Below are 144,179 nucleotides of genomic sequence, written 5' to 3' on the forward strand. Positions count from 1 at the left end.
TCCAGTGAAAATCACAAATATTAAGAGGAAAAGAAAGATTAGGTACTAGAAATGCAGAGGAAACAAAGTGATGGCAGACAGACGCACGGACAGGTCCGTCAGCATCGACTGAGCACCTGCTGCACACCAAGCCATACACTGGATATGAAGGCGGATGCATCAGCCACAGTCTAAGGGAGGACACAGGATATAAGCAAGCCATTTTAGCTCCGCTTTGGAATTGCATGTCGAGAGAAATGAATGAAGTCCAGTGGGAGCCCAGCAAAAGAGAGAAGTTGTTTCACAGAAGAAGATCAGACGGTCTCAGAGAGAAAGCAACTTTGGAACCAAGTTGAGAAGAATGAGACCTCACAAACATAAGAGATAAGGAGGAATAACTGGGGAACTTTGCACAGTTGGATTAGCAAAGAAAAGCAGCTGTATTTTAAAATCTTTTTCCTCATGGGCTTAGGACCCAAAATTATTTGATACAGGCTTCTCTCTCTTTTTTTTTTGTAAAAGAAGTATTCCTGAAAAGTTTTACACAGGACAGACTTTGATATTTCTAAGTATATTTCAAATAAATAATGGCATTTGCTATTTAAAGGAGCCTTGCTGTGTATTTGTTTAGATAACCTCTTATTTTCTGTTTTTTTTTTCATATAGGACTTTACATACCATCTATAGTTAGTGCAACCATGTAAACAGATGTCTCCCTACTTGTTCCATTCATTAGTTCCAAGCACAAAAGGACCTTGAATTTCACGTTTATTTGCTGACACCTTCCCCCCATCCACACACGTGCACTTACTGTACCCGTATGTTGAATATTAAAAATCAGATGACAAAAGGGAGACAGGAGCACCAGCAAACATGGCCAGGGTGAATGCAAAATTTTAAACTTGAGCTTAAAAATAAAGTTTAGTTTATTTTGAAAACTATCATATTTGCAAAGCTGATTCAGTGTTCTTAATTCTCAGAATTTTTTTTAGCTTGTCTGCAGCCTCCCCCAACTGACAGAGTGACTGTTAAGGTAGGTCAGGAATATAATTACAACTTTGCAAATAGAGAATCCAAAATGAAGAGGTGAAGTCAGCTGGTAGCCGCTCTGCCAGGTGACCTCTTAAATTGTTACCTGTTGAAATGGAGCTGTTTTTTGCAGTGACTGGAAGCTGCATCCTCAGTAAGCTTTAGGTCCACCGAGTCATGAAGCTGTCATTTTTAGGAGATGGCTCATGCTGTGCTCGCCACTTCATTTGAAGCACTTGAATCTTGATGGTGTTGAAAATATCCATGCGTTTATGATGGGAGGATTGCATGTCATGAAATCTAGCTGAAAGGGTGGGAGGCAGGGAGTCTATTCTTATCTTCCTGTATTTTTCCTCTGATCACCAGGCCAGAATGTATTTCACTGTGGTTAGAGTAAATAAAGACTCAGGATAACTTTTTTTTTTTTTTTAAACAAAACTGAAAAATTCAGTTGTCCTGAGGAGCACTGATAATGTGAAATAGTACAACTGTAGTTGTTATTTAAAGGGTCATCTTGGTTTCACAAAAAAAAATAAAAATAAAAAATAAAACAAAGGGTCATCTTGGTTTCAATTTTCTTAAATGTTTGTTTTTTTAAAATATTATGTTCCATGGATATGTTTCTAGTTTGAACAAAGACTACTTTTCAAGGCTATACTTTAAAAAAGGCGGGGGGGGGGGGCGGAATAAAAGTATTTTAGAGCATTGCATGATTCCATTTGTGAAGGTTTTGGGTCACCTGTACCTTGTTGTTTCTCTCCTTAAGCAGGGACTGTATACCCACTGGAAGAGGGTAATAAAAATGTTTCTGTGGTAATTGTGATTCTGGATTAATTATCTCAAGAGTAATTTTGGCGAAGATACTGTTGTGGGTGCTATTGCTGCATAAGCCCCAAACCAGTAGCTACAACCACCACTTAGTTCTGCTCCTAGTCTTGTGGGCTGGGAATTCAGGAAGCGCTCCGCGTGGGCAGGTGGCAGTGCTTTGGGCAGTGGCTGTCCTCAAAGGCTGCCCCGTGCGCTCTCACAGGCCCACGGTTGAGTCCCCGGGGAGCTCCCCAGGGGTAGTTAACAGAGCACTTCCAGCAGCATGGCCGCCTCAGGGTAGTCAGACTTCCCACGCGGTGGATGGCTTCCGCCACAGCGATTGTCCCAGAAGAACCAGGCAGAAGCCTCGTGCAGCCTACCCTCCGACATAACTCAGCATTGCTGCTGCAAGACTCATTTGGCTACAAACGGGTTGCTAAGACTGACCCCCTCTCATGGCAAGGAGTATCAAAGCCATTTTTAAAAGGCGACGCTCCATGTGTTTCTGTGTTTTTCCTTAAGAATAACAACTTAGTATATATTATCTTAAGCTAGGAACCTGGATCCTCAAGACCCCACAAGTTTGAGAGTTCGTTTTGTACGTCTAGCATGGGTCTGTGTTCTAGCAAATGCTCCGAAATATTTGTTAAACTGAACAGAGGGCTGACAAGCTCAGAACCCTGCCCTCCAAATGAAGAAGCGACTTGGGGGCTACCCAGTTTTTACCTTTGATAAGTTGAAAGGCTTACCATGCTGATAAAACCACTCTAATATAGAGGTAACAGAAAAGCATGGTTTTGAAAGATCAAGGAGCCTTCAAAATCCTGTGGTCCCACCCTCCTCCCCCCTCTCAGCCCTCCTCACCCCACCCACTTCCTCCCTCTCAGCCCTTCCCCACCCACCCACCCCCAGCCCTCCTCACCCCACTCCAGTTGTTCTGCTGAGGTCCGGACAAGTGGCTTAACTAAATGACAGAGGTAGAGTCTCTATTTGTAAATTCTAGCCATTGCATCTTTTCCATTATAAAACATTTTGTCAGTCACTGTTCAGGCTTATGACTTTGGCAGGGTCACTGAGGTTTAGATCTTTTTATAGGCTGAGAGAGGTGAGCGAGAGACCTTTTCCTCCTCGGCCTTTTTATCCATTCCATTGGGCAGACAGAGAAAAGTCTCAGAAAGAGCGCACAAGGGAGCCATAAGACTCCCAAGTCGCTCTCTTCAGATACAGGTCAGAAAAACCAACTTTCTGACCCTTTCCTCATGTCTTCCAATAAAATCTTGTAGTTTCTACACTGGGGCGTTGCTGAGTCTGGAAGGCTTCCTGTGATTTACAAAATGCCTGTGAGGAAACTGAGATGTCCCTGAGCCTGCCTAAATTTGTAACAGGGACCTGTTGTGTTTCCAGGGGGTGACCCCATGTGGTCCTGTGATATGGTAAGATATCCGGGCTGTTGTGGGTCAGGAAGGCAGAATATCAAGCCACAGTATTTTGCATCACAAAGATGCAGTTTTGTCAGGAAGAACAGCATTTTTAACATCACCACTCAGTAACTTAACAGTGAAAGAAATCACACCTTCTCCTTTGAAGCTTCTATAACTTCCCTAAGCAAGAGAAGGCTGTTGCCTTAGCCTGTGTCAGGGCCTTATTCGAGGCTTTTCCAATTTAGTAAACTTCATATTTACGGGGAAAGACGAATGATAGAACTAGTCCTGGGCCTTGTTCTTAAGCTAATTTCTTAGGTCTGAAGATACTGTTTGAATTCATTAAATTGCTACTTGTGGAAAAAAAAAAAAATCAGTTTGTGAAGTAACTGGCTTATAGTGAGTGTTCCATACATGTTAATTCCCCTTTTGTTTCCCCCAGCATTGTATAGTGAGTGACTCATGTTCACAATGTGGAGTATTTCTCTAAAATACTCTGGATCTTGGTTAGCAAGAAAAAAAGTCATACATTTAGCCTCCCAAATTTACTAAGCCAGAAAAAGCTTTACTGAGGCTTTCTCCCAAGCTCCTTGTCTTGGTCAGGGATCTCCAGAGAACAAATAGAATATAGTGTGTATATATATATATATATATATATATATATGCAAAAAAAAATGTACACTCATATGTATACACACACATACAGAAAGACATTTATTACAAGGAATTGGCTCATGTGATTGGGGAGGCTGACAAGTCCCAAGATCTGCCGTCAACAAGCTGGAGACCCCAGGAGAACCAGTGATTTAGTTCCCGTATGAGTGCAAAAGCCTGAGAACAGGAGTATGGTTCCAGTCCAAAAGCCCGCAGGCTTAAGACTCAGGAAGGGCCAGTGTTTTAGTTTGAATCCTAAGAAAAAAATGGCATCCCAGCTCAAGGTGGTCAGGCAGGAGGAAATTCCCTTTTCCTGGTGGAAGAGTCAGCCGTTTTGTTGTAGTCAGTTCCTCAACTGATCAGATGGGACCCATGCACGTTAGAGAGAGACAATCTGTTTTCCTCAGCCTACCAATCCAGAACACCCTCATAGACACAGCCAGAATGATGTTTGACTAAATATCTGGGTACCCCATGTCCCAGTCTACTTGACACACAAAATGAACCGTCACTCCTCCAACAAGTGCTAGTCAAATTGAAATCGTAGGTAAAATTTTCATGGTTGTAACAAAAATGATTTTCTGGTTAAAAAGGATGTTTTACCGAAATGTATAATATATCCAATTCACTGAGCCTTCGGGTGTTACTGTGTGCTTAGAACTTATCATTCCAGAGCATGTGAATAAATGGGAAACCCCCTTCTCCGTGTCCCTGGGAACACATTTGCAGTGATAGTGGGGGGTCAGAAGGAGGAGGATGTCCTGTGTTGCATGGTGGCCTCTGTGACACTCTAAGGAAGGGATGTTGGTGAAAGCTTTCCGTCTTCACTCCAGAAGGTGACAGGCACGCCTTTAGGGGTATTACAGGTCACGGGGATGTTAGCCCAGCTTCACGGCTGTTCTCAGAGGTGACATTCAGTGCACACAGTGGGAAGCAGATCATGTGCGCAGTTGTGATTTATCTAAAATTCAGAAATTGTCAGTGTGCTGCACTTCGATCCCATTCAGAAACCAGTAGCTTATTCTCATTTGATGGTAGACAGTTTGGCTTGCGGCATGGAGGCTCTGTGTTGCTGCCATGGTTAAGAACTTGGAACTACCAGGGCTCCAGCTGCAGGTCTACCCACACCGAAGCAAAGATGGGGACCCTTGTAGAGTTCTTAGAGCAGGCTTAAAATTATAAAAACAATGGCTGAAGAAGGCTTGTGTTCGTTAGCATTTGTGCTTGTATTAGCTAGAATGCATTATATCTGTCATTGCCAGGATAGAGATGATATAATCTTACATACCTGCTGTGAGGTAGGTTTTGTCATCGTCCAAATGCTACAGCCCAGAAACACAAGCCTGGAGAACATAAGTAACTTGTTCTAAGGTCACACAGCAGGCATTTGAAACTGCGGAGTCTGGCTTCAAGTCTGACTACCAAACTAGGTGTCCAGTTGGGTGATTTCTCCTTTTACCACCCAAACAAACCTGCAGTCCCCACCGCTGACCCTGCATAGGGCTGCTGGGCAAGTGCTCTACTTCTCTGCTTTTGGGCCATGCTGCTTAAGCCAGAGGCAGAGGTCTCGGGGGATAAAATGAGAGAGCAGACTTGGAAGGGTCAGAGGCTCCTCTTCCAGACCTTTCACCTGCCCTGAGATTTTTTTTTTTTATACCCCATTCCCTCCATCATGCAACCCGCCATCAACCACATGCCCCTTGGAATATTGTACTGTGCATTGCACTCCAGACTTGGGTTACCCTTTGAAGTTTTTGCTACTTTGGTCACAAAAAAATCTTTGTGTAGAAATTTAATTTCCACAGCCAGGTGGCCTGTCCCCAATAAACATCACCTTTCTCTTACTTGGTCCTCATCCATATATCAAGAGGGCCTTCTCTTACAGGTGTAGGCCGGGGACTGGTGATGGGGTGGTGAGCAAAGCAGACACGGTCCCTGCCCACACAGAGTTTATAGTCTACTGGGGAAGACAGACATTATTCACAGAGCATTCACACATCCTAGAAAGCTGCCCTTTGACTAGTGCTATAAAGGAAGAGTTTGCTGAGCCCAGAGTGGGGAGTTGACCTCATCAGGGAGGCCAAGGAAGCCTTCCCTAAGGTGGTGGTACCAAGTGCAGATCTGGGGAAAAGGGAGACTGTGTCAGGATGAACCTGCTCAGAGGCCCTGTACGCAGGCAGGAAAGAGTGTGGTGACTTTGAGGAACTGAAAGACGGCTGGCGTGGCTGGAGAACAAAGGATGGGGATGTGGTAGAGGAAGAGCGAAGAGCAGCAAGCAGGGCGAGGCTGCACAACCCGTGTTAAGGATGTTGGCCCCCACGCATAAAGCACTTTGTGCGACTCCAGCTGCTCTTCAGAATCACCGGGGGAGCATTTTAGAAATACTGGTAGGAGAATCTCATTCCAGAAAATTAAGTCCGGACTCCTGGAAGTGAGACCCGAGCCTAGTTTTTGTTTGTTTTTTGTTTTGTTTTTAAAGCTTCCAGGTGGTTTTATTGGAAATCATGACCCTCCAGCTGGGGGTAACCACACAATGTTTAAAAGGGAATAGGTGTACCAAGTGTGTTGAGGGGGGAGATGAATGTCATAATCAGATTGACATTTCAGAAAGCATCCCATGGCTAGGACCCTGGAGTTAGGAAAACTAGGTCTGCCCTCAGAAAGGAGACTGATTCAGTGGCTGCTGAATGGTGCAACTTTGGGTTGGGGTAGCAGCAATGGAGATGAAAAGAGATGGGTAAATCGGAGAGACTTCTGTTTGCTCACACCTCTGGGACCGGTGGAATGATGACATTATGGACTAGGGGAAAAGAGGAGGCTTAGCTGGGTTTTGCATACACGGTGGGCTGGATAACTGGGCTATTTGTTGGGATAGCAGCAAGAACTAGAACCAGACATGGTCAGAGGGATGGCGGGGCTTCAGTGTTGGCAGGGGGAGTCTGTTTTCTTTTTTTTTTTTTTTAATTTCATTTATTTATTCATGAGAGACAGAGAGAGAGAGGCAGAGGGAGAAGCAGGCTCCCAAGGAGCAGAGAGCCCGATGCGGGACTCGATCCTAGGACCCTGAGATCATGACCTGAGCCGAAGGCAGACGCTTAACCATCTGAGCCACCCAGGCGCCCAGGGGGAGTCTGTTTTCATTTCATCTTGTGCCTTACTTCTCTTTTTCTCTAGGCCTTCAACGTGGCACTCACCAATCCTTGCTACTTATTATGCATTAAAACAAACAATAGCAACAACACCAGGAAACTACTAAATACTAAATTCAAGTCATTGGTTTGATTGATCTGCCTCGGATTGTAACTTGAAGCAGCTTACTGACGATTAAATGAGCCTTCCTAGTAAATACACATCTTTTCCTAGTAAAAGTTGTTGCCGTTTCCTCTTCTTAAAGTTTTTCATGTTGTGTACTCCTTTAGATGTTTAGTGCCAAATGACAGAAACCTCACTCTAATAAGCTTAAATAAAAGGAACACCTTATCGTAAGGCTATAGAAGTCTCTCACAGAAGACAAAGATGAATTTGCAGCTAGGTTCCAAGAAAAACTCGTCACAAACTCATGACTTGTTGGTATCTCCCATCAGTTCTTCCAACCTGCACATCTGCTTTGTCCTTCTTTCTCTCTCCTCACAAACCAGATTCCATCACTTGTTTTGTCAAATATAATAGAACTGGCAACTGATAGCTTCTGAGGCTTAAGTTTTAGAGCTCAGACTTCAGGGAAGCAAACCTGACTCCGATCACAAACTCCAGAGTCCTGAGGAAGGAACTCACTGGCTCAGTTGAGTCAGGTGTCCTCCTCTGGCCCCATCACCTGTGGCCGGTAAGGAAGTGTGACCTGAGGGAAAGGTTGGGCTCAGCCCACCTTTGGTTCATTGACCCTGCTGAACTGTGGCTGAAATGGATGCTCCTGTGATAGTCCTCGAGAGCTGTGGTAGGACTGGGGTGGCAAGTCCCGGAAAAGCAGGGGCTCAGGGAATAGTACAGGTTTGCCATCATATCCCAATCGAGGAAATTAACAGAAGCAAACTGCAAGATCTAACTGAAAACAATTCCAAGCAGGTTGATAATTTTACAAAATACTTCATCTCTCTAGACTGCTGTTATTATGACATCTGAAGTTTCCAAGCTTTCTAAAACTTTATATTAGGTAGTGATTAATGTCAGGAGACTTGCATTTGTATAGTATTTGGATTATGAAGTTTTGAGCTGATTCAACAAAGCAGTGCTCAAGCTCTGAAATGATACTGATTTTTAACTATCATTTGCATTTCTGTAGATGGGAAATTATGTAACAAATCCTAGCTCTTTTGATTCTCATTAGTATCTGCTTAACACTGAGACTCCCCAAAGCCTAAACAGAAGTGGAGATTTCAGTTGCATTGGGGAAAAGTATGTACTTTGTTCCCTAAGAAATAATGCAGAACATGCTAGATGAAAAGTCATGAAGAAGTTGGTTTGGACAGTGTATTCTTTTGAAGCTCCCAGATGAAATGAGGGCTGTGCCAATCACTGGTGATGAAAATGATCATAAGTAAAGATCTTCCATGAGCTTACTTATCAATGGGTGTGACAAACCACTAGGAAATAACCAGGCCAGTATGTCCATTCGGACCTCCTAGGGTATGGCCCTCTTTGCAGACTCCCCACTTCATGCGTTCATGACCTTTAGAATTTCCTTCAAGAAATAGTTAGGACTAAACAAATAATATGGTTAATAACATTTATAAACTCATCTCGTCTTGAGTGTCCCGTAGACCATCTCCGTTAGCTGAGCGAGAAGCCAGGGGCTAGGAGCACAGGCAGGCTCGAGTGGCCCTGCCAGGACTGCCTTTGACCAGGCTGTGGGGCAGGTGCAGTTTGCCTCGGGTGCCCTTGCTCCCTTGATCAGCAAGGACTCTGTTTGCTCCCTTTTGGACTCTCCATACTTACCTTTAACTTCCATCTACTGGGTGGTACCCATAATTCCCTCCAGTCCTGTTCTCAACTCATTTTCAACTAATCGCTGCTAAGGTGTTAATTGGTAATTGAGGTGTTATCTCAAATGCAGCAGAACTGTGCTGTGGGGATTCAGATTCTGGACCTGGCTCTACTGTTATCACTCATTGTCATCTAGGGCTAATTTTTTTTCTGTCCCAGACCTCCGCTTTCTCATCTTTAAATCAGGGAAGAATTAGATCGATGCTAAGCTGTCTTCCAGATATTGTATTGTTAGCCTATATAACAACAGCCTTCAGATGTGTTTGTATCTTTAAAAGGTGTGAGATGGACAGTCCTCCTCCTCGCCCAGTGTAATTCAGAGGCAGCGTCAGCACACTTTTCTGTGAAGAGCCGGAGAGGACATATTTTAGGCTCTGTGGGCCATGTAGTCCCTGTTGCAACTAGGAACTCTACTATGGTGGATGTGAACCAGCTACAGATGGCAGGACCTGTTTACAAAACTAGGTGTGGCTGGAGTTGGCCTGCAAGGTATAGTTTTCAGACCCCTAGTTGAGAATTTGGTGTCTGGAACCAAGTTGCTTGAGTTCACAGCTCAGTGCTCCAGCTGCCTAACCTTTCCACACCCAGGTGCCTGATCCGTAAACAGTGAGAGAGGTGGTGTAGACGTCCCTCCTAGGGAGGCTGTGGGGAGTCCATGAATTCATCTGTGTAAAGCACTTGGACCCGTGCTCAATTTATAATAAGTGCTGTTAACTCTTACTCTTCTTCCTCTTTTCAGCTTCATTTTGTGTTTCTGTAGAGTATTTTTCTGTTGCTGAGCCTGGCCCAACAACCTCTTCTGCAGGGAGGGAGGTGGTAAGAGGGCAAGAGCCGCTCACCCATCGGGTGAAGAAAGACTATCCTTGTAAGGAAACTTCTCTATTCGTGAACTTTCTACTGGTGGAAAGCCATAGGTAGATTTAAAGCTTCTTCCCAGAGCAGAAGCGCGTGAACTCGGCCCTCCGCCCACCAGCAGCTCTAGCACTCACTTGTGTGATACTGCTTTGAGTCTAGGCAAATGGTCTTGCAGCCTTTTGCGCGGTAGCCTGCTGGTGAGCCAGCTTCGGAGCGCCCTTCCGAGAAAGAACAAATAGGGAAAAGGGGGGCAGAACCCTCTGTCCAAGTACGGAGCCTCATGTTAGGGAGAAGAGTGAGCTTTTCAGACCTAGTAACACAAGGTTTTTAGTACTGCCCAGGGATGGGTAAGGGAACATTCCCTGAATAAGGGGGATCCTGGGATACGGTTTTAATGGGCTCCACCATGGACTGTGGCAAGGAGGTATTGGTGGGCATGGGGGTGTGTGTGTGCCGTCATTCATGGTCAGGTAAATGGCTTGGGAACAGACGTGTATTCTTTTTTTTCCTCTTCGAATTCAGTGATTTAAAAAAATAGCAAGGAATTGCCAGCTCCTTTGCCAGAGAACTGTGTGGTCAAATATTTTATAGCATTTCAGGTTTAAAGAAGTTCTGCCTTAGATTGCATCATCAGCCTGCATAGTTTCTTCTGTTTTTCAAGTGGCACAGTGCCTAAGTTATGCACAAGATTAGTAATCTTTACAAGGGCATTGTTGACAGGCCTGCAAGCATGCATAAGAATCATAAATCTTTTCTTTAATAACTCAACAGCGCCTTTTCTATTTGGCCAGTATTTACCAGGCACTAGCTGAACCGGAATGGTACCAGTAAGGCAAATGCCCGAATCAGGGAAACTCAGGTCCTTGTCATGATGCTATCACTCAGGAGCTGGTGGCTTGGAGCATCAACTAAATTTATAGCACAGAGATAGTTACCTAACTTCTCCAGGACTCTGTTTCCTTATCTGAAAATGAGAGAGGTAAGCTAGAGGCTGAAGGCACTTGGCAGCTCCATAATTCAGGATTACCCAAGGAGAGAGACCAGGTGGTCCCAGAGGTCTGAAATTCTATGTTGATGGGCCCAAATCCTTTGGGATCCCTTTCAGAGTTTCTCCTTGATTGGTGGTGATGATAGATGAGTTGATAATTGCAGTGGTTAGGCAGAAAGCTGCCTATCACAAATTCTGGATAAGGAGCACATAACCAGAAAGGGGGAGGTATCCCTGAACAATGAGGCAGCAGGGACTACCGTCCTTAAGGCAGAGGGCCCAAGTGGAGATTTGCTTCTGCTGCTTACCATCAGTGGGACCTGGGCCAAATCACACAGCCTTTCTGAGTCTGTTTCTTCATCTGTAAAATAGAAATCACGATGCATGCCCTGCCTGCAACCCAGGGCCGGGGTGCATCACATAAAACAATTCACGTGAAAGTCCTCTTTAAACATTGAAATCCAGCACAAAAGCCATCATAATCACAACTCCCTTCTTAAAACAGAAAACAGAAGACATTAGTGGCTAAAGAAACTGATAACCTACAAAACATCCTAAATTATGAGTAGTCGGTCATTCCTTCAAGATGGATCATATTCATAACTGAAGGAAGGAAACCCTTGTTAACATTATGATATATCCACCCAGCAAGGATTCTGAGTGTTAAAATAAAAGACTCTAACCAATTTTAGAAAAATTGCTACTGTCAGAATACAGCCTTACCTGATCTAAAGTGTTTTCTTTGCATACACAGCTTGGCAGGGCCCAGAGAAAAGGCTGTGTGCTTGGAGCTGGATTGGGGAGGCTGATGGTAATGTGTTTCCTTTATTCTGCGAGGCTGTCTGAATACTCGGGCTAGGTTCTGTCAGAAGCACTGACAGTTCTGGATCTCCTCCAGCAGAGGGAACAAAGGCTGGAGTTTCTTTTGAAAAATTCTTTCTGAGCACTGAGATTGTCCAACACAGTTTCCTTGATAAAGGGCTCATTATCTATCGGTATGACTTTGCCCTTAATTTTTATGCTGGCGGGCCAACATGAGCATATTTAAGCAAATCCTTTTACCCAGACAGCTGTAACAGCACCCTAACAATTTGTGCCAACACTCAAAGCTTGGGTGTGGAATATAATCAACTATGGGTTAAATTTCCAGTCATTTGAATCACCAAAAAATACAATTTATTTGCTTGCTTCTCATTGTATTTACACTTGTCACTTTTCAAATGCAAGCTCATTTTCAAATAAGAAAAATAGTAGAACGTTTCAGAATTGCTTTCTTAGCTCAACTGACACATGCTTATGGATCTAAGTGGGTTGCTTGTGTTGGAGTAAGGTGGCTCCAGAAGGTTGGGAAAAAGTGGCAGTCTGAGAAAGAAGTCTGTGTTAACAACACATGATGTAGCATTGTGTGTGTGCGTGTGTCTTTTGTGTGTGTGACAGAGAGAGTCTATAAATAATGATGAAGAAAATCTTGTATCCACCAAGTCTGTTTTAGTTTCTAAGAGGCAAGCCTGGAGTGTGATGTTAGTTCAGAAAGCTGAAAACTGACTAAGTGTCCTGTAAGCTTTGTAAAAGATTTTTAAACAAAGTGAGGTAGCTTCACAGAGCCCATACAAAGGAATGTCGGAAAGTAAGAGGGAGACAGCACCAAGGAGAATGTTCCTGAGGTGGGAGATACAAACATGCTGTTTATTAGGGAGGTATACTCCCCTGGGTGCCTGGGACATTTCAAGAAGGCTTTCCAAAGCCAGGAGGAAATCTCTCTCGGTTTACACTGAATGCTTCCAAGGCTCATCCACATTGTGGTGTGGATCAGAGCTCCATTCCTTTTTTTATGGCCAAATACTAGTTTATTGTGTGGATATACCACATTTGTTCATCCATTAATCAGTTGATGGACACTTCGGTTGTTTCCAGTTTTTGGCAATTGTGAATAATGCTGTTATGAACATTGGCATACAAGTTTTGTTTTGTTTTTTTTTTGTCTCGCGGTTTTAATTTGCATTTCTCTAATAACTAAAGATGTGTAGCTTCTATACATGAGTTTATTTGCCATCCATATATCTTCTTTCGTAAAGTGTTTAAATCTTTTGTCCATTTTGAAAAAATGTGTTTGCTTTTTCATTATTGTGCTGTGAGATTTCCTAATATACTCTTAATACAAGTCCTTTGTTGGATACACATTTTACAAATATTTTCTCTGAAGATGTGACTTTTTACTTTAATAACAGTGTCATTTGAAGAGCACAACATTTTAGTTTTCTTTAAGATTTTATTTATTTAAGAGAGAGAGAGAGAACACGAGTGGGGAGAGGGGCAGAGGGAGAGAAAGAATCTCAATCAGACTCCACACTGAGCGTTGAACCCAACACGGGGCTCCATCTCACGACCCTGAGGTCATGACCTGAGCTGAAACCAAGAGTCGGACACCCAACTGATTGAGGCACCCCAAAACACTTCAATTTTGATGTTCAGTTTATCGATTTTTTTCTTTCATAGTTGATGCTTTTTGTGTCCTAATTTTTAAGAAATCTTTTCTAAATGTATACTTTCTTTTAGGAGTTTTGTAGTCTCTGAAATTTTTAGGTCTATGATCCATTTCCAGTCAATTTTTTATTTGGTGAGACATCAGTACTGAAGTTCACTTTTCCTTGTATATGGTTTTCTAGTTGTTCCATGCCTCCTGATGTTTTAGTACCACTTGTATACTGATAGCAGGGGGACCCTGCCGCTCTGTCCCCAAATCTGGCTCTGACTTACTTGGACCCTCAGAGGTTCTTTCTGAGTCACACTTGCATACTAGTGTTTTAACAGTCACAAATACAGGAATTGGCATTGTGTTTTCTTGAGCTTTCCAGGCCTTTCTCCCTTGCTGAGTGCCCGCTATGTACCAAGAAGTCTGTTAGCTGCTGGAGTTACACAAAAAAGGTGGCCCTTGCATTCAAGAAAATAACTGCTCAGAAATTTGTTTCTATGTTTCACATTTTATCAACTCTACTGAGATTACTGTATTGTAACTTTTTTTTTTTTAAGGCCAGCTTCTTATTTCAAGGGATTTTGAGAGCAGATATGGAGTAAAATGTAACTGAAACTACCTGAAGGTGGCTCTTTCAGCTGCATCTCATACTGGTTGATTTGTTGAGTCTTCTCCCCAACAGTTTATGAGGATTCGGACACTAAAATATTAGACAGGGATGCCCAGAGAACAGATGGTGATCAGAGAACTTGGGGTACAGGTGATTATGTCCTGACATGTTCTCTGGGGTCCAGTCAGGAAGTTGCAACTCTTTGTAGTACTTCACCATGGTTAACAGCTTGTTAAAGCTCAGAAACAACAGAATGGGTAGTGACCTTTTGAGTTCTCAATCTGCTTGGAAGCATTCCAGCCATTTTTTTTTCATGCTTCTCTTAATATGTATTTAACCTAGTTAACTCACAATAGTGTAAGATCTTAAGCTAAGTAATACAAGGATTGACTCCCCACCCCCCACCAAGCATTTCAGCTATCAAGGCAGGAGAGAGGAAAAATAAAAATATTAGGCCAAATTCCTTAGTGTTGGGCCCCAGCATGGCTCACGCAGGGATCTCACCGCTACCTTCTCTCAGCTGTTGAGTGCCTGCAATGTTTGGTGTCACAGAGAACAGAAGACTGAAAATACATGGGTCTGTAGACCAGCAGTTTGACATTCCAACAAGCTAGTTGTCCTCTTGGGTGTCCTTTTTTTGTTGAGGTCCACTTAATTTTATAATGTAAGGCATTGTAAAACCCTAAACTGGTGGTCATCGCACTTATGTGGCCTAACCTAGGTTTCAAAAAATGTTGCATTAATTGCCAGCATTTAGTAATTGAGAAATTGCCCATAAAAATCTGGGTTTCCAGCTTCTCTGTGAAAATTGGAACGTCTGGCAAATCTGGGCTCACAGTCCTGTGTGGTAACAATCAGTTGAACGCTAGGACCAGCTGCTTCCTGTAAGACCAGCCATTTGGGCTCCATCTCCCCCAGCTGGCTTTCCTGATGGCACCTTTCCTACCTGGGTCCTCCAGGGCAGTGGTTCTTAGTCCTGGCTTCACACTGGAATCAGGTGAGGATCTATAACGGCCACGGATGCCCATGTTCTGCCCACAGAGGTTTTGATATAATCTCCCTGGGGTGCAGACCAGGCATTGGGATTTGTATAAACTCCCCAGGCAATTATAAGCGCTGTAGCCAGAATTGAGGACCCCTGCGGAGAGAGAGCATTGCAAACTTTAAATTGCACATCAGTCACCTGGGGATTTTGTTAAAATGCAGATTGTGATTCAGTAGATCTGGGATAGTGCCTGGGATGCTGCATCTCTAACAGGCTCCTAGATGATGCCAGTGCTGCTGGTGTATGGACTTCTCTTTGAGAAGTAAAGCTCGAAGGCATTTGTTCTATTTTTTTTAGTTTTTTGAACCCTAAACTACATACTTGGGTTTTGAGTCTAAAGGAATTGTATTCTAGCACTCACATTATTACAGTAGCTGGAGTGATGGTGGCAAATGAGAGTATCCTGTCCAGTCGTCTTTGGGGAGGACACTTAGCTTGCTGTGGCGGCTGAAAGCCTTTCAGGGTGCTGGGGGTCCTTGTCTCTGTTGGGTCTGACTTCCAAACCACCTTCACTGTCACCAACTGTACACGACATCCCTATCTTCCTTTGGGAAATTGTACATTCTCTGACATTTTGAGCTCCTTGGTGGTGGCACCACCTGCCAGCCAGCAGTTTGGCTGCTACTGATGGGACGGTGGTGTTTCTGTGCCCATTTGAGCATTTTCTTGCAGTGGTTTTCAGTCTGTGTTCCCAGATGCCCTAGACCTAGAGCAAAGGCTCTCAAACCTTCTCTTGCGTGAGACCTCTTGGAAGGCTTATTTAAAAAGATTGCGAGGCTCCAGCCCCAGCATTTCTGATTCAGTAAGGACAGAGAATTTACATTTCCAACACATCCCCAGGAGAGAATAAGGAGGCTTGCCCAAAGACCTAGAGGTTCCCCTTGGCCTCCCCACATGGCTTCTTATAACAGTTACTTTTTACGAGTCCAGATAAGGTTTTATTTAGGAAAAAGGTTTAAAGTCTGAGTACTGCTGTTCTGTTGCTTTTTATTATTTCATAGAAATCAATGGAAAATGGAAATTAAAAAAAAAGCTAATGTTAGTGATATGGGGGGGGGTGGCAGGTATCAATACAGATGAACCAAAGACTGAACTTACTCAGTTTATCAAAAAAGAGCCCTATTGTCCTCCCATGGGATACTCTTTGGACTTACGCTCTGTGGTCCAGTATGATGGAAAAGATGAAAGAAGATACAACATAAATTGCTGAAGACCATCTAAAAAAAGAAAGCTTCATTAAAGATTTCATGCGTTTTTAGGTTTGGGGGGAATAGAACCCCATCATAACAATACGTAAGTCCCTTTCCAGGAACTCATGTACAAAGGGAAGAGGTTTCTTCAGACCCAAGCCTAAAGGAAATACCCTAAACATCACACCACTTACAGCTCAGCTTATTGGATTGGGTCAAAGTAATTCTACCACAGGGTGAGACACCTCATTTCAGTTACAAAGCTCAGGCAAACAATAGATGAGGCCCTTCATTTCATAGAGTAGGTGGAAAGGACGTGGCTTGGGTAAACTTTTAGATTAAGTGGATTCTTAAACATGTAGGTAGCTCTCTCTTTCTCTTTCTCCACTTCAAGAGACGTGTTGGAATAATAGAAAGGCCAATACCTGATACCTGAAGTGGAACTTACTTTTCTGTTAGGAGTGTGAGTCACCTTTAAAAATGATTTTATTGTCTGAGGATACTCAAGACATTTCAGGATGTTCTTTACCTCCAACACCCACGGGAATAAAGCACCAAATTCAAAGTCTGACATAAGTTTAAATGCTTGTTTTTGTTTGTTTTTAAAGGAATATCCTTGCAAGGAAATGGGGAAAGAGCTGTAGAAAGTGCTCTAGGGCAAGCAGGCTGGGCGGGTGCAGATCTCAAAACTGCTGAAAGAGGAATCTGGGAATAGAGGTTTAAAAAGCAGACTCTTACAGGGCTTAATGGTAAAGGGCAGACAGAACACAGGTTGCTCGCATAACATCTTACCCGTCATTGGAAGGTCTGAACCAACATCAGATTTTTTTTGAGCAACTTAGTGATGATTCTTAGTGGGAGAATCTGCATTGGATAGCAAATTTACGGGACAGTATAATTCACGTGAGCTTCCACTCCCGACACCCCGAGCAAGGAGAGGGGCAGTGGTCCGCCTGAGCGACCTACATTTGCTACGCGAGGCAAAGGCTGGTAAGGATCAGTCAGCGTGCGCCGCCCTCATCAAACTCTCTTCCCTTTTCGCGGTCCCGCCTGGCTCCCGGTGGCGGCGGTGCCAGGCTGCTGGAGCTCGCGGCAGCCTGCGGGCACTAGCCCCTCCGCCTCACCCTTTCACCCTCCGTTCACCCCCGGGCGCCACGCGGGTGGCGTGGTTTTTCCGCCCACTTCCGAGGCCGTGCTGGCGAAGCCCGGAATTGCAGGGCCTCCCCGCCTTGGCGAGCCCTGGAATCTGAGTCCTCCCCGGCCCTGGCACTCCGCTGGGACGCGGGGGGCTCGAAGGAGGCTGGGGTTCGTCTCCAGACACTCTGATTAGAGACGCAGCCTCTAAGTCTTAACTCGTCCTCCACCTCTCCCAGCCCCACCGCCTCCGGTCTCGGAGACGCCGGCAGCTGGCTGTGCCGCGGGCGGACGCGCGCAGACCCAGAGCGCTCCACCGCGGAGGTAGCGCGCGGCCCGGCCGCCCGGGGCATCCCCGCGGCCGGGGGCGGAAGGCCAGCCCGGCGGCAGGAAGGGTCCGCAGAGCCGGAGCTCCGCCCCTCCCGCCGCCCGGCTCGCAGGCCGGCACAGTGAGTGGCAGCGGTGGAGGGAGCGGCGCCAGCGGAGAGGGGCGGAGACGCGCGCGCTGGTTGGCGCGGGCTCGGGGGCGGGGCGCGCTGGGCCGGGCCGAAGGCGGGGCCGGGGCCGGGCACTGGCGTTGCGGGCTGACGGAGAGGAGTCGCGAGCAGCTGGAGCGGAGTTGGAGGGAGCGGCGGCGGCGACGAGGGCAACGGGCTAGCGGGTTGGAGCCGCCGAACTCGGATCCGGAACGGCGGGCGAGTCGGGGCCGGGTCAGAGGCGCGTCGAAGGCCGCCGCTGCAGCCTGGGCCCCGCAGAGGAAGGAAGCCGGCCGGCGGGGGAGGTAGGCGGCGGCAACGGGTCCGGGTGTGTGTGTGCCCGGGAGGGGGAGGCTGTGCGTGCGCGCGCGGCTGCCGCCGTTCTCTTCCTGTCACCAGGAGCCGCTTCTGCAGAGCTGAACCGGGAGAAAGCGGGCCGGCAGCCGGCATCGCCGGTTCTCGGCCAGCGTTCTGCGTGCTCCGGCAGCTTCCGAGCTCCCGTTTCCCCGGTCCTCTAACGAGCTGGCTCTGCACGCCGCCGGACTCATTCGTCCCCCGAGCTGCAGGCGATCTCGGGCTTGTCCCCACCCCTTCGTTACCGCACACTTCTGAGGGTCCTTACTGTCGCCCTGCTGCAGTTTTCCGGGGTCCTTCACCGGAGGAGAGAGCCCAGACCGTTGCCTTTGAGTTAGCGGGAAGGAGCGGAGCCTCCTCTCGTGTCCTCCAGCTGCAACCAGGGTCGCTGCTCGGGCCGTTCCCCCGAGCGGGTGGGGCGGCGGTGGTCCCCGGAGCTCGCCACGAGCCCCCGCCCTCCGAAGTTTGCCTTCCTCCTCTTCCGGGGTGGGGGAAGTGCGCCTCGGGGCGGCTGGTCGCTGGGGCCCTAAAGGCGTCTAGTGCCGGCTGGGCCTGGACAGGTTGTTGGAGGCATATTTAATGGGGTCTTCGAACAGTCCGGAAATCCAGCTTTTTGTAGCGCGGGGCGAGACTGGAGGGAGCTGCCCAGCAATATGGAGCCGGCTAGGGAGAGCGGGAGTGTGGCAAGCCCGAGCTAAAATATCGTGGGGAATTGTCTGGCAACCACAGCTCTAACACTCACTTCCCAAGAGCAGAAACTGCCCCGCAGATCACAAGACAAAGAGAACTGAAGAGCTCAGGCCAGCCACTCCTGTACAAATACATATTTCGATAACCAAATTCGAGCATGAAATAGAAGGGTGTGAGTGGAGTGGCTGTTACATGTTGAATGCAGAGCGCCTGGGAACTGGCTTTGGGGAATTTCTTATGCTTCCCTGAGTGCTATTAATACCGAAAAGGGCTCACTTCCACCGTTAATCCCTGGTGGAGCTGCAGCACTGTGGTATCCGAGTATGAGTTTACTTTGTATTTAGGGCTTTTATGACTTTGGAAGCTACACTTTTTTTTTCTTTTTCTCTTCTGTTCTTTTCTCTTTGTCATTCAGTGCGAAGTACGGCTGGATAAAGCAGTTCCGGGTTTTGAGTGCAGCATAAGATTGTCATTTCAGTGTAGTGAGGTTCAAGTTTTAGTTGTTAGGCGGGATATTCGCAGAGCTTACTGACCCAGGCATTTATGTTGAATTGTATTTTAATGTTTCATTAGTTTGGGTTGCGTTTCGCAACTTTAAAGATGGGTAGTTATTAGCTAGAAAAGAAAGAAGACAGGTTCATTTCTGAGGCACGGTATTAGAGTAATGGATCTTCAAGGTGCAAATCATCGGGCATTTGGTGAGTTCTGCGGAGAAGACCACAAATAGCTTTTATCTTTAAAAAAGAACCCCACCCCCATATAGGTTTTTGATAGATCATATTGTCCTTGAAATAAACAGTTCAAACCAACAGAAGGTAATTTCTTAGAAACAGAAGTTGTTTAAATTTTGGGAAGCAGGTGTTTGGGTTGTTACAAAGAAAATACCCTAAAAGTAGTTTGGGGGGGCAGCGTCCCTCTAAAGTTTGAGAAGGTGTGTTTGGTTCAGAATCAAGCTTTAAACTGGAAAGGTCAGTGGAGGAGACTACCTTATCTGCCTTGCAGAATTGTTGGGTTCTGTCATTGCTGGCCTCTTCAGATTTTATATCCGTGTTGTAGATAGGTAGGTAGTAGTCATACTTTTTTTCATAACAGTGTATAGGTTTTTGTGACTGGGAGGAAGATCTGTGTATCTCATATTGGCTTTCAAAGTGTGATGTGCTTTTGCTTTTTAACTTCCATCTTGATATGGGACCTGTTCTTGTCAGTTGCATAACAGAACTCTAGTGTACACATGTCTATCTGCTGTTTTATCTGCTTTTGTAAAATGATGTTATCACTGTGTCCTTTCACATGTGTGATGCTGATGGTGTGAAAAAGCACTTCACTTCCCATCAATTAATTATATTGTCTTTTCTTAGCTATTTTTTGAAATTTATATTTATTAAGATCAGAAAATCCCCACAGCATAAAAAGTTAGTTTGGGGGAATAGAAGTGGTACAATAAGTTATAGTTAATACATGTTTTGGTTGTGGGTAGTGGTGCTGGTCGCATGCATTTATCTTCTGGAATTGCCACTTGTACCTCAGCCGATTTTTGAAGGGTTTTGTACCTTAAATGCAAACATACACCACCTACCCGAATCTTGTGTTGTTAAAAGTGACCATACGTATTAATTTTTTCCATGAGTGCCTTGTAATTTTTAAGGTAGGGTGTTGGTCAGAATTTCCTTTTTTTCTTAGGTAGTTCTAAAAAGGCATCCACTCTGAAAGATTGTCCTCTTGCTCACGAAAACAGGGACAATTTCAGTTCATCTTGTGTTGTGTTTGCATTTTGTGATTTCCAAACTGCGTTTTATTGAATAAGGAGATGATGGTGAATGAGCAGATTTAAAGAAAATGATTTTATGGTCAGGTAGATGATAAAAAGCTGAGATAATGGCTGCGTTTGGGGTTTGGGTTGTAATTCTCTCACCTATGCGGGATACACCACGCAGAAGAAAATGGGAAATGCTTCTTTCTGTATGTTGTCCATTTTAGACAGGCTCCCCGCAGATCTGTTTTGGAGGGCACAGGGATTTGCCAGTGAACTCAAGAGAATGGAGTCTCTTAGTGAAGCTCTCAGAAAATGAGGTTACTTACCAGTGGAAGAAACGGCTTATCAATTCAGTTTTTTACCTTAGAAGGCACAATATAAGTGCTATAACCATTTTTAATCAAAAACTTAGGTTGTAAGTAATTTTTAAAATATTCATGTTATTGATTGCTTTTTTTCTCTGTCCTAATGTGATTTCTTGCTACGCTTCTGCCAACTCTCTTATTGGAATTACTTGCCTAAAAGAATGGCGATTAAAGGCCATTTCACGTGCATTATGCCCAATGAGCTGAAAAATAGACTACGTAATTACTCATAAACTTGTCTCTCTGGCTTATGTTGGTTGGTTTTTTTTTTCCTCCAAGTGTATAATGAGCATAGCATAGTTTCTGCTGAAAAAAAAAAAAAAATCGTGCTGTAAAAATATCTTTGGAGATTGTATCTTCCCAGCATTGTTTTCCTTAAAGTAAATCGAACACATACCCACAGGCACCTGTAGTCAAAATAGTTTTTAGGTGAAGGATCACCCCAGAGAGTGCCAAAGTGTGAAGAGACTCCACCGGTGTGCAAGAGTGAGTTAATAAAGCAAGGTGCCTGGTCAGGTGTGCCTTGCCCCTCCTCTTCCTGGCTGGACCCCAGTGGTCCAGACCCTGGACTGGTCCCAAAAAGCTACCTTTAGTCTCTGGAGGACTCTTTTCTCTTTGAGGGCAGCTAGGGAGCCACCACCAAACCCTGTTGGAGAGGAGTCTTGGCCCCTCCCAGGTCTCGAGACCTTTGCCCAGACCTCCAAAGCCACCCCTCTCCCTCAGGCAGGGAGAGAACTAGGTGGGCAAAGTCCACATGTAGCCTTTTTGTGTCTACTTACTCTGAAAAGGAGTTGAAGGGACAGCAGAGAGTTCGCAAGCCTTTAGAGGCGGGGCAAACAAAAACTCCTAGCAAATATTCCTGTTTCAAATAAGACTTGTATAAATGGCAGTAAGGGGTGTTGAATGCTAGTAGTAATAATAGTAGTAATGGTACCAGTAATAACATAGCTGCAGTTTACTAGCTATGTAACATCAAGCAAATCATTTAACTCTTCTGTGCTTGTTTTCTCATCTGTAAAATGGGGATAAGTAATTGTATCTAGGACGGTTGTAAGGGTTCAGTGAGTTGATCTATGCAAAACTCTAAATGCTGTGCCTGGCCCGTAGTAAACTCTGTGTTGGTGTTAATTATATTAAGTTCTAATTATCAAGCATGGAGCTAAGCACTTTATATACGTAATTTCATTTAATCCTCATAGTAACCCCGGGAGGTCTAAGTTTGCTTATTGTATCTGTCTCACAGATGATAAAATTGTGCCACAGAGAGATCTGAGTAACTTGCCCAAGGTTAAAAATCCACACAGTGATGGGGACAGCTGCCTGTGTCTGAAGCTCAGTGCTTATACTAATCTTCTCGTTAACACTTTTGCAAAATACCATTGTATTTTCATGAGAGGAGGGGGTTCAGATCATCTCCAGTTCTCTCGTTCCACGGCCATTTCCTCAGGTCTCTTCCCCGTGATGGTGCAGGGGACCGGAACAGTCAACCCCGCCGGCCTTGCCTGGGTGGTGGGATATGTTTCTCAGGACCCACAGCAGGAGCACCAGCATATTTCTGCCAGCCTCCTTGGGAGGACTCCAGCTGGACCTGGGCCTCTCTTCGCTGCCCCTCCTAAAGCGTTCCAGTTCTGTGTCATCACTTTGCCTTCAGGAGAGTCCTGCCTCCTTGTTGTTTCACCTGGGCTCCCAGCCCCACTGCTCCTCCAGCCCCAGAAGGGCTGCAGGCAGGAGTCTTGCCCTAGACACGCTGCTTGCCCACGTTTTGGACTCAGCCCTGAGCATCGCAGCCGGCAACACATTCTGGTCGGTTTGAAAATGAATGAGGATATCTGGTGACTGTTACTTTAGGCTTAATCTAACTTTGCTCTAACTTTGATTTTTATGATTTCCAGGCCATTGTATTGGACGAGTGAAGAGATTTTTAAATGATGATTTGTCTTTTTAAAAGACAGCGAATTTAGGTTGGGAGCTTGCCCTAGACTCACAGCTAGCCCAGGGAGGATGGAGAGATGGGATGTAGGGAAGTATGGGCTGTGGGCCCAGGAACCCTCCATCGCCTTTGCAGCCAAAGTGAAGACCCACTGTGTGCTGGGACCCAGTGCCAAACTGCTCATTGAATCACAGGACAGAATCATAGGATTGGAGCATATTCCTGCTTTACTTCAAGTGATTTAAAAATATCCTATATTCCTGTCTCCCCACCAAGTTTGCTAAATCCTTGTCCTTTGTAAAAGGGGAACGAGTAAGTCAGCAAAGTCAGAGGACTTTTCAGAGAATTTTGTTTGGTTCTTTGCCAGAATGCCTGTGGGTTAGAGGGTTAAACTGAAAGTTTACATTCAGGCCTTTCTACATTAAGAAGTCATGGGTTCCTGATTGTCAGGCATCAGACACGATTTTATTTTGAGGAACAAAATCATAGCAAAGAGAGAAAATACACATTGATTAATGGTGTTGCAGGCAAGCAGTCTTTAAAGGGATTGAAAGACTGGAACACAGTAATTACCATTAAAAAAATTCCACTGCTGCATGCAATATTACATAAGAATAAGTTATTTGTTTATAAAATTCCTTTGTATCTTTTGTTACTATAACTTATGTATGCACTAGCTTGGAGCCTAGATTATGAAATTGCACTGCTTATTTGAAAACATTGAATTATGGATGGGTGGGTATAACCCACCTATAAAGCCTTTACTGTGTTAACAATTATTTCGGAGCTAGGTGGAAATAGTTCATTGGACTGGTAGATGTAGCCAAAGAGATTGGAGACATAATCTTGTGACTCTGGGCAACATATATCCTGTCGCTGTGGGTAGTTTGGGCTCCAAATTGATCCTGGAAGAGCTACATTACACAGGAGCTGCCAATGTCTCAGGCCACTGAGTCTTCTGTGGTCCTGGGGAGAACGTGAGGGTAAGAGAAAAAAGAACTTGCCAGTTACCTAGGTATGATAGTTCTTGTGACTATGGATTAATACTCCACATACTCCCCTAGGGAGGACCTGAGTTGTTGGAAACTGTGTAGTCACGGGCCTGGGATATTGGTAGGGGGCATAGAGACCAAGGGGGATACAGATGGCAGAAGCTTGAGCTCGTAGAGCAGAAGTGGGCAGGATTCCAGAAGTGGGCAGCCTTCCAGACGTGATGTGCCCAGTATTCTCTCATTCACTAGCTTCTAGACTTCTTTGGCAAGGATGCCTTTTACTGAAGTCTCTTTGAAAGAAAATTTGCCTTGTCCGAGATACTGGGTCCTGAACTTGATGGAACGGCTGCCAAGTTGTAGTGGCTTTTTTGGGCAGGTGTGTTTGTAAAAGAGCCACAAACACTGTCAGTGAGGCCACTGTCACAGAGAGTAAATAAAAAGCAGACGTTCAGGGGCGCCTGGGTGGCTCAGTCGGTTAAGCGGCTGCCTTCGGCTCAGGTCGTGATCCCGGGGTCCTGGGATCGAGCCCCGCATCGGGCTCCCTGCTCAGTGGAGAGTCTGCTTCTCCCTCTCCCTCTGTCTGCCACTCTGCCTACTTGTGCTCTCTCTCTATCTCTCTGTCAAATAAATAAATAAATAAAATCTTAAAAAAAAAGACGTTCAGGGTTAAATCTGAGGGGTCAGAATGTTCCGGCAAAGAATCTGCATCATTGACCCTATGGACATACCTGGGCTGTCCTCGGTCATCAAAGCACGTTGAACTTGGGCAGTAGGTTCTAGTGGTGTCAAAAGTTGTGGCCCTGGAGCCAGACTGCTTGAATGGGAACTGTGATTCTAGCTCCCGGTTGCTGAGTGTGTCCATGGCCAAGGTACTCAATTCTCTGTACCTCAGTTTCCTCCTCTGCAAAGTGAGAATATTGGTAAGTGCTGCCTTGGGGTTATGCTGAGGAGTGAACATGTTGATACACATACAGTTCCTAACGAACATTAGATGGCAGTGGTTGAGTGAGTTAATATTGGGACACATCCAGCTCCCAGTAAGTGTTGGATGATGCCCATGATGACCAAGATGACGGTGACAGTCCTCGAAATGGGTGTGGCTGTTAGGAGGAAGTATGCAGCGTGGTCAAGGCGCCTGCCCCTCCCTGGCCAAGGCCGCCATGCACTTTGCCGCAGGACGCTATCCAGTTGCTGCCCAGTTGACTAGTCAGCGCTCCCTCTTCTCTTACAGGGTTGCTCTCCAACCTCTTAGTTGGCGCTGACTTTCGGCCAACCTTGAATTGTTTGGATTGATCTTCCTGGCCTTGACGTTGTGGAGTCCCAGAAGACAGGAATGGTGTGTTCTTATAATCCTAGCATCGTAGAAGATGAGGGTTTTTGTTGATTTGGGGTTTTTTTGTTTTGTTTTGTTTTTTTGAATCAGATGAAGGCCCAGAATTCTGCACAGGATTCTTCTCCTTTTATTTTTTTTTCATTTTTTTTTTTTTTTTAAGATTTTATTTATTTATTTGACAGAGAGAGAGACAGCGAGAGAGGGAACACAAGCAGGGGGAGTGAGAGAGAGAGAAGCAGACTTCCCCGCGGAGCAGGGAGCCCAATGCGGGGCTCGATCCCAGGACCCTGGGATCATGACCTGAGCCGAAGGCAGACACTTAACGACTGAGCCACCCAGGCGCCCCTCTTCTCCTTTTAAAAAAGTTAAGGTTCTCCTTTTAAAAACAGCGAGGGACGGGAATTAGTAGAGAAATCTAATAAGTCTTTGGCGTCTGGGTTGGGGATTCCTACTCTCAGTCATCAGGTTCCTCAGGGTTCTTTTTCTCTTTGCACAGATTTAGCCTCAGGTAACATAAGCACAGTTTTCAGGTTGGTAAAACCCTGACCAGACATGGGGCCTCTTAGTATGGTGTCCCCTGTTTAGGAACATGCATATCTGCATGGGTGTGCTGTGATCAGGGGCCTGGTGGTGGCTGAGGGCTGTGTAGGGGAGAGAGTGATGAAGAGAGACAGACAGACAGGGAGGGAGGGGGAGAGGGCGGAACGAGTGGGTAGATACAATATTCCCCATTCTGATAAGAATCTCACCAAACTGGCCCACTGGGTTGTTGAAATAGAACAAGCCATAGGCAGCAGCTGGTGGAAAGATCTATCCAACGTACTAGTTGAGGATTTTTTTTTTTTTCCCCAAAAAGACCTACATTGCCAGGAAAAGCTAACAAAAATTTCAAGGCAGATTTGGAGGAATTAAATTATTCTTAGGCATGTTGCCTGGTTTCCAGGCATTTAGAGATATGTGAATTTTCATGTTCTTTAGAGTTCTGTGTCTCATTTGTACAGAGTACATTAGTACTAAAAATGAGGTTTGCTAGTCCTACATTTTTGTGCGAATTTCTGCAGTGAATATTTAATCTGATTCTGGATCCATCAAAAGGAGAGGTTGTCTTCAAACATAATACAGTTTATTTTTCTAATACACCCTGCTGATTGCTTTAGTTTTCTTTTTTATCTGATGACTGAAATACAAAGTTAGAATATTATCTCAAATTAGTATTCTAACTACTCAAAGGTTTCCAGTGTTTGTTTTTGCTTCTTTTAATATTAACTCTAAGAGTGTTATTGTACTACCATTAAAAGGCTCTAACCCCGTGAAGTTGAATACTTGACGCTTCTGCGTGCCAACATCACGGGCTGTTGATTAGATTCTGCATATTAAGATGCATATACGGACGAGTTCCTATAATACTAAACTTCTCAAGTGGCCCCCTCGTTAAAACACACGGAGCTCTCTTTGATATACCACACTGATGTTGTGTGGCTCTCGTTTATTGCTTTGCTACTCGGCCAGCTTAACTGAAACCTTTAAGTTGCTTTTACTCTTTATAATGAAGATAGTGCTGAGAAATGACCAGAGTGCAAAGTGTGTACATGAACGCCCTGTGCTGTTGGCAGGGCACGTGCTGACTTTCTCTCTAGAGAGTCTTTAATTCCTCTGCCTCTACTATGTTACAAGAAAAAAAAGCAAAAGCTTGCACTACTCGTTTCCCCCTACACCAGGGCTATCTGTGCAGGGTAATTTCCAGCAACCATTTCTACTTCCTCTTCAGTTCCTTAACTCCTTCAATTCTAGCGACTGTCCTCAGTGTCTCCAGACTGGAGTCAGCTTTCTCAAAAGTCAGTGATGATACGGTGATGGGCAGAGCCCCGAGTCTCCTAGCCTTGCCTCACTTTCCCCTTGCTGGAGGCCCCTGCAGGATTTGGTCTCAGGGATCACCTTTTCCCACCCAAATCGTCTTATCCATTGTTTCCCAGATATAGTGTGTCTCCAAACTTGGACTTTGCTTTTAAGGTTGCATTCAGTGAACCCCAGTGTTTGATTCTTGGATGATTTTTTAACCTTCGATAGTTTTTCTTTGGGAGTTCCTCCATTCTATTGAGTTCAGCCTTGCCTTATTTGCAGCTGATCAAGTCTATAGCGGGTTCCCTCTCTTGAATCACAGGCTAGGCTTGCCCCTGCCCCCTACACTAGCAGTTGTACGCCCAGCATCCCCTAAAGCCCACCGGAGTTAACTCCGGGTAGGCCTTCTGCTCCTGTTCTGTGTTCACTCTGATTCAAGCATCACCACATCCACTCATGCTTTCTCTGCAGTGTCTGTTGCTTCATTCCTCCCCTCCATACCTTCTGCTGCCGCCTTGGTTCCTGCCCTCAGGGCCTTTCACCCACACCACTGTAGTACAGCTTTCATCCTCACCTGTCCATCCCTATTCCCGTCCGTCCCATTCACCGTAGTTAGACCGAGATTCTTCAAGTGCATCTCTCATGTTGTTTCTCCTCTTCCTCCATGCGTTTTTGGTGGCTCCCGAAATTAGACCATAGTACTCCCAAGCTCAGTGCAGGCGTGCATCGTGTCCTATAACCCCTCCCTGTCTTTCTAATCCAGTTCCAGTGCTCCCTCTTAGGCTTCTGATGCTTTGGACTGCCTGTTCTAGCTCTTCCCAGAATACGGCATTTGCTTAGTCACATCTGTACCTGAGATCATGCCACACATTCCTTTCTGTCTTCAGATCCCTGCAGTTAGACGTGGTCTCTCCCTCATTGGAACCCACAGCCTTGAGTCTCTGCCTGTCTTCCGCTATTTACCTAGCGTTATGGTTCCTTGTGTACTGTTCTTATCTGAGAGACATTGCCACATACCGGCGCACCTCCCAGCCCTGCCTAGTGTTCTTGGAAGGCGGATTGTCTTACTAATCTTTGTTGTATATATCATGTGGAGCAGTAGCACCCTGGCCTGTGTGTGTATGCCAAATTGATTAAATACTTGTTGAATGGAAATAGAAATTCAAATTCACACAGATGGCAAAGTGTGATGTTCATTCATAAGTCTTGTTTTTCCTTTGCTAGGTGAAGCTCGCGTGTGGAGTGACACAGTCTAATCAGACGCCAGATGGACAGTGTGACAAGAGTGTCAGAAAGGATTGGGCCGCGCTGCGAGAATCAGCCTGGAGGCCAAGTGTTGACGAGCTGCTGAAAAGGAAGCCAGTGGGAGGACTGTGGGCCGCAGAGGAAGTGGCACCCTGTCTTCAGTCATACCATTGATGGAGGACAGATGGATAGCCGGACATCCGGTCACCTCTCCTCTTAAACCTTTGGAGAGTTGTCCTTTGTCCTCTGCTGGACACATATTAGGAATCTTAACTTACTCTCTGAATTCGCTTTCCATAGAAACGTAAGATCAGACTGCAGCGTGTCACCAGACTCCTCTGTTGCATGGTCACAGACTCACCAACATGAGTGCCGAGGGCTATCAGTACCGAGCGCTGTATGATTACAAGAAGGAACGAGACGAAGATATTGACTTGCACTTGGGTGATGTCTTGACTGTGAATAAAGGGTCCTTAGTAGCTCTTGGATTCAGTGACGGACAGGAAGCCAGGCCTGAAGAAATCGGCTGGTTAAATGGTTATAATGAAACCACAGGGGAAAGAGGGGACTTTCCAGGAACTTATGTTGAATATATTGGAAGGAAAAAAATCTCGCCTCCCACACCAAAGCCCCGACCACCTCGACCCCTTCCTGTTGCACCAGGTTCTTCGAAAGCTGAAGCAGACAGTGAGCAACAGCAAGGTCAGTATTCATGAGTGATTGCTTCATGGCTTTTTTTTTTAGGAAAAGCCTGAGAGTTGTGTTGGGCTATCGCCCTCGGAGAAGAACTCATTTTGGCAACTTTATCTGAATTTATGTATGGTATATAAAAGCTTGGTCAATAATTGCAAGACTAGAAATTTGTGTTTGTGGGGTAGAGAGTTGGAAAAAGAAGGAGATGGTGTATGAGAACCTGTTTCATGAGCATCTTTAAACCCTGTTATTACAGTTGCCATGGAATTAAACACTACTGCACTCTTCCTCTTATAATTGGTATTAATATATTTAAATAATCATTTGGGGAAAGTCGAGGGTAAGTCAGTATATTTAACATTAATTTGATGTATATGGAAAAATGTCGAGAGCAATAAAGTGACCACAGAAAGCAGAGAAGAAAGCATTGTTTTTATAACCTGGTTATCTCCCTCTTGGTTTCCTCTCCAGAAACACTGTGGCTGAAGCTGACGCCTAATCCCGTACTCAGAATAGATGGAGAGGGAGTTCTCTTCCTTCAAGGGCAGGGTCATTCATAGCATTATTGCTTCTAGTGTGCTTGGCCGTCACAAGAAAAAAAAAATTACTGAATGCTTTTCTTAAATGGAAACCACCTTGATTCAAAACCCGCTCCTTGTTTATTATTGGAGATGGTCCACACTCGAGCTTTGTGCACAGCTGGTCATTTAAGGTTTTTCTGTGTTCAGTGTCACACAGAGACAAGCCCTTTGCTCAGCTTTGCCCTTACGGCCTTTGTTAAATACTCATTTCCTCAGTAAATTTCAAGCTTTTTTTTTTTTCTTCTCATAATTGTTTCTTTTTTTCTCAGACTGAGGAAGGTTTGGAAAGGTAGGTTTAAAACAGGTGGACCCTACCACAGCGGTTGCATGTTAAGTCCAATGGTGTGTGGCATTACTGTGTATTTCTGGGAGGGATTCTTCTCTTGTGCCTTCTTTAACGTTGGCTTATTCTGGCACATAGGAATGAGGTAACACGGGAATAAAGGAACAGAATGCAAGGATAAAGAGCTGCCTTTTAGCACTGAGTCACAATATGACAGGGAACATTTTGTAGAAGTCAGCATTCCTGCCTAGAGATACCTGAAGGGATGTGCCTTTTCCTCCCCTGCCTCACCCAAAAGAGATACTTGTTTGATGAACATGATACCGTACTTTATAAATAATGTCCAAATAATGTCTTTTACTATACAGTTGAAAAGCAAAAGTTAATTTTTCTTTGCAGGTAAGTCAGAAAACCTGGACTGCATATGTAGATACAGTTTTGTCAACTATTGCATTTCATTGAGCACATAGAAGGTGTATACATTATTGGTGTTTTTTTTTCCCCCACCAAACTACGTATTTTAATATGGCTGTTAATTTTTTAAGTTAAAAAAAAAAAAACTTAAAGTAGGCTGATTCAAAAGGAAAAACTATTTAATTTGTCCCAGAATATAAAAGATGACAGAATCCTCCAAGTATCTGTGTTGGATTAGAGAAGATTATTTGAAAGGTGGGAAAAGGGGCATCTTGTCAAATTAGTGACCCAGATTTTGTAAAAATAATTTCTAAGCAAAATTGCATTTGATAACTGCTATTAGGTGTAACTTTCATTATAAGCAAAATGATTTTCTCTTTCTAGGTCCTAAACTATTTTGCAATGCTTTCTTTCTCATGTGATGTGGTGACAATGGAGATTTTGTAACACATGAGAAGGTAGAGTAATTGAAAATTTTTAGCAGAATTTAGGAAAGAAACCCATGATAATGTGCATCCGGGTATTAGAAAGAGTGGGCCCAAATACAATGAGAAATTAAGAGTTACTGAAAGGTTGAAGAGGCAGTATGGGGAGGTTGTAAGGGGAGTGTAGTACTAAACATTAGATTTTCCAGAAATGTTAGTCTTCTCTTCTCATTTATATAGGATTTGTCTGAAATGGGAATTCAGTAGCTCCGACTAGTTGCCTGTCACATTGAAAGGGAAAGTAGTTGTAAGGACAAACATGTATGTTGGAACTATGGGATTCTGGTTTGGAAGACTTTGCAGTGACAAATTGTGGGGCAGCAAGAGAGGATAGTTCTTTTCTTACTGTAATTGAATTCCTTAGCACTTTTCTCTTTTTACTCCCTCCACTTGATTTAGCCCGTGTTTTGTGTTTGACTTTCTTTCTTTTACTTAGAAGGTTACCCTCGAGGCCTGAGATCACATGCAGGTCTCCTGTTGAGATATGTCCTAGGGAGAGCTGGCACTCCCCCTGTAATGGACAGGGGTTAGACAGAGGATGCTCATGCCTGCCTGCCTGCTAATTGTGTGGTTCTTGGCTCCTGCTCTTGGAGCCTCCACTTTTCCTGGAATGTTCCTGGAAATAAAGCGGTAAAGTTGAGCTTTTGAAACTCATTTGAAAATCTGCTAAACCTTCCACTGCTACATTTTGCATGTAGTCTCTTAGGAAGCCCAGTCTGTCGATGGAATTGAATCTGTTCATTGGTCCATTGTTGTATTTACTGGCTTCGAAGTCATTCAGTAAACATGAACTGCGTCCCTATTTTGTGCTGGGAAGTAGCGATGACAAATGAAGTCAAGATTCGAGAGCGAGTCCAATCACAACTTTCTTTTAAGGAGAGAGAAGGCGTGTCCTTTCCCCTCCCACCTCAGGGCTCTGCTTCCTTCCCTCCGCTTGGCTGGCTCTTCCTCGCACATCCCTTGGGCGACCTACTCTCCCCTCTGCTCACATCTTCTCATGGAGGCTGGCTCTGCTCACCCTGTTTCACATGGTGACCTGCCCCTCTGCTTTTGCAAACCATTTATTATCTAACCTGCTATAGAATTTACTTCCCATGTGGATGTTTATCATCTCTTCCCTCTGCCAGATTGTAGGCTCCATGACGGCAGGAATCTTGGTTGTTCCTCCGTGATCCCAAGTATCTAGAACAGTGCAGTCGATTCTCAGTGGATAAAGGCTTGCTTTTGAGGTTCTTCATAAATGTTTCACATCCCAGGCGGCTTGAGAGCCCTGCACTCTGTATGTCACAGGCAGGCACAGGAGGCTGCAACAGCCCATTCTGTGGTTAGAAATCACAGCTTATTTGTTTTCACATCATTCCCATCTGAGGAATCTTGCAGCCTTGACCTTGACCGTTGCATACTTTGCTCTCCAAAACTGTTATTTTCTACTCCAGTGCTTAGGAGAGGTAGTTCTGCTAGCGGGAAAGTGTGTAAAGCTGATAGAGGGTTCTGTCAGCCACTTAAGCAAAGTGATTAGAACGTGTGTCAAGATCTGCAAGGGTCCTCAGGTTTTATTTCCTCTCCTCTCCTTTCATCTCCTTCCCTTTGCTTGGGGGCTAAAATTGCTGAGAGGAGTTTCACATTTCACTTTCCGACCATTTAGTGAAGCCCTCTGTGACCTACTTTGGAGAGAACCTCTTCAGTGTTTCACACAGGTGAAGGGTGTGCAAAATGGGTGTCCCATGGTCCTTAGGGGGGCCGTGCTGTTGAAAGACAGTACTCCAGCTCTTTCTGCATTAGGCTCTTCAGACACTGGCATTCCATTCCCAAACACACAACCCCGTTCAACCATGGTCCGTAGTTCCTCTGTACACAGGGAAATGACGGAGGTGGAGATGTAGGGATAGGGCAATAAAAATGTTTTCCTTTCTTTCATAAATAAGCTGTCCCGTGGGGCTATTTCTTGAGACAGTGTTTTGCGATTCTTTAAAGTCATGGTAATGCACAATATTTAGACTAGTGAGATTCTAGTTAGTAACAAACTAGAATCTAGTTTATTGTATAGACCTAGTAACCATGTTAGTTTGTATCGAACATTGGAATCTGCTAACTTGAGAGACCACTTATGGATCTGAGTTCATACCCACCTCCGTCCCCCATCCACACCCCTTACTGGCTCCCACTTCGGACCCTGACAGTGAGTCCCAGGCCCCAGCTGGTTCCACATATAGAACACAAAGCACAGGGGCGCCTGGGTGGCTCAGTCGTTAAGCATCTGCCTTTGGCTCAGGTCATGATCCCAGGGTCCCGGGATTGAGCCCCACATCGGGCTCCCTGCTTGGTGGGAGGTCTGCTTCTCCCTCTCCCACTCACCCGGCTTGTGTTCCCTCTCTCGCTGTGTCTCTCTCTCTCAAATAAATAAATAAAATTAAAAAAAAAAAACAAAACACAAAGCACACATTTGGCGAGGCCTATTTTAAATTTTGATCAAAATTCTCTCTAAGCAGAAAAAGAAAAAAGCTTATAACTTGTCTTTGCTTTCAAGGTTTCCCTGGCCAAGTTATTTTTACATTTCTGACACTCAGCATTTGAGTGCCCCTCCATAGTTGTCATTCATCGTCTAGAAAGCAAGGCTGTCATAAATCACACAAATTGACTACACTGTACAGAGGTCACAGAAGATAGCAGCCTGATCCCAGATCACACACCTTTGCTGAGCCTCATGGTCATAACACACTGCTGTTGCTCATCCAGAGAGTACCTGTGAAAGTAATTTGCTTTGCTTCTCAAATTCCTGCCTTTATGAGTTCTGTTTCCGTTGAGATGATGCCTTGTCAGAACTTTCTTCGCCTTTTCTCCTACTTAAGTGAGACTTCGCTGTGAAGTTAGAGGCTCGTCCTGTTGAGCTCCTCTGAATGGTGGGCTGAGACGTCGGACTTGTGCTGACTGCCCATTCCGCGTTGACCGTGCTGCTATTGTGAGAAAGCAGGCCTGGTTATAGGGTATTCGAAGATAAAGGCCTTAGAACCCTGCCTCTAACGACCCACTGGAAAAATTAATCAGAACACTAGAGATTTTGACCTCTGTGTTTACATACGACATGAAACACATTTCCAAAAGATATCATCAATATAACTGATTAAAGAGTAGGTCTGGAGAAAACAAGTGTGATAATTATTTTTGCTAAAATCAGATGAGCTTAGCCACTTCTCTTAAGATCCCAGAAGGAATTACTCATGTATTAAGTGACATGTTATAATAAGTTCTCCTGCTCGAGTGCCAGCATTTCTGTTCTTTTTTTTTTTCCATTTCGAATCTTTTTACTAAAGTCTTGATTTTTAAGACATTTTTCCTGTGAATTTTAAATTTAATTATTTTGTCTGCCCAGAAATGTGAAGAGAAAGGCAAGTAACCCTAATTAATAGTTTGCATACCCATGGTTAGTTGAGAAAGAAATTGACAAACAGAGAAAAGATTTTCACATCTTTCCTGCTTTTTAGCAGAAAAGTTCTGCCCCGACCTGGCTGGCCATATTAGGAATTAAAAGCAAAACCTAAGGGGGGATGAGTAGAGAGTTCCTCTTGGTACTCCCAAACAGAGAGGGAGACGTTCCTCCCTCCTTCCTCCAGTCTGTTATTTGACCAGAAGGACTTGACTTTTTCTTTCCTGGAACTGTGGTGACAGTTAAGTTCAAGGTTACAGATAAGACATTCCTTGAGGAAAAGATTTCTGCCATGTTACCATGATGCGTGTCATTTAGAAACACAGAGCTATGGTGTGCAGGTTGTATTTTCTTAGGTGAGATATATGTTCAGATGATTTCATTAAGGCTTCTGGCTTTAGACATTTCACTCTGCTCTTTTTTTTCCCAAAATGGGTAAAGGGTCCAAAGTCCATATCTGTACTACCTAAATAAAGCCTTCACCCCTCTGATTTGAACAGGATCTCTGTTAAGTGGAGTGAGCCTATTTTGTCTCCTAGCAACCAAGCTAATGATGATGTTCTAATGAAATTTTCCTTGTCATAAAAGTAGAACTCTATATTCAAAAATGTTTCTTTTTTAGTTTAGTTGTCAGTAGATTCTGTGATAACTTTGACGTCCGTCTTCTCTGGTTCCTAGGTGAATGCATCTTTGTCGAAAACAGGAGAAATTCTGGGGCGCCTGGGTGGCTCAGTTGGTTAAGCGACTGCCTTCGGCTCAGGTGGTGATCCTGGAGTCCCGGGATCGAGTCCCGCATCGGGCTCCCTGCTCGGCAGGGAGTCTGCTTCTCCCTCTGACCCTCCACCTCTCATGCTCTCTCTCTCTCATTCTCGCTCTCAAATAAATAAATAAAATCTTTAAAAAAAAAAAAAAAAAGAAAGAAAACAGGAGAAATTCTGATTAATAAGCACTTCTCCAGTAAGTCAGAGTTTGAGAAAATAATTCAAATTCTTAAATTCAACAACAAATGGTGCCTTACATCTGCTAAGTAGCATTCAAAAAGGGGAGAATTTTGTACCTCTGGCAGAACAGAATACCAGATATGGGATGCCATTTACATATCCATGTTTTTCTTAGTAAAAGAGAACATGTTAGCAGTAGAGCTGGCTGTTGGATATATGTGTGTCTTTGTTGCGAACACATTTCCATGAGGAATGACATAAAATTGGTTTGAAGGCTGAAGTGGGAGAAAATAACTTGGTGTGATAGAAATGAGAAGCATAATTGCATGGTGGATTATATCTAATGTTTTGAGGTCTTGGTTGATTTTATTGCATTCAGTACCAAAACAGTTCTCAGGCTTTCACTGAAACTACTCTAAATAGAGGAGGTCAGAGTGTACTGGAAGTTGGCTTTATTTTAATTCCTTGGGTATAATTTCCCTAAAATGTCAAGTTTAACACAATACTGTCAGAATACTTTATAAGTGTGTTACTCTTACTAATTTCTATAAGCGACCACAGTATTTTGTTTTTACCATGATAATCCCATGCACTATACATTGTTAAAATGATCTGATAAAGTAGAACTGTGCAGTTGAAAATAAAAACAAGCAGCAGATCTTTCTGTTTAATTATGTATGCAGAACTTTGTCCCAGTGGCTTCATGCCATCTAACGTATGGCTGTCATTTTCAGGAATACCTTTCCTGGACACTGTCTTGCTTGGAGGTGTTGGCATTCATCTGCTCATCTGTTTCCATTTGGTAGCATGTATTATGTGGTGCCTATAGATTCTTCTATCCTGTCACAGTTTGATGCATATTGAAGTTCTGACTGTGCATTTATTACACTGTATTGTAGGAGACAGTAATTTGGTGATCAAATTTGATATCCAAGACAGTAAAGATGTTGGTATAAGTGAAATAGAAATCTCTGTGATACATTATTTGAGTCAAAAATTCCACTCTGCTTTGCTTCCTCTAAATTCCTTAACCCCCCCTTTTTTTTAAATTCCTTAATCCTTCTAATCCCAGTGTTCTCTAGTTGTAAAATAAGAAATAGATACTGTCTTTTCTGACTTTTGACTGTATTTTTGTTTTAACCTTGCTGACACTTGGCCAGTAAACATTTATGTGTTCCTACTCAAAGAATTGTTGAGAAACAGAAGGTGAAGGGACTAGAAAAACAAGCTAGGATGGTTGGGCAGATGTGCTCGCATGACCTCGTTGCCAGATCTGATGTGGAGCTTGGGCTGTGAGATCAGATGAGATTGTTGCTAATTAAGGTGCCAAATTGGTAGCAAGTTTTGCAAAACTGCATACTGTATGATCTTAAGATACATTTCACCAGTATGAGAACTTATGCTTTCCCTGTGTTGGTGGCCTCTCAGGAATTGCTGACATCTAAATGGGTTTGTGACTTCCAGTTTGAGACACCGCAGTTCACGAGTGAATTAGATATTCATGGAATGTCTTCCTTGTACTGCGTCTCTGTGGTGTGACTAAATTTGTTGACATGATAGGAGCTCAGAGTGCCTAAGGATTTGTGTTGTGAGTTTTTTGTTAAATTCTCCAAGGCAGGTAGACAGGGTGATGGTTATAACATTTGTCTCTTCAGGTTATAAAGATTTGTTTATTCAGAGCTCTTCAAATTTGTGTGGTAGAGGTATTAGAGTATGTGCCCAAGAGGTAACATGTTGGCATAGGCATTGGGCAAGGCTGCTTTGTAGTAAAGTCAGCCAGATAGTTGGGGTAGTCATCCTCATCCTCCAAGCTTTACCCTGAGGAAGGAACCTACCACAGTGCCCTCACTCTTGGCACATAGTACCATTGACACTGTTAGAAAAAGTTGGCTCCAGCTTGTTGCTGGGTCTTGAAAAATTCAGTCTTCAAAATTACTTCAGGTTGTAAATAAGATAATCAACTGTGAATCCGCATTAAACACCACTGGGTTTATTTTTATCCCATTTTTTTTAAAATAATTTTTAATCTTTAAGAACGTTGCCTCTTTATCAGTGAATGGTTGGTTTGAAATATATCTTTCTATCCGTGTCCTAATTGTAGAAACATAGTTGAATGTTTATATCATTGCTTTATAATTTGGAAGTATTTCACAACATTGCTAACTTGCTTTTTTAGGTAGCCAAAAAGTAAATTTCCCATTGTTGAAGGAGAAAGATTGATTCAGAAAGGTTAGAGCAAGATGACTTAATTGCTAAATAATATTGATCATCTACTGAGTACCAAGAAATGAGATTTAATGAATTTGGCTAGGATATATCAGAAGTATACAGTGTAGTCATTATACCACACTTGCCCATGGATGTATTTAAATGTTGAAAATGCCTTTTTCAAAATGTACCTTAAACTAACAAAATAAATGTCACCAAGGCTTTAAAAAAAAAAAAAGACCATAAAATTTGCAGACTTACTATTTGCCAGGCATTCTGATAGGCATTTCATAGACATTTTTCATTTGATTGTTCTATCCACCCTGCAAAGATTGCATTGTTAAATCATTTTCCAGATTAAGAAGCTAAAGCTCAAATGATTTTGTAAATATTTAAAAAGAAGGGGGCTTCATAGAAGGGACATTCAGCACGCAGCTGTGTGGATCTTCTTAAGCAGTCCTTTGTGAAGTTATCAGTAACTGAAGAAACCAGATAGTTTCAGCTTTTTTGGGTGGTCTTTAATTATGTTTGTTTTATCTTTTAGGTTTCATTGGCTATTACATTCATACAACCACACAACAAATTACCTTTGTTTTACATACGACTCACAGCATTTTCTCATGTCTGTTCAATATATTAAAGGTTTGAGTTACAAAGAGACTGACGAGGCCATGAAACTAAGACAAAGTTTTGGGTACGTGTGTGTATGTGGTTTTTCTTGAGAAGAAATAAACCTTGATCAGATCCTCAGAAGTGACGTACCATTGATAAATGATTTTCCCTCCATGTCAGTTATTTTAGAAGATGTTACTGTCTGTTTCAAATGTTTCCCTGAATTTCTGATTTTCTTCTTTCTGTCTTATAATTATATCACTTTGATTGAAATGGAGCGCAGGCTGGTTATTACCTGTTTAAAAGCCAGAAAGCTGAGTATGTCCAGCATAGGAATTATGTGTTTTGGCATGTAGATAGTGGCTGCTTGAAATCCATAAATACCAGAAATCCCAGGCTGACTCAAGTGAATCTGAAGTCTTAAACCTAAGCCTGAGTTCTGTCAGAGTTAGCAGTAAACGCCATTTTAAAGACTGGCTAAATGGCTAAATTCCTTTGAATGTCAAACTTTATTTCTCAGGAAAGTCAGTCACTGCCAAGTTTATAACATAAACATTGTGTTTCTGTTTCCAGAATTCCAAGGACAGGAGGGTGGATGAGGGCACGTGAAAGGCACAGGTGAATTTTATTTCTGGGTGTTTAAAAGGACAGTGTGACATTGCACAGAGATAGTCTCTCAAAGGCGATGAGTGCCAGCAAAACCTTCTTGGATGCTTTTATTTTTGCTCATGTTTTTTTCCCTTGAAACATCGGAAAGTTTCCTCATTTAAAAAGGTCTCTGCCTGGTGGTCCTGACACAGCCTCTTGAGACTTCTCACTAGAGTCCCCAAGAAGGTGGAGAAAAATACTTGCATTCTCAAGAGTTATAAAAGCAAGAACTAGCAGGGAAAATGTCTACTGTAAACTAAACGGAGCCAGGTTTAAAAACATAGGCAGAGTAAGTTCTGACCACCTATAAATAGGGAAGCAGAGCTGTGTCCTCCCCGACTCTCTGCCCGTAATTCAGAAAGAGCCTAGGCAGCTGTCCCCAGAATGCCCTTCCCTTCCTCTTTCTGATTTCCCCCAGTGGTGCGTTTTTATTCCATGGAAGATCATAACTCAGAAAATAACCGAGCAGGGCTGGGGTGGTGGGACCGCAGGGGTATTACTGTTACGTCCTGAGAATCTTCCTCCACAAAAGGAAAGTGTTGGAGGTGGGGAAGGGTTAGAAAGACCTCCATTGACTGAGGGTTTGGGTACTGATTGAGTTCTCCATCATTCAGAGCCTCAGAAAGCCAGTGAAGGCAGAGGAAGGTTTTCTTTCAGGCTAGGGAAACTAAACTGGAATGAAAACCACAGTGAGAATTGGGCTGGGAACTATTCATCCTAACTGGCCAGCCAACTCTAGATCTGAAGCCAGCACCCAATGGATCAGCGGTAGCTCAGAGCAAATGCCAGGTCTGGGTAGATTTCTCCTTGCTTAGTGGTCACTGATCAGGAAAAGTAGAGCTGAGCCTACTGAACAGTGTTGCTCCATAAAGGGAAAGGGGAGATCAAATAGAAGATTCGAAGAAAGAACAGACTTCCGCCAATGGTTTATTACTTCAAAATGACATGGCCCTAATGAAAGAGGGGCAGAAAGCAGTTAAATGTTTATGAGTTGAAAAAATGATAGGAGGGGATGAAATGGGAGTGAAACCATAAAAAAAAAAGAGTGATTGTAAAGAAATTAAAATTGCAATAGCACCTTAAAATCCATGTGAGATACAGTAAGGAGAATTGATGCAGCTGAAAATTAAATTAGTGTTGTGAACAAGAAATGTAGATGAAGCTCTTCCAGAATGCAAGGAAGAAGAAAAGTGAGGGCGAAAGATGATAGATACATGGACTGAAGATCTAACATGAGAATTTTAAGTGCTGATAAACAGGAAATCGTATCAAGTGAAAGAGAGCAACATAATAAAAATAACCTTGCATGCATGTGTGCACATTTGAATGTGTCCTCCACCACCTTGTTCATAGGAAATCAATGGAAAGCCACCTCTAGGTGCGTGTTGGCAAAAAAAAAAAAGTTTTAAGTATAAAAAAATCATTAAAGCATCTAGTCACCATACCTACGTAAGTACCAAGGAACAAAATTCAGGCTTCCTTCTCCTTTGTAGCTATAAATGCCAAACGATAGTAGTAGAGTTTTGAGGAGAGAAGATGGTGACTTGAGAGCTTAGGGTCCGGCTTCCTTATATTTCACATGGAAAGGCAGTCGAGAGACACTCTCTGATAATATCAGCAAGAGCTCAGAAAGATACACTAAACTTCCCACGTCACATGGGAAAACTTAAACATTGCTTTTCATTTAAACTTTGCAATGAGAAAGGCAGAGGTTGATTACCTTAAAGAATAAAACTCTAAGGTGTGTATTTTCCAAACACCTAAAAATAAAATGCGTCTTCCAAAACACAGACTACAGAGAAAGCGTGACAGTATTAGGACATGGGGAAAATCCTTGCCTTGTATGAAAATCTTACGCAAATACATGTATGAACATCCACGTGTATGTGTGTATATGTACACGAATACAGAAGTGTGGTTTTATACCTGCCTATATTTGTGTGTCCAGCAAATGCTAGTTCTCTGTCAGGTGCTGTGCTGACATTGTACTACATGAACTTGTTACTTTTTGTAAGAATTCTATGACATTGGCCTTATTATTATACCTGTTGTAAAGGAAAAGAAGTTAAAGTTTAGTTAAATGATAGCCCAGGCTCACACAGCTAGTGGAGGAGTTGGGATTGACCCCAGACCGCCTGTCCCCCCAGTGTGGTTAAGTGTCTGTGCCAACAGCGAATAGGCCTCGGGCGGGAGTGTCCTCGCCCTGTGACGACACGATATTCCCAGACACAGCCCATCGGCCAGGAAGGCAGCCCTGAGCCAAAGGCAGATGATCCCCTGGCTTGTCAGTGACCTGTGACGTGGCCTGATACTAGTCAGTGAGTTCAACAACAAGGCTTTTCCACTTTCAGGAAATAGACCTGAGAAAAACTAAAGAGAATGAAGCAGTTGTGTGAGTTACTCTCCTTTGCAGCAGAAGGACCTCATCAGAACAATAGGCTGAGAAGAGGTGATTTAAAGTCGTGTTGGAATCTCTGGGGCATAAGTGATGAAAATATCAGCCTTCAAGTTAGCGCTCACTGGACTAGCACTTGTCGAAATGTTATGTACATATAGATGCGACATTACATCTTTATGAGCTGGCATAACCTCTGAATATATAAAATAGCATTCATACATATGTTGTATATAAACGTGTGATAGCACAGTATATAAAGCAATATAGACAAGTCATTGTTGATTTAGTGATACAAATGTACCTTTGTAATTGAGTTTGCTAATTTCACTAAAATCAGCTCTAAACGATTGAAAGCTAGTTGTAACTTGCTACTCCACTAGGCATCAGATGCTTGTAGTTACTTGTACGGTTATACTGTAACTGTCATTTGTGGTCTGATCTTCCCCATAAGGGAAACTTGAGAAACCTGGGCAGCTTTAACATTTAGAGGAAGTTTAAACATTGGCGCATAAAATTCACAGTTGTTTAGGTTGAAACTCCGTTTCCTCTCAGACCACATTTATCCAGCTCTTATGTGATTGGAATCGTCTAGCCGTGGCCTGCACTCAGGACAAGTTTCACAAGATGCACCCAGTGTTTACTCTTGTCTTTGCCGGCTTCCGGAGTCTGTGCAGCGGACCCTGAGCCCTCTGCCTATCTGATGGCAGTGTGGTCAAATAAGGGAATTTGTCTAATCACGTAACTATTTTATTCCCTTAACTGCTGTTGGTGAATTCCAGCCTAGCTGTTACATCCTTTTAGTTAGTATTTTGAGTATCATGCAGCTATGAGGGTGGGAAAAAAATTTTTTTTGGTGGGGGAGGGGAGTGTTATAGTTTGGCTATGAGACTAGTTGCCTTTCGTATACTCTGAAAGAGAAAGATGGGGACAGTTTTACAATGGTCTTTTTACCCAGAATACAAAACCACGGTCCCTGCCACCTCTCAGTCAACCCCCACGCAATCCGTTTTCTAAAACACATTTGAAATACAACTGAGGCTTTTGCTTAAGAATCTCTTGATTCAGTGAATCGCTAAAGGACCATTTTTTGCCAGCATCAGGTGCTATGTGGAGTTCACATTCTGAAATTTTTAAAATTCTCTATCCTAGCAAATGTAGTTAGTAATCTCCAAATTATGTTATCTCACATTTAGAGTATAATATGCCGAGAGAACGAAATGAAGAAGGCCGGGAATTAATAGTTCTAGTAATCACAGCTTAAAATGAAGCCAAAAATACTTTGCTTATAGGAGTTGAAAAGAAGAGACCATGACTGATGGGTTTAGCCTTTTCCCTGAAATCCATCTTGCAGAGTTGATATTTGATGTTTTAGGCAAAGGCGGTGTAGGCTCTGATTAATTTCGTCGCCTTATTCTGGGCCTTTCACTTATAAGCATGTCACTGAATGATTACATGAATTTTTTATTTGCTAAAAAGGTTGCTTTTGCATTTTTTTTTAATATTACCCTTTTTAGTTCATTGCATCTGGTTGCTACCTTTTTCTTAAATACGTGTAGGATGAAGTGTTTTACGTCTGGGATGAAAAGTTTGAAATGTTTTCCTCATGATTCTTACAGTTTGCTTGGCACGCATTGAGCATTTGCTTTGTACCAGGCACTGTGCTGTGTGCACTGCTTGCATCATTTCACTCATTGCTGTTTTCAGGTTGGGGCACAGAGCGAGAAACCTGCCCAGAAGCAAATACTAATAAAGTGTAGAGACCTGGGATTTGCATACAGACTCTGACTTCAGGGTGTGTGCTTTCCAGCATCACTCTGTGTCTCACCCTCAAACTGAAACGGAGAAGAAAAGGAACCTCTAGCAGAATGAACTTCCCCAGAGGTCATGTCATGTTAGACCAATCACTGATGCTGGAGGCAAATGTTCAGTAAATATTAGGAAGAAGTGGCCTATACGTCATAGACTTTTAAATAGAGTCTCACATCTCTATAATCTTTGGCCATATTCAGTTACCCTCATACTAATTTAAAAATCTTAAAGATCTAGGTAGTAAAAATGCTCGATTGGCCAGTATCTTGTTTCTGTCAAGATTATGTACTTGAACCATACATCAAACCAGAGACTTAGATGAGACAGTTTGTACCAAATCATCAATGTCTGTAAAAGTTTTCTTAAAAATAAAGAGGGAAGACTGTTTGAAATAATCTAAAGCAGTGACCTCATTCCATCCAGGTGAAAGTATTAGAACATTATCAGTGTTTGAACCTAGAGTTGGACCCGTTTATAGCAATTGCAATCTAGAAGAATGTCTTGGTTTAGTAAAAGTTTAATCTTAGAGAAGAGATCGGCCCCGATGGAGAGCAGGTGAGGCTGGATATGGATCAGACATCAGAACATCTCCATGTGACCCCATGTTGAGTCTTGCTCAGAGAGCACAGCAGTCACACTTCAGTTCCTGTCACTCTCATGACAGATGAAGGCAGAAGAAAAGTCCTTGACGCTAGGAGATTCCGTTAAACCATCAAGATGGATTTAAGGCAGCAGGGGCACCCAGAAAGAGAGGTCTTCCAAGGGTAGACAAGCATGCAGATGCTTTCCCGGGCCTGACCCGGGAGATAGAGGTAAACCATATTGCAGTAGTTGACCCGAAGACAAATAATTTCACCCCTCTTTGGAGTCGAGGTATCCTCTGTATTCGTGTTTGGGAAAATTCACTGCTGTGAAATGGGAGGTCTGCTGGGCCGATGGGATAGCCTGGGGTTAGCCTGCGGCTGAGCTGTGGCCAAGGATTTCTCAACCCTTGAAGCCTTGAGGCCTCCTTCTCAAGCTGGCCATTTTTCAGACTTAACCCTCAGTTTCTGGGTAAGTTGGAGTGTGTCTATAGGGAAAACCCCTGGTTTGGGATTAGTCAAGCTTGCCAGAGAAAAATGGATCTAAGCACTAATAAAATTTGCTGACCCCTGTCTCAGAAGTTAACATTTTCATTTATGTTTTACATGACTCATTTTAAATTACAGTGCTCTACAGATATAGAAAGAAGCCTTCCTCTTCCCACCCTCCCCCAGACACCACATAATGGAAAAAGCAAGAATTTTCTGCATAAGCATGGCTTTTTTTTTTTTTTTTTTAAACAAAAACCCAGTCTCTGATGGGACTTTTTTCCTGCCAGAATTCCCACTGGTCCACTGTTGCAGTTTTTACAAAAGACCGTGATGAAAGAAGGCCCATTTTGAGGCCTTTGCAAACTCTGTGTTATGTGAAACATGCTTGTGTTTCTGTTCTTGGTTATCAGAAGAATTGTTATTTTTGAACCTCTCGTAGGCATTTAAGACCTGGGCTCTCTAACTGTTAAAGTATAATTTTGATTAAGAAAAGATTTGTTTGCTGCTATGATGAGACACATAAAACTTTGAAAGGTTTTGATGTTGAGTTTCCTGTTTTAAAAAGAAGTGTCCTCTCTTACAAACTCTGACTAGATGAGAGGATTTTCCTCAGAGAAAATTCATCTCTGGGAAGAACCATCTATGTCAAGGTCATAACCTAGAACATTTTTGAAGGGAAGTTTCAGTGAATTAAAAGAGGGTGGAGTTAGGAAGCTCAGAGTTCTGTTCTACCACAGCTGTAGCTGAAAAAACCCATTTCAGCCCGGATCCTGGGCAGTCCCGTAGTTGGTCACAGACTTTTCTGCAGAAGTCACTCATGTCCCTTCACAGTGGAGGAGAGAGGTAACCTGGGTCCCACTGGGAGTTTGTATCAATAGTCCTACCTTTCTTTCCTCCTCAGAATGTTCACTGAAGAAAATCCGTATAAACCAACTGTGACAGACACACGTATCCAGTGGCAGCCTTTCTCTGGCTGTAGAGGTGGTTCAGTTTGTTAGAAGCTGCATGGGGACTGGCTCTCAGCCCAGCGCTTGAAGCATAAAGCAAGTGCTCAGTTAACTTTGGTGGCTCGGGGTTAGAAATGAGAGTTAGCTTTGGGATTTGGATTCTGAATAATCTTCCGTTAAGCAATCACATTGGCCAGAGTGACAAGGGACTATCTAATTGAGACTACATAAAATGGTTCCTTAAGCTTCATGGACAATTGAGTAACTTCAGTTTCCTCTCTCCCTCTTGTTTACTTCCTGTTCTTCTAGAATCAAGCATTAGGTATTCTGGTCTCTTACAATAAGAAGATTAAACAGCTGTAGTTTAAATTAAAGCATTAATTTAGAGTGTTCTGTGGCTGCATTAATTAAATCTTGACTAAGATTACATGCCCGTGGATTTGACAGAGGCATATAAGCCACAGTATGGCTTATCAGGAGCAAACCACAAAGTTCTGTGAATCATTGATCCTTGGTGATCTTTTATTTATACGTGAAAACCCTTTAAAACGGAAATAATTTGACTTGATTTCTTTTTTCTTCTAGTTAGGTACAAGAAAAACAAAAGAATCTGAACATGAAATACAGTTGTGAGTAGTGTATTTGCATGGGTGTAGGACTGAGTGGTGGAAAATTCTGTTCTTTCACTCAGCGGGATTTAGCAGCATGTGTTCAAAGGTTCTTACCAAAACGGGTCTTAATTAAAGACTTTAGGATGTACTGCTTTTAATTAGATTATTAAGCTCACTCAGTGGTCCTTGTGAAAACTTGTCTTCTAACTGCATATTTTATATCAAGTAAGAAGTTAAATTTCATGGTACGATGAAGAGTATTTGCTGTAACCATAACTGTAGCTCATGCTGAATGTATTAATGCTGCTGTTGACTGAACAGTTGACTGGTCAGATCCATGGTAAATTTTCTTCCTTTGTTTTCTAATAATCATTGTAAGACAGTGTAGGCTTTCGGAAAATGCACTTCTTTGAACTCAGATCTCATGTGGCGGTCAGTGGGAGTTAGAGGTAAGAAATAATAGCTTCAACTGAACATTACCTAAACTTCTGTAATATTTTATTGAATAACACATCCCATGGGTTTAATAGACAGTTTCTACAGAAGTCCAAAGGAGTGTGCAGTTTGATCAACCTCCCTGCATCCCTTTGGCCCAAGGAATTATTTTTGTTATTGAAGGGACAAACCAGGGGTGAAGTGACTCACAGTTAATTGCTGGATTAAATCAGGCATCCAAGTCACTCTGCTTCGGGTCGGTTGTCTGAGACTCAGCTGCTGTCTTCAAAAGAAAGAAATACATTTCAGCATCCTAAAAGAACATAGCGCACAATATGTGATTTATTCCTCTTTTTTATTCCTCTTCAAAAGAGCCTCCTGGTTTGAGGAAGACTTTGAAATACTTTCGGACATGAGCAAATTCTTACTATATTTCATAATTATTTATTGCCCTGTAAATGGATTTATTTAACAGTCACTGCACCTTTTGGAAAGTTGAGGAATTCTGATAAATACGCTTTCTTTCTTCGTTGGTTTCAAGCTGGTTCCATTTTGAATATGCTAAGTTTGGGCGTTTGAGGGCATTTGGAAGCGATATAGGAGATGGGGTTTGTTACTGATGTAGGATCACCAAAGCAACCATTGCACTTTGGTTCAACGTCCTTTTTCATTGTTCTCACTTACGTTGGAACACTTGTGAACAGGCTGGGCTTTGAACAATGCCCTTGTCCAACCGTTAGTCCTAATTACTGTGACTAATTTGCCATGTGTCCTAAAAGACGGTAACATACTTCACTTTGGTTTTCTCATCTGCAAAATAGAATTTAATGACACTCTACCAAGCCGAGGATTTCAGTGAGGCATCATGGTCATAAGCCCCTAAAAAGATACTTAGAGTACTAAAAACCAGGTGTTTGGAGAAAACCAACAACTCGTTGATACCATTCAAAAATTTTAAAAACACGTTTGGCACACACACCAAAGAAGTTCTTGAACTTAATTGATATGTTTAGATCTAAAGGAAATGAAAGGGATTGAAATTGTTTAGCCACAGGAAATAAAGACCTAGAGCCAATGTAAACATCTGAAAATTGTATGCAACGATGTTTTATGGAGAATAATAACAAATTCTTTTATATTTTCTTTGCGGCTCTCCCAAGAAGAAATGAGGTTAATTAAATTACCGAAGTTAGAGCTGGCAGTGACATTGACCTGTTTTCTGAGACGCATTCTTGAATCTTGTCTTTCCCAATCAAAGGGGCAGTGAATTCACAAAACACCTGTGTACAAGTTGCCCTCCAGCAAAAGACCACTGGCATTGTGCTTTGTTGCTTAAGATCGTTTCTCCATTTGCACTTGAAAGTCCTGTCTCCTGGAAGATGTAGTCTGGTCAACTCCCGTATTCTTTTTGCATTGTATGTCTTCATTCCCTATACCATTTGGTGGGGAGCCATTCCACGGTCTTTAATATGCCATTTGAGTGAATTCCATATTTATTCTCTGCCCTCCTTTGTAGTAAGAACACCATCAAAGCCATGCTGGGGGGAAAAACAAAGACTAATTTTGCTTTGTCCCTTGGGTGTGTTTCTTATTGAGGAGATTGTCAGGTCTTTTTTTCTTACAAAGCCAAAATTACAGTAGCGTAATCACAACTATTTTGATTTTATGATTAATAATCACTTATCCAGTAGCTCATTAGTAAAAGAGATTCTGAGTCTTGACAGGAGGGAGGAAAAACAGTCTTTCTAAACTGTTTGGCTTAAACAGTCTTGGCGATAAAGATTGCCACCTGTTGGTTAAAAAAAGAAGTAAAACTGAAAGATGTTTGCCAGACAGGTAGTGGGTGTGATCAAAACAGGATTATTTAGGTGGTGCTCTTAGCCACGGTATTTGAAAATGCGTGATTTGATGAGGAACCCTCATTCTGTGCTTCCCCATCTTCATAGCCAGTCTCATGACTCACAGCAAATATTGAAGGAGAGGAGGCGTGCTGCTCTCATGGTTCCTTTTAGAAGCTTATTTTTGAGACTGTCAGTATTCCGTTTTAATGGAATGTTAAGTTGGATACATGCACTTTTAATTAGGCAAGTGTTGGAGGCCTGATTTTGAAAACATTTTTCTAACTTTATTAGTGTGGGCTTTCCCTCGCTCCAAGCTTTGAAATCCAGCATTTCCTGTCCAACCAAAATGGGATGGGCTTGGTCACATTGGCCTTCCGTGCCTCTTGATTCCAGAATCTGTTTTTCCAGATCATGAGCACTCTACAGAGAGCACTACCCTGAGTGATATCATCTCCTCATAGTCATTGAACATCAAGGTACGTTGATTAAAAAAAAAAAAAGTGCATTGTTTTTGTCGAAAAGTCTCAACTGCCTACGAACTTGGAAAATGTTCTTCATAATAATTCTTTCCACAACGTTAGGATGGTTACATAAATTCAATTATTAAGAATAATCGGATTTAAATATAAAACAGTGGTGTAGCAATTTTTTTTATTATTAATGCTGATCATTTAAATCCACCTCTTCTCCATGTCCCCAATATCTAAACACCTTTGAAATCTTGAGAAAATTAAAACCTACATAAATTACTGTTTTATCTGCGATGGTATGTGTATATATATATATGTGTGTTGGTATAGATCCTAAGAAACTTAGGAATAAAGCCACCACTCTTCCCATATTGTATCCTTATTTTTTGCTCACATGTCTGTTCATATTTGTAATTTTAAGCCTTTTGATGTTAGGTACTTCCCAAATAATAATTTGATACCCTTTGGTGGCATTGCATCTTCAGTTAATTTTTTTGGCAAAGTTTATTTACGACCAACCCTCACTCCACTTTGCATTGGGAACTTAGTCCTGGGAAATTGGGAGAACCATATGTTATTTGCTTTAATTTTTACATAGTACACCTATATATGTGTGAAAATATATATCTAAACTGTCATAAAGCAACATATTGGTGAATTTAAATGAGTAGGCTCAATAAAAGCAAAAACCAAACTGAAGAGTGGTTGGAGGGAGTCCATAATAAATCAAGAAACGTTTCCTGAAGAAAGTAAAATATATTTATATTTTCCAGCAGCTTCCTGTGGCTGTCAGCAGTAGGCTCATACCTGGTGTTGCTGCATAATTTGAAAAGTTGAGGGAGAGGGGAAAAGATAGCTTTGTGAACACTGTCAGGGTATTTAAGACATGAGCATTTTATGTAGGAAAGTCAGAGTGCATTGTTACAATCAGTCTGTGTAATTTCCTTCTGTAAAGACCTGCCCATTTACCAGTAATGATACCTTCTTTCTCTTCTATTTTTGTCCCTTCCTTTAGGAAAAGGAATATATGCTTACTCACTATTTAAAATCCAGAGTCATTTTCCTGTTCTGGTTGGTTTTATTCTTAACATTAACGAAGAGTAGAATTAGGTACATGTGAAACTTGGATCTCTTTTCAGTTTCTGCTTTTTTTCAACCATCCGTCTTGTATCCCCTTTTAAGTTCTCCTCTTTCAACCTTCATGTGTGTATAGTGGTATCTCTCCTTGGTCTTTTTATAGTGTGTTTCTATAAATGCAGATACACTGGGCTTTTTCAGTGCTGCCCAGATTATCTACTCTAGCACTTAAGTGGTCTTGCCGCAAAATCCTGTACTTAAACACATGTGATCAAACGATTTAAGTTCACATGTGATGTTCTAGAATATTGTATTGAGCAGTTGGACTTGGTAACGACATGGTTCTTTCTCCAGTTGACATTGGTTAGTTCAGCAGGCCGCTGCAGGGCAGTGCTAGCCCAGACCGCTTCTGTGGCTGTGCTCCACCGTCATGACTGAACTTCCCATAGAGCTGCATTTTAATAGGTGTTTATAGGCAGCACTTACCAGGCATTTCAAGTCCTCTCTGAATGGGAACTGCTGGGAAAAAGGGTTAACACGGATACTTTCTCAGTTGGGCCACTATTTGAACATTCCACACAGAAGGCAGATGATAGACTATCTGCTGAGTAAGTGAATAAATGGGTGCATATCCATGTCATGCCAGTGACCTTAAAGTTATTTCCCTGGAGTTCCGGAGGTGATTCCTTGGGCACCCCTGTTCACAGTTATTTAATACGTGCTTACTGTATGCCAAGCACTAGACTGGATGCTGGGGTCGCCGTCATCAATAAGGTATCTTCACTGCTTCCTGTGAAGCTCAAAACCTGGTGGAGGGAAGCAGGGTGTATGAGCTGTGTGAGCAGTAGTGTACCTGGGAACAGGAGAGGGTACCTTCCTTCACTCTTGTGTCACTGCCCTTTCTCAGGTGGCTGGGGCTGCAGTTGCCCCCTCCTCAGATTGTCAGAGCAGGAACAGGGTCTGAGATCTCAGTGACAGGCCCCAGCAGAGGATAGCGAGACAGTAAGACCCCCCAGCCCACCCCGCCAGTGTTGCTCTCTGCATTGCCAGACCTCCTCTGTCTCCTTCCTCCCACCCCTTGTAATTCCTGCTGCTCTATCCGCACCCTTGCCTCTGACGTCATTTGCAAAGGGAAGTGGATTGGATTATTCCCACTGGTCTTGACATACTTGGATATAGAAATTATCGTCAAGTGCGTAAGGTTTCCATAGTTATATACTAAACTTTGGTTTTTTTGTTTTGTTTTTGTTTTTGTCTTATATACTAAACTTTTTATTATCCATAATGTCACTGAAATATGTCCACGTGCGGCCATCACCTATGTAGTTATTCAGAATAACTCGGGTGAAAGAGACTTTGGTGATCAAATCTGGGGACCTAACCACCCTTTATAACATCTCTGGGGGAGAATGTGTTCCGAGTTTTGCACAACCAACTTAGAAATGAGCTTTGAAAACCTCTCCCTATGTAAGTTTGAGACTTCTTGCATTGATATGTAGCCGTGCTAGCAAAGCTTTGTTAGCTCTTAGATGTCCCCAAACTTTTGTGCTGCTTGGGGATTTTGAATGGACTCTCCTGGAGTTCTTGAAGGTTTGCTCATTCATTTTCGAAACCTGCTTACCAGAGCCACTGAGCTAAAGGAAACCTAATTCATATCCTAAAAGGTCTTTTTTAAAATCTAGAGTGTGTGTTTACCTTATATGCATATTACTAAAATTAACCCTGTGCTCCAACATCTTGTTGCCTTGTGACTCCCCAAGGGAGAAGGGAAGTGGGGGGAAATGATTCATTTCCTGACACAATAATCAACTCTTAGCTATTAAAGATTTATCTTCAAAACCTATCAGCATACAATGGGTTACTGCTATTGCTTTCAGATAAGGATTCCGTTTAAACTACTCTAGGGGGCGCCTGGATGGCTCAGTTGGTTAAGCGACTGCCTTCGGCTCAGGTCATGATCCTGGAGTCCCTGGATTGAGTCCCGCATCGGGCTCCCTGCTCGGCAGGGAGTCTGCTTCTCCCTCTGACCCTCCCCGCTCTCATGTGCTCTCTCTCTCATTCTCTCTGTCTCAAATAAATAAATAAAATCTTTAAAAAAAAATAAAATAAAATAAACTACTCTAGGATTTTTTTGGGGGGAGGGGGGCAGGGAGCTTCTTTAATGTGGTAGGTAATAACAGTGGTTCTGTTGGCTAACATTGCCTTTGTCATTAAGGAAGTTAGGATTCCTGGATTCTAGATCTGATTTTAAAATAGCTATTTAATAATGTATAGTGGAAATGTATTTTTGATAAAACCTTTGCAACACATCTGATTCCATGGTGTGCATAAGATGACTTAGATTCTTGGTTCACAAGATGAAAGATGTCAACTGTTTCTGGGTTGGTTTTTCAATGTACTCTGTTATATTAAAAAAAAGGGTAATTTAATAATGAGCAGTCTTTACGAGGCCTAATGGTCCTCCAGGTTTTTACTTGTTGGGCAGAAGTAAGGGGGCTGGACCTTTGTGAGCCATTGACTCACACTCACAGGAAGTACATAAAAACGTGCTGAAATCTGTCTCCAGGTTGGGGTTGGGTTGTGCAGAAAGGGGGAGTTCCTGTAGGGCTGGATTAATCAGGCACTGATTTCTGCTGGTAGACCCAGCTGCAGAAAAGAGGAAACTTTTCTTGTGAGCTGGAACCACAGCTCCTGTCTTTCTTTCAAATCTGCCAGACTTATTATTAGTCCATTCTTCAGACTTTATAGGTTTTAGAATCTATCTGTGTCCACAGAGGAAAGTACCCGGTTGACAGTGTGGAGAGAGGGAGAAAGGAGTGAACTGTGTGTCATCCACGGAAGGCCTCAGGTCAGTTCTGTAGGCCCCACCTTGGTTGGGAGTTGGTGGAGCCTTGGCTGTGTGCAGAAGGAATGGCTGACCTGGGAGATGTTCCGCTTGGATCATGAGTTTGGGCTTGGAAAGCACTGCCTCAAGTTCAATAGCAGAAATGAGGCAGAATTCACGATTTGATGTCTTGAGACCTTACTATTTGCCAAGTATTGAGCAATCCTTCACATCTCCCCCATTGAACTGAAGAGCTGTGTCTCGTCTCACGGTGAGTCCAGCACGGATGAGAAAGGTCGGCCGCTGGCATCTCTCATCTGCTCTTGAGACTAAGACCTAGACCATCCGAGACCACTCTGGACCGTTGTCTCAAACCCAGGGATCAGCAGAATTATGGGCCCAATTTCAGGCCGACTTGAGGAGTTTGTGTCTAATGATGGGCAAGTACCTACATGTGTCTTTCATTATTCCGTTGCCTGAGGAGATGCTGTTTAAGTTGGCAGATACACTTACTGAAAAAAAAAGCTTGTCACTGGTGAGATTACTGATTTCACCCAAAAAAAGGCATCAAATGCCAAGGGAGAGGGAGGAGAGTGTGTAGCATTTAAGTGTGGTGAAGCCATCAAGTTAACAAGAAAAAGTAGAATAAAATGTGGTTTCAATTTGCTGTCCTGGGCTTGGGATGATAATGTTTCAATAGTAAAGGAGAGAGAGTGAGAGAGAGTGAGAGAGAGAGAGAGAGAGAGTGTTTTCTCTGAATTTCAGAATCCTAGAAGTTAGTTAGAAGGTTTAATTTGTTTCAGTCCCCATTTCCATCCTCTGATAAAGGTGCTGGGTGATGATCAGAATGCGTGTTTGCACATTCCTAGGCCAGAGGTGCCTGGCCTTTTTTGTGGAGAGGAGCTACTTTTTATTTCCGCCAAGCACCGAGTTGGTGGGGCAGGACGCCCAGTGAGTGCGGTGCGAGCATCCTGCGCCGAGCAGCTTACCTGCCTGACACCAGGCTGCCATCCAGTGGCAGTTGTCTATGCAGCAGAGTGCCTCTGAAACCTGCCTCCTGCTTTCTGTGCCTGAGCTTCCTTCCACCTTTTTGCTGCTTCTGGTGTTGTTTTTTTCCCAGATACTGTGTGACACAGCGTTTGATGAGAGAAGTGAACTATATGTCTGGCTTAAGTCATTCAGGGTAAATGTGAATTTATTGACCGGTCCCTCCTTCCTGGCAGTACGAATTATTATCTTCAGGACTGTTTCCTCCTAAATTAGTAATAATATGTATGGTTTTTCCTTGAATGTTTTTTTTTTATTTTTCTGACTAAAGAATTCATGGTTAGTGGTATTTCTGCTTGTTAGAGCTTTAATTTAAAGTGGGTCTTCACTTCTGTTTTCGTGTTTATGCTTTGAACTGTGGTTTCCCAGTTTCCAAGTGTGTTTCTTGACACTTACCCTACATTTCAGATGAGGATTTATATGTCCCATAGGATTGGAGCTGGACTCGGAGAAAGAGCCAGCCAGCAAATGGAATAATTCTGTCTTGTGAAAGGTTCCAGCCCTTTTAAACTAGCCTCGGAGAAATAGAAAACAAATATTCTTGGGAAGAAACTGGGTTTGTTAGGACTTGGCTAGAAATTTTAGGAAAGGAAAGAACATTTCCTCTGGCCTCAGGAGCACATTCAATGTGAAATATTACTGTTTTTAAAAGAGCTAAACTTAAATTTATCTTGGGGTCATATATTTGACTTGAAAATAAATGGATCTAGTCCTTATCAAAAAAAAAGGGGGATTCAGAATCCTTTTTATTAAATGATAGTCCAGAAAGTTAAGCAAGATGCTCTCCACATCAGCTATGAACTGAAAACAGCTGGGACTTAGCGAGGTGTTTGCAAATATCTACCATGAGATGGGAGATTGGCGAAATGTGGTACAAGTTAGTTCCAGCTGCATGCATTTGCCTTATTAAAGTTCTTTATGGTAAATGACATGCATGCTTCGTACATACTTCAGTGTTGTCCTGTTCTCTCAGCACTTGACTAAGCAGGTGGAAAGTTGATTGAGTCAGAGGGATTACTGAAAAACCATGAACTGTAAACCCATCTATATCCATTCCAGGAGCTATTAAATATCTACATTGTATCTTCCCATGAATCCCCCCCTTTCTTTTTTTTTTTGGTTTTTGTATTTTTACAACCTTTCCAGAGTCTTGAGTGATGTGTAAGTATTTGCCATTTTGGTCATAAATGTGAGCCTGCATGCTTCAGTATTATACGAATCAGTTGACCAGTCTGTGTTTGAGCAAACTTCTGAAGACAGCTCTGTGAGCTCCCTGTTCTTCTGGCGCTGTCGGCAAATTGAAAGCTTGACCAGGAGAGATTTGTTGCTGGCAAGAAGAACGATTCTGCATCCTAGGTCTAAAAGTGAACTGTGTAGATGTTTCATTGGTTTATACAGTCAAGTCCCTTCTCTTGGAGCTGGCCTAAATGGACCGTTAGGTGTTTTCGTCAGTCGCCAATTGTAACTTATTTTTTACAACTTTAATGTGAGTTAAGAGAAGCCACCCTTGGAAGTGCTTAGCTATGGTTCGTATCCATAATTATGTTTCTTGTAGGTCTTAAAACTTTACATAATACAGGGGAGTAGATTGCATGAACACAGTCTTGCTTTTTTGTTTTTTGTTTTTTCAACGAGGCAAATTAAGTAGTGTCTTAAATTAAATCAAGGTTTCCTGAGGTTCCGGAATCTTATTCCTAAATTTTCCACTGGGTAACCTCGAAATCCTCCTCTTGCCTTTGTCCCTAATTGACACGTATCAGGCCACGGTTCATGCCACAAATGGATCTGATGCTACTCTGTGGCTAAACTTGCTGGGGAGAGAAATCCTTCCAGGGAAATAACTCTGGAGTGGCTTGCAGTGTTAGTCACTGGATTGCTCCAGAAGCTTCTTAGAGCTTTAACTTCTGAAATTTTTAAATGAGTGATAAAATTTAACAGCATCTAACTTTCTAAAATGACCTAAGGAGAATCGTTCATCCCCTAATATGCAAAAAACTCATTCTTTAGTCCTTGTGGGATTTTTGTCAGATAAAGATTTTTCCATGCTACAGATGTGGAAGAAATAACCCACTCTTGCTGATAAAGGAAAGTTAGTGTTGTACAGGAACAAATGGTGAATTCAGGGCTTCTCCAGGGTCTTTGGCAATATTCATTCTTGACCAAGCTATATGCGAATAGCATCTTTATCTGGTTAGCCTCTGATTCCGCCACATCATCTGCTTCAGCAAGGGGTTGGTAAATAAATGTCACTTGTTAGCTACTTCTTCAGGAGCCTCATGGACCAAGCATTCATTTGAAGCCATGCTCTGTGAAAAAGTCCTTGGGGGAAATGGGTTAGTAATTTTATGAAGAAGGCGGGGGAGGGGGGCGGTTTGGGGAAAGCGCCTAAGCTTGCTTGGAAGTGAGCTGCATCTTTATTCTGATTGGCAGCTTCACTGCTTTCATAGTATCTTTTTTTTTTTTTAAAGATTTTATTTATTTATTTGAGACAGAGAGAATGAGAGACAGAGAGCATGAGAGGGAGGAGGGTCAGAGGGAGAAGCAGACTCCCCGCCGAGCAAGGAGCCCGATGTGGGACTCGATCCGGGGACTCCAGGATCACCACCTGAGCCGAAGGCAGTCGCTTAACCAACTGAGCCACCCAGGCGCCCCCATAGTATCGTTTTAAGATCCCAGCTCTCACTGCTCTTCTTGGGAGGGAATCAGAGGGTAGAAGTAAACCCACTGGCTGTCAGTGTGAAACAGCGACTCTCTCTAGAATTGGTATCTCTTGTCTTTAATTGCTCTTGTAATAGATTATAATATGCACATTCATAAATGTTCCTTTGTCATGTGGAACATTATTTATGCTTTCCACAATTCCCAAAAAGTGGTGATTGTTTGGAACTTTAGTCTGCAAGACATTTCACATTTAAAATTGCTGATAACATCTTTAAAAACCACAAAGACATGGGCTTTGCAGGCTTGATAACAAGTGCCTTTCTGGTGTGGTTTTATTCTTTTGTTTCTGAAGCACCTGCTTGCAAGTGGGAGGGACATAGAATTCATAAGGGCATATTCACAGAAATCTTTAAAACCGAGTATCTGTTTATTCAAAATAGCGTATCGTTCAAAGCAACATTGATCACCCCAACTACATGTTTTCCTGTTCTTTAATGTAAACAGCCTGAATTTATTAACCTGTGTCTTTCTCTGCCTTGACCACCTCCTTTTCTTGCTTTTCTCTTTAGTTTTCTCTCTCTTTCTTTCTAGTTTGAGCCTCAAAAAAAAAAAAAAGGTATAAAAGCATTTGTCATCTTCTAAGTGCTACAGAAATTTAAGGTATTATGTTAATATTTGTTAATTTTACTGTTGTGGTATGAAGTTGATTGTTGTTGAAGTACAAACGGGGAGCATGGTTGGTGTCCTAAATGATCATCTGGTCTCAGCTTTGCAAAATCTACTATTGACCAGAGCATTTTAATGATCTTAGTGAGACGCATTGAAATGACTCACTCATAGCAAAGTACTAAAGAGCCGTACATATGTGGGGGTGTGTCTTCAGAGGGTATTATGCCTGGAATTCTCTAATTAGAAGAATGGGGCTGGAGATCCTTTTAAAATCAACCCTGTACTTCTCTCTGTTAACACATGCAACTTCGCCAGTCGTTCCCTTTTCACTGTGATCATTGATCAGATCCTTCTGTGAAAGGCTGGTTTTCGAGCCTGTGGGAGACCAGAGAGACCATGAGGCACTGAACTTATCTCATGGATCAGGGAGGAGGATTAGCAAGAGAGTGAGATAATAGAGAAAGAAGAATATCACCAAACTGGGGGAAAGGTTTGGGAAAGGAAGATGGAGATGCTCAAGATAAGTGTTGTGTTTCTCACTTCAGCCTAGGCCTGGCTCTTTTGATTAAGGTCATTGCATTCACCCGGCCAGCTGTAGGTTGGTGACCTGCCAGCCAGGGTAGCCGTGCCCCTCCTACGTGTCCTGTGGTTGAAAGCCTCCTCCTCAGGGCCTGGGCATCCGAGGGAGTGGCGACATGCTTGATGGGGGCCTCTTTGGCCACTAATGTGAGACATACCACCATGGATGTAGGGTGCTACATGGGCCACAGTGTGAGGTGGGAGAACCAGAAGAGGTGAAGCTACATTGCCCGGCCAGGCCTGGCTCACCTCCACTTCCTGTTACTTTACTGCTTCAGCATTTTGAATTATATGAACAGGTAAAGAGATTTCCTAACTCAGTGAAATATAGACGGATGGTAGAAGCTGCCTCTTCCTTAAGAGGAGCCACAAAGTTCCCTCTACCCACAACTTTCACCTCCTCCTGTCTACCAAAGAGCCTGGTGAAAGGCGGATGCGGCCGTGAAGGCGTAACCCTCATTAACACAGGGCTAAAACCTTCAACAGTGCTACAGGGGTCCCTGTGTGCTTGCGGCTTACTGTCTGTTGAATGTCTCCGGAGGGAGTAATATAATCATGACAGTCAGTGAGGGTGGGGAAAAAGGTGCCTACTACATTTGAAGTTACTCTGTTCTGCTGATACTTTTTCATGGGTCCTGCAAAACAGCGTTCTTCTTCCTTTGTGGGACAGATTAATTAACCTTTCCAAACATTGACTGTGTATAGTCTGTTATTTGGGTTTTTGTCTGTTTTGGTTTTTTATTTTTTTGTTGATCAATAATCTCTGAAGTATTCATATATTCAAGTACTGGGCAAGGGAAGGGCTACTCTTTTTGGGTGTTAAAATCTTGATGATACATTTTCTCAGGGCTTATATTCAGTATTATTAGCAGAAATACATAACACAATTGCACAATTATTTTCTTTTTTGGTTTTTTTTTTTTTAATTTGACACAGATGACACAGATATACGTGAATAAGAAACCCATCAAATTTGATGGAAACAGTTGCCAAGTAGAATATATACCAGAATTTCAGAGTGCGCAGGCGCGACAGAGGGGGTTGCAAGGGGAGGGACAGAGGGAGAGAGAGAGAATCCTATGACGGCTCTGGTGCGGAGCCTGACTTGGGGCTCAGTCTCACGACCCTGAGATTATGACCTCAGCCAAGTCAAGAATCTATTGCCTAACCGACTGAGCCACCCCGGTGCCCCTTTACTCAATTATTTGCAGACAGCAAGTTCAATTCATAATATTCGTAGAGCACTTGAAGAGATCTTAGAAATGATAACCCAGTCCATGTAGCTTATGTCCAAGAAAACAAAGGTCCAACCACTGTTCATGAAAAAACTTCCCTGTGTCAGGCACTGCACAAGATGCAGTAATGAACATCCCCGCTCTAGATGCCTGCTCTGGAGACACTTCACCACTGAGGGGAAAAGAAATGGAAGTATCATTTGAACCCAGGTCACAGGACTTCTAAAGTGATTGTTCTTTCATTTTCATTAAACTTAATTAAGATCTCTTAAGAATCTCACATGGGTCATAGTCTGTCATAAATCTCATCTTCAAGTTGTTCGCCTAGACCAAGAATTCTTGAACAATTTGGGAGAAATGGACTCGTTTATCAGGGCATTCAGTCAACATATATTCATTGATCACATCCTCTGTATCCTGGTAAGGTGGGTTTGGGACACATTCTGTGAGGGACCTTCCAGAGCTTACATTCTCTTGGTGATCTTGAGCCCCCTTCTTGAAACGCTGATTTACATCTGAAATTAGTCTTTCTTTAGCTGTTCAGTGCAGACAGTGTGGACACACTATACAGACCATACACTTCCGCCTTAGAGCCAGTTTCCTGGGTATCATCATCAAGTAGCACCTTACGCCAAGGTTTGACCTGCATAGTCAAGTGCTAAAACCATTAAAATTGACACGTTGAAAGCCGTGTTAACTTGATAAACTCTCTCAAGATGCCAAGTGTCTGGTAAGTGCAGGCTCTTTTAAACATCTCCTTTGAAATTCAGGCACGGTGACCCCCACTGCCTTCAGACTCAGGCCTTCTCCCAGAAAGGGCCCAGAGGTCTGAGGAGCACGCTGTAAGTCTACATTCTTGGTGCCTTGCCAAAGTAATAATATTTGATTCAGTACCTTTGAGCTTTTTATAATTTTATCCTATGATCTGAGCTAGGAACTGCTTCCCGCTTCCAGTTTCTACCACTTGTAAAACATTTTACATTTGGGGAAAACGGTATCAGCTTTGACTTATTAAAGGAAAGAGTTTTTCTTCTGGGTCCAAAATGGAAGCAGAAATTTGAGCTGTGAAACTTTTTTTTTTTTTTTCCTCCCACAGAAACATCAATTAGGAGCTGGGTTTAAGCTTCACATTTCATGTACTGGGAAAGAGTCAAGTTTTAGGACTGGGAGAAGGAGCACGGGCACCTGTTAGGAGAGAGAATATTTAACGAACGAGATATCACTGACATTGCTCCCACCTTATCTACAGCCCTTTGTCATGTTGCCTTTGTAGCAGGAGTTTGAAGCCCAAAATTCACTTAATATTGTTACCAACACAGTTGAGCAAAAAGAGTGTCCAAGTTTTCATAAGAATGGATTCATTAATGGCATGTTTTGGAAAGAGGGGCATATTCAAGACCTTGAATTTGAAGGTGTGGGGCTTTAAAAATACACAGCCTTGGACCATCTTAGCAGAAAGAAAGCATCCTCAGGCTCCAAGCTCCTTCCGCCTCTAGAAGACTCAGTAGACGTCACTACCCCTCCACCCCTTTTATGGTCATTTGTCTTGTAGCCAATATTGGACATGTTAATGATCACTAATCGTATAAATGACATTGGGGCTCGTACTGTCAAGATGTGAACCTAAGCAGACCGTAGATTGTCTCACTCACTAGCTGGACTGTAACAGCCTTTCCTGATAATGGCGCTTTTGTCAGCTGCGGTCAGCAGACTGTGCACGCTGAGCAGAACTGAAGGCCGTGTCTCCTGGGTCTGCGCTGCCCAGTACAGATCCCCCAGTCACATGTCACAGTCACGCTGCGCCGTTGAAATGTGGCTCATCTGAATGGAGATGTGCTGGGAGGGTAAAAGAGGAAATAAAGAATGTAAACTATCCCATTGATAACTTCTGTATTGATTATATGTTGAAATGGTTGTATTTTGGATAAATAGAGTTAAATTAAAGATTAAATTTTCTCCTGTTTATTTTTACCCAAATGTGGTTACTAGAAAATTTTAAATTATATGTATGGGTTATATTCGGACCCCATCGTTACAGAGTATTAAAAGTCATTCTATCTCTGAAATTCTGGTATACATTCTACTTGGCGACTGTTTCCATCAATTCTGGTGGGTTTCTTATTCATGTGTATCTGTGTCATTTCTTCCAAAGTGAATGATCATCTGGTAGAACACAGGACCGTGGAAATGGTTGGTATCACACTGTGGTTTTCAAAGATTTTTTGAGAGGGTGGGTTGTAACCATGACTGGCAAGTTCTGCCCTCACTTAGCAGGCATAGACCAGATACGCTCAACATCTTGTAGAACATCATAGAATTGGAAAAAGACATCAACTAGAGAAATGGGCCAGTCAGGGAGCAGAGTGGCTGTTCTTGAGCTCTCGACTTTCCACATCTGTTCTTGACCTAGAGAACTCTACTCTTTCTAACTTTGTTGTCTGGCTCTAGGCGGTCCCAGCTGCCGGGGTAGTGGACTGGACTGTATCAAAAACAGATGAAATCTTTAAGGAAACTATGTGCCCTAAAGGAACTCGGTGAGATAACATCCATTAGTAAATAAGGATCCCTTGGAGGGGAGCAACCTTTATGTCTAAACTAGATCCTGGCTCTGACTGGTACAGCTGTGTGAGCCTGGACAAAACACTTACCATCTCTGAGCCTCAGTTCCCCTCTGTAAAATGGAGATGATGATAGAACCTGCCCCATAAGGGGATAATTTCAGTAAAGCAACTTAGCACAGTACCTGACACATAGTAAAGGCATCATAAGTGTTAGCCATTATTATTAGCATCTTGGTAACAAGAGCCTCAGAGGTGAAGGGCAGCCCTTGGCGTATTTCGATCTTGTTTGATTTGGGATTGTTTAATCATACTATATGTTTGAGAAGGTGTCATTTTGCGAATGACTGAAGGCCAAGTCCCCTCAGAAAGAAATGGATAAACTTACAAAGATCTAGGTTTGGGGGAACAGAGCCCTTTCCTGTGAGTATCATTACTTCTTACTAACCCCTTTACCTGTTTAATCACAGACATTTGTACTCACTGACTGCGTGGATCGTGAGCCACTTTTGCACAGACCCCCCCCTCCTATCTCTTAGAGCCCAGCACGTGTTGGTCAGAAATATCAAAATGCTAAAAGGGGCTGCATTTACAAGCAACTTAATTCAGAAACTCAGGAGAAGGAGAGCAGGAGAAATGACTACTAGGAGAGATCAAAGGTGAAGTGGAAAGAGCAGGCCCTTAGACTCAGACGGAGGTGGGCTGTTGGTGTCTGCTCTGCCAGACATTGATCAAGTGATCTTGTTGTTGTCACCTAACCTCTCAGTCTTTCCCACACACAAGATAAGACTGATGTCCTTTACAAGGCTCTTAGCGTGACTCATGGAAGTAAGCCAAGTGACTCAAGCAGTATCTAGGCCAGGGACTGCTCGCCTTTCGCTCTCCCTCCTTCCTTCCCTTGGCCTGACTTTTATGTTGCTTTCAATTTCTTGGTCTCCATCCCCATTCCTACAAATCGTGATCTATAGAAACTGAGTAGAAACTGCATTCTCTGATTTGTAGCAGTCATGACTTCGGAATACATTTAAGAACATACAGTAAGTTGTCTTCTGTTAGATCCACATACAGACAGAAATTGGAGAAATGTTTTAGTTCTTTTGAATGTGTTCCTGCCGACAAAGTGAAAGTTCATATCTCACTTGAAAAGCTGACCTCAAAAAAGCTTCCCCACCCCTCCTCAGAAATTATAGGTTAAGGTAAGCCCAATGAAATATAATTAAATTTTGCCATTTTTGCTTTCTTTGAATTCATTTAATTGATTCTTTCCCACCCACCCCTCCCTTATTTGAAGGAACTTTTTTTGCCAGCCCTCTCCTGGGTGCTTTCCTGTCATTTTTGTCAACTATGCAGTGCAACAACATAATGGCTAAAGAGAATAGAGTTATTTTTAAAGTAATTCATGTTGAAATGTAATTCAGTGGTTTTATGTTGGCCCTATGATTTCCTTGACTTTTGTCTTCCAATTACAGATTTTAAGAACTAAAAGTTATTTTAGAATTATTTAGCTAAACCTTATTGTATCACTGATAGTCAGGTGAAGGCCCAGAGATTGTTTTCCTCAGAGTTCCCAACCTGTCACTGACAGAGCCAACTAGAACTCATGTCCTCACCTCTTGTCTGCCACCCTACAGTGGCTTTTTTTTTTCTTTCTCTCTTTCTTTCTTTCTTTCTTTTTTTAAAGATTTTATTTATTTGAGACAGCATGAGAGAGAAAGAGAGTGAGAGAGCACAAGTTGAGGGCAGAGGGAGAGGAAGGAGCAGGCTCCCCACTGAGCAGGGAGCCCGATGCGGGCTCAATTCCAGGACGCTGGGATCATGACCTGAGCTGAAGGCAGACGCTTAACAACTGAGCCACCCAGGCGCCCCTAGAGTGGCTTTTCAGTTGTTTTTGGTGTCATCCAGTAACAAGCATACGTAAGGCATTTAATAGTTTTTTGTTGTTGTTGTTGTTGTTTTTAAATAGAAGTCACAGAAAGGATGCAGTGTGTTTATAAAGTCCTTTCTAGTTTCTTCAGTAGGTTACATACAGTGGCCCCAAAGGGTATTTTATGGAGTAAAACCAATCTGTGACTTCAGTGGAATAATGCAAAAAGTGACCAACAGGGGGAAACCTAGTACATCTTCTTGGATTAATTCACTTAACTTCTAGCCCCTTTTAAAAAAAAAATGACCCAAGCTCCTGTTGAAGCCAGCAAAAAACATCTGTTGTTTTATTTATAGCCCCAGTTTCTAAGAAGCATATTCTATAGCAGATGAAAAAGAAGTTGACAGCTCATAATTCATGAAGTTACTGAGGCCTAATCTGATAGAACAAAATGTACAAAAGTCCCTCCCGTGGTTCAGGCCCTATCACTTCCCTTTCACCCGAAGGCCGGAGTGGTGCAGGGGAGAGAGAGCGCAGGCTGTCCCCGTTGCTAGGGCCGAGGTGGCTCTGAGACCAGAATGCGAGGACGCACACACGCGGTGGTCAGCGATGGCTTCCACCTCTGAGGCGTCCCCCAGGGACACTTTCTCATGAATAGCATCACAGTCGATTCCATGGTAGGCGACCCACACTGTCCTGACCATCCCCACTTACGCTGGGCAAGTTTTAGCAGTGTGAAATCTGCAAACTGGTAGAGTATTGTCTACCAAGAATCTCAAATGTTGGTTGCAATTACTGATTGAATAGTTCCGTTTCTGGGTCCAGCTTAATTTCTGACTTCACTCCTCTTCTTTGACCGCTTTGCTCTAGCTTATTTGACGTAGCCACATTTCCCCTGCTGACTTTTAAGCAATTATAAAATACACCCACTCCTCAGATATCACCCATCTATATGGTGTTTTTTTTTAGCTTATTTCTGAGAATCTTTGTGGGAACACAGTCAGGCTTCTTTCTGTAATTGACATGTGTTTTATATTTTGCTTTTTGTTCTATCTGTAGAGCCTCCTGTATATTTAAAACAAGGTAGATGGGTCTGGCAAAAGTAAGTGTCTATGGCATAGTAGTACTATGTATTACCCTGGCTTTTTTGAGATTTTAATGATAGGGTCCAACTGCTGCCCAAATTGACCCTTCTAAAATTGGTATCCTTAAAAGGAAACTTGCAACCAGTATAAGTCTATGAATTTCTATAGCTGAGAGGTGAATGATCTCTTGCTCATTTCACCAGTGATCATAGTATATTGTGAGATAGGGAAACTTAATAGTCCCCCAGAATTAATCACATTTGTCTGAGGTAGTGAGAGCATATTGCTTCATTTTTATTTTTTTATTCTGATTCCTCACACAATTATTAAGGGTTGTGTGTACTTTTATCTTAAAATTGCTAGCAATTGCTAACAATGGCTTTATTGTAAATGGATAGTTTAGTTTCATATATCAGTGATTTTTTTAAAAAGTTTTTTGTTGAAAAAATCTGACTACCCATTTTTTAATGTAATTTTTCTGCAGTCGCTGATGGGGAATTTTCTGTTCATTATTTTCTGGCCCCTTGTCTTTTTTTGCTTTATTTTCTTTTTCTTCCCAATCCCATAGAGAGGTCATCCTTTTCCTTTTCTCTCCCTCTCTGATCATGAGCACTTTAACTCTTTTCATATACCTATTAAGTGTATCTTATTAAGATTTCATTCTGGGATCCTTTGTAATAGACGTTACAGCATATATGCATTTGTCAATTATTGGCTGGGCTCTTTCCCCACCTGATGATTAACTAGAATAGTCCATCTGTACCTTGCTGAAAGTGGTAAGCTAGCCAACTATATTTAGCTGAATAAAACCCATTACATCCTTGGGGAAGAATGTGCTTAGTTTAGCCTTATGAGAAAATATTTAATAAATGCTGTCCTCAAAATATTTAGCCTGGCTGAGTGTACTGGCAAGGGGTTCAGTCCTGATAAAGCAGAGGTGACGGCGAGAAGCTGGCCTGCCAGCCCGAGCTCACATTGAACAAAAGCACCTCTTGTCACTAAGGGTTGTCACTGGGGGCGTCTCTTCTTGCCGCATGCTTTTCCATCTTTATCATGTCTCATGGCTTTTGTAAGCACCCCCTGCCCCCCGCCCCCCGCCCGGGGTGGAGTCCTGCGGTGCATCTGTCTGAGGAGGCACCCGAGGTTCATGGAGCGGTTACTGCTGGCTTTGAAGTTGGTCTGTTCTATACAATCATTCCTTTCCCACTTACTGCTGGCACGACTTTGGCTAATGTGCTTAACCCTTCTTAGCCTCAGTTTCCTTATCTGTAAAATGGAGACAATTGGGATCTGTCACAAGGCTGCCCAGATGAATGGAGATCAGGCACACGAAGCACTGAGCACGGTTCCCAGCGCTAAGTGTTGAGCATGTGAGGACTGCAGCAGAAGTAGCAGCTTCGTGCAGGCGGGAGTGGTGGTGGTCCTCGCGGTAGGGTAGTAATATTTTCTGTTCCTCTCTTCCTAGCACAATGTCAACAGCTGTGTCCTCTTGAATGTGGCCAGTTGGGAAAAGCTTTGTTGTGGATGTCAGGGGGACTGGGTGCTAGTCGTCAGCCTCAACTTAACTGTGGGACGTTAACGAGCTGTGACCCAGGGGACCCCTCTCCCCACACGCAGCCGTACACAGGTGCACGGGGCTGCAGAGCCTCTACCCGTGAGCTCAGTCTTTCGGTTTCTAGCTAGGCATGATATCAGAGCTGATTAGATGTGATAGCCTGACCCTCCGAGTCAGTCCCGTCATCTGCAGGACACATGTTTAAATGCTGGGCTCCTGGGATCTGGTGTAAGATGAGCCCTTGGAGCTCAGGGCATTTCAGCAACAAGTACGAAGTATGCTGGTTATCCATTGGGATTCTCTCTCCCACAGTGATCCGGATTTTCTTTCTGGGACCGGTGGGCTCATCCTCAGCCTGTGCTACTCAGAGTGTGTTCCGAGGACCAACAGCATGGGCCTCCCCTGGGAGCTTGTTGGAAATGGCCGAATCCTGTAGCCCCCCCCAGATCCCAATAGGGTTATTAATATGCACAGTAAAATTTAGAAAGCACTGCCCTTGTGAATATTCTGACACACAGAAGGTGTTTACTAAATCCCTGTAGAGTTGTATTTGACATTGATTTTTGTTCTAGACTTGCAGTTCCTTTGCTTTCTTTGAGTGGAGTGTATTGATGTTTTGGTCACCTTGGGCTGCTATGACACAATACCGTAGGCTGAGTGGCTTAAACAGCAGACATTTATTCATCCCAGTTCAGGTGGCTGGGCGTCCGGGGTCTGGGAGCCAGCGTGGTTGGGTTCTAGTGAGGGCTGTTTCCTGCCTTACACACAGGTGCCCTCTCTCCCTGCGCTCATGTGGCAGAGAGAGAAAGGGGAAGGTTTCTAGAGTCTGAGAAGGACTGAGACGGCCCCACCCGCATGACCTCAGTTTAACTTAGTTATCTCTCAAAAATCCTGTCTCCAAATACTGTCATAATGGTGTAGTTTAAGCTTCATCTTAGGGATGGGGGGAGAGGGTGCACGAAGCGGTTGAGTCTGCAGCAACCGATTTCTGCAGCCTACTTTGAAATGCATCACCAAAAGTAAGATGGATTGATGGATCCATAGGTAATGAAACAGGTAAACATTGCTTATAGAATCTAGGATGAGAATGTTTGGGCATTCACTGTACAATTCCTTCAACTTGTGGGTTTGTTTTAAAATGTCAGCGAAACAGCCCTGCCCTCTCTGTACTTATTAGAATGGAATCTGGGGGTTCTGTTCTCTGATTTCCATCCAGGCTTTGTGAAGAAGCTGGGCCCGCCCAGCTGGGCGAATCTGCCTCTTTGGCAGTCCCTTCCAATCCTGGCACTTGCTCTGGGTCCACCAGCGTCCTGCTGTCACGCGGGTAGTGAGGGTCCAGCCGAGATCAAGATGTTTCTTCAGGTCTCTCTCATTGCACCAGTAATGTCTTTCCAGTTTCTCTCACTTCTCTGCCCTCCTGGTCAGTGGATCTTTAATTCTTGAGAGACGGGGGCTTCTCGGGTTACATGGGAAGATCCTGCTTTATTACTCTGAAACATTTTTAATGTGTTATTTTTGTATGTTTGACTGTGAAATCTATTATCAGAGAGCAGTGGGAGAGAGTGAGTGCCTCCTTGGGGTTCACCTGGAGCCCCTGCCTCCCTCTCCTACGGAGGGGCTCCCCTCGCTTTCTCTCTATGGTGTTAATGATCTGCATGAGAGAGGATTTGATCGTGAGGAACTTGGTGCTGCCTTGCTTATACGGGGGAAATGCAGAAACGAGTGTTACGAAGGTAGCTTCACGTGAGCGTGCCCGGAAGTACTGTGGCTGCGCACTGGTGGGGTCAAGCCTCCAATATCTGTGTGTTGTGCAACACCATTGTCATCATTCCCCTTTACATTAGGGAGACGTGGCAGGAAGTTCTGGCAAACTTCTCACGGGTTTCTTTCCTTACTGGGGCTTAACTTGTCGGCTCAGGGGGAGGAAAAACAGGTCCAAGCCCAGCTTCAGGGCACTGTTTATAAGCCTTGCGACCTTGACCAAATGACTTAATTTCTGTAAGGCTCGACTTTCTCGCCTTTTGAGTCAGGATAATAAGGACGGTAAGTCTTTGGACTGCTAGGAATAAAAAATGAAAGCATGTCTTTGTGTGGGGTTGTGGCTCCTAGTGCACATTCAGCAATATTCATTCAACAAATGGTCAGGCACCCACTGTGGTGTGTCCCGTGATTTTTCTCTTCTTTCCTTCCCTTTTGGGGCTTTTCAGTCATACTTCGTATGAAATCTTTCTAAGCCAACAGACCCAAAGACCCACTTCCCTTAAAAATTGTTAGCTCCCGGGGTCCCAGGGACTCACCTATACATTATTTCCTGGGGTGCGAAAGGAGAGTCTCTTTCTTATTCACTTTCCTCCTGCCCAGCATTTTAATTTTTTTTGCTGTATGCTGTAAATTGTAATCTTTAGATCGGACTCCAGTTTGGATGGTAACAATCACAATTAATTGGGCTAGCCTGTCAAAGATTAAGTATAATCTCTCACGTCAGTGATCTTTCAACTCTGAGGTTCTAGCTAAGGCCATCCAAAGCAAAGCTGTAATGTCTGCATATGTTTAATAAGATCTTTGCCTGCTGTTTGTTTCCTATACTGGGCTGTGGTCTAGAAGTAAAACTAAATGGGCAGAGATCTCAGATCCCTTTCAGTTGTTTTTAAGCTGTGGAGCAGAAGGGATAAGTGGGAGAAGATAAAGATATTAAAGACTAATTAGTTTAGGGTGTCTGAAAAGATTTGCAAACTTCCTAGCTAAGTCTGTTGACAGGTCTTTTAATTCCCTCTGACTAGTTATCTCTGAAAATCATGTAGTTACAGCTGAAGATTTATTTCCACATGGACTCTACTCCTTTTTTTTTTTTGCCCATACTTTTTTCTCCTCCCTTCTCAAAAAAAAGTCCTTGTTTCCACCAAGTTCAGTATCATTCCAATTTCATTTTTCTTTCACGTTCAGAAAACTGAAGTAAATAACTCAGATTAGTCTTTATAAATATACCTTTATATTTTAGGTGTGACTTGTGAAAAGATAATTGTGTTTATATGTTACAATGAAAGGTAAGATGGAAATGTGTGCCCTCTCAAAATGCTTCTGGCGTACCAGCTTAAAAAATGTATTGAGGGGCGCCTGGGTGGCTCAGTCGGTTAAGCATCTGCCTTTGGCTCAGGTCATGATCCCAGCATCCTGGGATACAGCCTGGCATTGGGTTCCCTGCTCGGTGGGGAATCTGCTTCTCCCTCTCCCTCTGTTTCTCCCCACCCCCCCGCCGGCTCATGTTATCTCTCAAATAAATAAATAAATGTCTAAAAAATAAAGTATTGAAAATTCTTTCTGTCTCCATTATAATACTTTCTGGTCTTAAAATTTGCCATTACAATTAAAACTCTATAATAGTGAAAAAGATTACATAAATAATTGTAAATTCATAACAGTTACCCATTAGTTTGTGCATTCTCCATACTGGGCACCATGCCTACCGTGTTGATCTGTATTATTCACTTAATCCTTATTGCATTCATAATTTATTCCCATTTTACAGATGGAGAAACTGAGGTTCAAGTTAATTAACATGTCCAAGAATACACTCAGTACGTAGCAAAACCAAGATTAAATCCCAGGTCTCTTTGGCTTTAAACGTGTGCTTTTAGTAATTGCACTACTGCTGATTGAACAAATGTGTTCCAAACCCGTCCTGGTTTTTGGCTTTGTTTTAGTTTTTTAGCTATACCGTCTTAGCCAGCATTTGTTGGGGTTTTGCCAGGAGAGCTTAAGACGTTTAAATGTCAGGATAATTAACCATTATGGACATAGGTAAGAATCTGCTTATACAGTTTATTTCAGACAGTTACTGGGATTTGTTAGATTTCTGCCTACCAGAATGTACATTTTTCATTTGAAATAATGAGAGGGGTTGTTTCAGACAGAAATAAAAGTTTTGATTCAGCAACAGCTAATCAACAAACATCTTGATTTAATATTGACCCACGCCTGGCATACACTTTCTTTTCTGTGTATTTGTATGACATTTTAAAAGGTAAGTGGCAGTTTTTCATGTACTTCCAAGCTACTTCCATCAGTAATGAAATACTTGGCTTGGGCCATCTCTGGAGTCCCAGAATTTCAGCTTAAACTTTCCATTCATCCCTGCCAGGCACTGACTCTGAAATATCTTTTTTTATGGAGACCGCCTCCAAAAGGTGCAGCTGTGTGCTGGTTTCATCTTGCACTTTGTAATGGTGTTGGCACGGTTTAATGTGAGGAATCCCACTGTCTCCCACACACCACTGGTGCCCAGGGACTGTTCAGGCCTGTCCGTGTTCGTGGTTTGGGAAGGGTCTGAGTTTGGAGAGAAGGCTCTCTCCTGTTCCGTGTGATTGCTTGTCACCAGGGTTAAGGTAGAAAAGTAGAACTCATGGAAAACGCAGCATCTGATGTGTCATCGAAAATTCTTTCTGCAACCAGGGACACCGAATTCATTGGTGTTCCTTTCAGTGTTGAAGACTGGTTCCTCTTTTGAAGCAATATATGTCTTGGCTTCACCACCTCTAGACCCTTCTTGTCTTCTTTCTCCCTAAGGAATACTGATTTCTTTTGATGAAAACTGATCCCACTACGTCAAAAACTGGTGTTGGACTGGGGCACCTGGGTGGCTCAGTCGGTTAAGTGTCCAACTCTTGATTTCAGCTCAGGTCATGATCTCAGGGTCGTGGGACCAGGCTCATCTCGGGCTCTGGGCTTAGTGGGGAGTCTGCTTCTCTCCTTCTCCCTCTCCCTCTGTCCCTCCTCTCTCTCTCTCTAAAATAAATAAATTTTTTAAAAAAATAACAAAAATTGGTGTTGGGACTATAGTCAGCAGATCTGTGTATTCGTCCAAGTTCTTAAGAGTGGACTTGGCTCTGCAGACATACACACTGGCTACAGCAGGCTTCAAAGCCAAAAAGCGTTCCTTCTTCAGGTATAAAAATTTGTCTGGAAGATGAAACCCCAGTAAGAATTTATATATAAACTTCATTAGGAACATGCTGTGTCATTTTGTGTTTTGTTTGATAGCCATCATGTACGATCTGTATATCCTGTATTTTTTTTTTTACTTCCACTGTTCTAGTTTATTGAAGTATATGATATGGGTGCTTTATCATGGACCTTTCAGAGAGCAACTTGCCAAATGTGGTAGTTGCCTAGCAATCGCAATTTCCTGTTGGAATTTCTTGAAATGGGATGTAATGGAAAAGGAAATATTGGCCTGTATACTTAATAAAATTAGAGGAATAGTTGATTTTAGGATTGTTGAAATAATTAATATTTTGCTTTAGAATATTTTTTAGATTTTTGATGTCGGTTGATCCTGTTGCCTGAAGTAGAAAATGTGAACTTTAAAGACTTCTTGGGTGGGGGGAGGCACCTGGGTGGCTCAGTCGTTAAGCGTCTGCCTTCAGCTCAGGTCATGGTCTCAGGGTTCTGGGATCGAGCCCTGCATCGGGCTCCCTGCTCAGCCGGAAGCCTGCTTCTCCCTCTCCCGCTCCCCCTGCTTGTATTCTCTCTCTCTGTCAAATGAATAAATAAAATCTTTAAAAAAAAAAAAAAGACTTCTTGGGTAGGGCTTCATATTCCCTATGTTTAAATATTTGAAAGGGGAAATGAATTGAATCACAGATTTTGTACTAGAGAATAGGAACTCCCTGAATTGTTATTTAAAAAATAAGGTTTCTCCTTATAAAATTTCTCTTTTAAAAAACTCCCATGGCAAAACCTTAATCAGCTGTAATGATTCAGGCATTTGAGTAATACAGCTTTTATCAGTATTAAAAACTTAGTGGGAAATTCACTAGACCTGTTACAGGAAGAGTACCTTTACCCTCTTGATGTACATCTAGCTTTCTTCTTTGTATTCTGGCGTGCTCTGAGAAAAGTCCCAGCATTGCTGTAGGTTCCTGATGGCTATCACAGTGCTTTTCCAACACTCGATGTAACAGTTCGTTTTTTTATTTTTTATTTTTTTAGAGAGAACAGGGTGGGGGGAGCACAGAGGGAGAGAGAGAGAGAGAATATGAATCCCAAGTAGGCTCCACGCCCAGTGCAGAGCCTGAGGTGGGGCTCGATCGTACAGCCCTGAGATCAAGAGTTGGACACTTAACCAGCTGAGCCACCCAGGTGCCCCTTGACGTAACCGTTTTTTGAGTGAAACACATGATATATTGTAGCTCAGGATACTGAAGGTAAACTACCATTTTTTGCCACAAACATTGAAAGGACTAAAGAAAGAAGGTTTTACTTTTTTTCTTTTTTCTTCAAGTCAAAGGGAACAAATAGAGAGATGGAAACCCTTTTCTATGTAGTATTTGCCAACCCAGTCATAAAACAACTGCTGGGTGCATATTTCAATCGCAATTAGGTGAAATCTTTAATTATCAGTTAATTTAACTTTCAAATTTGCCTGCAGAAATGATGGTGTTGATAAGATTCTGGAAGGAGATAAACCTTTATTAAGTAATTCCATTTACAGTTGCCAACTTTAAAGATTTTTTTTAATTTAAAAAAAAAAAAGGCCTGAGTAATTTCTGAGGGCGGGCACAGAGGAACAGGGCATGTCAGTTGGACGAGCGTTGCCATGTGGGATTGTGTATTTACTAGTTAATCTTTAGCTTTTTGTATCTTGGCATGTGCTAAGTCAGACCTGTAAGTTTGAGAAGGCTAAGGAGAAAACTGCAGTGAATTCTAATTAATATTTCTCTACACCGTTTCTCTACCTTTGTTTTCCTCTGTTACATATGCTGATAGGATGATACATGTCAGTTTGTTCAGTGTAGAAGGCATTTATAGGGGAGGACATTTTTCTGAGCTGATAATCTTCTGAGGCAAAAGGAAGTAGTTTATTGTTTATCAGAGGAAATGAAATGGTATGCCCTTTGATTTTACACTTTATCCTTTTTTATTTTACAATGCTTTTAATGAAAAAGACTACATGAAACTTGCAAGACATTTTTATTTTCAGTGCTTTTCAGATATACTCACGTTATGACATTTAGAGATTTGGGGGATGTCGGTGCTGGTTTCTTTTTTCAGGGGGTTACCCACCTGACTTTGCTTATCATCATAGCATGTCCTAAAACTTAGTACTAACCCAAAATAGATGATCAGCTCCATTCCTGGATTTTCTGATTCCGGGGATTTGTGGTCGTACCTGGGAATCTGTCTTCCTAGCAAGTTGTCCAGGTGCTCCATAGGCTCGGGCAGGTACGGGGAACACGGGAGGTGGAGTTCCCACTCAGCTCTCTGCATCGTGACTGTCTAGAAAGTCAGTGGCATGTCTGTGCTTCCTTTATGAAGTCCATAACGTGTTCCGGTGATGTTGCAGTTGGACAGAGTCACCTGGGAAGCTGTGACAGACTTTTCATGCCCTGAGCTCAGATGTTGATGAACCCGATGTCCAGAAGCTCTGTCCCCAGGGATGGCTTTATGGTGAGGTCTTAGTAGCACAGAGCCCAACTCAGGACTCTTCTGTTTGCTCTTGACAAAATCCATCCTCGCCCAGGCTGTGGGACTGTGTGCTCTAATACCATGGCCACGTCTACGGCCATACCACCCTGAACGCGCCTGATCTCGTCTAATACCATGGCCACTAGCACATACCGCTGTTTCAGTTTAAATCAGTAAAAGACAATTCCTTTCCTCAGCTGCAGTGGCTGCATTTCTCCTGCTCCGGAGCCACATGTGGCTAGTGGGCCAGTCACCGCTTTTCTTGGATAGCACAGCTAATAGAGCATTTCCATCATCACAGAAAGTTCTGGTGGACGGTGCTGCTGTGCGATTTTCTTCACTCACCTAGCTCTTCTTTTATCCTGGGGACCTGAATGGCCAGTTGGGTTAGGTGGCAAGATCACTTGTGTCCGTCTCTCCCAGGGCATACTGCAGTCTAAAAGGCTCTTAGACCATGGGGTTTAGGGCTTGTAAAGTGACATAAATCATACTTCATTCTCTGAGGTTGACTTTTATATTGTGAATTTCTTCTTCTGTGATGACTCTTAGGAAGGTGGGCTTCGTTAGAAATCTGCCTAACATAATAAATGCCTTGAATCGTACCACTAAAATCTCACTGAAACAAAAGTATAAATATTGAATCTTCCTTAAGTTATATAAACTGTCTATTCCTAGATAAGAGTGCACAGTAATAAACCTTAAATGGGAAAAAGTTATGTGTTGGTGGCTAATGAAAAGGTTGCACCTGTAGATATTTTCATATAGACTATCCTTTAAGTGTATTTTGCAGTTTGAGAAAAGTGAGGTGAATATATTTAGCTCCCTCTTCTGGTGTATTATGAGATGAATATTTTTACTTAAAATGGTTTTGGGTATTTTTGGAGTGAGACTACAGTTATAAATGTACTGCTGAAGGCCATTATTTGTGTGTCATCCAATTAGTCTCTTCTTATATCACTGCAGTTGTTAACACGGAGAGAAAGCATGGAAATACCGTTGGTGAAAGCATCACATTTCTTAAGATATTAATTGACCAAAATGCATGTCGGCAAACAAAGGCTTGGGTGGCAGGTACACAGGGGTTTAAAGTGAATGTCACAGGGCCAGTGATCATTTGCAAGTGCCCTGTGTCTAAATATTTTAAAGCAATAGATCATGTTAATGAACAGTTGAGTAAAATCTGTCCCATCCTCCTACTTGGACAGTTTTTCTTTCGCAATGGGTTGAATTTAGGTTTCTTGGATTCCAGGTTCTGGCCCAGAGCACCTGTGGTGATGTGGGGAGGGTGGACCATGCACCCATCCTGGCTTTGCCCTGCAGGGGCTCTGCCCTGTCCTCCTCCCCTGAGCCCTGCCCACCCAGCCCCAGGCCCAGGGGCACCCCCCAAGGGAGGTCTGCTCTGGGGAGGATAGACCCTGGGTAAGAGGCCCCGAGAGGCCAGTTGGGCAGGGAATTCCTGGATTCTAGCTAAGTATTCAGAGTGTGTCCCAGGGGAGAAGCAGGCCTGTCCGCTGGGCCCCCAAACCTTCAGGTGCAGGAAGAGGCACAGCTGGAAGAGGGCCAGAGAGGAGCCTTCTGAAGGGCAGGGCCCAGCACGGGGCTCGGTCTTGCTCAGGCCCGACTTTGCCGGTGTCCGATAGAACTACACTGTTTTATATTTAAATTCCCTTGTTGTCTCATGCATTTGATTACCCCAATTAAACATAATCATAGGATTTTGTTTATTTGCAGCTTTGGCCCTTCCAGATCTCGCCGAGCAGTTTGCCCCTCCTGACATTGCCCCGCCTCTTCTCGTGAAGCTAGTGGAAGCCATTGAAAAGAAAGGTAATCGACCAGTAGAGGGGCTCTGTTACCTTGTTATATTCTTATTTCATGGGTGTTGTCTGTTGGGCATTCATTAAATACGTTTCTTGCTACTTGTGCTAGACACATAAGCTCTTTGTTGCCGTGTAGTGGGGAAATAACCTTGGTGTGATTTCTAACTATTAACATGTACTTACTGTATGGAAACTATTAAATTCTCCATAATTTAATAAATATAATTAACTCACTCTGTAGTGGCCAGATGACTTTGCCAAAATTACTGACATGCCAGCTAAGATTAATAGTAGGACTTCACTTCCAAGAATATTTGGTACACATCTAGAATAGATACGGGATGGAAACTGGAATGTCTTTCTGGTAGCAAGCTCACAGGTTCTCCAGAGAACTGTGTTTTGCATGCTCAGTCTGTTTTGTGTCTTAGGTCTGGAATGTTCAACTCTATACAGAACACAGAGCTCCAGCAACCCAGCAGAATTACGACAGCTTCTTGATTGTGGTGAGTGTCATAGAGCTAGAAAGACAAATGGGGAACATGGCTCGTACCTTTCGGTCTCAGGTAAAGCACCAAAAACCGGAACTTAACCGTGCAGTGTTCTAAGTTTGAAGGAAGCTCAGAAATCACACACAGTTCCCTCTGCCCTATTATGGTAACAGTGCAAACCCGCGCTGACCTTTGATGTTTGTCTCCTGAGTTGGGGTGTGTGTGCATGCGGGCCTGCAGGCATATGGTCTGTCCTCACAGCCAAGAGCCTCTGGGTCCTGCAGGAGTTGCAGAGGAGAGAAACACCCCCTTGGGATTTTTCTGGCTCTGCATATCGACCATCTTTCTCTGACCGTGCAGTTGGCAACATCTGATTCATCTGGATCAGCTTAAAAAATATTTATAAGTCTATGTCATTTAACAAATGTCTCTTCTGACCTTTTCCATTTTCCTTTATTTTTTTCGGTCTTCCTTCCTTCCTTTCATGCTTATTTGCTTTTTCATGCCATGTTTATATTAAGTAACATCATGATACTGTTATATTCAGTGGCGTGCTGGTAAACCCAACTCTCAGGGAGGCGGAGGAAGCCTGGTTTGTAGCATTTGCCCATTTCCACGGTGTCAGTATGCCCGCCGTGGTCAGTTTCAGGCTGCCAACGTGTTATCACTAAACTCCCAACTTGGAAAGAATTGAGCGCAGGTGGCCCTTTGAAGCGGGCCACCTATAGCACACCATTGGTTGGATGACATCAATTCAACTCAGTTTGCCAAATGGAATAAAACTACAAATGTGAATAAATGTACTGGCCATCATTCCAGCAAGTCATCTTCCGTAGCCTCTTGTAGAAATCTCTCAGATTCTTCATTCCCTCTCAGAATTTTTCTTTTAGAAAAATAATTCTCTGCCTCACATTCTTGTAATTGAATTTGGACATCTGAAACCAAAAGAACGAAACCTCGTTTGGGAAGAAGCTCTTCTAGACAGGTTACTTGTGCAAAGAATGTAGTAAATGAAAATGTGAAGTTGAGGCAGCTCATGACAATTTCTAGAAAAGATGTTTCTGGGAAGAAAAGATTCTGTATCAGTAAATAGTTTCACCTGAAGGGCGCCTGGGTGGCTCAGATGGTTAAGCGTCTGCCTTCGGCTCAGGTCATGATCCCAGGGTCCTGGGATCGAGTCCCGCATCGGGCTCTCTGCTCCTTGGGAGCCTGCTTCTCCCTCTGCCTCTCTCTCTCTCTCTCTCTGTCTCTCATGAATAAATGAATAAAATCTTTAAAAAAAAAAAAAATAGTTTCACCTGAAATGCACCACCCAAATGTTTGAAGTTTGAAAAAAAAATTTTTCAAACTTTCATTTTTATTTTGTGCGTGGAAGCCAGCCTCTCACATGTGCAGGGCTTGTGCCCTGGGGGCTGCCTTACCCCCAGAGTAGGTCAGTAGGAGCTGACTGGCAGAAAACTCACGGGGAAACACTTGTCCTTTATTTCTCACAGCCTGACCAGAGTGGTAAGGAAACTGAGTTTTGTCCTTAGCCAATTGAAATTGAGATACATGTTTTGGTCAGAATATTGGTCAAACTGAACAACAGTCACAGGAAATGTTTAGGCATCAGAGACCGATGAGATGAGAGTTATTTGAGAAATAGTGGTTAAGCTTTTAAATGTGACTGAATACAAATGATGCACTTTAGCTTTAGAAAAAAAATCTTCACATCACCTCTGAGATGGAATAACTAACCAAAAATAACGTCAGCAATGTATTTTGATAGACAGCTTTTTTTCATCACTTGAGATCAAAACACACACGTAGAAGACTGGTTTCATGTGGATTCTGTGTGATAAAAGTGAATTTTGTGAGAAGAAAAAGAGTAAACATCTAAATTTAGGAGTGGGTCCTCCAGGATTTTTCATAGCTTGAGGATTTCTCAGTCCATAAAAATATTGTAATACCTTGGAGGAGGCTCAGAGATAAGTCACTCACGCTTAAAAAATAAAAAAAAAGAGAAAAGAATTCATAGCTTTTAACCAACCCTGTGAATTACCAATGTCTGAAAAGGATGGATGTGGAAGACAACATCCCAGTTTTATTAGCACCCTCCTAAGTTAGTTAGTTTCATCTCCATAGTACCCCTGGGATAGCAGTATCCGTCACTGCTGAAGGCAAAGCTGGGACTTGCACCCAAATTAGTCTTACTCCTTTTTCTCCTGCTGTATTGACCTAAAGTGAATTAATCTTTGTTGTTCTCATTTGAATTTTCTCCTGATTTTTTTTGGTTTCTCTTAACCCGAAGCAGGCCTTTTCTTTAAAAGTTCTCATTACAAGAAAGAGAAATTCTGTAACCTGGTGATAGATTAACTGGACCGACTGTGGTGATCATTTGTAACATAAACAAATCTCAAATTCTGTTGTTACAATGATAGATAGGGTAACATGTCAGCAGTTACACCTCACTTTAAAAACTGAGGCTTTAGCAGCATCAACACACCTGTCCTTTACTCACTAGATGCCAGTAGCGTGGTCCCCGAATTGCAACAATCAAAAATGTCCCCAGACATTGCCAGATGTCTTCTGGGAGTGGGGGTTGGGGTAGGAGTGAGGCAATAAAATGGAAAACCCTGACTGAGAACTACTAACTTAGGTAGAGATGAGCTGGGGAGGAGACTCCATCCCTTTGGGAGGAAGGGTGACATGCTGGAGAGCTTACTAGTTTACCTGTCTTGAGAAGACTCAGTGAAAAGTTGGGGTGTAGAGGGTATAAACTCCTCCATCCTAGACCTAAAGATTGTGGAGTTCTTGCCTAGCTAACCTCAGAAGTCATCACATGACAGATGTCCTTAGCTCTTGGAAGAGCTCATTAGGATAGTTTGAATGCAGAAAAGGAGACTTACAGAACAAAAGTCAGGAGCTCCAAGGAGCTTTAGAAACTACTTTAAAAAAAGCAATATACTATGTCATCAGCACTAATGGGTTTGACATAAAGGGAGCTTATCCAAAGGCTAATCCCAAGGCTTGAAATAAGATGATTTTGTTCAAAGGCTTAAGGCTCTCGGGAACACACCTCATGTGTTAAGAGAAGGGCCTGGGTGAATTGACATTACTCTTGAGGACATGCTATGCTCAGTCCACAAACATTTCGCAAGCACTTCCTGTGTGCTGGGCACTGAGGGAAGAGCAGGGAAGAGCCACAGTCCGTGCCCTTGAGGTACTCAGTCTAGTGGAGAGACACCTAATTACCATACTGTCTGGGAAGTGTCCTGATAGAGACGTGGCCCATCGGCACTGCTCTTGCACAGGGAAGGCAGCAGAAACCCTGCCCGAGGGAGGGGCCTGTGGAATACTGAGCATCTTCATGTTTTTTTACCAATCACCAAATGGTTTATCAATTTCTTTATGATGAACAAATTAGGTAATATTAATTCCCGGGGCAAAGAGACCTAGTAAACGAAGCATACCGGGCATGAAGGGTCCGTGGGCAGGGGAGGGGGGCAGCAGCTTGTCAGGCGGTCAGTGGCTGTGGCATGTTGCTCGCGTGGTGCACACACAGGTTTCGTTGACAGGCACACTGGTAGTTGCCTTACTTCTCACGTGGGTCCTTTGTGCCCAGACCAGGCACTGCCTCTCCCAGCCCTGTTGGAGATGTGGCGTGTGCCGTTCGCTCTCTGGGGCACAACCGTGTGCCCCTCCACTGACGGAGTTGAGTAATTCTTCTCCTCCAGCTCACCTATGCACATTCTCTACCAGATGAACTTTCCTGAGCTTTATTGGTGTTGTGTGATTCTTTTGTAAGGTCTGCCTCGTTAGCGGGGCGGGTTTGGTTTATGACAACGATGTGTTCCAGGAACTCTTGTAACTTCGCGTTGAACCCGCAGTGATTGATAGTATCACACTCGCTCTGTGGCCGTCCAGGACGCCACCTTTTCCTCCTCTGGCTCCCACACCTTGGAGGACACAGGTTCCTCCTCTCCCAGGCCCCCACCCGATCCAGTCAGTCCCCACGTTATGTCAGTTCTTGATGATGCCTCACCCATCTCTAACACTGCAGTTCGAATTACCAGAAGTGTCCCCTTCACTTCCAGCAGCGCTCTTTTCCAGCTGATTTTTAACACTAAAAAGAATAAAGCTGTTGAAAACTATAGCATTTCATCCATCAGCTCACCTCGTCTCCACTGAGTACACAAGGCTCCAGATAATCTTCAGGTTGGCCTTCATGTCGCTGGTGCGCATCCTTCAGCAGCGGCCAAATGCCGCTTCTGTATGTAGATGCCCCTGGCCCTTCCCGCCCCAGCAGCCCCTCTTTCTGCCGGGCACTGTGACTTTTTCTACCCTGAGTCCTCAGAGCGTGGTTTGGATTAGTATCACCCTGTTATTGAATTGCCTGACCTCTTTTCTGGCTGAAGGATTTACTAGACAGATGTGCTCCTCTTTCTTAGGAGCTAGTTCAGTGCCCACAGGTTAGACTAGTTGTATCCTAATTAGAATACCCTGTCAGAATCAGGGGGAAACATTCTAAAAATGTTAAAAGTATTTTTATGGCTATTTTTGAGACCGTTAAAATTCTGTATATCTTACTGTTTGTTCAGCCACTCTCCTGAGCTAAATTTGTATGAATTCTGAGATGCAGTATTCAGCAACTCAAAATTTAGGCAATATCTGGATTTGCATTTCATGTTTTCCTGTTGAGGTTTTAGGAAGCATTTACTAAATGATTAGCCATCCCTAGACCGAGCGTTTCTCAGTCAGAGCAGAACCACCCTCCAGAAGGTATATTCGGGGGGCTACTTCAGTGTGCTAGGGCTGACATAACAAAATTCCACAGACTGGGTGGCTTCACACACAAACCTATTTTCTCACTGTTCTTGAGACTAGAAGTCCCAGGTCAAGGCCGGTTTGGTTTCCTGTGAGGCCTCTCTCCTTGGCTTACAGATGGCCACCTCCCCACTGAGTCCTCACGAGGCATTCCCTCCGTGCTTGTGCTCCTGGTGTCTCTTTATGTGTCTACATTTCCTCTTCTTAGAAGGATACCAGCCAAGTTGGATCAGGGCCCGACCCTAATGGCCTCATTTTAGCTAAACCACCTCCTTAAGGCCCTCTCTCGAAATACGTTCACCTTCTGAGACAGTAGGAGTTAGGGCTTCAACCTGTGACTTGTGGGGGACGCAATTCAGCTTATAACAGGGGTGTGGTTTTTTATTATTGTTGCCCCACCGTCTGGGAACGTGCCCCTGGCATCATGGGCAGAAGCCATCATGGGAAATGCTTAGAACTTAGGGGACAGACTTCCACAAAGAACAAGTGTTCTACCTGCAATGCCAGGGGCAACCCTTTTGAGAAACACTGCTAAGAAATACTCAAGAATTTTATATTTGCCCTCCTGTGGCCTCCCTTCTTGTGGCACATTTAAGTCAAATATTCAGAAAAATGGGCCCAACCGATACATACAATGTCTGAAATACTTTTTAAAATGTTTCTGTCACAGATGCCGCCTCCATGGACTTGGAAATGATCGATGTGCAAGTTTTAGGAGACGCTTTTAAACGCTATCTTGTGGACTTACCGAATCCTGTCATTCCAGTAGCCGTTTACAATGAAATGATTTATTTAGCCCAAGGTTTGTTTTCTGTTCTGAAAACCTCAGTGACCGCATATATTGAGATGTGCAGGTGCATGTAAACTCTATTAAATGCTGCATATAAAGAGCGGTGTTTTAGAAAATATTGGTAGGAATCTGCACCCTCCCCGACACCCTCCCTCCCATTAGCACCAATTCCCTCCCTTACCGGGGCATCCAGTAGAAGACCCAGATTCTCATTTGCTTAGGAAGACTGTCCACATGCTGAAATGGCTAATTGTTAACCTTTTATCAGCATTAACAAAGTTCACTATGTCACTGAAGGCCACAGTGTTCCAAGGGCCGTCTTTGGATGCAGGGAACCTGGGACCAGGACCCACTGACTGGGGATGTCCTTATCATTTTCCTCGAGTGGCCATTACAAAATGTGTTGAGGGAAGAGGACTGTCAGGCTTAGTAGCTAATGCTCAGTTAAACTGCTTTGAGGGCAGGAAACTGTGGTTCGTAACCTTCAAAGTTAAAACGTGTGATACTTATCTGATGCTCCTCCAAACTAGCCAATCACACTCAGAGCTGTTCAGTAGAGGGCAGATCTCTGCCAGCACACCCTGATCCTCTTGTGGTTTTTTACACCGAGAGTTTCTTGCATCTCCATTTAACTTGAGATTTCTACTTTCTCACAATGTATTTTCTAACGAGGAGAACAAATGTTCTGTCACTGCTTCTGATGACTCCGTTTAAAAGGGCTCGTTCTTCTGTAGCTAGAAGAACAGAAATGTTCTAGGTGTTTAGTCACTAATATCTAGAAACAACTCTTCTTTTTTTTTTTTTTTTTAAACTCTGTAGAAGTACAGAGCCCTGAAGAATATATCCAGCTGTTGAAGAAGCTCATTAGGGCACCTAACATACCTCATCAGTATTGGCTTACGCTTCAGTATTTGCTAAAACATTTCTTCAAGCTCTCTCAAACCTCCAGCAAGAATCTTCTGAGTGCAAGAGTACTCTCTGAACTTTTCAGCCCTCTGCTTTTCAGATTCCCGGCAGCCAGGTAAGGTGAAAGGAGAGAAGCATGTGTTTTGGGGTGATGTCTGTAGTCCTAAGCTGATGGATCATTCAACTTACTCTGAAGATGCTTGCTCACAGATGCATGTGCACCTTTGTACCAGACACATTGACTTGAACTTGTATAAGTGAACATGAGTTTGTTGTTTTGAAAAAAAGGTTTCTAATAAAACTCTCTTTTTTTGTAGCTCTGAGAATACTGAACACCTCATAAAAGTTATAGAAATTTTAATCTCAACTGAGTGGAATGAACGACAGCCTGCACCAGGTAATGCTTTCTGAACATTTAAAATTCTCTCCTGGTTCGTTTTTTAGAATGGTGGCTTTAGACCTTCTCTGAAGGAACATCAGTTTCTGGTAGAATCGTGATCCATAACATGTTACCTTGGGACTTAAAAAATGGCTGAGTGGTAGTGTATATGGTAAATATTATCTGGATTTCAGTATATGTGGATTTTTCAGTATCTCTGGATTTCAGTATCTGTGGATGATCTTGGTTTTAGATGAGGGTTGTGGGAGCTCTCCCTTCCCCTCAACTTTGATGCTTCCAGTTGTTGCATAAATTATGGAGCTCATTTTAGTTGTTGACATTCTTGTTTTTCTTTCTAATACTTAAAAGTAGGGGATTTATAATTACTATATAATTTGAAGTATTTTGGAATGTGTGTTTTGGAAGCAGGTCTGCTGAGAAATGTCTGTCCAAATAAACATTTTCAAGAATGCAAGCAATATGAAACTAGGGTGTTCACTGCAGCAAGTTAGAGCAAGCCAGACACTTCTTTGAAAGCAGGCTGGCATTCAATTAGCCATTTAACAAAGCAGGAAATGACCACGTTAGCAGTGGATTTAATTTAAACTGATGTATTTTTCTTCTACTGTGGAAAGTCTAAACAACCCTACTTTGCCTATACACTTGTTAAAAGTTAGCTAATAGAAGCTGGTCGTTGAGAATAAAGATTAGGGTCCAGTCAGTGAAGTTTCAGGACCAGTAGAGATGTTGCTTATAGTCTTAATTTCGTCTACAATTAAAATAAAACAGGATGAATTTACTCTTTATTATCGGTAACTCATGCAGACAACCCGGTTTATCTCTGTATAAACAGGCATGGGGACCCCCTGTGTTCAGCAACGGGGAATTATGTCATGCTTTTGTAGGTGTTACACAGCCAGGTGTGGTGGTGTGCAGCTGGATGGGGCAGACTGAGAGAGGCAGGGCTTAGGCTTAAAACCTACCTGTGTGGGTTGCAGGATGGGACAGGTAACCAACCACTCAAGGTGCAGGTGTTTGGAAGGGCTCATATGGACAGGCCCAGAATATTGTATCCAAAGGTAAGAGAGGCAGCAGAAACAAGTACATAAAGCAAGAGTGGTATGTTCCAAATGTTCCAAATCACAGTAGGCAGGATGTTCAGTGGGGACGCTCCGAATTGTAGGAGAATGGTATCAGAGAAGTCTGTCAACAGTGGCCTAGGACTTTAGTCCAGGGGGCGGCCAAAAGGTTTCATCTCATGTAACTGCTCGGTGCATTTGTTAATGGATTTGGGAACTCTGTGTTGGTGTTCAGAGGCTGCCTTTGGGCTCAATAGAAAAGATCCAATGGTAGGTTCAAAGTACCCTGTGACGAGGGGACGGGGGGGGGGGGGCGGCAGGTGTGAAACATCACACTTGAGCCCTTTGTTGACTGCCCCCCACCCTAGACTACTAAACACGTGGGTGGGGAAGGAAGACTAGTAACAACAAAATAGGCTCCTGGGCCAAGGGGCGGAGCCGTGCCTCCCACTTCCTTGTGGTGTGGAGGTCTGTCTCAGAGACAGCTGAGCCTTGCTTGCAGTAAAGGGCTGAGGGTGGTCCCTGTCTTCTCAGTGCCCACCCTTCTGGAGACAGGGAGACATGGAAGCTTAAAAACCAGACAGGGTTTGATAGATAACCAACGAATTCATCACGGAGTTTTTGAGAATTTCTGCTACACACCAAGGAGAATCTGTGTTGGAGTTTAATTTGTCTGACTGGTGTAAACTGGTTAAATGTCCTTATCAGTTTCAGCCTAATTCCATCAAAAAAAAAAAACCCACGTTCATCCATTTTCACTGTGCGCACTTAAGACTGCCTGCCAGGTCGTAGGCCCTGCTGCATTCTTCTTCTGAGAAACTGGTGTTCCAGTTTCAAAGGTGGGTCAGTCCTGTCAGCCATGCTGAATGTAAACAGCGCGCTGACCGTTTCCTAGACCATCCCAAGATTCATGCGGCCTCTTCAAGAAAATTGAATCTAAGTCATCTCTAAATGCTAGTTTGAGCCATTCTTCGTCCCTTTGTGTGGTATCTCTTAGCTGCTCTGAAGAATGCGTAGGCCCTTTGGAATAAAATAAATGCTTCGGTGTGTCGGACTTGTGGAAACGTGCTACCTACCTCAGGAAGAAGGTCCTCATCCTGAATGCCTTTGTATTCAGGAATGGCTTCGTGAAATGATTGGCAGGGCACTCTTGGTTAGAGAAATGATTTCTTAGGCCTGGTTGGAATCCGACATTTTCCTAGACTCCTTCATCATTGCCCCAGCATGTGCTATTACCAGGGGGCTCTGGAAGCACAACACCGGTGCGTCTCCGGTGAACAGTCATAAATCATTCATTTGCAATGACTTTATTGTTGTGAATAGAAATGAGTACTTGAATGACTTGGGGGGGGAGACAGGGAAGCAGGGCTATTATGGGATAGATATCTTTCATAGTTTTTACCTGGTAGAGCTTGAAATGATAGGCAAAACTGATGATGTTAGAGGCAATGTGTCAATTCAAATAAGACCATTAGCACACAGTATCTAAGTACTAGGTGGGAGGGCGCTTACTCTAAATATGAAAAGAATTTTAGAGATGGTGATGGGTGACTTTGTAGGGTAATTGAGAAGACAGAAAAGGCTTAGAGAAAAAAAAATGGGACTGAAATGGGCTTTGAAGAATTGGTACAGTTTGAAAGGGGGAAGAGGAATTCGAGTTTCAAAGGTTTAGTCAAAATAAATTGCAAAATACAAAAAGAATGGCTTGATACTGAGTAGACTTTAAGAAGTAGTAAATGTTTTAAATGACAGTATCATAAAAAGCATCATTGTAGAGTTGAAAGCATTGCCTAGCTCTTCTCTGCTTCGCCCCCAGAGGTTGAGAGGTCATGTGGTGCTAACCAAACTGTGTGTGCCAGAACCAGGTCACCTGGAGGAGGTCACCTGCGGGAGGGACTCCAGCCTGGGGCTCAGCGCTGCACCTGCTTCCTGGGTTTGGGGAACCGTCATGAGGAATGGGGCTGCTTTTAAGTCCTCTGAAGTTCCCAGTATGGATCACCTATAGTAAAGAGCCCCAGTGCAATTTTTATAGCTGTGGTATAAAACTCAGAGTCACTCCATCCATCGTGCGCTGGTAAGAACAGTGAGTCTCAAATAGATCTGGGTTTGAATCAGCTCTTGGCTGCTTATTTGCCGAGTTCATATCAAGTAACTCAACCTTTCCAAACTGTTTTCTAGTCTGCGAAATGGGAATAATGCCTCTCTGCTGGGGTTGTTGTGAGATTTAAATGAGGTGACAAGTACTGAAAGTCATGACCCTAGAGCCTGTCTCTGCCATTGCTCAGCTCTGGTTTTTAAGGACCTACTGGAGGGGGGCCCCCTTCAGCTCCAGCTCCTCATTCCCGTCAGGCCCTTCCCCCCTGAGCCCACACTGCCAGCCAGCAGAGCCAGGCCTCTAGATGCCTGCACGGGCTTCACTGCTAATCTGCAGACGACACATTCACTGGGCAGGTCCTGCTCTGTGGGTGCATTGCTTGGAGGGAGGAAGGTACCTTCTTAGTATCATGCCCTTTCCCGCGTGTGCAGCGTGGTGAGTGGAGGGGCCTGGATTTCAGTAGCACCTCCCCGTGCCACGTGCCTCTGTGCAGTGCGCAAAGTGCACAACTGTACACAGCCCCAAACAGTGCCATCTCCTTCATTTCACAGGAAGGTCTTCTCCCTGTTTGATGTGCAGTGATCAACCCATTCCATAGGCTTATGCCCTTAAGACCTGGTCCTCTTCAACTTAACTATTCCGTAGTTCTTCCTGTTACTTTCCTCTGCTTAGTTAACATTCCTCAAGGACAAAGCCTTCTCCTGTTGAGCTCCTCCTAGCATAGAGCTAAGCAAAGGATAACAATCATCCGCATGAATTTTTTAAAATTCTTTGACAGACTAACCAACTTTCAAAGAACTTTGGCGTACCCGCTCATGTAGTGCATCCGGCAAACCTGTGAAGCAAGCATCTCCCCTATTGGGAGGGAAACTAAGGTTTGAAAGGTTAAACAGAGAGTCACTGAGTTCTCAGAACTTGGATAGTCTGCTGTTCCCTTTGTTCCTAAAAGTCTTAAAAGTACCTAAAGCTGAACAGCAGGTTTTCTTGACTCATTACGGGCTATGTTTACCCTACTGATACTTAGGTATAGCTAAAGCAGATTTCTATAGGGCAGTTAAGGTACAAACAGGACCATTTAACACAGGGCAGCTCTGAATGAAACCCATTTTAAGTGTATTTACATTATTTCAGATTTCATGGATATATTCAGAAATATTAATCAGCATAATTGAAGTCTAATACTGCACCCTCAAGCCCAGAGTGGAAAATAAATGACTCTTTCTCCCTCCTGCCCTTCTACACCTGTCAGAGTTAATGTTTAACCACTGGCACATTGCAAAACATTCATCCTGAAGAGCCTGATTCATAAATCTTGTTTTAAATGCTCTGGGCTTGGTTTTCAACCAAGACTAAAGCAAGCACTAAGGTAGAGGGAAATGACTTTCAAAGAGTTTTACTTTTCTCTGATTTATTTTTTATTGGGTTTAAAATGTGGTGTGACATTAGAGGGTTGTTTCAAAGGTGAGAAATGAAACCTTGAAAAAAAGGCATATATTTAGATGGGTCGGAATAAACAGAGAGGCAAGCCATACTAGGTTAAAACGAAAAATTGGAAGTTTTATTCGTGCTCTGAAAAAGAAGTGTATTTCAGGGGTGCGTGTATCAGTGGAGTATCGGGCAACTTTTGTTTTCATCTCACAGACTCCTTCTCTCTCGGGGCAGCATTCGAGAGGGAAGGAGTGCTTCATTCTGCCAAGCAATGGTCACACCTTTTCACGTATTTTGTAGAATGTATCCTATGTAAATCTGGGCTTATTTATAAATTCAAATGGACATCCTCCTTAGTGCAGCGTCAGTAAGAGCACTGGATGTGGGGTAAAGAATTTGCATCTTCCTGAAAGCCCCTTCGGTCCTCATTTGTCTTAAGTTAAAATTATGAAGGGAGGCATTCATTTAACCCTTGAAGATTTTGGTTCACTTATTTTTTTCTAAGCACTGCATTTTTTTTTTTTTTTTTTTTTTATAAAGAAGCTGTGCAGGATGGAAGCTGGTTGGGGAACGCTATCTGATGGTGATTTGCACGTGTGAGATAGTGTTCTGTCTGTACTTTTCAAGCTTACTTTCATGATATTTTCCTGACTATATCACGCCTGCGGAGAAACGAAATGTGGCTTTTTTTTTTTTTTTTTTTTGCCTCTGAAATGAGTTTTACAAAACTTTGAGGAAAGGAAAAGTAGTAAGACGTATTGTTTTGAGGAATCCAGAAGGTAAAGTTAGTTTTCAAATATATGTGTAAGTTCTCTAGTCTGGCTGAGTTTTTTGGGGTCTCGGATACATGCTGAAATTAAAATACAAAATTTTTTTTTTAAGAGCTTAGCAGCCACATGAGCAACACTTCCTAAGTTGATATGACATCTGTACATTTGATTTGTGAGTTATTTGCAAATGAATCCTCTGTTTCATTCGTGTGAAGTTTTGGACATAGTGGGAGATGAATGAAACAATGCAGAAAGTTGAACATCTTCTCCCAAGGAGAAGTTACTGATTCTGTTCTACCAGCAGAGGGCTCCCTTTTTAAGCTAATGAAGAGCAGCGGGCGTCTTGCCCATCACTTTTCAAAGCCGAAAACTGAATGAGAAAAGACTCAGCTCACACTTCCAGTAATGTAATAGAACCTCTATGGTAGAGGATTGTACATGTTGTGAGAAACTTGACGCAAAGTTCTCAAATCTAAGACTTGCTCTAAGTTGGGGGTGTACTGCTTTCTTGGACAGTGGACAGTTTTGTTCTGAGATGGAAAATACACTGTTGGGCTAGAAAACATCATCATCTTGGAAGGTTTTGACATGGAACATCATGTAAAATCAGACAGGTATGCTGAGGAGACTGATGTTTCCAAGCTTTCTAGCTTTAGAAAGACTATTTTTAAAAGTAGGGCAAGATTCTGCAGCTGAGGATGCAAGCGTGTTCTTAAAACTAACCATATGTCCCTGTGATCAGCAGGCAGGAGCTGGAAGATTCTCTTAAAGACTCTTTTCTTTCCATTGGAAAGTAGGTTTTTCATGCTCTCTCAGTTGCACCAAAGGAAAGTTTGTTGAAGTCACCTGTATCGTGAGGTTAGCACATTTCCAGATACTGCAGGTAATCCTCAAGCTGGGGCCTGCCTGCGTGCACTTTTATGTCCGCCCCTCGATCTTCCTTTAGCTCTGCATGGGACCATGGAGTCACCTTCCTATGCAGAGTCTGAGGGTAAATACTATAGACAGAACCGTGCTTCTTCACAGATAATTAGAAGGTCTTTTTGAAGTAAATAAGCTAGAAATAGAAAACAGAAAAAGTCAGTTTTGTTATAGGTGTGAAATTTTCACACGTGGCCTAAAAGAAATTAACTTCAGTTTCACTTGTTAATTTTAACTTTCTCTGGCAGAAGGAAGTGAAGACCCAGGGCCAGTGGGTGGAGAAAAAGGAGTTTAGGACCAAAAGTCTGAAGGCTAGGTTGTGGTGCTCGGGCCTTGATCCCATGGCAGACCGCTTCACCCCTCTGCCCTCTGGTTTGGGGTTATGTGTGTGTCGCCTGAGGGATTTCTTGAAGTGCTCTTTAGAATTACTTTCTGGTTTTAGAGCTAGTGATTCTGTGACTTGACCTTGTTACGGTGCTGGGGGTATCAGTAAAGCCGTCCATCTTATGCAGATGCCAGTGAAAATTTTCTTAGGTCAAATTTTAGTCTGGTTCATTGCAACTTTCTCAGAGGACAGAAGTCCTCTGGGAGGGCATACCATTCTCCTGGCCCTATCCTTTGCGCCATTTAGCAGTCACGTGAACTTCATGCAGACACACCTTTTAAGTATTAGGCAACCGGACGGCCAATTAAACTGGGTTGAAGTCGGCTCCATAAAAGTAGCTGCATAGTGGGTTTCTTCTGCCAGTCTTCACGTGGTCGTGGAGGGTAGTATCCATGCAGACTTACAGCAGTCTTCCCTGGGATCCTCTCCTCCCACGAGCAGACCTCTTGCAAACCTGTCCCCTGCCGAACCCCTCCGCGGGGCTCTCCTGGTACACCTGCGGGGCGAGGTGGACTTGCTCGGTGTTCTGGGCCGTTCGGAGAGGCTCAGGCCTTTACAAGCAAGGCTTTGATTCTATTTTTGCTGAACTAGCTCAGCCACTTCCTGTGTTGGGCCGTGCATAGTGCCTCGCTTCACTGTGGCCACTTGAGCCCCGCGCGCTGCTGCAGCCAGTTAGACTATTTTAGGTCCCTTCACAATGGCCTTCTCATTTCCTCGGCGAAAATGAGCTAGTCGGGCTGGCAGTGGCCACTTGTTAGCCGATGACAACTTTGACTTTGACTTGGGCTCCCCTCCCCCACCCGAAATCCCTAGCTCAGCAAATATTTGAACCTGCCCAAGTTAATCATGAAGCCGTGATCTTTATCTGCGAGCCGCGCGAGCGCCAGGGCTTTCTCCCTCCCGCGGACAGCACCAGCACCAGCACCAGCACCAGCATCCAGTGGCTCTCTCCATGGCGAGCGGGCGGTGAGCGGCGCTGCTGCGGCAGTCCCGGCAGGCCCGGCCCGGCGTCCGCGTCGCGCCGCGCGAGCCCGAGGGTCCCGCGCCGCCGCCGCCGCCCCTGCCCCTGCGCTCTGCGGGCGCGAGCACCGCCACGGAGCGGGGGCCGCGGGGGCCGCGGGGGCCGCGGGACTAGCCGGGGGCATTGTTTGCACTGTCGGATCCTGGCCTTGCCGCGGGAAACTGCAAACATGCATAACCTGCAAAGTAAGTTGCCTTTCCCTTGTGCCCCCCTCGCTGCTTCCCTGCTCTGCTTTTTGTACTTCCGTGAAAGGTTCCCTTCTGTAGTTTGTCTTTGCGGGTGTGTGTGTATGTGAGTGTGCGAGTGAGACTGATTAAGTGCTGTCTGGGGAGGGCAGATAAGAGATTAGCGGAGACACTCCCCCCCTTTCCTTTCCTCGAGGGACACAGTGGGAGGAAAAGATGGGGTTTAGGTTAGAAATGGGGAAGGAGGTAATTACAAAGTGCTTGGCTGGAAGTTGGTGCAGGGCCAGGCCTTGGAGAGAGGTGGAAAATCCCGTCTCCCTCCCCTCCTCCCTGGGTCAGTTTGCCACAGGGGATCCAGCAGCAGGACTGGTTTGCACCAAGTGCTCCCAGTGGCATGGGCTGGCCCTTTGGGCTGTTAGCCTGTCCACAGCTGCTGGCAGGACTCCTTTTGGGAGAGAAAACACATTTGTATTAAAGAGAAAATTTTTTTTCTGAACCTGATCTGAGGACATATCCCACCTCCCACTTTGACCGTGTGTGTGTGTGTGTGTGTGTGTGTGTGTGTGTGTGTGTGAGTGAATTTTGAGTTGAGGAATAGAAAAGTGTCCCTGGGAGCCGGCTGCAGGGTCTGGGGTTGAGTCTGCCTTCCTCATTAATGGGGAAATGAATTCAGGTAGACAGGGTACAAGTGAACAGTGCTCAGAGAATGCCTTGCTTTGCTCCACTACTTCCTATGATTTATATTGTAAACGTAGACAGATGGTTTACAGTGGGAATGTACATTTGGCTCTAGGAAGGGTGGCCGGATTATATGCAGAATGGCTTTAAAGAACTAAAATTAATAGATCTATAGGGGAATTGATTTCCTTACATTAAATACTGCTAACTAGGATTAATAGTCCCCAGAGTATGAGGCATTAAATCCCCAAAGTGATTACATCACTCTCCCACCTCCAGCAGTACTAAGCCCATCTTCAGACTTCTGGTGCTACCGGTGAGAAACAGTTTGCAAACATCCTGCTACCTCTACTCTGCATTCTGATATATGGCCTCTTTCTTTTTGGAAGATAAAACTTACCTTGACTACTCTTGTTAATAACATTAAATTTCTGCCGGTAATACACACGTCTTCATTCCTATTAAGATTTTTCATTGTTATTCCCTAAGGTCTAGTTTTAACTTTACTATGTTTGGTAGAAGGAGATTTTTCTTTTAATTGTGCTTTCTCATGTGGTACATTTGTAACAGTGTTTAAGGTCGGAGTTGTCAGTGAATTCTGTAGGAATGAAATGAAATTGGATCCAGAGTTCTTAATCCCTTCTGCTTTTAATATATACAGGAGGTATTTAAGGGCTGTAAAATATACCTTAAATATACCATTTTGATGCATTTGTAAGATTTTTAGACCAAGGCATGATCAGGCTCTCCATAAACCCAGATGCACGGCGGGTGGGGGGGGGGGTAGCTACGTGCTGCAGCATATCAGCTTTTGTCAACCTGCCAACAGCGGAGCGTACCATGCTGCAAGGAGTAATAAAAAAGGAATTAGAAAACTCACTGGCGGAGGAGAACAGTCAAATTAAACACCTTTTTGAAACGATGAGCATGTATACATTGCCGGTCTAGTAAATGTAGGTTCTCAGCGAGGTTGGGATTGTGTTAGGGCTGGATGTCGAAGAGAAATGATGAAGCAGGAGTGGTCTGGTGACATTTTTCTGACTTGATTGGCTGGGGTGTGTGATGTAATAGGTTACAGTGCAGCCCCTTATAGGTTTTAAAATGAATTCCAAGACACCATTACAAAGAAAGCCGGACTCTTTTCTTATAACTGAGCTCAGCCAAGGGAAACTCTCGCACAAATGTACAACACTGTTTGGAATATGGAAGACCTGGATTTAGAATATGCTAAGACAGATAGAAATTGTGGCACAGACTTGATGTTTTATATAGAAATGGATCCACCAGGTAATACTGCAGTATTCTTTTAGAAAGCTAGTTAATTGTGTGGCTTTTTTTTTTTTTTTTTTGACAACTACTGTAAGTGATCCTCTTTAGATTTCTATTTATTAACTTGTAATTTAATAAAAATTTGCTTGATCATAGCTTGGACATGAAATTGTTTGCCTGAGGAAGCAAGATCAGGCTGTATGTGGTGAATGCTTTTTCTTACTTGAACAGATAGGAATTGAATTCCAGTTTTTCACTGGTGTCTTTTGTTAATTGAGGTCTTTTTGCTATTTGGGTTATAGTGTTGTATATCGTTCATACTGTTCCTTTAATGAAAAGGATGCGTCCTTTGTGCTGCTTTTCTCTTTTGACAGTGGATGAGGACAGTGTGGTACTTTGCAGTGATAACACTTGGTACTTTTAGAAAGCATGTAAAACCTAGCAGTGATTGCAGCTCAGTCCTAGATGACCTGAAACTATTCTAAATCAAACGCTGAGACTTTGCCGGTTCTTATATTAAGACACTGTACTGAGAAAAGGAGTTGGCTTCCTAATATTTATTTAGTCCTAGCCTTTATAAAATATTCTTGATAGACTCCTGAAATTTTTGCATAAAATACTAATCCTTTAATTTAAAACTTGTGACTTTTAGAATTCAGTTACAAACGCTGGCCTTATTTTGCTTCCTAAATTCTATTCCAATATTAGCCCTGCTCCCAATTAAGAAATTCAGAAGCACTGCAGTCTTTTATTTGTCACCAATTGGTATATGAATTCTGATTTGACATTGAGGAAGAGGGCTATGGTTTTTCCTCAGTCTTGGCATATAGAGCACAATTTATCCAAAAGAATATTAACGTGAATACTAAAGAGATTTAGGTCACAGATGAGTTTCTTAAAGTGGTTTTTGGCAAAATAGTGCCTGAAATACTAAGATTAGAGAAACCCAGTTCCTCCTCTTAAAACATATTGCTGTGGATGAGTTTTATTACAGCAACAGCATTTGTGGAGGATAGAAACCAAATTTGTCTTTTATAATTAAATAAGAAGAGGAAATTAAAGCCAACCCATGTGATTCTTCCTGCTCATATGTTCACGGTTTCCTATTTTAGATGGATTTGATCAGGCCTGAAACTTTAATATAACTAGAGCCTAGAAGTAGAAAAAGCCGGGACTCTGGATTCACTCTGAAATTCATTCACAGGGCCAGCCCGGTTTATTTGTTAACCTGTAAGCTGTTCTCTCTTTTCCACTTCCTTTTCTTTTCAACAAAATCATGCTGTTTCATACAACTGTGCATTATTGCTGTACCTCACAGTATTCTAAAGAAACTTAAATTAGACCTAAGCATTTCAACTGTAGTTGGGATTGCCAACAACTTTTTCTCTTTCTCCTGTAGCATTGCCTCCTAAACCACCAAAACCCACTACTGTAGCCAACAACGGTATGAATAACAATATGTCCTTACAAGATGCTGAATGGTACTGGGGAGATATCTCAAGGTAAGGCTGTAAGCACGCTTGAGTTTTCACTAGAGAGAGTCCTAGTTTTAGAGAAAGAAATGCACCAGCGTGCTAAGTTCCATTTTTAGGATATCCTCCAACATAAGCATGAAGCATAGTTGGTTGTCTTCCAAAGAAGACCAGAGAAGTCCCTGAGCGCCGGGGCACTGTGGGTGCTGGATGCCACGGGAAATTAAATACTCGACAAGTTTCATTATTGACAGAAATGTCAGGAAAGCACCAGGGTGGAGTGGCACTGCCTAAAGGCAGGGTCCAAAGTCACTTGCCATTAGGGAAAACTGTCAGGGTTCGTGTTATTTACAAGGGCATCTTCATTCATTGCTTTTTTTGAAGGGGGGGGTAAGGAGTCCCTTTGGGGGGGGTCATGTCTTTTTGTGCTCGTTTGTCAGTGTGTTTGGTGAAAGAATAAATTAAAACTTTGTACCACAGAGATACCAGTACTGAAAGTGGGTATTTTTGTTTTGTTTAGCTCCCAGTTTGTAATGAGATGAAATTTATAACATTTTATATAAACAATACATGCAATCTATAGCGGGCGGAGGAGGGGTAGAGAGGCGCTCTCTACCTACTTTGTGCTTAGTTTTGCTGTGCAGTTAAAACTCTAAAAACCAAGGGCTGTTTTAAAAATGGAAACAGTGAATACTCAAAGTGAGCTCTGTCTTGTGTCGTTTTCATTTCAGGGAAGAAGTGAATGAAAAACTTCGAGATACAGCTGACGGGACCTTTTTGGTACGAGACGCATCTACTAAAATGCATGGTGATTATACTCTTACACTAAGGTGAGTCAGGGAACATAGCCAAGATTGAGGTGTGGAAGCAGACATTAAAACATATTTCTTTAGAGAAGATTGTAATGCCATTACTTTTATTGTATCTACAGGAAAGGAGGAAATAACAAATTAATCAAAATATTTCACCAAGATGGGAAATATGGCTTCTCTGACCCACTGACCTTCAACTCTGTGGTTGAACTAATAAACCACTACCGGAATGAGTCTCTAGCTCAGTATAATCCCAAACTGGATGTAAAGTTACTTTATCCAGTATCCAGATACCAACAGGTAATCACAACTGAAATACTCATGTTACAGTATTTAGACAAGATACTTTCAAACGTTTAGAAAGCATGGTGAAGCAGACGAAGTGCATGTAGTGAGGTTTTAGTTTGATAATGGCCAAAACAATGACTATAAATACCTCGTTAACTGAAGTTCTAATTCTTCCAGGATCAAGTTGTCAAAGAAGATAATATTGAAGCTGTAGGAAAAAAGTTACATGAATATAACACTCAATTTCAAGAAAAAAGTCGGGAATATGATAGATTATATGAAGATTATACCCGTACTTCCCAGGTGAGTGTTCTGCGAAAGTCACATTATAGTCTCAGACCTTTTAGTTACTAGAATCTAAGATGTGTCCTTTCAGTTTAGGAAAAAGAAAGTTGACCTTCTGCTACTAAGGTGGGGGGAAACACTATTATTCATCATTATCTCTAGACCATGGTATCTCTATAAGCTTTCCAATGAAGCTCTTACAGATTTTAGAATAGTAATCATGATAATTGAAGAGGTTGCTGTGAGTTTTAAGTGGATTTGACATAATTCCTGATTGAACAAGTCCCCCCCCCCCCGCACAAACTTGTGTAACCTCCAAAATGGGGATTTAACTATTACATACCCTGTCATAAAAAAGTAGAGGCTCCATTTACTGCAGTATTATCTTCTCTAGGCCGAGATGTATCTAGGACCACCAGAGGGAGTAGAAGGCAACGTGGATTCCTTAAATTGCTGATAAAGGGGAAGGACTTTTAAAACGATGAAAACTATAGGAAGTTGTCAGACAGTATTCTTTCACAGACCGGGAAAATTCCCCAGGGAAATGTGTGCTTCTGTGCTATTATTTTAATGGGTTTTATGAATGAGAGGCCTTGCCTGCTAACCGAGTACTTACATGCTCGGTAAGTAATAGCCTCAAATGCCCTGACAGTGTCTCACAGTAACACAGTACCTGTTCTATGAAAGGTATGACATTGTCTTATTAAACACTGTGTTGTAGGAAATCCAAATGAAAAGAACAGCTATTGAAGCCTTTAATGAAACCATAAAAATATTTGAAGAACAGTGCCAAAGTCAGGAACGGTACAGCAAAGAATACATAGAAAAATTTAAACGTGAAGGCAATGAGAAAGAAATACAAAGGTGGGTGAATCATGAGGGTTGTCCTTGTGTGAAAGATGATCTTGCTTTCTGTGCTTTGAATAATTAAAAAAAAGAACCACCACGACAGCCCTAGAAAGCATTCTTTACCTGAGGAAAAGTCCTGGGCGACCATACTGAGTCTTTGCCTAAGCTTTGGGAAACCGTCATGATGAAGCAGGTAGTGACCCATGCCTTTCTCCTGCCTCTAGGATTATGCATAATTATGAGAAGTTAAAGTCCCGAATCAGTGAAATTGTGGACAGTCGAAGAAGACTGGAGGAAGACTTGAAGAAGCAGGCAGCTGAGTACCGGGAGATTGACAAACGCATGAACAGCATTAAACCAGACCTCATTCAGCTGAGAAAGACAAGAGACCAATACTTGATGTAAGTGGAAAGCCGAACCCTGGAAGCCAACAACTGATAGTTGCAAAAGTTAAGGATACATTATTAATGCGTTTTGCTTTTCTGTTTTCCAGGTGGTTGACTCAGAAAGGTGTTCGGCAGAAGAAGCTGAATGAGTGGTTGGGCAATGAAAATACGGAAGAGTAAGTACTGCCTGCAGGTGGGAGGCAGCAAAGGAGGTTTTTCGTTTTAGGGAAACGCATGACTTGCTTTGTTTGCAGAAAAGTGAGCAATTTTACCACATTTGGAACATCCTCTACAAGCTACGTCTCTTTATCCAGAATGTTAAAAAAGGAAAGTTCAGGGAATGGGGATGGCGATCTAGATTTCCCCCCCCGACACTGCTGTAAAACGACCCTGTGTCCATAAGGAAGGCCCTGGACACCTGAAAACTGCCCATGTGTTTCTGAAACAATCGGGAGGGGGGAAAAAAAAACAGACACAATTCTTTTCAGTGTATCTCCAAAGCTTAAGTAGATGTTTTGTTTGAATTATTTGAAAACTGGCAGTCCTCCTAGTCAATACATTTCCTGATCTGAACTGGACAAACAGGATTGGTTGATACCCTCCTCTCTGCCCAGGTACCTCGATGTAGTTCCTGACTCGAAAAGAGCGAGAGTTTCCCTTACTGGTGTTCTTGGTCCAGGGAGGTCACACTGAAGGCTAGGCTGGATGAGAAAAGGCCAGCCAGGCCGTCCCCGCTGCTCCACGGAGACCCTTTCTCTCCTTCCTCTCTAGCCAATATTCGCTGGTGGAAGATGATGAGGATTTGCCGCACCACGACGAGAAGACCTGGAATGTGGGCAGCAGCAACAGAAACAAAGCTGAGAACCTCCTCCGAGGGAAACGAGACGGCACCTTCCTGGTCCGGGAGAGCAGCAAACAGGGCTGCTACGCCTGCTCCGTAGTGTACGTAGCTGCAGCCGGGTTTGGCCTGTCACACCGGTCCTGACGGGTCGCTTGCTTCCGTTCCTTCAGCCACCGAGCTTGGGGCAGGGATTTGAGAAAGTTCCCATCTGGAAGAACCTCACAGTGCAATGGTGCAGAATAGGAAAGAAGACAGGCTGTTTTTCAAGTCTAGGCAGAAGCACAGAAACCTGCCGTGGAGGTCAGACTGGGGTTTGGGTCCTGTTTCACCAGCTACTTAGTCCCAAGTCCAAATCTTTTCATCTTTACAGTGGAACTAGCAATACTTGCCCCCCACCCCCTTTTAACCTCCCAAGGCTAATAGCATTAGAATGTGAGGTGATTCCCACGAGAGCTCCACCCACAGGGCAGGTCCACAGCAGGAACGGGTCAGAACAGCGAGAAATGTCACTGCCCTGTGAGAGCAGGGCACCCAAGAGAAGACATTTCCGTCATAGGGCATATTTTCCTTTTACTTTTCATACTATTCCCCCCTCCTATCTCTTCAGAAAAGGGAGTGTCCTCTAGGAAGGAAAGGTTCTAAAAATACAACATCTTTGTGACCTCCTTCCATTTAAGCAGAGAAAAAAATCCTACAGGAAAGAGGAAGTAAGAAGAACGTTGAGCTAAGGCCAGGAGAATAGGAGAATATAGGGTGAATGCAGAGGGAATCCGATGAATACTGGTAATGGGAGAGCCCCCGTCGTCGCGCCAGCACCGCTCCGAGTGGCGGGAAGCTTCTGCACTTCCCGCGCCCCGGCCCTTCTGCCAGGTCCTTCGTATGCGTGATCTCACTTCTCAAAGCCACCGTGGTACAGTATGTACCATTTTAAAGTCGCAAATACAGTGGCTCAGTGAGGCTGTCGCCAGCCCACAGCACTCTGCCTGTGAGTGACAGAGCCACGAGTTGACGGCGAGCCCGGGAGGCGCCCCCTCCTGGAGAATGGCCTGCAGAGTGCACTTTCGCATGACGATGACTTCATGAGCAACGCCTCGTGGAGTCGAGAATTGTCTAGGACTGGCTCAAAAGGTGTGTTTTCTCTCTCCTCTGCAGGGTGGACGGCGAAGTCAAGCACTGTGTCATCAACAAAACGGCCACCGGCTACGGCTTCGCCGAGCCCTATAACCTGTACGGCTCTCTGAAAGAACTGGTGCTTCATTACCAGCACACGTCCCTCGTGCAGCACAATGACTCGCTCAACGTCACACTGGCCTACCCAGTATACGCACAGCAGAGACGATGAAGCGCTTGGCCTCGGATCCTGCTCCTGACCTTCAGCCACCCTGAGGCCTCTGGACAGCACAGGGCTCCTCTCCGGCCTTGACCTGTCATTGAGCTGCGGAAACGAGGCCATCAGCCTTCAGATGGGACAAAAGAGTAGAGGGGAAGACACGCAGCCTAGCACCGTGCGGTGACCCTACATCTCTGATCTGGAGCGCTTGTCCTTCCTTCTGTTTTGGGGGGGTTTTTTGTTTGTTGGTTTTGTTTTGGGGTTTGTTTTTTTTTTTTTTTTGGTTTAATTTAAGCCACAACAACACACGACACAAGGAGAAAAAGACATGCAAAAATCTCCGCGTGCAGGGACAAAGAGGCCTTTAACCATGGTGCTTGTTCATGCTTTCTGAAGCTTTACCAGCTCAAAGTGGGGACCTCGGAGACCAGAGGGTGGACAGGCTCCAGAGCCCCGGCCTGCGAGTGCTCGCGCCAGGCTGGCTGGGCCTGGGCCTTGCTGTGCACGGTGGACCCGGACACGTGGCACTGTGGATTATTTCCTTTTCTGACAGATGAACCATATGTAGCAGAAAGGCACTTCGGCTCACAAGAGACATTCTGGGAGACCATCGGCTCACCTACGTTCAGAGGAAATTCTGTTGTAGCGGAGTGCCAGAAAGTGTTTTGTTTAGACTTTGAAAAACAAAAAACGACCCCACCAGTGGAAAAAACGGAGCTTGGAAAACAAGACTTTAAATGACATTCATTATATAAAATATGTACATAACAATGGATGACTAACTATCAGATAGATAGATTTGTATCAATACCAAATAGCTTCTGTTTTGTTTTGCTGAAGGCTAAATACAAAGTGCTATGCAATTCTTAATTGTCATTGTTATCTCAATTTTAAATGTACCTTCAGAATAAGCTTCCCCCGCCCATTTCTGTTGCTTGAAAATATTGTCCCTGATTTTTTTGTTAATATTCGTTTGTGATTCTTTTCCTTTTTTTAAAAAAAGAAATGTACAGGATGCCAGTAAAAAAAAGAAAAAAAAAAAGCTTCAGAATTAAAACTATGAAATATTTTACAGTTTTTCTTGTACAGAGTACTTGGCTATTAGCCCAAGGTTAAAAAGTTCATAACAGATTTTTTGGACTAAATGTTTTGTTGGGCAGTGCCTGATAAGCTTCAAAGCTGCTTTATTCAATAAAAAAAAGAGAAAGATATATAAATATGACAAAGTATCGCTGAGTTCAACAATGTTTCGAGACTCTTAAAATACGGTACCTGGTAATGTTTGTTTCGTAAAGAATTGTGAACTTCTTGAATCTGGGGGTGGGGAGGGGATGTAGCAAAGGGATGTACAGGTGGGGCGGCAGGAGGGGTGGCAAGATGGTATGCACTTTTCTCATGATTACGGAGAAGTGAGTAACTTATACTTCAGTCTTTTCCCACTCTCATTTGCTAGTTACTATACATTAATGACAAGTACAGACCGACTGGGACTCTAACGCGGTGTGGCGGCCGGTCAGATAATGTAGTTCGTAGGAAGAAAGTCAGCCTCCTGGGGCGGTGTTCACCTTTATTTGGAACACTGCAGGGTGTAATCGCTGCATTTAGAATATGTGTCTCTTTTTAACATGAGATTACCCCTTACAACTAATAAACATTCATTTCAGAAAAAGCCATGACCGGAAAAAAGATTTTTATCTGCACATTTGTTATTTTCCTACCTTCCCATTCAACTGAGACCACAAGGCCAATACCCATGCTCCGAGCCGCTCCTGTGCTGGGCTCTGGCGAGCTCAGTAAAGGCCACTGCAGGGATTCCCGACAGTCCTCCCGGTTCATCCAAGTCAGCGTACGGTTTCCACTTCAGCGTGGGGGAAAGGCGGGGGTCTTAGAGCATCCTTTCCAACTTGGGGCCAGAGGGAGAGTGTGTCCCGGACTTACACATGCCCAGTCCATTCTGTGTGGCGGCAAGCGTCCGTGTGTGGGGAGGGCCAGAGGATCGATGTGACGGTCCCGACCCTGGTAGTTTCCAGTGGAGCCTCACAAGTGCAGTTTTCCTTTGCCAGGATCGCTTCAGCCACGGCTTTATTTCAGATACTCCAGGGAGGGCTTTTTGTCGTGGTTTGCGGTGGTAATTCCTTTTAAAAACTCTTTTGAAGTAACTGGTCCAGCAGCTGACTCCAACTGCAGAGTGTCGGTCTTACGGCCAGACTGTCAGCCCTGAGACCTGACTGCACTGACCAGACCATCTCCCTCTCACCGCCACACGACCGAGGACTGCCCTGCTTGTAAGTGTCGCCTTGAAAACGGTCCTTCACTTCCCCCGCAAGCCAGCCGCTTCTTTAAGAGTGGTTTATAAACTAACGTCCTGCTGGGGTCTTTTTTGGTAGCACATCCATGGATGCTGTTAAGTATAATTTTCATTTCACATTTAAAATACAAGGTCTGAGATGGAATGTTTCGTTAAAAGATAGTTTTGTTAACGTTTTTGGTTCACCACTCTCCCAAGACGGCTCAGTCTCTAGGCACCTGCCTTAGTTTTGCATCTCACAGACGCAAGTAAGTGCAGCAGGGCTCTCTCTGAGCAGCCAAGGCAGGCTTCATCGTTCCCTGTTTATAGTGAGTTACACCGTAGCCATGAGGTCACGCCTCCGCCAAATGCCTTCTGGATTGCGTGTAGCGTGCCCACCACATTCGTCGTCCTACACGCTTGACCAGAAGAGCTCTTGGGGTTCGATTGGTCATCTCCTAATAACACGGAGTGGCTCATGAGTATGAATGGATACAGCAGAGGCACTCCTGAGAACATGCTTTCATGCACGCAGTGATTTTTTCCCCACGCGCTGCAGCATCCAGAGGCTAAGCTAGCTGCAGCGAGGCTGTGAGGGGGCTGGACAGTGGGAGCACGGGGACCCGATGCTACCCACAAGAGAAAAATCCTAACCCTGGGAGAAGGCAAAAAGCATGTGTTTGCAACATCTGACAAGTTCACGGCCCTTGATATATGTATATATGTATATGTGCATGGACTGTTTCCAGTACACCTTTCAGCCAAAACAGATCCACAGTTGTCGGGTTCAAGTACATAACAAGCACATGTCTAGTACAACTCTTGTGTATGTGTATGGGTTGTTTTTTTTTTTCCTTTGAAGTGGCTTTGTCTTGTCTTCTAAAGGTGAAAATTGTTGGCAAGTGAAGTGAGAAGTTCATAATTCTTTGGCTTTTCTCTGCTTTGTAAAGTTCCTCCTTTCGGTGAGCTGGTCTGGATGACTTGCTTAACTTGGAAATCCTCATTTGCAGTGTGTCGAGTCAAAATGTGTTTATGTGAGCTGTCACTGTGGGGAACCAAGTGCTTTGTCATATAGCTGGTTATGAACTAGTCACGTGTCTGGGAGTCCTACTGATGTTCCTTAATGGGAGAAAAATTCTGCTGGTTTTAACACCTGTCCTTTTGCTATGCATGGTATGCAAGGAGTCGGAAAGCAGACCCTGAAATCTGAGTTCAGGCTCTTTTAAGAAAGGGGCAGTTTAAAGCACGATGCCTCACATGGGACAAAGTTCGAAAATGCCAAATTCTTATTTTTTTTACAAAATCCAGTTGTGTAAAATACTAGTACTATGAGTAGCAAGGGAACAGAATTGGGTTCATTGGAAACACTATCCAACTTAACATTAAACTTGTCACCATGAGATAGCATTAGCTGCCCAGGATGCTGCTATTTAAAAAAACAAAACAAAACAAAAAAAGGCAAAACAAAAAAACTCATTTATATGTGTGTATTTTTTAAAGCTATGATCTGTTCAATGTTTTTACAAATCTGTTTATATGACATTGTTAAAATAAAGTTGGTCTTTTGACGAGAGGGAGGATGTCATGGTCAGTTGTAATTCTGCCTTTACAAGGCAACTGGGTTGGGGGGTGGGGGGAGTGTGCCTCCTTGACATGTTGTTCAAGCTATAGATTCAGTGGAGCTATGTCTTGTTGATTTCAGTTGCTTCGATGCGTTGTATTAGGTCTTCAAACAGAATAAAGGTTGTTTTGAAACTTAAGTTATGGTGTGAAATTTCCATTATCACGTAATAAACACTGAACCTGAACCTGCTCTCTTCCTCTTCTGGTTAACAAATGCTGCTGCTGTTCCCCCAGTCTCCCACCTACCTGTTTTCATCCTGTCATCACATGAGCTCATTTTGGTGAAGTGAGAAAGACACTAAGTAGTCACAAGAATGACAGGTTAGTGTTGTTGGCAAAATTCCACTACCTCCTTAATGATGAAAACAAATACCTCTAGGTGATGTCATTTCAAATCATGTTCTTGCTATAATGGCCACTGTCCATCCGTCCTTTCCCTTGTCCACCATCCATCCCCAAACCTTCAGAATTGTTCTCGACAAACTATGTTTTGTTAAGGGAGCGGTTTTTGTCTCTAGTCTCTAGTCAGCACGTACTGAACGCCCACGGTACAGGGACAGCATGAGGCAGCATTCAACAGGGCGAAGTGTGACACGGGGTGTGACATGCGGCTCAGGGAGGGAGCTAAACTACACTCCACATCGAGGTTTCTCATTGTAGCATCTAGTTAATATGTACAAACCATTCTTTTTTTTTTTTAAAAAAAGATTTTATTTATTTATTTGACAGAGAAAGACACAGCGAGAGAGGGAACACAAACGGGGAGTGGGAGAGGGAGAAGCAGACCCCCCGCCGAGCAGGGAGCCCGATGCGGGGCTCGATCCCGGGACTCCAGGATCATGACCTGAGCCGAAGGCAGTCGCTTAACCAACTGAGCCACCCAGGCGCCCTGTACAAACCATTCTTAATGTGAAATAACTTGCCATTTGTTTTTATTGCTGAGCAAATTTACAGTGACGCTATTTTGCATGGACACGGCACTCATTTACCACGGAGGCACAGCAAGGGTCCCAGACAGGAAGGCGTGGTCCAGTAATGGAAATGAGAGGGGCGCAGAAATACAGTCATGGCGGCAAGGACTAACAGAGTGTGGCAATAACAAATGCACTTCCTGCTCCCCCCCCACCCCTCCCCGCTCAGTTCTGTCTCGCAGAGAACTATACTTATCCCCAGGGTCTTTTGCCCTCTGGTTTCTAGGTCCTGAGTCTTGCCGTGGCGCCAACTCTTGCCAGACAAACCCTCTCTCCAAGGTTTCAGCAGTCCCCCGATGCTCTGCCGCTCAGTAGAAGCCTCTGGTTTCTGAGCTAGACATCAGTGCCTGCTCCCGTTTTTAGTCTAGCCCAAGGGCTGGTAGCAGCTTTCTGCTGCTACTAATCCTCTGCATTCCCTCACCAGCACCTGTTTGGTTTCGGAGCCCTTCCATCACATGAGTAACCAATTCTCTTGATTTATTCATTCCCTCCTGTATGAGCTAGAATTTTTTTCCTGGCTGATCTCTGATCAATAAGCCATGTAAGTATCCATTCAACACTTCCCGTGCATTATTTCATTTAATCCTTACACAGTTTTGAGTTTAAAGACAATATCCCCATTGGACGTCAAATGATTTCCTCAGATCATGCAACAATTAGAGCACAGAGTCCAACACCTAAGCGGTCTGACTCAAGCCAAAACTCTTCACCCCGCCACTGTAACAGCCTTCCAGTGGGAAATGCTAGGGGCGGTTCAGAGGAAAGTTCACTGGTTACACTTCCTGATGGGGATCTAAGTGGTTCTCCACTGGCGGGCAGCACACAAGTGGCCAATAACGAATGGCAGGAAATGGCATAAGTTGGCTTTAGACCAGCGGGTTCCTGACTAACAGCATTAGCACCAGCACTATTTGGAAAGCTGTCAGAAGTGCAAATCCAAGGTTCTCTCACTCTGAGAGTAGGACCCAGCAATCTCTTTCAGCAAGCTCTCTGATTTTAATGCATACTATAGTTTGAGGATCACTACACTTAAGATCACCTGATTATTGAAATAGTACTGCCAGTATTTTAATTAAAAGCCACCACCATTAAGGAGTGATAGAAATATATTTTACTTTATGATACAATTTATATTCACAGCATTGAGTCTATATAGAAAATAGACTGATTTTCAGGTTAGGAGGCCTAGGCTGGTCTTAGCTCTGTTTTGAGCCCACTGTGGGAACTTGGCCAACTCACTTCACCCATCTAGGCCTCTAACCGCCTATCTGTAAAAATAAAGTTGTGAGTCTACATAGTCGCAGACACTGTGATGTGATTTAGTGGAATGAATGAGACTACTCAGTCCCCTGGTTTTCCATTTACAATTTGGCCACAGTTATAACCCACAACATAACTGGTGACTGCAGATCACTGCAACTGATTAAGAACTGGCCCCTTGCGTCGTCAGCGACCATGGCCAAGAATGCATTAGCAGAATTAAGGCCCATTTCGCTAGCTAATGTCTTAAAGCTACACTTGAGGTGAATCAAAATGGGAAGTCAAGTTCTTCATAATGTGAAAAAGAGTATACTTGGAAATGACATTTTGTCTATCTATCTAAAGCATGAGGCCCTGAGTCAGAGGACATGGCCTACAAAATCCTGTGGGGCATGGCAGGGGCAAGCAAGTATGGTATGTTAAGAACAGGTACTATATCAACCCACTAAAAATTTCTTTCTCAACTTCCCCCTTAAAAAGTCTGACTAAAAATAAGAATTTTGTAAAGACTTAAATGTAAGACTAGAAGAAAACATAGGAAAAAAGCCCTCGGACATGGGTCTTGGTGATCATTTTTTGGCTATGACCCCTAAAGCACAAGCAACAAAGTAAATAATAAACATGGGACTGTATCAAACTGAAGAGCTTCAGTTTGAAGGAAACGATCAACAAAATGAAAAGGCAATCTACGAATGGGAGAAAATATTTGCAGACTATATATCAGATAAGGGGTTAATGTCCAAAATACATACAGAACTCATTACACTCAATGGCAAAAAGAACCCAAAGAATCCAGGTTAAAAATAGGCAGAGGACCTGAACAGAAAATTTTCCTTGGAAAACAAATGAATGGCTGAAGGTACATGAAAAGGTGGCCTATGTCAATAATCACTAGGGAAATATAAGTCAAAACCACGAGATAGCACTTCACACCTGTTAGAATGGTTATTAATAGCAAGTGACATAACCAAGACTGGGACATGGTTGTTCTTGTGAGGGGAAGGAATTACCTAACAACCATTCATGAACAAACCACCACTGAAAGAATCCTAGAACAGGAAGTGGGGCTGAAGTACCCAGTGCACCACAGGGAACAGGACAGACTGCCCTGCAGGGGTGAGAGGAACAGCTACATGCTGATCGCGTTGCCCTTCCTCCAGGTCAGGGCAACACCGTGCCAGGAGATCTCCTCTGAGCCTACAATTCCTCCAGCAGAAAAAGAGAGGCCAGGGGTGACGCCCAGCCCTCACAGCATGGGGGGGGGGGGTCCATTCCTGAGAGCCTCTCTTCTGGTTCTCACAGAGATCACCAGGGATTCCGTAGGACTCAACCACTGGCAATGGAATTGTAACACAGAAAAGAGTTGGGGTTTCCGTTAACCAACACTTGGATGTTGGCAGACCAAACTCCTACCTGTAGAGCCCAAGTAGTAGCTCCCAAGCAGCAGTTTTGCTCATCTGCAGTACCATGTCAGGGGGTTGTCTGACCAGGGTACTTGGCAGGGTGAAGGGATACCTGAGTATTAGGGCCCTCAAACAAAAGGCTTCCCCAGCCCTGAAGTCTGGTCTGCCCCTGCCCATGCAGAAAGGCTGAGCCATCTGACAGGAAGGGCTGCGAACACCTAGCGGCTGTGTAAACCGCATCATTCAAGCCAGAGGACAGGCAGGCCAAGATGATCACCTTCAGAGCAAAGTCAGTGGCCCTGTCTGGCCAGAGAACCCGGGGCACAGGTCTGCTTAAGTCAAGACCACAAAAAGCCTTAGTGGCCTTGGAGCTACTTCTCTCACTGCACTAGGCAGAGAAACTAATTCATATTAGTTTCAATCATCTTACTGCTGAATACAATCTTCAGCCCACCTGACCAGGGAACCTTACCAAAACACACAGGAAGTGGCAGAGCCCATCCAATAGCCTTGCTTACAGGTGGACTTGCATAGAAGGGCACAGGTCATGGCTTTCCCTGTCTGCAGAATAAAACCAGTGGCTTCACCTGACGAGGATGTCAGTGTACACCCTTGCCTAATTTGGGTCCCCAAACAATGAGCCAAGCAGGCCCTGGGACCCATCTGGTTGCCCTGCCAGGTCAGGGAAACTAATTCACAGCCCCACGTACTGCTGAGTATAGGACCCAATCCGACTGTCTAGTAAGCCTGACCAGAAAATCCAGGCAACTGCGGAGCCCATCCTACAGCCTCACTTGGCCAGGGAACCACAACAGCAGTCCTATCCAGCTGTTCTCAGTCAGTGTCATACCATCCCTCCCACTCCTCCTGATGACCTCGGAGCTTGAACAGTTGCCTCACCCCAAAATAGACGCTAATACCAGGTCCCATCTGCCCAAGAACATTACCAGCAGACGTGTCCCAAAACCCGAGCTGAACTGACTAATGAAAACCTGTCTCTGCCAAAGCTAACCACTGAAGTCTGGAAGAGGAAACCAATCACTCAAGCGTGCAGATACCAGTGTAAGAAGTCAAAGATCATGAAAAATCAGGTAAATATGACCCCACCAAAGGGAACTAATAAAACTCTAATAACTGACTCTAAAGAAATGGACATCTTGACACTTAACCTTGAGGCACCTCGGTGGCTCAGTCGGTTAAGCGTCTGCCTTTGGCTCAGGTCATGATCTCAGGGTCCTGGGTTTGAGCCCCACGTTGGGCTCCCTGCTCAGTGGGGAGCCTGCTTCTCCCTCTGCCTGCTGCTTCCCCTGCTTGTACTCTCTCTCCTTCTATCAAATAAATAAACAAAATCTTAAAAAAAAAAAAAGGAAGAAATGGAGATCTAAGTAGTGTCAGGCAAAAAATTCAAAATAATCCTCTTAAAGAATTTTAATGAATTACAAGAATGTACAACTAAATGAAATTAGGAAAATAAAGCATGAACAAAATGAGAAATTCAACAAAGAAAGAGAAATCATCAAAAAAAAAAAAAAAAAACCCACCCCAAACAGAAATCCTACAGCAGAAAAATATAATAACTTAAGTGAAGTATTCAATAAGGAGCTTCAAAAGCAGACTCAACCATGAAAAAAGAATGATTAATTTCAAATGTCTTACATTTCAAATTGCTCAGTCAGAGAAGCAAAGAGAAAGAAGAACCAAGAAGAGTGAAGAAAGCCTACAAAATTTATAAAACACAAAGAAACATTACTCTCATTATGGGAATCCCAAAGGGACAAGACAAGGGAAAGGACAAAAGGGATATTTAAAGGAATAATGACTGAAAACTTCCTCAAAATGGAGAGAGAAATAAACATTCAGATCCAAGAGGCAAAAGGACCACAAACAGGCTGAAGCCAAATAGGGCTATGTTAAGATACATTATAAATTATAAAAGTCAAAGACAAAGAATTTTAAAAGCAGCAAGAGAAAAGAAATTAGCTACAAGTGAACCCCCGTAAGTTTATCAGCAGTTTTCTAAACAGAAAGTTTCCAGGCCAGGAGATAACATGATGATATATCCAAAATATTGAGAGAAAAAAAACCTGTCAACCAAGAACACTATACCTAGCAAAGCTGTCCTTCAGAAATGGAGGAGGGATAAAGACTTTCCTAAACAAACAAAGTCTGGGGGAATTCATCACCACTAGATTTTCCTTACAAGAAATGTTGAAGGGAGTTTTTTGAGTGAAAACAAAAGGACACTATTTAACATCATAAAAACCTAAGAAGGGACTGTAAAACTCACTAGTAATGGTAAAACCACAGTCAAAGTTGGATTCCATAATATGGTAATGGTTGTAATTCACTTACACTTCTAGTTTAAAAGTTAAAAAACAAATACAATAAAATAATCCAAGTACAGCTATATTATTAGTTACACAGAATAAAAAAAATATATAAACTGTTAACACCAGTAATCTAAAACCTGAAGAGAAGAAGTAATAGTGTAAAACTTAGGAATGCTACTGAAGTTATTAGTTTAAAATTAGGCACTGTAGTTTTAAGATGTTTTACATAAAACTCATGGTAACTTGGGAAAAACCTGAAGTAATTTCACAAGAAACTCCCAGGGAAGATGGTGGATCCTTTTCCCAAGGATTCAACTAGATAACATCCACATCATTGTAAATAACCTAGAAAAAAACAGCAAAGACTGGCAGAATGGATTCTCCACAGCTAAATGTAGAGAAGAGACCACATCGAAGTGGGTAGGAAGGGCAGAGACACCATTAGGAGCTAAAGAGATTCACAGGACTGTCCACAGGAGGGAAGGACATGACAGGCACAGGAAGGTGAATGAAACAGACCCTCACACCAGGCACCCTAGGCATGGGGAACATGCACAGGGAAGACAAACCTCAGAGATATTTGAAGCTTTGAAAACCAGAGGGGGCAAAATTCAGGAGTTCTTACAATCAGCAAGCTTAACACCTAGAACTTTAAAAATCTGCAGTCTTGGCTCTTGGAGACCCAAAGGGTGAGAGGAAATGGAGTCCCTGCCCTTCAAGAGACAGCATGACAAACAGCCCTGCTGAAATACAACATAGAAGCAACAGCTCTCAGAGCATGTGCTGGGTTTGGGGGGCAGGGATTGTTGGGACACTTCTCTAAGAACAATAGAGCTTTTTCTCCCACACTTCCTAGATACATGGAGACCTAGATGAACGAGTGCAGCACCAACACTTTCCACCTAGCTTGCTGTAACAGTGCCCTGCCCCTGCATTCTCCTGCAGATATGACCCCTGCAGTCAGGCCTTTGGTCCAGGTCCCCTCCCACAGCAGACCTGTGAATACCTTGGTAACACTGCCACCCTGCTCCTGAGTTTTCCTGCAAACTTGACCCCTCCAATGCGCCCTTAGCAGGAGCCCATTCAAACCAATGCCATAAGCCTGGCAGTGCAAGCAGCCCCAACAGGGGCGAGCACCACTACAAAGTGACTCCTACCCTGGGGAGAGGGGAAGATATCCAGTCCAAATGCAGCCCCAAGAGTGGACTGGTGGCAGGCATCTGATCTAACCACAGGGCCTGTCCACCAATGAAAGCATCTCAAGGGCGAACACAGGGAAAATGCCCTGCAGTTCCATGCTATTTCATCTCTGGCAAAATGCCCTATCTGACACAACTCAAGTCTAGTGTGGCCCCAGACTAGCCCACTAATAACACAGGAACCAAACCCTGCCCACAACAGACAAAGTGAGCCATTGCAGATGAAGGAAAAAGTGGCTTGGCCACAACAACAGGGCACATGCAACACACACAGTAGACATCCCTGAAGCACCAGGTTCTGGTGAACAGAGACACTGTAATGCCGGGCACTATAGGAACTCTTCTTAATAAGACCACTACTTTCAAAAGCAGTTTAGACAAAATGAGGAGACAGAGGAGTATCTCCCACATGAAAGAACAGGACAAAATCACAGCAAACGAGCTAAATAAAAGAGAGATAAGTAATATGACTGATGGAGAATTTATAACAGTGGTCATAAAGATACTCACTGGACTTGAGAATATAGAATGGAGAACCTCAGTGAGACCCTCAACAAAGACACAGAAAACACAAAGAACCAATCAGAGATGAAGAATGCAACAACTGAAACTGAAATTAAAAATACACCAGGTGGAATAAGTAGTAGACCAGAGAAAGCAGAAGAATGGATCAGTGACCTGGAGGACACAGTAATGTAGAGCAATCAACCTGAACAGGGCAGAAAAAAAAAATAATAAAAAATGAAAATAGACTAAGGGAACTCAGCAACACCATCAAGTGTAATAACATTCTCATTATAGGGATCCCAAAAGAAGAGAGACAAAAGGGAGCAGAAAAATTATCTGAAGAAATAATAGCTGAAAACTTTCCAAATTTGGAGAAGAAAATAGAAATATGGATCTAGGAGCATAGAGAACCCATAACAAAATCAACCCAGAGAGGTGCACACCAAAATGCACAGTAATTAAAATGGCAAAAAGAGAATTTTTGAAGAGCAAGGGAAAAGAAAATAGTTACATAGAAGGGAAATTCCATAAGGCTAGCCAGTGGATTTTTCAGCAGAAACTCTGCAGGTCAGAAGAGACAAAGGAGGACACTATATATCATAAAGGGAATAGGTCAGCAAGAAAATTTAACAATTGTAAGTATTTATGCAACCAACACGGGAGTATCCAAATACATAAAGCAGCTAATAATCATCATAAAGGAAGTAATTGATGGTGACACAGTAATAGTAGGAGATATTAACACTTCACTTACATCAACGGATAGATTATCCAATCAGAAGATCAACAAGGAAATGGTGACTTTAATGACACATTGGACCAGACTGACCTAACAGATATTCAGAACATTCCATTCTAAAACAGCAGAATACACAATCTTTTCAAGTACACACAGAACATTCTCCAGAATAGATTACAAATTTCAAACCTCAACAAAATCAAAAAGGATAAAGTCTTAGGTGGAATTTAAGAAACAAAACAGATGAACAAAGGGGAAGAGAAGGAAAAATAAAATAAGATGAAAACTGAGAAGGAGTCAAACCATAAGAGACTCTGAAATAGGAAAAAAACTAAGGGTTGCTGAAGGGGTGGGGGGTGGGCGGTGAGATGAAAGGATAACTGGGCGATGGCATTAAGGAGGGTACCTGATGTAATGAGTGCTAGGTGTTATATGAAACTGATAAATCACTAAATTCTACCTCTGAAACTTAAAAAAAAAAAAGAAGAAGAAGAAGAAGGTCAGACCATGCATCTGTTCTGACCACAAAGCCATGAAGTTAGAAATCAACCACAAGAAGAAATCTGGAAAGAACAGAAATACATAGAGGTTTAAATAACATGCTACCAAACCCTAAATCGGTCAATCAAGAAATCATAGAAGACCTCAAAAAATACATGGAGACAAATGAAACTGAAAACACAATGGTTCACAATTTGGGGGATGCACTAAAAGCTGTTCTAAGATGGCAATTTATAGCAATACAGGCCTACCTCAAGAAGAAAAATCTCAAACCTAACCTTACACCTAAAGAGCTAGAAGAGAACAACAAATAAAACTCAAAACCAGTAGAAGGAAATAATAAAATTAGAGCAGAAATAAAATAGTGGGACACCTGGGTGGCTCAGTCATTAAGCATCTGCCTCCAGCTCAGGTTGTGATCCTAGGGTCCTGGGATTGAGCCCTGCATCGGGCTCCCTGCTCCGCGGGAAGCCTGCTTCTCCCTCTCCCACCCCCCCTGCTAGTGTTCCCTCTCTCGCTGTGTCTCTCTCTGTCAAATAAATAAATAAAATCATTTAAAAAAGAAAAAAAATAAAAGAGATAACAAAATAGAAACTAAAGACAAAAAACAATAGAATAGATGAATGAAATCAGGACTGGTTCTTTGAAAAGATCAACAAAATTGATAAACCTTTATCCAGACTCATTAAAAAAAAAAAAAGTACTCAAAGTCAGAAATGGAAGAGAAATAAAACTGACACCACAGAAATACAAAGGATTCTAAGAGATTATGAAAAATTATACGCCAACAACCTAGAAGAAATGGATAAATTCCTAGGAACATACAACCTACCAAAACTGAAGCAGGAAGAAAGAGAAAATTTGAACAGACTGATTACCAGCAACAAAATTGAATTAGTCATCCAAAAACTCCCAACAGACACAAGTCCAGGACCAGAAGTCTTCACAAGTAAATTCTACCAAATACTTAGAGAAGAGTAAATACCTATTCTTCTCAAACTATTCTAAAAAATAGAGAAGAGGAAGGAAAGTTTCCAAATTCATTCTATGAGGCTAGTTATTACCCTGATAACCAAAACGAGATAAAGACACCATAGAAAAAGAGTACTAGAGACCAATATCTCTGATGAACATAGATGCAAAAATCCTCAACAAAATATTAGCAAACCAAATCCAACAATACATTAAAAAAATCATTCACCATGATCAAGTGGGATTTATTCCCAGGATTCAAGGGTGGTTGGATATTCACAAATCAATCATCGTGATACATCACATCAAGAAGAGAAAGGATAAAAACCATATACTCATTTCAATAGATGCAGAGAAAGCATTTGACAAGGTACATCACCCATTCATGATAAAAATCCTCAACAAAAGAGGCTTAGAAGGAACATACCTCAACATAATAAAGGCCATATATGAAAAACCCACAGCTAACATCATACTCAATGGTGGAAAAACCGAAAGCTTTTCCCCTAAGGTCAGGAACAAGATAAGGATGTCCACTCTCATCACTTTTATTCAACATAGTACTGGAAGTCCTAGCTACAGCAATCTGACAAGAAAAAGAAAATGCATCCAAATTGGTAAGGAAGAAGTACAACTTTCACTCTTTGCAGCTAACACAATACTATATACATAGAAAACCCTAAAGACTCCACCAAAAACTATTAGGACTGATAAATGAATTAAGATCACAGGATACAAAATCAGTAACAGAAATCCACTGCATTCCTATAAACTAATAATAAAGCAGATAAAGAAATTAAGAAGACATCCCATTTACAACTGCACAAGAAAGAATAAAATACTAATAAATTAACTTAACCAAGGAGTTGTAAAAGATCACTGCTATGAAAACTGTAAAACACTGATGAAAGGAACTGAAGATAACATAAACAGAAAGATGTTACATGCAAACTGAATATTGTTAAAATGTCCACACTACCCAGAGCACTCTACAGATTTAATGCAATCCCTACCAAAATACCAACAGCGTTTATCACAGAACTAGAACAAACAATCCTAACATTGTTACAGAACCATAAAAGTCCCCACATAACAAAGCGACCTTGAAAAACAAGAACAAAACTGGAGATATCACGATATCAGATTTCAAGATATACTACAAACCTGTGGTAATCAAAACAGTTTGGTACTGGCACAAAAAGAGACACAGTGATCAATCGAACAGAATAGAGAGCCCAGAAGTAAACCCACAATAATAAGATCAATTAATCTTTGACAAAGAAGTCAAGAGGGAACAAGACAGCTTCTTCAACAGTGGAGTTGGGAGAAGTGGATAGCTACATGCAAAAGAATGAAACTGGACTACTTTCTTATACCATACACAAATACAATTTCAAAATGGATTAGAGACCTAAATATGAGACCTGAAACCATAAAAATCCTAGAAGAGAGCACAGGCAGTAATTTCTCTGGCACAGGTCATAACATTTTTCTAGGTATGTCTCCTGAGGCAAGGGAAACAAAAGCAAAAATAAACTATTGGGACTACATCAAATTAAAACCTTCTGCACAGCAAAGGAAACAACAACAAAACCTACTGAAAGGAAGGAAGGTATTTGCAAATTATATACTTAAATAAGGGATTAGCATCCGAAATATATAAAGAACTTATTCAACACAACACCAAAAAAACAAATAATCCCATTAAAAATTAGAAGACCATGCCTCCAAAGACATACAGATGGCCAACAGATACATGAAAAGATGTTCAACTCACTCATCATCAGGGAAGTGCAAATCAAAACTATAATGAGATATTACTGCACACCTATTAGAATGGTTAAAATAAAAATGCAAGAACAAGAAGTGTTGGCAAGAATGTGGAGAAAAAGGCACCACCTCTTATACTGTTGGTGGGAATGCAAATTGGTGCAACCACTGTGGAACACGGTATGGAGGTTCCTCAAAAAATTAAAAATAGAATTACTATATGTTCAGCAATTCCAGTAATTGATATGTACTCAAAGAAGGCAAAAACACTAATTCAAAAACATATGCACCCCTCTGTTTATTGCTGCATTATTTACAATAGCCAAATTATGGGAGTAGCCCAAGTGTCCATAGCTAGAGAGATGGACAAACAAAATGTGTTATTTATAACATATATAGATACAATGAAATATTAGCCAGAAAAAAGAATGAAATCTTAACCATTTGTGACAACATGGATAGATCTAGACAGCACAATGCTAAGTGGAATGAGTCAGTCAGAGAAAGATAAATACTGTATGGTTTCACTCATATGTGGAATTTAAGAAACTGTCAAGCAAAAGGGAAAAAAGACTAACCAAAAAACAGACTCAACTACACAGAAAAAACTGATGTTTACCAAAGGGAAGGTGGGAGGGAGGATGGGTGAAATAGGTGAAGGGGTTTAAGAGTACACTTATCATGATGAGCACTGTATAGAACTGACCGCTGAATCACTATATCATACACCTGAAATAATATAACATTGTATATTACTATACTGGGACTAAATTTTTTAAAAATTAATTTTTTTTAAAAAAGGACTATGTTGAGTAACACATGACATCAAAACAAAAAAGGACAGCTGGATAAGAAACAAGAAAAATAGGATCTATAAAACAATTAACAAAATGCCAATAATAAGTCCCTACTTATCAACAACTAAACATAAGAGGATTAAATTGACCAATAAAAACACATGGAATAGGTGAACAAATTAAAAAAAAATAGATCCAATAATATGCTGCCTACAAGAGACATATTTTAGCCTTAAGCACACATAAACTGACAATGACAGAATAAAAATAGGCATTTCAAGCAAATGGTAAGCAACAAAAAGCCAGGGTCGCTTGAAATAGATATTTTTATCCCTTTAGTCTCAGCTCATATTCTTATTTGAAGAAAGAGCTGAAAACATCCCTGACCTGGGGAAGGAGAAAGACATCCAGATCGAGGAAGCCCAGAGAGCCCCAAGCAAGATGAAAATAAGACGAAAATTAGAGATAAAGAGGAAATCTTAAAAGCAGCAAGAAAAAAGCTATTAGTTACATACAAGGAAATGCCCATAAAGCTATGAGCTGATTCATCAGCAGAATTTTTGCAGGCCAGAGAAAGTGGCAAGATATACACAAAGTGCTAAAAGGAAAACAAACTACAACCATGAATACTCTACTTGGCAAGATTATCATACAGAATTGAAGGGGAGATAGAGATTTCCAGACAAACAAAAGTTAAAGGAGTTCATCACCCTAAACCAGCTTGACAAGAAATGGTAAAGGGAGAGTTCCAGTCAAAGATGGTGAGGTACGAAGACCGTGAACTCACCTCCTCCACAGACACACCAAATCTACACTGATTTATATAGAGCAATTCCTCCTGAAGAAGAACTGAGGGATGACTGAACAGTCTCTGCTCACTGAAAGATAGACCACCAAAAGAATGGCAAGAGAGACAGAGGCACGGTAATGAAGGGATCTTCATCCATGACACTGCGAACTGCAATGGTGAGGGATAGTACTAAGAGACTGTGAGCAGATATGTCTACCCCAGGGTACAGAATAAAAGCCACTGTTTAAAGTGGCAACAAAAATATAAAGGAACCAGGCCTAGAACTGCACCAAAAGGAGAGGTAACTGCTCTCACTTCCTCTGGCTTGGAGGGACTAGTGAGTTCCATGGTTTATATTCCCCCCCCAACTTAATAGTGCTCAAGGGAGCAAGATCTGGGTGTCATAGATGGTCTGCCTCCCCAGCAAGCACCAGACCCCTAGCCTACACCAGCCCTGGATGCCTGGGGGCACAGCAAAAAAGCTGTAGTTTAAAAGAGCGACTAGAATACAAAAGATCCAGCCTTAAAACTCTGCCAAACAGCGGGGGAGCTGCTGAAACTCTCTCTGGGTCAGTGGGGCTGGTTTATGCTCCCTTTCCCCCTTAATAGCACACACAGATGCAAGGTTCAGGCACCCTAGCCAGCCTACTTTCTCAAGGAGTCCTGGGCTCCTAGCCCATACCAGACCCAGCTGCCCCACCAGGTGGCCCCAGGGTGGTGCACATCAGGACACCCACAGTCAGCGCTCACTACAGCTCCAGCCATCTTGCCAAGGTAACACAGGCTCAAAGCATATGGGAACACTCCAGGCCTCTACCACTTCAGCTCCAGACAACTTGCCAAGGCACTCCCACCATACAGCACCCCAGGACCCCACAGCCCATGCCTGATTCACCTTCAACTGATCCACCAGGGCATCACCCTCACAAAGCACCTGGGAACCTCTGGCCTGTGCCCACTTTGGCTCCAGCTGCTCTGCCAGGGTGCCTCCAAGTAGAGTGCCCCAGAATCCCCCATCTGTGCCCACTTAAGCTTCACCTGTCCTGCTAGGTGTCCTCTGCAGTGACAACCCCAGGATCCCCCAGCTTACATCCACTTAAGCTTCAGCTGTCCTGCCACGGCACCCTCTGCACAGAGAGCCCTGGGACCCCTAGCTTGTACCCATGTAAGCTTCAGCTATCTTGCCAGGGTGTCCTCCAAGCAGAGAGCCCTGGGACTGCCTTGGCCCATGCTAATTTATGCTCCAGCCATGTCATTAGGGCAGCACCAGCACAAAGTGCACTGGGACCCCCAGTCCCTGCCAACCACAGCTCCAGCCATCCAATCAAAGTCACCAGGTACACACAGTCTATACAGGGATAATCATACACAAGACTATTCAAGTATAAAAGAAGTAGCTATTTCACCTAATTCATTGAAACTAACACAGAAAGTCAAACAAAATGAGTAGAAAGAGGAATACACTCCAAATGAAACACACACACACACACACACACACACACACACACACCCCTCAGAAAAAGAACTAAATGAAATGGAGATAACCAATTTACCTGACAAAGAGTTCAAAGCAATGGTCATAAAGATGCTCACTGGCATGGAGAGAAGAGTGAATGAACTCTGTGAGAACTTCAAGAAAGACATAGAAAATATTTAAAAGAATCAGAGTTGAAGACCACAATAACTGAAATGGAAACTACACTAGAGGGAATCAACAGATTAGAAGATGCAGAAAAATGGATCAACAACCTTGAAGATAGTAAAGGAAAGCACCCAAGCTAATAGAAAGAAAAAAAAGTTAATGAGAATGGTTTATAGGATCTCTTGGATAATATCAAGCAAACAAATACTTGCATTACAGGCATCCCAGAAGGAAAAGAGAACTAAAAAGGAAAGAAAACTTATTTGAATAAATAACAGCTATAAACTTCTCCAAGTTGGGAAAGGAAAAACACATCCGGGTTCAGAAAGTACAAAGCATTCCAAACATGATGACCCAAGGAGGTCCACACCATGACATATATTAATTCAAATGTCAAAATTTAAAGATAGAGAATTTTAAAAGCCGCAGGAGAGAAGCAACTAGTTATGTACAAGGGAAACCACATAGGTTATAAGCCACATAAAGTTATCAGCTAATTTTTTAGCACAAACTTCGCAGGCCAGAAGGGAGTGGCATGATATAGTCAAGGTGCTGAAAGGAAGTATCTGACAACCAGTAATATTCTACTTGGCAAGGTTATCATTCAGATTTGAAGATGAGATGGAGTTTCCAAACAAACAAATGTTAAAGGAGTTCATCACTGCTAAGCCAGCCTTACAAGAAATACTAAAGAAACTTAAAGTGGAAAAGAAAAGGTCATAATTAGAAGAAAACTATGAAAGAAAACAATTTCATGAGTAAAAGCAAACATACAGGAAAGGTAGTATAGCAATCACTTATAAAGCTAGTATGAAAATTAAAAGACCAAAGTAGTAAAATAAACTGTATCTTAAAAATTAGTTAAGGGGACTAAAAAAATAAAGAAAATAAATATGACAACATATACATAAAACTTGGAGAAAAGGGGAGTAAAAATGAAGTTTTTACAAATGTGTTTCATCTTCTTAAATGATCATCAACTTAATACACACCGCTATGTACTTAGGATGTTACATATGAACCTCATGGTAACCAGAAACAAAAAACCACCTCTAAAAGCCATAAAAAGAACAAAAAGAGTCCAAAGTTCATAGAAGCAAGGGGAGAAAAAAGATCAGAGCAGAAATAAATGAAAAAGACTAAAAAAATAAAATAAAATCAATGAAACCAAGAGCTGGTTCATTGAAAAGATAAACAAAATTGATAAACTTTTTGCCAGACTCACTCAGAAGAAAAGAGAGAGGACCCAAATAAATAACTGTATGTAGATGAGATGATACTATAAATAGAAAATCCTAAATACTCCACCAAAAAATTACAACTATTTGAAGAATTTGGCCAAGTGGCAGGATACAAACCTAAAACACCCAAATCTGTTCCATTTCTATAGAGTGATAACAAAGTAGCAGAAAAAGAAATTTAAGAAAACAATCCCATTCATTATCACATTAAAAAGAATAAAATACCTAGAAAAAAATTTAACCAAGGAGATAAAAGACCTGTACTTGGAAAACTGTAAGACACTGATGAAAGCAACTGAACAGAACACAAATAAATGGAAAGATACACCATGCTCATCAACTGGAAGAGTTAATATTGTTAAATTTTCCATCCTACCCAATGCTTTCTACAGATTCAGCACAATCCCTATCAAATATCAGTAGTATTTTCACACAGCAAAATCAAACAATACTGTTATTTGTGTGGAACCACAAAAGACCCCAAATACCAAAGCAATCTTGAGAAAGAACAAAGCTGGAGGCATTACATTTACAGATTTCAAACTATACTAGAGAGCTACAGCCATAAAAATAGGATAGTACTGGCACCAATACAGACACAGAGATGAATGGAACCAGAGCTAAGATACAAACCCACCCTTATATGGTCAATTAATCTACAACAAAGGAGGTAAGAATACAGAAGGGGGAAAAGACAGGCTCTTTACGCAATGGTGTTGGGGAAAATGGACAACTAAATGCAAAGAATGAAACTAGACCACCTTCTTACACTATATTAAAAAAAAAGTTTAAAATGGATTAAAGACCTTAAATTTAAGACTTTTAAACCTTAAAACTCCTAAAACATAGGCAGTAAACTCTTGGTCATTGGTCTTAGCAGTATTTTTTTTTTTTTTTTTGCATCTGCCTGCGAAGGCAAGGGAAACAAAAGTGAAAATAAACTACTGGGACTCCATCAAATAAAAAGCTTCTGAACATTAAAGTAAATAATCTACTAAATGGAAAGGCAACCTACTGAATGGGAGAAGATATTTGCAAATGATCTATCTGATAAGTAGTATCTAAAATATCTAAAGAACTCATATAACCCAGCACAAAAAAAAAAACACAAACAACAGATTAAAAAATGTGCAGAGGACCTCAACAGACATTTTTCCAAAGAAGACATACAGATGGCCAGAACACATGAAAACATGCTCAACATCATTCATCATCAGGGAATGCAAATTAAAACCACAATGAGATATTACCTCACACTTGTCAGAATGGCTAGTATCAAAAACACAAGAAATAACAAGTGCTAATGAGGATGTGGAGGAAGTAAACCCTCACGCATTGTTGGGAGGAATATAAATTGATGCAGCCACTATGGAAAACCGTATGAAGATTCCCCAAAAATTAAAAATAGAAGAACCATATGATCCAGCCATTCCACTTCTGGATATTGATCTGAAGAAAACAAAAAGATTAATTCAAAAAGACATGTGCTTCCCTATGTTCACTGCAGCATTACTTATAATAACTAGTATATGGAAGCAACCTAAGTGTCCATCAATAGATGAATGGATAAACAAGTGATATATACACACACAAACACACACTGGAATATTGCTCAGTCATAAAAAAGACTGAAATCTTACCATTAGCAACAACATGGATAATCCTAGAGGGTTTATACTAACTGAGGTAAGTCATAAACACAAATACCATAGGATTTCACTTATATGTGGAATCTAAAAAAACAAATGAACCACCAAAACAAAAAAGACACTGGCTCATAAATACAGAGGAGAAACTCGTGGCTGCCAGAGGGAAGGGAGCTGGAGAAATGGGAAAAATACATGAAGGGGATTAAAAGGTACAAACTTCCATTCATAAAACAAATAAGTCACAGGAATTATAATAACTTTGTATAATAGGTAGCAACTACACTTATGGTGATCATTTTGTTATGTTTTTGGGTGTCTGATCACTATGTTGTACACCTGAAACTAATATAATACTGTATGTCGACCATACTTTAAATAAAAATACTGGATAAAATTTTTAAAAATTAAAAAAAAATAGAAACACAACATGCAAAAACAGGATCCAGCAAAAGCAGTTTAAGAATGACATCCTAGCAATAAAACCCTATATTTAGAAGCAAGAAAGATGCCCAATAAACAAAGTAACTCTATGCCTTAAGGAACAAGAAAAAGAAATGAGCCCAAAGTTAGAAAAAGGAAAAAAAATTAAAAAGATGAGAGGAGAAATAAATAAAATAGAGATCAGAACAATAGAAAAGATTAGCAAACTAATCATTGGTTCTTTCAAAAGATAAACCAAACTGACAAACCTTTAGCTACACTAACCAAGAAAAAAAAAGAGGACCCAAATCAACAAAATTATAAATAAAAAAGAAGACATTACAACTGATATCATAGAAATACAAAGGATCCTAAGAGGCTCCTATTAACAATTACATGCCAACAAACTGGACAACTTAGAAGAAATGGAAAAATTCTTAGAAACATACAAACTACCTAGATTGAATCAGGAAGAAATAGGAAGTCTGCATAAACCAAATTACTAATAAGGAAATTGAGTCAGTATCTCTCAATAAAGAAAAGCCCAGGTTCAGATGATTCCACTGGTGAATATTACAAATATTTAAAGAATTAACACCAATCCTCAAACTCTCCCCAAAACCAGAAGCTCCCAAAGTCATTTTATAAAGCCACCATTAGCCTATACCAAAGCTAGAAAGTGCACTACCAAGAAAGAAAACTACAGCTCAATATCCCAGATAAATATAGACACAAAAATTCTCAAAAAAAAAAAAACACCTAGTAAACCAAATTCAGCAGCAATTAAAAGGATCATTCACCATGATCATGTGGGATTTATAACTAGGATGCAAGGATAGTTCAACATACACATCAATCAATGTGAAACACATATTAACAGAATGAAAAAAAAATCTTATCTCACCAGACACAGAAAAAGCACTGGACCAAATTCAACATCCATTCATGATCAACAACTCTTCACAAAGCAGGTATAGAAGGAATAGCCCTCAACATAAAGACCATAAATGATAAACCCACAGCTAACAGCATATTCAATGATGAAATGTTGAAAGCTTTTCCTTGAAGATCAGGAACAAAACAAGGATGTCCAGTCTTGCCACTTCCAGTCTATATAGTACTAGAAGTTCTTGCCAGAGAAATCAGGTAAAAAATAAAAAGCATCTGAATTGGAAAAGAAGTACAATGGTCTATATTTGCAGATGACATGATTTTATATGTAGAAAATCCCAAAGACTTCACCAAAAAAAAACTGTTGTATCTATTCAATGAATTCAAAAAAATAGTAGGAAACAAAATTAACATACAAAAGTCAGTAGCTTTTCTATATACTGACAACAGATGGTCTTTAAAAGAATTAAAGAAACCAATTCTATTTACAAAAGTATCAAAAAACAACAAACTACTTAGGAATAAACTTAACCAAGGAGGTTAATAATCTCTGAAAACTACAAGTCACTGATGAAAGAATCAAAGAAGACAAAAATAAATGCAAAGGTATGTGTTCATGGGTTGAAAGAATTAATGCTACAAAAAGCCATATATAGATTCAATGCAATTCTCATCAAGATTCCAAAGGTATTTTCATAGGAATAGGAAAAACAAAAACAATCCTAAAATTTACATGAAACCACAAAAGACCTTGAATAGCCAAAGTACTCCTGAAAAAGAACAAAGTGGGAGGGGTTGCACTTCCTAATTTCAAGTTATGCTATAAAGCTAAAGTAATCAAAATAGTATGGTACTGGCACAAAAACACGTAGATCAATAGAACAGAACTGAAAGCCCAGATATAACCCCAAGGGAGCCAAGGACACTCAATGGTGAAGAGACAGTCTCTTCAATAAATGGTGTGGGGAAAATTGGCTATTCACACGTAAAAGAATGAAACTAGACCCCTATCTTACAGTACTCAAAAAAATTAACTCAAGATGGATTAAAGATTTAATCCATTTAAATCCATTACTATTAAATCCATTTAATCCATTTAAACCATCATAATCCTAGAAGAAAATGGGGGAAAAAAAAACTCCTTGATGTGATCTTGGCCATAATTTTTGCATATGACACCTAAAGCATAAGCAACAAAATCAAAAGTAAACAAGTGAACTGTATCAAACTAAAAAGCTTCTGCAGAGCAAAAGAAAGTCAACAAATAAAAAAATAAGGTACAAAATGGAAAAAATATTTACAAACTATGTATGTGACAAGCAGTTAATATCCAAATATATAAAGAACTCACACAACTCAACAGCAAAATAACAATAACAATAATCCAATTGAAAATGTGCAAAAGACCCAAATAGACATTTTTCCAAAATAGATATACGAATGGCTAACAGGTACATGCAAATATGTTCAACATTTCTAGTCATTAGGGAAATGTAAATCAAAACCACAAAATCACCTCACACCTGTTGGAATGGTCATTACAGAAGGGGAGGGATAATTGGATGAGGTGGTCAAAAGTCACAAACTTCTAAAAGACAAACGAGTACTAGGAATGTAACATACAACATGATGGCTAGAGTTAACACTGTACGGTATATTTCAAAGTCGTTAAAAGAATAAATCCTAAAAATAAATCCTAAGAGTAAATCACAAGGAAAAATATTTTTTTTTTTTTGTATTTTTGTGAGATACTGCTTGTTAACTAAACTGACTGTGGCAATCATTTCACAATATATGTAAGTCAAAACATTATGCTATATATCTTAAACTTATGCAGTGCCATATGTCAATTATATCTCAATAAAACAAAACCAAAAAAGAATTCTGTTGTGGTATCTTCAGTGTAAACAGATAAAATTGATTGTTAACCTTTAAACTTAAGATCAAAAGTGACAGCACTCTGTTATCTCCAGCTTGATACTGATGTCCTAAATCAGCTCAACAGAAAACTGCTCAGATGCTTTGGGGGCTGGGGTGGTGGGGAAATGAGTCATCACCAACATATTTATCTGCATTTGCTTTCCAAAAGGAAATTTAGAAATTCTCTGCTTTCTGTAGCACTCAATTACAACCGTCTGAAGCATGACCTCAGGCTTAGCTTGTTGTTGTTAAATAAAAAATTCTAAAGTTATACCTGGCTTGACACATGTAAAGGTTTGGCCCAGAGTACAAGAACAGGACAGTCAACCTCCAACTACCTTCACTCATCACCTTACGAGCAAACTTCCAAGACAGTTCCATTCATCACCAAGACTGCTTATTAGAATTATGGTTTTGACTGGAAAATATACCATACATTCCATGACTAACCTACTGGAATCAATTTATTTATGAGCTTTCTTCAGAGTTCAATGATTTATAGTCCATGCCTCTCCAAACCAAAAAAATATGGATAACTTCAATGGAGAAAATGTGCCGGTCACTTTACCTCCTATTTACCGCCATCTTACGAGAGGCCCCAAAACACATGGTCTGGAGCTTTCAATAGGTTTGCTGACAGTTGTGATGGTCTGTTTCCTCGGACCAGTGAGGCTGAGAGGTCTAGCGGTAGCTTACTGATTCATTTGACAAACTGTATGGAGTACCTATTATGTGCAGGACATTGTGCTCCCCTCTGGAAGACCAATCATAAAGAAGACAGGTGGCTGCCTTCAAAGTTCTCAGTGGGCGGCGAAGATATAGTCGAGAGGAATGAAGAGTAAGGCCGGGAAATCCAAGATCAACGTGTTGGCAAGGCAGGTTCCCTCCGAAGCCTCTTTGCTTGGCTTGCAGGCAGCTGCGGTTATGAGCTCACATGACCTCTTGTTTGCGTCTGGGTACGTGCTTAGGTGGGCGCATGCGTGCTTAGGTGGGCGCATGCGTGCTTAGGTGGGTGAGTGCGTGTCTGCGTGCTTGCAGGGAACGCTCAGGTGTCTCTTTGTATGAGGAGCACCTGAGTGTCTCCTTACTTCGCCTGACCCTAATTACCTCCCAAAGGTCCCATCTCCAAACATCACATTGGGGGCTGGGGTTTCAGCATATGAATTGGAGGGAAAACAAACATTTAGGCCCTAACACTGCTCCCCCGCCCTCGTGAGAGCCAGTATTTTTGTGGCAAAGCCATTGCGTCTCTTAATACAATCACTTTTCAAGCGAAGTGGTTTTGTTTTTTCTTTAAGTACTGTCATAGGCATTATCTTCATTACACGTTCTCCTCCAGAATTGAATGTCCCCGTCTGTGGTGCCATCGGCTGACCTCATACCCTCGCTCCAGGCAGGCTGCTGTCCCCCATGCACGGAGAGAGTGTGAGCGTGTCACGTGCCTCTGCTTGGCATCGGATGTGAGCTGCATGCAGTTACACCTGTTCTCTTATTCTGGATTAGAAACTCTCAACCCCGCCTTCAGGTTAGAATCACCTGGGTAGCGATTTAATAGGAAACCCAACCCACTGAATTAGAGTGTTGCGGGGGGAGGGCGAGATTAAATAAAATAGTGTTTAAAATGCACCTGGAACATAGCTGGCGTCTAATAAACGGAAGCTATTAATTATGGCTATTGGTAAATCTTCCCCATCCAGTAGGATTAGGTTCTCAATAAACTGTATCTTCAACTTTTGATTTACTGTCATTCTTAGCACATAGGGCTGGACATATGGTAGACCACTCAAAATGTATTTACTTAACTTCTAAAGTATTTATTTACACCTTTACTGACTTCCAAAAATATGTTTTTGTTTTACTTTTATTGGATTTTATGTACACAACATTGGATTACTCACAGTCCAACACACCCAAATCACGGGTTTATTGACTGTTCTATTATGCAATTATTCTGAAAAAATATTGTATAACATTTTATTAAACATAAGTATAACAATTTAAAAAAGACCAACATAACATAGACATTGAAAACAAGTAGTGAAGGAGGAGGGGAAGGGAGAAGTTACTAAAAATAAAAACAAATCCTGTCTAAGGAACGTTCCAGTGATTAAAGGAAAACAGAGTTTCCTATCAGCGAGGCAAAAAACATAAATAAATAAAAAATAAAAAAGCACTACACATTGGTTTCATAGTCTTAATGCTGCAATAGGAGGACCTTGTAGTTCATTGTGAGTTAAGCATTTCCCATGTCCAGATACTTGAGAGGAATCTGCCTAAGGAGTCTTTGTAACCAATACTAGCTCTTACACAATGTTCTTGATTTTAAAATGTCTCAGAATATTCCATATAGTACTTTCTCACTCATACTGTGGCAGAAGCCGAGTACTGATCTAGAAAGGAGATTCTGTGGCCTGGCTCTAAAACCCTGCTCATGGTACTTGTCCATTTTCTAGCACTCTTTGTGCAGCATCACTTCAACATGCACGTTCTTCAAGAGGAAAGCCAACAAAATTGCAGCTCATATGCTAGACTGTTCCAGGCCAGAATCTTAGTGGAAAATCTGTTTTGCCACTTAACGTTACTTTTGGCATGTGGGTAATAAAAGTTAATGCAACTTTTCAAGAGGTCCTTGTGACCTCGCTGTCAGGGCCAAATCTCAAAGCTACGGGGAACCAGACACTGCATTCTCTTATCTAGACATCAGCTTGGACTGGTTTGGGGCCCACTTTCACGTGCCACTACATTCTGTTCATCATTCTTCTGTGGGATTTCCTAGTTCCAGTTCATTTCTTTTTTTTTTTTTTTTTGAAGATTTTATTTATTTATTTGACAGAGAGAGAGAGAGTACAAACAGGGGGAGCAGCAGAGGGAGAGGGAGAAGCAGGCTCACCAAGCAGAGAGCCCGATACGGGGCTCGATCCCAGGACCCTGGGATCATGACCGAAGCTGAAGGCAGACACTTAACGACTGAGCCACCCAGGCGCCGCTAGTTCCAGTTCATTTCTAATGTCACTTTTTTTTTTTTATTTTCATCTCTCAAAGATAGATGTCAGTGATGCATTTTAGCTAAATAACGCTCATGAATCTTTGGAAGGCCAAGGATTCTGGCCTTTTCCTGTGGGTAGTGGGGGAGGAGGAAGAATTGCCATCAATACACAGAAGTTTTGAGAAATTTATGCAAAAATTTGTGAGGACAGGATAGGAGGGAAGGAGGTTCTGACCAGCCTATTATTAAAGGCATTAGAAGGAAAGGTGTCTCTGGGAAGTAAGTGACTATCAAACCTCAGCAGAACTCCACAACAGATTCCCCTCCTCCCCCCGGTTCAGAGAAACTGAGTCTAGAGGTAAGGGAGGGCCAGCAGGGGTATGATGGGAAGTTCAACCATCAGCTCTCCCACATGTCAATGAATGTGGAGTAGGGAAGACAGCACAGTAGCACACATCCAGATACACTACATGAAAGATACCCCCAAGAGCACATACAATAATACACAGTAAAACAATTGGGAAGTGATGAGTTGGGGATATTTATTTGATTATAAGTTCATATAATTTAATTTTTAATCATACCTATGATTAAAATTTATTTGATTTTAAGTTGGTATCATTTAATTTTTAATAATAGCTGTGTATAACAACCAGCTTGCAAAATAACTAAAAATACAGCCAGTTGATTTTTGAGTCAGATCCAGCATACCCCTGGCAGTAGGAAAGAGCCTTTCTAGTAGATACATAGTAGCATCTCATTGTTGTCATAATTTGCATTTCCCAGATGACATATAATGTGGAACATCTTTTCACGTGCTTATTTGCCATCTGTATATCTCCTTCGGTGAGATGTCAATAAGGTGAGATGTCTGGCTTAATTCTTAGTTGGGTTGTTTTCTTACTATGGGGTTTTAAGAGTTCTTTGTATATTTTGGATAATAATCTTTTATCAAATATGTCTTTTGTAAATATTTTCTCCCAGTCTGTGGCTTATCTTTTTATTTTAATTTTAATGAAATCAAATTGTCTTTGGTGTTGGGTCTCTTGTCTTTTTTAATCTATTTTTCCTCAGCGAGCTTGGAATGCCTGTGGAATTTTGAAATGTAATTATTCTGAAAAAAATATTGTATAACATTTTATTGAACATAAGTATAACAAAATTTAAAAGAAGACCAACATAAAATAGACACAAAACAAGTAGTGAAGGAAGAGGGAAAGGGAGAAGTTATTAAAAATAAAAACAAATCCTGTCTAAGGAAAGTTCCAATAATTAAAGGAAAACAGAGCTTGTCTTTGGTGTTGTGTCTCTTGTCTTTTTAATCTATATTTCCTCATTGAGCTTGGAATACCTGTGGAATTTTGAAATGTTAAAAAGCAAATACCTAAGGGAGAGCAAAAGTAGCACATTTCGATTGGGAGTGTCATAAAGGCGTGTAAGAAATACTGTGAATCAAGGAGAGGAAAGTTCTGAAAGGCATGCAGTTTGAAGCAGGAAGAAACGTGTGGAGGTGAGAGAAAGTATGTGTGCATGCGTTTGCTCATGTGAATACCCAGAGGGCTCAATCACTTACCTGAGGAAACACCGTCTGGATAACCGCAGGAGAGTTCTCAAGAATTCAAAAGCATTTTCAGATGGCAGCTTCCAAGTTTCTTCTTAACATTGTCCTACTCTCAACCTGCTTATATATCCTTCATCTTTTGTTAAAGGTAAAGACCATGTATGGTACAAGAAAATCTTACTAGAAGAGACTGCTTCATGACCCTGAATTTTCCAGAGCATGCCTCAAGGTCCACACTTCTTTAGAAACTGTTAAAATCTAAGACAGTTTACTCCATTTCTAATGGAGTAAACCTACACTGAAACTAAAGGTCACTGTTTAAAGTTCTGATCTTTGTCTTCTTGCCTAATTCTTGTATCTTCTGCTAGGGAAGAAAAACCACATAGTGATTTTTAGCTCACAAGTCTATTTAAAGGGCTTCAAAATAAAATAAAACAAAAGTGCGTATGTTCTTTATAGGCAAATTTGCTTCAAAGAAAAACAATTTCACAGGGACTTCCATTAATATTTAATATACCTTTGAGAGATGACATTCCTATTTGATAGATGGAACATTTGGGTTCTAGAGGGTTAAGAAAGCATCCCTATGATGGCATGTAAAGAGGGACAACATAATTAATATCTGATCATAGTCATGGTGATAATAATTAGCACCCACTTTATTGAATGCTTTGTACTGAGCTGTGTGCCTTATATATGTTATCTTACTTCATTATTTTTTTGCCCTGAGTTTACAAATGAGGAAGCTGAAGATTTAATAAGGTTACACGGAATGTTCAAAAATCATGCAGCTAGTTCATGATGGAGCTAGTACCCAAACCCAGTTCTCTCTAACGCCAGAGCCTTTGTTCAGACACAGAAGCCTATACGATCTCCAATTATATAAAATGTCTTTAGCCATGTGTCACATCTTAGGGAACAGGGACCCACAACAACCTTGTCTTTAGAGGTATAGATTCGGTGGCAACAATAAACAGATTCTTGGTGCATCCACTCTAGAACGCCACTCTTCACCCATGGGCTACATTTCCATCTATCCAAGCACTCCCCATTGACTCCGACTCCTCTAACCAGCCCTCTCTTGCCTCTCCACTCCCAGGGAATTCATTTCACTGATCTTTCAGTATATGGACATTCTAATACTCTCATTTGGTCCTAATGACCAATCTTCCATGTCAGTTAGGAATAATCTTCAAGCAAGAGAAAAGCCATCTAAAAGTGGCCTCAATAAATATTACTGGAAATCTAGAGGCAGGCAATTGGTAGCACAACAATACCATCCATGACCGAGGTTCCTTTCATGCTTCGCTCTGCATAGAGATTTTTGGGCCTCATCTTTCTTGCTTCAGGATCACACGATAACTGCCCTGTTTCAGCCATCATATCCACAATCAGGGCAAGAAGGAGAGGAAGGAATGAGCCCTCTTCTTACAACTGTTCCTTTTATAAGGAAAAGGAAACTTTCCCAAATGCTTCTAGCAGACTTTATATCTCCTTGGCCAGGAATAGGTTATGTGACCACCCCTAACTTCCAGCGAGGCCAGGAAAGCAAGTACCTTACTTCTGCATCTATAGCGGAAGGTGGGCAAGGAGAAGGTACTGGAATGGCTCCTGGATCAGCCAGTCAATGGTGTCTGCCATTGTGGCATTGTAGTCCCTCTCAGCTCTTTTCTTTAATCCTCTATCCCCACACAGACAGTTAAGCTTTTTGAAGACAGAGTGATTTTAATTCTCTCTTCACTGTGCCCTCCCCACTCTCACAAAGTCCTGGGACACATCATTGGTATTGTACAAACACCTGTAAGATTGAATTTATTAAGGATAAAAGACATACCTCTGCATATAAGAAATGTTCTTTTTTGACATTTTATTTTTTAAGATTTTGACTGAGACACAAAAAGTAAAAGAAAACCTTTGAGAAATTCTGTCAAGATTTGATTGTATTTCACCACCATGGGGGGAAAAATGCAATGCGCAGAAGAGAAGGGAGGTTGCTGAGCCTAACATTTTTCGATCTGGCCACTTTTGCTGACCATTTCCATGATGCCCAACCCCTTACAGAGTCTGAGCATGACACAGCATAGGAAGTCAAACTTGCGTTTGCCTTTTATTGGCAAAACTGATTATAGGTCTACTGGGTGGAAATTTGAACCTATTGGTTAAAGCTGAGTCTGTTACTGCTTCTGTCTGAAGACAGGCACAGTGAAGGCTGACTGAGACAACATTGGCTTAGCATTCCTGAAGCTTTTCTGAGCCACTTACCCAATTCTTACTCATTGCTCTTTTTAAGTATCCACGACACCTCCTTGCCTTTTCTTTCCTATCATCTGCATTACCTCCCTACTCACCCCTGCTCTCCCAAATAGCCTTTAAAAAATTACATTTTGGAGTCATAAGTTCAGAGAGCAGAAAGAGATGCTGGGCTGAGAGAACGCCTGACTGTTAGCCAAAGTCATCACGTAAGCTGGAAGTGGTTCCAACTTACAGCAATATTCTCAGTTAGAACAATAAAGCTGATGACAACTGCAGCAGCCAGCTTACAAAACGGCCCCCAAGACAGCTCCACGGATTCTTGACCCCTGGTATTCGTGGTCCTATATGGTCCCCTCCATACTGAATAGGGCTGAGCCATGTAACCAAGGGGAGGTGTGCATGAGGGAAGTCTGCTGGATGCATGAGAACATTCAAGCAAACAACCCTACTGAGAGGTCCCTACGGTGAAGAACTAAGGCCTCCTGTCAAGAAAAAAAAAAAAAAAAAGCCAGCATCAACTTGACAGCCATGTGAGCACATCATCGAAGCAGCAGATCATGAAGCCCCAGGCAAACCTTTAGATGACGCAGCCCTGGAAGCTATACTGACTGCAGCTTCATGAGAGTTCCCAAACCTGAGCCACTCAGCTTAACTTCCTCCAAATTCCTGACCTACTACAATAGATGTTTATTGTTTTGGGAAGCCAGTGATGGAAATGCACATGTTATCTCCAAACTAAGTTACTTTTCCTTCTCCTGCTCCTTCTTTAGCCTCAGTCTCCCCATCTGGCCATCTTTGTTTCTGTCCAAAGAGGGTTTTGAACTAATGATGGAAAGATGGTGACTCAGACTTAGTTCATAGTTCCCATTAGCATATGTCATTCTCCCATGGTTTGAGAGCTTCTCAGCTACTTGGAGTAAAGTTTTGGGTAGGGAAGAAACGCCCATGTTTTCTATGACTTCTCTTTCCATACACTCCCATCATAGCTTCTTTCTGACACTACCTCCATTACCAGAAGATCCCTGATTCCAGGAGATAGGGAACAGTGCTTGGCCACTGGATCAAGCTCACACTTTATAAATCCCTGGTTAGAGGGCAGCTTTCAAGGCTTTGGACGTAGAGCATGTTTTCCCAGCTTGGACCACAGCAAAGAGAGAAGGAGCATAAAGATAAGAGCTTTAAGCATCCCTGTGTGCAGGACAAAAAAATCAGGATTTTGTTGAGCAGGGTGTTAGCAAACCATTTCAGCCACATTTTCCCTTCTGCTGTTGAGTCCTCCCCTCATGGCAGGGAATGGTCAGCCACAGCCTCTGAGCTACTCGGGGTCATATCCCCCACTGGTCCACTAGTCCACAGGATGGCGTGGCTCCATGTTTACAAACACAAAAGGGGAGCAGATGTCTAAGGTCAAATGGGACTTCTGCTTTTCTAAAGCTATTGTATAATTATAGCATTTCGTAGTTGGACACATTCTTGGAAATAATACAGCTCAACCATCGCATTTGACAGATGAAGGGACCAATACTAAAGGATAATGAGAAGCACCTGGGGTTGACGATAGGTCTTGAGCACTGTGTCTGGTGCTCCTTCCCCACACATAGGATGGCCTTACCCACCACCTATTCACCTTGCCAACAGATAACTCAGAATAGTTCCTCTTCTGTCATCCCTCTACCTGGAGCTCATTGTTTGGGGGTTGACCACAGGAGGGTTTGGGAGTAACCTACCCTTAGGATCTCCCCAATGGGAATTAGCTACAGCATTCTGGAACATAACACATTTACTAAAAACTCTCATTTAACCTCTCTGTGACCTCTCTGATTTCTTCATCTATAAAATGGGTACAATAATAATACCTGTTCCATACAGTGTTAGGAGAATTAAATGGAAGCAAAAACACTGTATAAACTTAGCTCAGTGGCTGGCATACAGAGAATGCCCAGGGAATGTCAGACGTTGATAAGAAAGGATCACAAAGAGAATACATCTCTGCGGAGTAGTAAAGACTCTCCAAAAAGGAAGAATCTGATGAAGTTCCATCCCTCAGAAGTGGAGCATTTATCAAAAGTTGTCTTGGCCACGCAACATTACAAGAGGGCTTGATCAGGCCAAGGGGAGAAGAGAGGCCGTTGTTAAGGGGAGGATCCGAGGATGCAGGTGGCAGGTGAGAGAAGGAATGTAGACAAAACGAACCAGAGGGGGAAAGGAAAGGAAAAATAGGCCAATGTGTTATATTTAACTTACCTGTGCAGCTGGAAGGAAGCCTTTGTCCTCCTAACCACCCTGAGAAGGCGGCGTTAGGTAAGAGCTGTGAGGAACAAGGAAGGCATGAAGGAAACACACAAGACTGATACAGTGAAATCCTTGGGCTACCCACCTATTAGTAGGGTTTCTGTAAAGCAGGCACAGGGCTGGGCCCACCCTCAGGCCCTCTGACTGTTGGATTTCTCCACTCACTTTCCCTCCGCCTTAGCCTTCACCACACCCTTGCCCACAGGGCTGCCGGACAGCCTCCAGGTGCAGCTGTGGGCGCCGGCCTGGAAGAATGCAGAAACCCATTCCTCCTTGCCCACTTCTGCCAGTCACATTCCAGGCTTGTCCACTTTCCCTTACCTCACTAGCATTTCCTCCCAGGAGGACGTTGGAGCAAGCGAGCCTGAATGGATGGCTTATTTGTTGGAAAGGCCTAGGGGCATTTGTGGGTAGTGACCAGGTCTGAGCACCAAACTTGCTAAGTAACTTTGGGCAGGTAACTTAGCCTTAGCCACCACATCCATAGAAAGAAGTTAATAAGACTCACGCTGCTGTTATCCCAGGGAGGAGGTTTGGATCAGGGAATTGTTCAAAGAAATTGCCTCAGAACAACAGGTGGCAGTTAATTGTAAGCCATCCTGATTTAACTAGGATTGTCTGATAGGCAAAAAAAGTAAAAGAGTAATATTCCATTGTATATATGAGCCACATCTTCTTTATCCATTCATCTGTTGAAGTGCATCTCGGCTCTTTCCACAGTTTAGCTATTGCGGACATTGCTGCTATGAACATTGGGGTGCATATGGCCCTTCTTTTCACTACATCTGTGTCTTTGGGGTAAATACCCAGTAGTGCAATTGCTGGGTCATAGGGTAGCTTTTTTAATTTTTTTAAATTTTTTGAGAAAACTCCACACTATTTTCCAAAGTGGCTGTACCAACTTACATTCCCAACAGGTAAGAGGGTTCCCCTTTCTCCACACCTCTTCAACATTTGTTTTTTCTTGCCTTATCAATTTTTGCCATTCTTACTGGTGTAAGGTGGTATCTCAATGTGGTTTTGATTTGAATTTCCCTGACGGCTAATGATGATGAACATTTTTTTCATAGCCAAACTGTGGAAACAGCCGAGATGCCCTTCAACAGATGAATGGATAAAGATGTGGTCCATATATACAATGGAATATTACTCAGCCATCAGAAAGGATGAATACCCAACATTTGCATCAACATGGATGGGACTGGAGGAGATTATGCTAAGTGACATAAGTCAAGCAGAGAAAGTCAATTATCATAAGGTTTCACTTATTTGTGGAACATAAGGAATAGCATGGAGGTCATCAGGAGAAGGAAGGGAAAAACGAAGGGGGGGATATCAGAGGGGGAGATGAACCATGAGAGACTATGGACTCTGAGAAACAAAGTGAGGGTTTTAGAGGGGAGGCGGGTGGGGGGATGGGTTAGCCTGGTGGTGGGTATTAAGGAGGGCACGTATTTCATGGAGCACTGGGCATTATACACAAACAATGAATCATGGAACACTACATCAAAAACTAATGATGTACTGTATGGTGACTAACAACACAATAAAATAAAATTTTTTAAAAAGTAAAAGAGAGGAGAGAGAGAGAGGTAGGGCAGACAGAGAGAGGAAGGAAGGGAGGGAGGGAGGGAGGGAGGGAGGGAGGAACTTCTTAAAACGCTAAGGTGATTGCACATATAAGTGGACTTCATTCCCACACTATAGCCTCAGGAGAAAGAAGACATTGGCTTTCTTCTTCCAAGAAAGCCTTCTAAAGAATGAGGGACGCTGAGAGACTTTAGAGGGGAAGGTGAGTAGATTCTGCCCAAGATTCATTGTGCACATTCCTGCTCCCAGGACAATCTCCCTGTCTGGCTTTGCAACTATTTTTAGGGTCACCCTGAAGAGTTTGGGGTATATGAATCACTTATTTGCTTAGAGGATCAACCAGTGGAATAGATAAGCCAGGAATATGGTGTGGTTTGCCTGAAAGAAGCGCTGCTTCTTCACAATTCTTTCATGCTCTGTCACCCTACACAAGTGGTTCTCAAAATCAGTTTGCCCAGGAACTTGTAAGAGAATCAAATTCTTGAACCCCACTGAGACATCAAATTAGCAGTTCTGGGGATGGGACCCAGCAATCAATGTTATAACAAGCCATCTAGGTGACTCTCATGCTTGACCAAAGTTTGAGAACCACTGGTCCACACCAGCGCTTTTGAAGCTTTAACCTAAATACAAAATACCTAAGACTCTGTTAATCTTTAGGATTTGATTCAGAAAGTCTAGGTGAGGCCTGAGACATCCGTGGAGATTCTAGGTGTTGCTTACGCCCCGTGTCTAGACCACACTTTGACTAGCAAAGCTCCACATCAGTGATTCACGTCAGAATTCACAGGAGAATCATCTGGGGAGACTTTTAGACTACCAGTGCTTGAGCCCACCCCCAGAAATGCTGATTCGGTTGGTGTAAAATTGTATCCCAGCATTGGTACTTTAAAAAAAAAATCTCCTCGGGGCGCCTGGGTGGCTCAGTCGTTAAGCGTCTGCCTTCGGCTCAGGTCATGATCCCAGGGTCCTAGGATCGAGCCCCGCATCGGGCTCCCTGCTCAGTGGGAAGCCTGCTTCTCCCTCTCCCACTCCCCCTGCTTGTGTTCCTGCTCTCACTGTCTCTCTCTCTTTGTCAAATAAATAAATAAAATATTTTTTAAAAAATCTCCTCAGGTCATTCTGACCAGGGTGAAAACTGCGGCCTACACTTTCAGCTTTCCTGCATTCAGTTTACAGTGCTTTATTCCTGTTTGTTCCACACTCACTCAGGAGTGGATGCATTTAAGCACTTGGTCATTGTAAATGCCTGTCCGGAGGCGGCTAGCTTAGCGATGTGAGGGTGAGAGGAGCGCAGGCACTTCAGAAGAGCGGGGAGACTCTAGAAGTTCTACAGTGTGGCTGACCACGGCACACTGGAGGAGATCACGCTAAGTGAAATAAGTCAAGCAGAGAAAGTCAATTCTCGTATGGTTTCACTTATTTGTGGAACATAAGGAATAGCATGTACCAACTTACATTCCCTGAGCAGGGAGCCTCATGTGGGACTCCATCCCAGGACTCCAGGATCATGATCTGAGCTGAAGGCAGTCGCTTAACCAACTGAGCCACCCAGGCGCCCCTGGTTTCAAGTCTTAGCCACAACTCTGTCAGCTATAGAATACGGATAGTGACACAAACCGTTTCTTCCAGAGAAATGCAAATTATGGAGAGATGGACTCAATTATTGTCCTATATTGACAATTTTCTATCAATGTATAAACGGAGTTCAGGATTCCCGAGGACCTCTGTATGTGGGTGGGTTATTAACTCATCTTTGCCACAGTTGTGCCATGGGACCAGTTCCTTAATTAATTAGAGAGTTAAATACCTTAACAAAGGGAATGAGCTTCACTGTGGGGCGTGGTGAGATACCAGAGATGTCCGCTCCCTCATCCCCAGGACCTCTGAATCCATTTACCTTCCTTGGTAAAAGGGACTTGATGAATGGGATTACTTTAAGGATCCCGAGATGATCCGTGACCCCACGGATGATTTGGGGCAGAAGAACCACATAATCACAAGGGTCCTCATAAGAGGGAGGGAGTTCAGAAGAACCACACTCAGGGGAGGAGACAGGGCAAAGCAGAGGCTTGAGAAGTAGGCAGGAGGGGCACAAACCAAAGAGGCAGGACGTCTCTATTACAGGAAAAGGCAAGGGAAGGGGTGGGTTCTCCCCCAGGGCTTCCTGACGGTATGCCACTCTACCTGGGCGTAGCCCTTGCATGGGCTTCTGACCTCTGGAACTGTGAGCTAACTGACTTGTGTTGTTTTTGCTACAGCAGCAATACAAAGCCAATACCGTCGGGATCAGAAGGCTGCTTCCTGTGCCCCGACGGTGGGGAGTTATAGGGAGTGTTTGCTGTTGGCTTTGACATGTGATGGTGTGTGTGTTCAGAACCCCTGCCTCTGGATTTCTAGGGCAGAAAGGAGGAGGCCTCACTCTGGCGTGATGTCCCAGCTTCCCTGGCTGAAGCCGTAAATGCCACCCTACTTCTGACAACCTCGGAGTTAATCCCCTCCACTTTCCGCTCTCTCTCATTTGCCAAAAATGAAACTACTGAGGTTTAAGCCCTCAGTTCTTGGGGACTCTCAGAAGCATTCCTCCACCTGATCTCAGCCTCGACAACTTGCTAGTATTCTTGGAATGTTTCAATGAGGACACCGAAGGGCCATGGCACAAGTGACTTGCTGAAGGCCAGCAAGCGGCCAAGCGTGACTCATCCTCCCTAGGAGTTGGGCAGCTCTGGCCTGACTCCTTACTTAACGAGATTCTCACAGCATGCATGGCACACTGCAAAGAGAACTGCAAAATGCCTCTTGGTCCCTGAACTTGGTCTCCCTGTTCTCTTATCCTGAAGCCAGGGATTTTCTCTTCCTCTCCTAAAAGCTCTTTGAGCTTCAAAATGTTTCACTTCTCCCCACGTACAAAAGCAGCTATAGAAGTAAGAAGCACGTACCTACGGAGATGAGGTCATTGCAAAGAGACAACAGTCCTCAACCCTTGGGCGTTCACAATCTAAGACATGGACAAGATAGGACGTGTGTAACCTAAACATTAAATGCTGAATAATTAAAAAAAAAAAAAAGAATGTACCCATTTAGGTCAAGGGTAAGTGCATGAAGAGCGAAGAGCCGGGCTGAGGAGCTGGGGTGGGGAGGGAGGGAGGAGTGACCACAGTTCCAAGAAGTGAGAAGTTATCTCTGTTCCAGTGGTCAGTACTTGGAAGAGTTTTGTGAAAGGGAGGCATGTCATGAACATCAATGAACCTCCTTGCAGGGGGGAGTGAGTAAGGGAAGCTGTACCCCAGAGACCTGCAGTGTAACGGGTCTCCAGGAGGACAGCCTCTACGGGGGTGCTGGCCTGAAAACTTCAGAGCACAGTGAGTCAGCAGACGCTATTTGCTCCTAATAAGACCCCCGCAGACAAACCTCGCTCGGAGAAACAGAATCAAGTTCCAGCTGTATCAGCTGTTATGGTTGATTTTCAGCCAATTGCACCTAGAGTGAGATGCAAAGGGTACCAATTAGCTGTTTTGATTGAGCAGCAGTCAGGAAAACAATCCTGAGCTCAGCCTACCTCCAATCTCCACTTGTCATTTTCCCCAGCTAGACAAGTGGAGAGACAGCGCAGCAGGAAAGCCCCCGTCCCAGGCCTGCGAACTGCGCACGCCCACCACAAGCAAGCAGCAGGACTGTGCCAGTGCCTGAGCTAATTCATCGGAAATTGCCAGACTGTTCTCCTTCCTACCTTCGAGGTGGGGAATGTTTCTACACTTGTGAAGACTTAGGAAAGGAAGGCTAATGACAAAATATTAGTGAAACAAACCTATTTTTAAGCAGGTACATTAACCAGGAAGCTTCATTCTCTCTCAAGCACACACACGCTCACAAGACATGTGCGCAATACACACACGCACACACACACACGCACACGCACACACACCCGGAGTGCCTTCTTCCCTCCCTGTCAGCCCACAGGAACCACAGCCCAGCTACCCTCCTCTTCTGGCATCATGAACCAGGATGCAGCTTCCACGGTGGGGTGGATAGAAGCCTCCCCCAAACTCCCCTGTCAGAAATCTGTCTTACCTGCTTCTAAAATTTTTTTTTTTTACTTATCAAAGTAATACATGAATGTAAGTTAAAAAGTGAAATGATAATGGATAGGATGTGTTGAACGCCAAAATCGTACCAGGTATTCTACATTTCATTTTCAGCCCCCCTGAGTCACATCATCCCCGTTGTACTGATGTTAAAACTGAGGCACATGGGTCATAAGTAACTTCCTCTAGGGCACAATGCTATTTAGTAGTGGCATTAAAATCTGACCTTTGACAGTTTTTCTCCACAATCACTACCTATAATATTACAGTATTCTGCTTCAAGGAAGTTTATAGTAAAAGTTTAGAGTCTTAGACAAAGGCAGCAGATTCCTAACACACACTCCTTATTGTCCAAAAGCATCTACTTTTAACTCTCTGAGGCTATGTCTTTGGATATTTACCCCTACAGTTCTAAATAATATTCATATACTTCTATCTCTTGGTTTTTAATTGTGGCAAATCTATTTAATTCTTACTATGGTAGATGAGCATTTTCACTCTGATATTCCTTTGATATAATTGTAATAATTTTTAAATTCATATTCAGTGTTCTCATTTTTTCGATGACTATCCACTTCTAAGCCAACAAAGGTACGCTATTTACATTCCCTATGCTGTATAACTTTTTGTTTTTCCTGAAGTTAATTATTACATAATTTTTTATTTGCTTCATTGTTTTTTTTAATCAAGGCAAAATTTTCCATGTGTTCCTATAGCTATGTACCACAGCTTTCAATACAGTTTTTCATATCCTCAAACCCATCAGATAACTGCAAGTTTTGATATCTCTCTCTGGAGACATTCCTCCCAGAGTCTTCAGTCTTCCTGCTCCCCTTTGGGCTGCTCATTCTCTATTCTTGCTGCACAGCTGTTGTTCAGGGACTTCCCCGTGCCATCATCCAGGGAATTCCCTTCATCTCCTTCCTGTGTGGATCTCTTGTTTCCTAAAATCCTTGTCTTCCTTTCTTAGTTTATACCCTATTTGGTCAGGACATCCTTCAGTAGTTTCCTGGAAGAGTGGGTAGGGTAGTAATTTGGAATCCAGGAGGGTCCTGAAAAGAAGGCCAAATGGCTTGTGGTTCCTGTGAGCTGAGAGGGCAGGAGGAAGGAACTATGTGTGCGCGCGCGTGTGTGTGAGTGTGCGTGTGCATGTGTGTTTGCGTGTGTGTGAGAGGGAGTCAAGCTTCCTGGTTAATGTATCTATTTAAAAACAGGTTTGTTTTGCTAATAATTTGTTATTAGCCCCCTCATCTTTTTTTAGTATCCCCCACCCAATCTTTTCCCATTTTTTATAATAGTTGGTGTCTGCAATTTTGATGCCTTTCCAGAGTCATATAGGTGAATTGACTTGATTTAGTTCTTCTGCTGTGGACCCTTAGTTTTTACCTTGTACCGTTTTACTAAGTCATTTACCAAGCTTCCGTCTTCTTTTTGTCCCCATAGCTCATGTTTCAGGGTTTTATTTGGCCTCTAGTAATGTGGATGGCAGTGTTGTTGTTGCTGTTGCTTGTAATTCCTGTTATTAAGGGGATGAGTTTTGAAAGATTAGGCCATTGTTACTCGGCTATTATTAAGCCCCGCGTCCCTTGATCACTGGGTGTCCTACAGAGCTGGTATCAGGCAAGGCTGGATCATAAGATGATCAATGCTCTTTACTCAATAAATGTCCCACGGGGCCAGTTTGTTATTATCTCTCTGGTCAATTGATGTCCTAAAGGCCTAGGAATTGGGATCGTTTGTCAAACTTCAAGGCTCAGGCTTGCTTTTGCCCAGCTGTATGTCTACTTTGATCCTGGTGAGATGCCGTTTCTTAATCCTTGGATGAATGGTAACCAAACTTTCAAGTGCCTAACAATCAGCTAAGATACTTGTTTAAAAGAGAGAGAAAGAGACAGACAGACAGAGAGAGAGACAGAGAGAGAGAAGAAAGAAATTCCCATGGCTTCTGAATCAGTAGGATCTAGGAGTTCACCTTTTTAAAAGTACCAAGGCAAGAGACTTCACTTTGATCAGCACTTATAACAACCTTCACATGCAAATCAAAGGTGCTGGGCTCTCCTTGCAATGCTGTCTGTCCTCCCTTTTGTTCTACTTCCTAACTAATAAAGAAACTTCAGTTACAACTCAATGTACATTACTTGTAAAATAGTTACTTGTCAGTCTTGTTCTGTAACCATGTTACAACTTCTTCTTACATATAATTATTTACAATTCCTAAGTCATGATTTGGTTCTAGCGCCTGCACCCACACAATATCCCCAGTGAACACTTGAGAAGCTTGGGAAATAATAATAAACAAACACTGACTGAGCACTTACCCAGCCAAGCATCAATCTGAGTGCTCTACAGTTACTTAACCACACAACGCTAAGGGGGAAGTCCTATCTTCATCCTCATGTTAAAGGGGGGAAACTGATGGTGGCAGAATTGAATACCTTACCTGGATCACACAGCTAATAAACTGAAGAGCTCCAAGTGACTGAAATACAATGAGCTTCCAGCCTTTTCAACAACAAGCAAGGGGCTGACGAAGCACACAACCCAAGCAGACCCCAAATGCCTCAGCCACGTCCCCCACTCGGTGTCCTGACCAGCACGCAGGTGTCCCTGGCAGAGGGGTGACCAGGCCTGGGAGCACTGCAGGGTGAGGCTGGTGGCCGTGGCAGTTAGAAGTGCTCACACGACACATGTAGCTCCAAATCCAGGACAGGTATGGGGGGTGACACCACCAAAAGTGAATCCACGAATCTGCCTCAGCTAGAGCTTAAGGGTCCCCGCAGTTGAAACTGCCCAAACATAAGGTTATTGGTCTCAAAAGAGTGGTGGAGATGGTGACAAAAACGAGGACATGACAGGTCAGAGTCTAATCAGTGTGACAGCAAAGCAAATCTTTTGGAGAACGAAATACTCTTTCCAAGCATCCCTTTCCCCATTTGTAAAATGAATACAATAATAGTGGACTTAGGGGCACCTGGGTGGCTCAGTCGGTTGAGTGTCTGACTCTTGGTTTCAGCTCGGGTCGTGATCTCAGGGTCGAGACATTGAGCCCTGTGTCACGCTCCGCACTCAGATTGGAGCCTGCTTGGGATTCTCTCTCCCTCTCCCACTGGCCCTCCCCCACTCACATACGCGTGCTCTCTCTCTCTCTCTCTCAAATAAACAAATAAATCTTTAAAAAAATAATAGTGGACGTCTTCAATAAAGTTTGGGAGGATTAATGAACTGATATGTAAATGGTGTTGCATAGTACCCGACACAAATCAGTGTTCAGTAAACGTTAGCTATTACTGTTAAATCTCTTTGCTCATTCAAGTCTATGAGCTAGATGAAATTCTTCATAAGAGCATGATGAGTGACATTGTTGAGTTTTACTTCATTTTTCTAATTCGCTCTCCTCTCTAACCAAATGCAAGATGGTTTTCTTTTTTTTCCTCTCTAAAATTAGAAGTATCTTGGTTTATAACAAATCATCAAATCAGCCTCTATAACTACTGTGGCTGTAGGAATCTCCTGTGACCTTCAGGAGCACACTTTATTCACATTACTCATTCGATTCTGGGACAAACAGAAGCCATGTATCTGGCCTTCTTCTGAACAAATGCCTCTCTCCAAACACCTCCTCTCTCTTCCCCTACCCTGGCTGTGAGATCCTTAGGGATCTCAGAGAACTTGTTTTGTATAACTTCTGAATGATACCCGACATTGTTTTATGATGAATGAGAATGGTTACTCTGAGGATGTTCTTGTCCAACACAAAAAGAAAATCCAAGCACCAGTCATTTTATTAAGACCTCTCCTTTCTAGCAACCTAGGCTGGACTGTGACTTTTGGCCTGCCCCAAGCACCGCCAGAACCTTGGGGTCAGTTAGCACAAGGTAAGCAGAAGCCTCTCCCGTCTGGCTGAATCCACAGACTTATTTTTTCAGCCACCTTCCCCCATTCCAGGCCCTCACGCCTGACCTCTTGCATTGCAAAAGCCTCAGGGCAGCCAATCCCCAAACTACAGGTAGTCTTTCTCCAGGCAGGCAAGCCAGCCCTGCCGGATGATGCTTCCAACGGCATCAGTTGCACCAAGGCAAGAGCTTGTCTGAAAGCCTTTTTGGCTAAAATCCAAGATTCTCCCAAACTAACCCCAAACCACATCTACCACTTGTCCTCTCGTGTCTCCCCTGCAGGAAACCTCCAGTCCAGCCAGAATGACCTATTTATTGCGTCTCCTCCCCGGCACATGGTGGCACGTGGTGACACAGGGTGCGAGCGGCGACCGCACCTTGCGAGGTGCGCCCGATGACCTCCTCTCCGCCCGAACGTCCGGACTATGGTGAGACCCCACTTCCTCCAGGAGGGATCTCTCGATGCTAATTCACAGAGATCTGCCCACTCTTAATTCACTGCGGTTGCCATTGCATACTGATTATATGCTGCCTTCTTTCGGCACGTGTATTTTTGTCTACAGATATTTTATTGCCCCTAAATATAACGTTCGAGGGCTTGCTCAGTGCCACTTACTTTATAAATGATTACTTTACTTTATAAATGATTACTTATAATTTACAAATGCCTGAAGCTGTTTATTTTCACAACAAACTTGCGAGGCAGGTCCTGTCATTAGCCCCACTTTGGGTTGGAGAGCAGGGACAGAGAGAGGTAAGGCAAGTCACCAGAGCTAAGGCAGATCTAATGCCTATGTCCTTAACCACTGTGCTATGTCCTGCACACAATAGTCACTCAATAAATATTTGCTCATCAATTAATTGTTGATCTTCCCACCCCTCCTCTGACCCAGTCCTGCCTACACTACCTTCTTCTCAAAGAAAGCTGGCTTGGGAAAAATGATCAAACGTCTTCATTATGTTGACCTCCTTGGGAGAAAAGCCTTCCCAAAATAGTTGAAACTGTTATTTTGACTCTGTATTTCATCACTATGGTTCGTGATCCCACTCTGAAATTCTTTCTTGCCAGAACCCTTAGATATATAGCCTGTTGCAAAGTTGTTATTTTTGATATCAGAAGGTTGGGGATGTTTCCATTTGAAACACTGTCTATTTACATTCCTTAGCCCAAAATAGTCTGAAGTGTCAGTATTATGTCTTCATGTTTCTAATGGAATTTTATGATGTTACAGCAATAATCACAAGTCCCCATGAGGTATTTTTGCCTTCTCCAGCTTACGGGAAAGCGTATTAGGATAATGACTAAGGTCATGTTTATGAAGGGATGCCAGTATCCCTCCCCAAAATGGGAGGGAGATAGAGCAGGTATGGAATTAAGTTGTTGGCAATGCATGGGGATAAGCTGCCTGCATTAGAGCGATGCTTCTCACGGCTCCTGCGTTATGGTGTCATGGATCAGCCCACTCCTTCTGGTTTTATCCTGGCCCCAAAAAGAAACTCACACCTTCAAGGCCATTCCTGTGGGACTGCAGGACCCAGGACATTACACTAATGAGCTCCTTCATTTTCTCCTAACATTATTACTGAGATAAATTTTAGTTACAGGAAATAATATCAAGGACCATCCGCGGGGCGGGGGGCAGTGGGGAGGTGGGAGGTGGGTGGGGGGAGTCATACAAACTCATCCTGACGGTGTGTGAAAGGGGCGGAGGCTTGTTGCCAATCACCGTCACACCTCACCTCTGTTTGCCTGCTATCTGCATGCTCATGATTTTATCCAGAAAAGCCAAGAAAAATGTACAGATGGATTTATTTGTTTCTGTGTTTGTTTTTAAAGCCACATCAGAACTTGTACATTTATATCAATGTGTTCTTAAAAGTAGTCATATTAGGAAGTTGGGCACTCAATCCTGAAATCTTGACATTGCTTACACGTTTGTGACTTATTTTTTTTGGAATTGCCTTCAGGACAGGATATCACAATTTATCACACACACTGGGGCACTTTGAGAGTGACAGTGGGTACTATTAATAATTGGGTTGGGATAACCAGCAAATACCCAGCCTTGGGCAACCAGGATGGATGGTCACTTTGCTCTAGAGCCACATCAGAAAATCTATTTTAGTCACTGTTTGACCAAAAATGTTCTTACTCAGCTGATAATTTCTTTTTACAAGACTTGACTTTGATGATCTACAGAAGTAAGCCTTTCCCCAAAAGATAAAGACTTCCCTTCTGTGATGATAGTCAAAAGAATATGCTTCTGGTTTTAATGAAAATCTAAAAGTATTTTGATTAACAGCAGTACCTTTGTAATGTAACAACTCTAAAGGGGAAACGCTCTCTGGATGCAGAGGGGTTTTCTATAGATCATATATACTCACACGTTGTAGTCCTGAGGGACTACAGTCTACTGAGCTTGCTGGTGTAACGGATGTTGACCACACTTGGAGTGAAGAGGCTTTGGAAACAGAGAGGATATGTTTGCAGAGGAGTAGAAGAGGAAAGGGCTAGTAGGAGCCTGAAATTACAATCAGTCTTTTTCCCTGTATTCCTTGTCACACACAATCTGCTAGTTGGTGACCCACAAATCTCCACTGTAGTCTCTCAATCTTTGATTTTTATCACTTCCTTGAAACTTACTCTCTATACTTGCACATTAACTCTAAACGTGGCATTAGGCCCTGTATCAA

At 42.7% G+C, this 144,179-nt stretch overlaps 1 protein-coding gene across 4 annotated transcripts; it reads left to right on the forward strand.

Moving 5' to 3' along the window:
- Positions 1-17,806: 17,806 nt before the first annotated feature.
- On the forward strand, positions 17,807-101,960 carry PIK3R1 (phosphoinositide-3-kinase regulatory subunit 1). 4 transcript variants are annotated; one of them, XM_045895899.3, is made up of 17 exons: positions 17,808-17,946; positions 24,957-25,061; positions 28,122-28,844; positions 74,365-74,457; positions 74,879-74,953; positions 80,415-80,546; positions 81,354-81,555; positions 81,758-81,837; positions 93,050-93,152; positions 93,854-93,952; positions 94,054-94,234; positions 94,400-94,525; positions 95,229-95,371; positions 95,581-95,757; positions 95,850-95,918; positions 96,514-96,684; positions 97,736-101,960. In XM_045895899.3, the coding sequence occupies exons 3-17, from the start codon at positions 28,508-28,510 to the stop codon at positions 97,923-97,925; spliced, it is 2,178 nt and encodes a 725-aa protein (XP_045751855.2). In that variant the 5' UTR covers positions 17,808-17,946; positions 24,957-25,061; positions 28,122-28,507; the 3' UTR covers positions 97,926-101,960. The 4 variants fall into 4 exon arrangements, with proteins under 4 accessions (XP_045751845.2, XP_045751855.2, XP_045751864.3 ...); XM_045895889.3 differs by lacking the exon at positions 24,957-25,061 and having other exon boundaries at positions 17,807-17,946; XM_045895908.3 differs by lacking the exons at positions 17,808-17,946; positions 24,957-25,061; positions 28,122-28,844; ... (3 more) ...; positions 81,354-81,555; positions 81,758-81,837 and adding an exon at positions 87,002-89,703.
- The last annotated feature ends 42,219 nt before the right edge of the window (positions 101,961-144,179 follow it).

The sequence above is a fragment of the Mirounga angustirostris genome, unplaced genomic scaffold (genome assembly GCF_029215605.1).
Source record: "Mirounga angustirostris isolate CCGP_5_RB_7025 unplaced genomic scaffold, mMirAng1.0.hap1 SCAF_7, whole genome shotgun sequence".
NCBI lineage: Eukaryota > Metazoa > Chordata > Mammalia > Carnivora > Phocidae > Mirounga > Mirounga angustirostris.

Bases quoted from the DNA above. Each gene is read 5' to 3' on its own strand.
- PIK3R1 (XM_045895889.3), top strand. From the start codon at position 28,508: ATGAGTGCCGAGGGCTATCAGTACCGAGCGCTGTATGATTACAAGAAG. The intron at 81,838-93,049 runs GTAATGCTTTCT...TTTCTCCTGTAG, and splicing joins TGAACGACAGCCTGCACCAG to CATTGCCTCCTAAACCACCA. The intron at 95,372-95,580 runs GTGGGTGAATCA...TCCTGCCTCTAG, and splicing joins AATGAGAAAGAAATACAAAG to GATTATGCATAATTATGAGA.